This window comes from Ranitomeya imitator, chromosome 1 (genome assembly GCF_032444005.1).
Source record: "Ranitomeya imitator isolate aRanImi1 chromosome 1, aRanImi1.pri, whole genome shotgun sequence".
NCBI lineage: Eukaryota > Metazoa > Chordata > Amphibia > Anura > Dendrobatidae > Ranitomeya > Ranitomeya imitator.
In genome coordinates, this window is record NC_091282.1 from 306,579,721 (window position 1) to 306,723,899 (window position 144,179).

At 43.7% G+C, this 144,179-nt stretch overlaps 2 protein-coding genes across 4 annotated transcripts in view; both read left to right on the top strand.

The window, feature by feature from the left end:
• The first annotated feature begins 61,975 nt into the window (after positions 1-61,975).
• MSI1 (musashi RNA binding protein 1) lies at positions 61,976-107,868 on the top strand. Of its 3 annotated transcripts, XM_069758170.1 has the most exons (15): positions 61,976-62,078; positions 63,220-63,260; positions 63,531-63,612; positions 63,706-63,790; positions 71,566-71,607; positions 72,215-72,307; positions 73,683-73,731; positions 84,554-84,636; positions 85,554-85,671; positions 96,022-96,102; positions 96,374-96,430; positions 97,793-97,849; positions 98,138-98,271; positions 99,840-99,901; positions 106,670-107,868. In XM_069758170.1, exons 1-14 carry the CDS (start codon positions 62,020-62,022, stop codon positions 99,879-99,881), a joined length of 1,023 nt encoding a protein of 340 aa, XP_069614271.1. In that variant the 5' UTR covers positions 61,976-62,019; the 3' UTR covers positions 99,882-99,901; positions 106,670-107,868. The 3 variants fall into 3 exon arrangements, with proteins under 3 accessions (XP_069614271.1, XP_069614279.1, XP_069614288.1); XM_069758178.1 differs by lacking the exon at positions 96,374-96,430; XM_069758187.1 differs by lacking the exons at positions 61,976-62,078; positions 63,220-63,260; positions 63,531-63,612; positions 63,706-63,790 and adding an exon at positions 64,155-64,173.
• Positions 107,869-137,377: 29,509 nt separating this feature from the next.
• The window catches only part of PLA2G1B (phospholipase A2 group IB), a 6,934-nt gene continuing 132 nt past the window's right edge, over positions 137,378-144,179 (top strand). Inside the window, exons 1-4 of the mRNA XM_069745422.1 lie at positions 137,378-137,413; positions 140,364-140,523; positions 142,832-142,959; positions 144,149-144,179. The exon at positions 144,149-144,179 is cut by the window's right edge and continues 132 nt beyond it. Of these exons, the coding sequence (XP_069601523.1) occupies positions 137,380-137,413; positions 140,364-140,523; positions 142,832-142,959; positions 144,149-144,179 (353 nt within the window). The 5' untranslated portion in view covers positions 137,378-137,379. The remainder of the gene's footprint in view (positions 137,414-140,363; positions 140,524-142,831; positions 142,960-144,148) is intronic.

Sequence of the window (144,179 nt, forward strand, 5' to 3'; positions counted from 1 at the left end):
TGCCAGTCCATCACAGCCTGTAGTTTGGCAGGATCCATAGCCAATCCCTGGGCAGAGATGATATAGCCCAGGAAAGGTAAAGACTCCTGCTCAAACACACACTTCTCCAACTTTGCGTAAAGAGAGTTTGCCCGTAAGAGGTTGAAGACTCTGCCAACATCTCTCCGGTGGGAGTCAATATCTGGAGAGAAGATGAGAATATCATCCAGATAGACTACGACCGAGGTGGAAAGCATATCCCGGAAGATGTCGTTGACAAAGTCTTGGAAAACGGCTGGGGCATTACAGAGCCTGAAGGGCATCACCAGATACTCATAGTGCCCATCTCTGGTGTTAAACGCCGTCTTCCATTCGTCCTCCTCACGGATGCGAATCAGGTTATAAGCTCCCCGCAGGTCTAATTTGGTAAATACCTTAGCTCCCCGTAGCCTATCAAAAAGCTCAGAAATCAGGGGCAGCGGGTACTTATTCTTAACGGTGATGGCGTTAAGACCCCTGTAGTCTATGCAAGGACGCAATTCTCCATTCTTCTTCTGTACGAAGAAGAACCCTGCCCCTGCTGGTGACACTAACTTCCTAATAAACCCTCTTGCCAAATTCTCCTGGATGTATTTGGACATAGCCTCCGTTTCCGGGAGAGAGAGGGGATAGACATGTCCCCGAGGAGGTTCTGCTCCAGGCAAGAGATCTATAGGACAGTCATAGGGACGGTGAGGCGGAAGGGTCTCCGCGGCCTTTTTGGAGAAGACGTCTGCATAAGACCAATAGTATTTGGGGAGAGTAGAGAGATCTGCGGGTATCTCAGTGGTGGAAACCTGAACGCACTCTTTTACACATCTGCCCTTACAGGATTCACTCCAACCCAATATCCTCCCAGAGGTCCACTCAATATGTGGGGAGTGGAAACGGAGCCAGGGCATTCCCAGCAGAATCTCATCCATTCCCTCGGGAAGGACAAGAAGAGAAATAATCTCCTGGTGGGATGGGGACATGGCTAACGTGAAAGGGACAGTCTGATGTGTGATCTGTAACGGAAGTGTCGACCCATTCACCACTCTAACGGTTACTGGTTTGGCAAGCATAACCAGAGGTACTGCGTGGAGCAGAGCAAAAGCAGAAGACATAAAATTTCCTTCTGCTCCTGAATCCACACAAAGCTCTACTGTAAGAGTGGATGTGCCTAACAGGATTGTCCCTTTAAAGGACAATTTGGAGGAAAATGCCGCTGTGTCCAGTGAACCTCCTCCAATGGTCACTAGACGCGATCGTTTTCCCGACCGCCGTGGACATTTATTAGCGTAATGTCCCGGTTGCTGGCAATTTTTACACACCACAGGTACTCGAGCGGTCTGAGACCTAGGTCCCGCTCGAGAAACCTCCATGGCCTCATGGGAGTCGGACGCCATAACAGGAGATTCTAGAGGTTTGGCAAAGGTGGGAGCCAGCCGAAACCTCTGCCTACACTGGGTCCGCTCCAACCTCCGCTCGTTAAAACGGAGATCGATGCGGGTAGCTATAGTAATAAGCTCCTCCAGTGTGGCGGGAATCTCCCTGGTGGCCAAGGCGTCCTTTACATGATCTGCCAGTCCTTTCCAGAACACCGGAATAAGGACTTTATCCGGCCATTCCAGCTCAGAAGCTAGAGTCCGGAATAGGATGGCGAACTGGCTGACCATGGACGAATCCTGAGTAATTGCCAACAATTGGAGCGCGGTATCGTGGGTGACACGGGGTCCCAAAAAGACCTGCCTCAGAGCGTCCAGGAAGATAGGAGCACTCTGTACCACACGATCACCACGTTCCCAAAGCGGCATTGCCCACTCCAACACCCTGCCCGACAAAAGAGACAAAATGAATCCCACCCTCGCCCGTTCCGTAGGAAAACGTGCAGCCAGCAGCTCGAGATGTATGGAGCACTGGCTCACGAATCCCCGACATAGCTTACTGTCACCAGCAAACTTGTCTGGAAGCGGGAGACGGGATAAGGTCGGAGCAGGGGTGGCAGCGGACAAACTGGCTGCAACTGCACTTGCAGCCTGAACAGCGACAGCAGTAACGTCCACAGCTGAGGTTGCACGCTCTAGAGCCGCCAACCTACCCTCCAGCTGCTGGATGTACCGCTGTGAACGCTGATCATCCGTCATTACTAGCCAGACCTTGGCGCTAGTATTCTGTTAGGGACTGGCGGAACGCACCAAGAATCAGATGTTATGGTATTAGGTGCGTTCGCAGTCCGAGGTCCACCGTGCAGGTGAAAACCCTGCTGCTAGTAGAGACAGACGATATGGCGGTACAATAAGTATACACACATGGGTTAACTTCACCCTGTGTGAAGGAAGCGAACCCTGTTGCGTCACAGGGCCGCGGTACCGCACATAGAGCGCAAGCAAGAAGTCTCAGAACACAATCCCAAGACACAGGATTTGGGTTCAAAGACCTCATGCACTCGACACCACAACTGGGGTGTCAGAGAGACAGAAACAATAATATAAAAAGGCACGAGTGTGCGTGCGGTGCCGCACAAACGGACGCCGCTAACCACCCAGGCTTGGGTAAGGAAAGCGCACGGCGCCGTACAGGCGGTCACAGCAACTAGACGCTGTTATGTGTGTTTTGTGCTGATGGCTAGTCGGGCGCTAGATAGCTACCATCATCCGCAAACAGACAACAACACTAGGGAGGGATACTTAGGAGCTTTCATCCTTCGACATACATCCATCTACACACACACATATATTTTCAAGACAATACTAGCGCATGGCCGTGCGGTCATGCGCAGCTTATATAGTTGCAGCACAGGAAGCTGCTACCGCAGTTTTGCCCTTCCAGGACCTTCCTGGAGGACCAATGGGACATGCTGCAGTACCTGAGCATGTGACCCTCGATCTCCAACGGGAGATCTTGCCCTGGGCATGCTCAGTGTGTGCAAATAAGGACTTAGTCCCAGAGAAGCCCGCTCGCCGCAAATCAGTGCAGGGTACAACAGGAGAGCCAGAAAAGGCAGCAGTAACCCTTTGCACAGAATCAGTCTCAGCGAGACACTGGGAGCGACGCCTCCGCTGAGCAGACCTCACTGCGGCCGATGCCGAATGGGAGACCGCAGCAGACACGGATCGAGATTCCCCCTGTGCAGCAGAGGAAACTTGACTCCTAACAACCTCCAATTAGAAATATAGTATTTTTCTGATTTGCTATGTCTCTTTCCTCATGTGCAGTCATTGCAGTACCCTTGATATCCATGGTTACAAACACTAATATAGTGACAGTTAGCTAGTTGCTATTTGTTGTTACCATGGATACCTAAGGTCCTGCAATGCCTGCACATGAAGATAGAGACATAGTGAACCAGAAAAACTATACTACATTTCTAATTAGAGGTATTTTCTAATATAAAAAAAAACATGGGGCAGACACTAGCATTGACTTAGGGATACCCCTTTAAGTCCATCATGTTCAACCTATAGCCCAACATGTTGATCCAGAGGAAGGCAAAAAAAAACCATAGTGCAGACACTATCATTGACATTGATCCAGGTAAATAGCCCCAGATAAGGAAAAAAAATTATATCCCAACTCGAAAGAGTATTCAGAATAAATCCTTGGATCAATGTCCCATCTAAAAAAAACCCATAAGTTGAAATTGTATTATATTTTACACAGACAAACTGGAAAACCATAATTAAAGCTGATTATTATTAAAGTGATATATAAAAAAGACACTGATATTTGCAATCCAAGCACCAAAGTGTAGTACTCAAAAAATCAAGGACATCGGAAAAAAATTATAAACGGTCGGAAACCCTGGAATGATACATTTCCTTAACTTTTAGCTAGGCTCTTGACTGACCACACTTTTGCAAGGATTTGGCATATAAACATTAGCTACACTGAGCTGCTTAAGTTATCACTGATGTCCTTGGAATAAGTACCTGGCCTTACTAATAATAGTTTAGTATAAAGCAGAGCATTAGATGGGAAATACGAAATGTTCGTTGACTGGCCACAAAAAGTAGGGGCTTGATCACATGTAGTCTTTATGCTGTACTTTTTCATGTGGCAAAAGTGCAAATATTTGACAGTAGTTGTAAAATACAGGTGCTTCTCACAAAATTAGAATTCATCAAAAAGATAATTTACTTCAGTTCTTAAATACAAAAAGTGAAACTAATATATTAGATAGAGTCATTACAAACAGTGATCTATTTCAAGTGTTTATTTCTGTTAATGTTGATTATGGCTTACAGCCAATGGAAACCCAAAAGTCATTATCTCAGTAAATTAGAATACTTTATTACACCAGCTTGAAAAATGATTTTAAAATCTGAAATGTTGGCCTACTGAAATGTATGTTCAGTAAATGCACTCAATACTTGGTCGGGGCTCCTTTTGCATCAATTACTGCATCAATGCAGCGTTGCATGGAGGCGATCAGCCTGTGGCACTGCTGAGGTGTTATAGAAGCCCAGGTTGCTTTAATAGCAGCCTTCAGCTCATCTGCATTGTTGGCTCTGGTGTCTCTCGCCTTCCTCTTGGCGAGTCAGGCTAGTTTGCTAACCAATCAAGCTAAGTGATACTATTGTATGGAGCTCCCTGAAGCACCCTTGGAGCTTTTTTCGGTTTTGCATTTTCGTTTTTCGCTTCCCTCCTTCCAAGAGCCATACCTTTTTTATTTTTCTGTCAATATGGCCATGTGAGGGCTTATTTTTTGCGGGACGAGTTGTACTTTTGAACGACACCATTGGTTTTACCATGTCGTGTACTAGAAAACTGGAAAAAAATCCAAGTGTGGTGAAATTGCAAAAAAAAGTGCAATCCCACACTTGTCTTTTGTTTGGCTTTCTTGCTAGGTTCACTAAATGCTAAAACTGACCTGCCATTATGATTTTCCAGGTCATTAGGTTCTTTTTTATCTAAGTGGTGAAAACAAATTCCAAACTTTGGAAAAAAAAAAATTTTTAAATTGTGCAATTTCCCGATACCCATAGCATCTGCAATTGTTCGCCATCTCGGGTTGGGTGAGGCCTTATCTTTTGCGCGTCAAGCTAACATTTTTAATTACACCATTTTGGTGCATATACATTCTTTTGATCGCCCCTTACTGCATTTTAATGCAATGTCGCAGCAACCAAAAAAACGTAATTTTGGCGTTTTGACTTTTTTTCTCGCTATGCTGTCTAGCGATCAGGTTAATCCTTTTTATTGATAGATCGGGTGATTCTGAAAGCGGCGATACCAAATATGGCTGTTTAATTTTATTTTTATTGTTTTATTTTGAATGGGGTGAAAGGGGGGTGATTTGAACTTTTATATATTTTTTTTATATTTTTAACCCCTTCATGACCGGGGGATTTTTCGTTTTTCCGTGTTCGTTTTTCGCTCCCCTCCTTCCCAGAGCCATAACTTTTTTATTTTTCCGTCAATTTGGCCATGTGAGGGCTTATTTTTTGCGGGACGAGTTGTACTTTTGAATGACGTCATTGGTTTTAGCATGTCGTGTACTAGAAAACGGGAAAAAAATTCCAAGTGCGGTGAAATTGCAAAAAAAGTGCAATCCCACATTGGTTTTTTGTTTGGCTTTTTTGCTAGGTTCACTAAATGCTAAAAATGACCTGCCATTATGATTCTCCAGGTCATTACGAGTTCATAGACACCAAACATGACTAGGTTATTTTTTATCTAAGTGGTGAAAAAAAATTCCAAACTTTGCTAAAAAAAAAAAAAAAATTGCGCCATTTTCCGATACTCGTAGCGTCTCCATTTTTCGTGATCTGGGGTCGGTTGAGGGCTTATTTTTTGCGTGCCGAGATGACGTTTTTAATGATAGCATTTCGGTGCAGATACGTTCTTTTGATCGCCCGTTATTGCATTTTAATGCAATGTCGCGGCGACCAAAAAAACGTAATTCTGGCGTTTCGAGTTTTTTTCCCGCTACGCTGTTTAGCGATCAGGTTAATACTTTTTTTTATTTGATAGATCGGGCAATTCTGAGCGCGGCGATACCAAATATGCGTAGATTTGATTTTTTTTTATTGATTTATTTTGATTGGGGCGAAAGGGGGGTGATTTAAACTTTTATGTTTTTTTTATTTTTTTCACATTTTTTTAAACTTTTTTTTTAAACTTTTGCCATGCTTCAATAGCCTCCATGGGAGGCTAGAAGCAGGCACAGCACGATCGGCTCTGCTACATAGCAGCGATCTGCTGATCGCTGCTATGTAGCAGAATTGCACATGTGCTGTGAGCGCCGACCACAGGGTGGCGCTCACAGCGACGGGCAATCAGTAACCATAGAGGTCTCAAGGACCTCTATGGCTACAATGGAGACGCATCGCCGACCCCCGGACATGTGACGGGGGTCGGCGATGACGTCATTTCCGGCCGCCCGGCCGGAATCGGTAGTTAAATGCCGCTGTCTGCGTTTGACAGCGGCATTTAACTAGTTAATAGGTGCGGGCAGATCGCGATTCTGCCCGCGCCTATTACGGGCACATGTCAGCTGTTCAAAACAGCTGACATGTCCCGGCTTTGGTGCGGGCTCACCGCGGAGCCCTGCATCAAAGCAGGGGAGCCGGCATCGGACGGTATAGTACGTCCGATGCCGGTAAGGGGTTAAACACTTTTGTTTTTTACTTTTGCCATGCTTCAATAGCCTCCATAGGAGACTAGAAGCTGGCACAACTCGATCGGCTCTGCTAGAGGCGATGGTTAAATCGCATCTACGTAGTAGAATTACTGAGTTGCTATGGGTGCCGACCACTGGGCGGCGCTCAAGATAATCCAGCACTGACAACCATAGAGGTTTCAAGGAGACCTCTGGTTGTCATGCTGATGAACCTATGACCCCCGGGGGTCAGCGGTGCTCGTATTTATGGCCCGATGGCCAGAAGCACGATTTAAATGCCACTGTCAGAGTTTGACAGCGGCATTAAACTAGTTAATAGCCGCGGGTGGATCACGATTTCATCCGTGGCTATTGAGGGCACATGTCAGCTGTTCAAAACAGCTGTCATATCCCTGAAAAGATGTGGGCTCACTACCACATCAAATCGGGGATACTGACACTGTTACGCCCGATATCGGTAAGGGGTTAAAACAGGTATTGATACTTTTATCATTGTGGACACGTGTCAAGTCCTGATGGACCAAGGGACCCTGATGAAGGAATCCAGCGATATTACGAAACACATTGGTTTTCTGGCTCCCACTGAGATCCGTACTCTCTTCAAGGGCACTACGTGACCGCTGATCACGTGACCTGAACGTCAGGAAGGTCTTGCCAAGTACCGCGCAAGGATCTCTAAACACAGGCCGCGCGAGCATCTGTCACCGGCTGGGACAGCGCTCGCAGAATCTGCCTGGAAACCGACAAGCAAAGACAACTATAAAGCTAAGTAACCTTGTTCTACTGCTCCCGTTTGGCACCTACGGACAGCTTTTTTTCCATGCTGTTACCTCCATCACAGGTACTGAACGATTACCTTGTCACTTGTAGAACTTTTTATGCGCGTAAACCTGCAGTCTAAAAGAGCACCAGGGATCTCTAGAGCAGGGGTCCCCAACTCCAGTCCTCAAGGCCCACCAACATGTCATGTTTTCAGGATTTCCTTAGTCTTGCCCAGGTAATAATTGCATCACCTGTGCAATGCAAAGGAAATCTTGAAAACATGACCTGTTGGTGGGCCTTGAGGACTGGAGTTGGGGACCCCTGCTCTAGAGGACATATTCAAAGGATACTTTTTAAAGGACTTTGTTTTTACTTCCGCAAGATATTAATTATATTTATAATTACGGTATATTTATATTTATTAAGTAGCACTTTCTGGTATCGTGATAAAAGGGGCACTATATTAATCTAGATATAATCCAGACATAACGTAGCACTCTAGCATAATACAATTGGATTTAATATTCGTCTTTTTCCCTATCATAGTTTGACCCTACATAACCTTTGACCTGACCCACCTCAACACAAAGCAACTCGAGTATTATCGTCTCCTAACAGGTAAATAATATTGTTAGTGTTCATTCAATGCATTTTATCCTATAGCGCGGGTATAAATCTTTATTTCATTTTCATTAATTTCCTTTTTACTGGATGCCCAGGGCCACGGACCGGGTCACTGCCACCGTGACCACCCCTTTAAAAACAGAACCGGCCCGGTACCGAGTACCCCACAGTCCTAGCGGGCGCTCCAAATGTGACACGTGTAGCCCATGTCCTGACTAAGTCTATGTGTGGTGGCTCTTGATGCAATGACTCCAGCAGCAGTCCACTCCTTGTGAATCTCCTCCAAATTTTTAAATGGTCTTTTCTTAACAATCCTTTCAAGGCTGCAGTTATCCTGGTGGCTTGTGCACCTTTTTCTACCACACTTTTTTCTTCCACTTAACTTTCCATTAATATGCTTCAATACAGCTCTCTGTGAACAGCCAGTTTTTTTTAGCAATGACCTTTTGTGGCTTACCCTCCTTGTGGAGTGTGTCAATGACTGCCTTCTGGACATCTGTCAAGTCAGCAGTCTTCCCCATGATTGTGGAGCCTACTGAAAGAGACGTAGGGGGCTTTTTAAACACTTAGGAAGCCTTTGCAGGTGTTTTTATGAATTATTCTAATTTACTGAGATAATGACTTTTGGGTTTTCATTGGCTTGTAAGTCATAATCATCAATATTAACAGAAATAAACACTTGAAATAGATCACTGTTTGTACTGACTCTATATAATATATGAGTTTCACTTTTTGTATTGAAGAACTGAAATTTCTAAAATCTCATTCACGCGGTGAATTTTTTTTAGCTGCAATGTTTTGGGTTTTGTTATTATCCACATGTCTATTCTTTCAGTGTTTTAATTGCATTTTTAGCCATCCAATTAAATGCATAAAAAGCATTAAAAAAATTGTAAACCATATCAAAAACATGCATTATGTGAGCAGCATTTTTCCTGCCAACACTCTGTGCTTTTCAAGTGGAAAACAAAACTGCAAAAAAGCACTGTGTGAACACATCCTAATATTCTAATAAGATGCATATGCAGTAGCATCAGAGCCTCTTCTGTTATTTTTGCTAATGACAGGTGTTATGAAGGCAATCCAGAAACACAGTGTGCTTAGCGATCAGAGCGCACACAGTGATCTGACAAATACCCAAAAATACAAGAACGAGCTCTGAGACGTGGAAACTCTGTAGACTGCACACCTGATCCTATCCTAAACACAACTAAAAGCGGCTGTGGATTGCGCCTAACAACTACCTAGGCAACTCGGCACAGCCTAAGAAACTAGCTAGCCTGAAGATAGAAAAATAGGCCTGACTTGCCCCAGAGAAATTCCCCAAAGGAAAAGGCAGCCCCCCACATATAATGACTGTGAGTAAGATGAAAAGACAAAACGTAGGGATGAAATAGATTCAGCAAAGTGGGGCCCGATATTCTAGGACAGAGCGAGGACAGTAAAGCGAACTTTGCAGTCTACAAAAAACCCTAAAGCAAAACCACGCAAAGGGGGCAAAAAAACCCCACCGTGCCGAACTAACGGCACGGCGGTACACCCTTTGCATCTCAGAGCTTCCAGCAAAACAAAAGACAAGCTGGACAGAAAAAAAGCAACAAAAAAGCAAAAAGCACTTAGCTATACAGAGCAGCAGGTCACAGGAACAATCAGGAGAAGCTCAGATCCAACACTGAAACATTGACAAGGAGCAAGGATAGCAGCATCAGGCGGAGTTAAATAATGAAGCAGTTAACGAGCTCACCAGAACACCTGAGGGAGGAAGCTCAGAAGCTGCAGTACCACTTGTGACCACAGGAGTGAATTCAGCCACAGAATTCACAACAGTACCCCCCCCTTGAGGAGGGGTCACCGAACCCTCACCAGAGCCCCCAGGCCGACCAGGATGAGCCGCATGAAAGGCACGAACAAGATCGGAAGCATGAACATCAGAGGCAAAAACCCAGGAATTATCTTCCTGAGCATAACCCTTCCATTTAACCAGATACTGGAGTTTCCGTCTAGAAACACGAGAATCCAAAATCTTCTCCACAATATACTCCAATTCCCCCTCCACCAAAACCGGGGCAGGAGGCTCAACAGATGGAACCATAGGTGCCACGTATCTCCGCAACAACGACCTATGGAATACATTATGTATGGAAAAGGAGTCTGGGAGGGTCAAACGAAAAGACACAGGATTGAGAACCTCAGAAATCCTATACGGACCAATAAAACGAGGTTTAAATTTAGGAGAGGAAACCTTCATAGGAATATGACGAGAAGATAACCAAACCAGATCCCCAACACGAAGTCGGGGACCCACACGGCGTCTGCGATTAGCGAAAAGTTGAGCTTTCTCCTGGGACAAGATCAAATTGTCCACTACCTGAGTCCAGATCTGCTGCAACCTATCCACCACAGAATCCACACCAGGACAGTCCGAAGACTCAACCTGTCCTGAAGAGAAACGAGGATGGAACCCAGAATTGCAAAAAAATGGAGAAACCAAGGTAGCCGAGCTGGCCCGATTATTAAGGGCGAACTCAGCCAACGGCAAAAAGGACACCCAATCATCCTGGTCTGCAGAAACAAAACATCTCAGATATGTTTCCAAGGTCTGATTGGTTCGTTCGGTCTGGCCATTAGTCTGAGGATGGAAAGCCGAGGAAAAGGATAGGTCAATGCCCATCCTACCACAAAAGGCTCGCCAAAACCTTGAAACAAACTGGGAACCTCTGTCAGAAACAATATTCTCAGGAATGCCATGCAACCGAACCACATGCTGAAAGAACAAAGGTACCAAATCAGAGGAGGAAGGCAATTTAGCCAAGGGCACCAGATGGACCATTTTAGAAAAGCGATCACAGACCACCCAAATGACTGACATCTTTTGAGAAACGGGAAGGTCAGAAATGAAATCCATCGAAATATGTGTCCAAGCCCTCTTTGGGAACGGCAAGGGCAAAAGCAACCCACTGGCACGAGAACAGCAGGGCTTAGCCCTAGCACAAATCCCACAGGACTGCACAAAAGTACGTACATCCCGTGACAGAGATGGCCACCAGAAGGATCTAGCCACTAACTCTCTGGTACCAAAGATTCCAGGATGACCAGCCAACACCGAACAATGAAGTTCAGAGATAAGTTTATTAGTCCACCTATCAGGGACGAACAGTTTCTCTGCTGGACAACGATCAGGTTTATTCGCCTGAAATTTTTGCAGCACCCGCCGCAAATCAGGGGAGATGGCAGACACAATGACTCCTTCCTTGAGGATACCCGCTGGATCAGATAAACCCGGAGAGTCGGCCACAAAACTCCTAGACAGAGCATCCGCCTTCACATTTTTAGAGCCCGGAAGGTACGAAATCACAAAGTCGAAGCGGGCAAAAAATAACGACCAACGGGCCTGTCTAGGATTCAAGCGCTTGGCAGACTCGAGATAAGTCAAGTTCTTATGATCAGTCAATACCACCACGCGATGCTTAGCTCCTTCAAGCCAATGACGCCACTCCTCGAATGCCCACTTCATGGCCAGCAACTCTCGATTGCCCACATCATAATTACGCTCAGCGGGCGAAAACTTCCTGGAAAAGAAAGCACATGGTTTCATCACTGAGCAATCAGAACCTCTCTGTGACAAAACCGCCCCTGCTCCAATCTCAGAAGCATCAACCTCGACCTGGAACGGAAGAGAAACATCTGGCTGACACAACACAGGGGCAGAACAAAAACGACGCTTCAACTCCTGAAAAGCTTCCACAGCAGCAGAAGACCAATTAACCAAATCAGCACCCTTCTTGATCAAATCGGTCAATGGTTTGGCAATGCTAGAAAAATTACAGATGAAGCGACGATAAAAATTAGCAAAGCCCAGGAACTTTTGCAGACTTTTCAGAGATGTCGGCTGAATCCAATCCTGGATGGCTTGGACCTTAACTGGATCCATCTCGATAGTAGAAGGGGTAAAGATGAACCCCAAAAATGAAACTTTCTGCACACCGAAGAGACACTTTGATCCCTTCACAAACAAAGAGTTAGCACGCAGGACCTGAAAAACCATTCTGACCTGCTTCACATGAGACTCCCAATCATCTGAGAAGATCAAAATGTCATCCAAGTAAACAATCAGGAATTTATCCAGATACTCACGGAAGATGTCATGCATAAAAGACTGAAACACAGATGGAGCATTGGCAAGTCCGAACGGCATCACTAGATACTCAAAATGACCCTCGGGCGTATTGAATGCAGTTTTCCATTCATCTCCTTGCCTGATTCTCACCAGATTATACGCACCACGAAGATGTATCTTAGTGAACCAACTAGCCCCCTTAATCCGAGCAAACAAGTCAGATAACAATGGCAAGGGATACTGAAATTTAACAGTGATCTTATTAAGAAGGCGGTAATCAATACACGGTCTCAGCGAACCATCCTTCTTGGCTACAAAGAAGAACCCTGCTCCCAGTGGTGATGACGATGGGCGAATATGTCCCTTCTCCAGGGATTCCTTCACATAACTGCGCATAGCGGCGTGTTCGGGCACGGATAAATTAAATAATCGACCTTTAGGGAATTTACTACCAGGAATCAAATTGATAGCACAATCACAATCCCTATGCGGAGGTAGAGCATCGGACTTGGGCTCTTCAAATACATCCTGATAATCAGACAAGAACTCTGGGACCTCAGAAGGGGTGGATGACGAAATCGACAAAAATGGAACATCACCATGTACCCCCTGACAACCCCAGCTGGATACCGACATGGAATTCCAATCCAATACTGGATTATGGGTTTGTAGCCATGGCAACCCCAACACGACCACATCATGCAGATTATGCAACACCAGAAAGCGAATAACCTCCTGATGTGCAGGAGCCATGCACATGGTCAGCTGGGCCCAGTATTGAGGTTTATTCTTGGCCAAAGGTGTAGCATCAATTCCTCTCAATGGAATAGGACACCGCAAAGGCTCCAAGAAAAACCCACAACGTTTAGCATAATCCAAATCCATCAGATTCAGGGCAGCGCCCGAATCCACAAACGCCATGACAGAAAACGACGACAAAGAGCATATCAAGGTAATGGACAGAAGGAATTTGGACTGTACAGTACCAATGACGGCAGACCTAGCGGACCGCTTAGTGCGCTTAGGACAATCAGAAATAGCATGAGTGGAATCACCACAGTAGAAACACAGACCATTCAGACGTCTGTATTCCTGCTGTTCAACTCTAGTCATAGTCCTATCGCACTGCATAGGCTCAGGTTTAACCTCAGGCAGTACCGCCAAATGGTGCACAGATTTACGCTCGCGCAAGCGTCGACCGATCTGAATGGCCAAAGACAAAGACTCATTCAAACCAGCAGGCAAAAGGAAATCCCACCATGACATCCTTAAGAGCCTCAGAGAGACCCTTTCTGAACAAAGCTGCCAGCGCAGATTCATTCCACTGAGTGAGTACTGACCATTTCCTAAATTTCTGACAGTATACTTCTATATCATCCTGACCCTGGCACAAAGCCAGCAAATTTTTCTCAGCCTGATCCACTGAATTAGGCTCATCGTACAGCAATCCGAGCGCCAGGAAAAACGCATCGACACTACTCAATGCAGGGTCTCCTGGCGCAAGAGAAAATGCCCAGTCTTGAGGGTCGCCGCGCAAAAAAGAAATAATAATCAAAGCCTGTTGAATAGGATTACCAGAAGAATGAGGTTTCAAGGCCAGAAATAGCTTACAATTATTTTTGAAACTTAGAAACTTAGTTCTATCTCCAAAAAACAAATCAGGAATAGGAATTCTTGGTTCTAACATAGATTTCTGATCAATAGTATCTTGAATTTTTTGTACATTTATAACGAGATTATCCATTGAAGAGCACAGACCCTGAATATCCATGTCCACACCTGTGTCCAGAATACCCAAATGTCTAGGGGAAAAAAAAAAAAGTGAACACAGAGCAGAAAAAAAAAAAAAAAAAAATGATGTCAGAACTTTTTCTTTCCCTCTATTGAGAATCATTAGTTTGGCTCCTTGTACTGTTATGTTTGCTAATGACAGGTGTTATGAAGGCAATCCAGAAACACAGTGTGCTTAGCGATCAGAGTGCACACAGTGATCTGACAAATACCCAAAAATACAAGAACGAGCTCTGAGACGTGGAAACTCTGTAGACTGCACACCTGATCCTATCCTAAACACAACTAAAAGCGGCTGTGGATTGCGCCTAACAACTACCTAGGCAACTCGGCACAGCCTAAGAAACTAGCTAGCCTGAAGATAGAAAAATAGGCCTGACTTGCCCCAGAGAAATTCCCCAAAGGAAAAGGCAGCCCCCCACATATAATGACTGTGAGTAAGATGAAAAGACAAAACGTAGGGATGAAATAGATTCAGCAAAGTGGGGCCCGATATTCTAGGACAGAGCGAGGACAGTAAAGCGAACTTTGCAGTCTATAAAAAACCCTAAAGCAAAACCACGCAAAGGGGGCAAAAAAAAACCACCGTGCCGAACTAACGGCACGGCGGTACACCCTTTGCGTCTCAGAGCTTCCAGCAAAACAAAAGACAAGCTGGACAGAAAAAAAGCAACAAAAAAGCAAAAAGCACTTAGCTATACAGAGCAGCAGGTCACAGGAACAATCAGGAGAAGCTCAGATCCAACACTGAAACATTGACAAGGAGCAAGGATAGCAGCATCAGGCGGAGTTAAATAATGAAGCAGTTAACGAGCTCACCAGAACACCTGAGGGAGGAAGCTCAGAAGCTGCAGTACCACTTGTGACCACAGGAGTGAATTCAGCCACAGAATTCACAACACTCTTCACTATAAGTAGCTTAGAATCAGAATTGATAGGTGGACATTTCTGCACCAGTCTGAAGTTATCCACTAGTAGCCAATAGAAGCTTACCTACATTCTCAGCATTTCTGGGTCAAACATACCTGGTGTCACGGGGCTACCGCGACAGAGAGGTTCCAGAGAACCGCAGCGCTCTGGGCCTCATTCACACACGATGAACAGAAGCTCTTCTCCTGAATTCTGACCTGGCAGTCTTGTGCCAGCAGGGCAGGAGTTAAACCTTGTTACTGAAGTTGCTGAGAGCTATGTCTCTCAGCTGATTTGGTTTTGGTAATCTTCGCTCCTATATAGACTCAGCTTTGTCTACAACTGTTGTCAGTGATCAGTTCTGCTGCCTGGCTTGGAGGTTGAAGGAGCGTGGTATTAGGAGCTTGGAGGTTTATTTACAGAGATTGGTGTCTGCTGTTTTGGTTGCATGTTAAACCTGTTTTCCTTCCTAGTTTTTTCCTTCTCTTCCCTTCTTTGTGTTTCCTCTTTGTTTGTGTGAGCATTTGGTGAGTTTGAGACTTTTAGTTACCTTGTCTGTATACCCTGTTTAATTGTTGTATTTATACACTGGTGCAGTCCACCTCCCTTAGGGGTAGAGGGGGCCACTGATAGGGCCTGCCCAGGAGACAGGGATACGCTGGCGGCTCAGGCCTCCTAACCATTATAGGTACCCCTGAGATAAGGGAAGGCCAGGGCTCCATTATAGTGGCAGGGAGAGGTGCGGGTCCCAGTACGCCATCCTGCCCCTTTATCGCCGTTAACGGCGTGACAGTATCACTGACCTTAAATATTTTGTTGGTTCAATATGGACCCCATTGCTGCTTTAGCTGGACAATTGCAGCAACTCAGTCTAGAGGTGGCTGACCTCCGCTCGGCGGTTGTACAGCGCACTCCAGTGGCCACTGCAGGGGTTGCTACACCTCCACAAGCTTCGCTGGAGCCTAAAATTGCGTTACCTGACAGGTTCTCTGGGGGGTGCCACAAATTTGTTACATTCAGGGAGGCCTGTAATTTGTATTTTAGGTTGCGTCCTCACACTTCAGGTTCAGAGGAGCAGAGGGTTGGAATTGTAGTATCGCTCCTACAAGGTGATCCTCAGGCCTGGGCTTTTTCACTTCCCGCTGAAGCTTTGCCGTTACGGACTGTGGAGGAGTTTTTTCAAGCCTTAGGTCAAGTGTATGATGATCCTGACCGTGTCTCCCTCGCTGAGTCCACAATACGCCATCTTACACAGGGAGACCAGCCAGTAGAGGAGTACTGCTCTGAGTTTCGGAGATGGGCTACTGATACAATGTGGAGTGACCCTGCACTCCGCAGTCAATTATATCAGGGCCTATCTGATAAAATAATAGATGCCTTCATCCTACAGGAGACACCAACCACACTGGAGGCAGCTATGTCTCTTGCGATCCGTGTGGACCGCCGCCTGCACCAGAGACTTAATGAATCGCCGCTATTCAAGGGTAATTCAGATTTGGACTCACCAGAATCTGAGTCTCTAGGAGAACCTATGCAGTTGGGTGGCGCTTCTCGTTCTAAGGGGGCTGCAGTAGTACGGCGTAAGGGAGGTGCATGATTTTTTTGTGGCAGAAGGGGTCATTATGTGAATGTGTGTCCTTCTAAAAGACAACCGCCGTAAAACTATTGAGCCCGAGGTTGGCAATTCGGGTTACTAGTTTCCTCCTTAGGTAAACCACAATTTTTCCTACCAGCCGAGATTCGTCTTGGTTAAAGTAGGCTCAATATCTCTGCCTTTCTGGACTCTGGGCAGGGTTTAATTTAATTGATGCTGGATTTGTTCAGGCACATGGGCTTAAAACTCAAGAGTTGTCTAGACCGATACCTATAATTGCTATTGATTCTGCACCTTTGAGCCAGGTTTCACTCAGATCATCCGTGGGGTGAGCCTACAAATAGGGGCGTTGCACTCTGAGTCAATAGATTGTTATGTGTTGGGGGGTTTGCCATCACCTGTAGTTCTCGGTTTACCATGGCTCACGTTACACAACCCGGTGTTAGACTGGCAGACTCGGGAGATTACTAGATGGAGTGAGTTTTGTCAGGAACATTGCGTGGGCACTCGGCTGGCCAGGTTGAGTTCTCAGGTTTTGCCAGAGTTCATCTCAGATTTTGAGGATGTATTCTCTGAGGAGGGGAGTCAATAGCTACCTCCACACCGTCCTTATGATTACGCCATACGTCTCATTCCTGGTGCTAAACTGCCTAAGAGTAAGCTATACAACATCTCTGCCCCAGGGAGGCAGGCCATGAAGGAGTATATCACGGAGAGTCTGGTCAAGGGTCATATCAGACCCTCATCATCACCCATTGCTGCCGGGTTCTTCTTTGTAAAGAAGAAGGACGGGGTTTACGCCCATATTTAGACTTCCGTGAATTAAACCAAATTACGGTCCGGGATTCTTTCCCGCTCCCTCTTATTCCGGACCTCTTTAATCAAATTGTGGGGGCTAAGTGGTTCTCCAAATTAGATCTCAGGGGGGCATATAATCTCATTCGGATGAAGGAGGGGGATGAATGGAAGATGACGTTTAATACTCAAGAGGGACATTACTTGAACTTGGTTATGCCTTTTGGGTTAAGTAATGCTCCTGCTGTGTTTCAACACTTTGTCAATGATATACTTAGTCACCTAATAGGTCGGTTTGTGGTGGTATATCTCGATGACATCTTAATTTATTCCCCTGACCTCGAGTCCCATCAGGATCATGTACGGCAGGTCCTTCAGGTACTCAGGGACAATAAACTGTTTGACAAACTTGAAAAATGCATGTTCGCGGTCAAAGAGATTCAGTTTTTGGGTTATTTCTTATCCTCCACAGGATTTCGTATGGATCTGGCTAAGGTCAAGGCGGTCTTGGAGTGGGAGCGTCCTGAGGACCTTAAGGCCTTATAGTGGTTTTTAGGTTTTGCAAACTACTATCGCAAATTTATTAAAGACTTTTCAGTAGTAGCCAAACCTTTAACAGACATGACCAAGAGAGGCACGGACTTCTCTGTCTGGTCCAGTATGGCCTGCCAGGCTTTTGAGACTTTGAAGAAGTGTTTTTCCACTGCACCCATACTAATACAGCCTGACATCATGCAGCCATTTGTGGTAGAGGTGGGTGCCTCTGAGGTGGGAGTGGGAGCTGTATTGTCTCAGGGAATTTCTCCGAGTAAGTGGCGTCCATGTGCATTTTTCTCGAAAAAATTTTCTCCTACTGAGAGGAATTATGCTATTGGTAACAGGGAGATGTTGGTAATTAAATGGGCATTTGAGGAATGGCGCCATTTTTTGGAGGGAGCACTTCACCCAGTCATGGTGATCACAGATCACAAGAATCTGTTGTATCTAGAATCTGCGAAGCGTCTCACACCTAGGCAAGCTAGGTGGTCTCTGTTTTTCGCCAGGTTCAATTTCTACATTACGTATAGGCCAGGAAGCAAGAATGTCAAGGCTGATGCGTTATCCCGTTGTTTTCCAGGGGGTGGGGATAATTGTGAGCCAGGTCCTATACTTCAGAAGGATGTAGTTGTCGTTAATTCGGATCTTGAGAGAGAGGTCCTAGAGGCGCAGGGGGATGCCCCAACAGCCTGTCCTTTAGGTAAACTTTATTTTCCTGCTAATCTTCATCTTAGGGTCATTAATGAACATCATGATTCGGTCCTGGCCGGACACCCTGGAAGTAAAGTTACCACGGACCTTCTCACTCGGCGTTTTTGGTGGTCTGGGGTACATCATGATATACATGAATATGTCGTTGCCTGCTGTGTGTGTGCGCGCTCCAAGACCCTTCGTACTCGCCCGTCTGGGTCTCTCCAACCTCTGGAGATTCCCAGTAGACCTTGGACCCTTTTGTCAATAGACTTCATCACTGACTTACCGGTTTCTGAGGGTAATACAGTTATTTTAGTCGCAGTTGACAGATTTAGCAAGATGTCACATTTTATTGCCCTTCCCGCATTACCTAATGCCATGACTCTGGCACATATCTTTATCAAGGAGGTTGAGAGATTACATGGTTTTCCTTCAGATATTGTGTCAGACCGTGGGGTGCGGTTTATTTCTAAGTTTTGGGGGGCTTTTTGCAGCCGGCTGGGGATTCATTTGTCGGTTTCTTCAGCTTTTCATCCTCAATCTAATGGTCAAACAGAACGTGTAAATCAAAATCTTGAAACTTATCTCAGGTGTTTCATTTCAGAAAATCAGGAGGACTGGGTTAAGTACTTACCGTTGGCAGAGTTTGCAATAAACAACCGTACTCATGAGTCCACTGGTAAGTCCCCGTTTTTCGGGGCATATGGTTTTCACCCTCAATTCAGTTCATTTAATAGGAAGGATTCCTCAGGGGTGCCTGAAGAGGAGAGGTTTTCTTCGTCCATCACGTCCGTATGGCAAGGGGTTCTTGATAAGTTAAAGAGGATGAGTTCCAGATATAAGAATGCGGCTGATCGGAGATGTATGAAAGGTCAAGACCTTTGTGTGGGTGATTGGGTTTGGTTGTCCTCAAAGAATATTAAACTGAGAGTTCCCTCGTGGAAATTAGGCCCTAGGTTTATTGGCCCTTCTAGGATTGTGGCCGTCGTCAATCCTGTTGCATTTCGGTTGGCTTTAACTCAGTCGTTTAGGATTCATAATGCTTTTCATCACTCCTTACTCAAGAGGTTTGTGGCATCACCTAATCCATCACCTTTACTTCCCACCTTGTTGATGGAAATCTTGAGTTCCAGATAGCCAGGGTCATGGATTCTCGATTTGTTCGCCGGTCTCTACAGTATCAAATACATTGGAAAGGGTACGGTCCTGAGGAGAGGATGTGGGTACCTGCAACCGATGTCCATGCGGTTAGGTTAAGTAAATAAGGCAGCACACTGCAGCGCTAGAACATACAAACTTGAAAAACGAAATTTGAACTGCATTACTGCACTAGAAATATGAAAAATGAGAGCTTTTAGCGCACAAAAATGGCCAATTTTATGTGTACCTGGTAGCCCCTTTACGGCATCTCTCTTATACCAGGTCCTACACTTGCCTTACCTCGCTGAGAATAAACGTTTCGTTTCTCAAGTTTTCGTTTTCGTTTTTCAAGTTTGTATGTTCTAGCGCTGCAGTGTGCTGCCTTATTTACTTAACTATATACGAGTTGGCGACTCTAGGTTCAGCACCTGTTCACACTGAGTCTATGTTTGGATGTGCCGGTCAGGTTTTTGAAATGTATTCTCTAGCCTTCTGATCGTGCACTCCGCCTCCTAGCCACAGGTGTTTTGATTACAGCAGGTCCGATACCCCTCCACAGAGAGAGAGAATTTTGGTCTAGGAAGAGGTTTCACATGTACCCATTCAGATGGAGACGTTTATTCTCGGCGAGGTAAGGCAAGTGTAGGACCTGGTATAAGAGAGATGCCGTAAAGGGGCTACCAGGTACACATAAAATTGGCCATTTTTGTGCGCTAAAAGCTCTCATTTTTCATATTTCTAGTGCAGTAATGCAGTTCAAATTTCGTTTTTAAGTATGTATGTTCTAGCGCTGCAGTGTGCTACCTTATTTACTTAACTATATACGAGTTGGCGACTCTAGGTTCAGCACCTGTTCACACTGAGTCTATGTTTGGATGTGCCGGTCAGGTTTTTGAAATGCATGCGGTTAGGTTAGTCCGGGCTTTTCATTCAGCTCATCCTGAGAAACCTGTTCCTGAGGTTCCGGAGGTCCCTCATAGAAGGGGGGTACTGTCACGGGGCTACCGCGACAGAGAGGTTCCAGAGAACCGCAGCGCTCTGGGCCTCGTTCACACACGATGAACAGAAGATCTTCTCCTGAATTCTGACCTGGCTGTCTTGTGCCAGCAGGGCAGGAGTTAAACCTTGTTACTGAAGTTGCTGAGAGCTATGTCTCTCAGCTGATTTGGTTTTGGTAATCTTCGCTCCTATATAGACTCAGCTTTGTCTACAGCTGTTGTCAGTGATCAGTTCTGCTGCCTGGCTTGGAGGTTGAAGGAGCGTGGTATTAGGAGCTTGGTGGTTTATTTACAGAGATTGGTGTCTGCTGTTTTAGTCGCATGTTAAACCTGTTTTCCTTCCTAGTTTTTTCCTTCCCTTCTCTGTGTTTCCTCTGTGGTTGTGTGAGCATTTGGTGAGTTTGAGACTTTTAGTTACCTTGTCTGTATACCCTGTTTAATTGTCGTATTTATACACTGGTGCAGTCCACCTCCCTTGGGGGGAGAGAGGGCCACTGATAGGGCCTGCACAGGAGACAGGGATACGCTGGCGGCTCAGGCCTCCTAACCATTATAGGTACCCCTGAGATAAGGGAAAGCCAGGGCCCCATTATAGTGGCAGGGACAGGTGCGGGTCCCAGTACGCCGTCCTGCCCCTTTATCGCCGTTAACAGCGTGACACCTGGCTGAGATGATAAAGTCAGTCTGTGTACAGCCACAGTGACCTGATGTTACAGCATAGTGGATGGGATTTTATGAAATCCCATCTCCACTATGCCTGCAGGGACCCCTCCGCCACCCCTGCGCAACCGGACATGCGGTGTGTCCTTCTAGACTGCAACATGTATATTTATCTTGCGGACACCGTCCAATGTATAGGATCTGGTGATTCCACATGGTTCAATGAAGACATGTGGAATCACCGCGTGTACAAAAGCCGGTGCCTCATGATTTATTCCTGATGTTGTGAGAGAGACTAGTCGGACAGTTGGGATCCTCACAAGATCTCCTTCTCTACTCCCCTCTTATCTCCTCTTCCCACAATTGCATACAAGATTTCTCTCGCGCATCACCCCTACTCTGGAACTCTCTACCACCACATATCAGACTTTCACCTACCATCGAAACCTTCAAAAAGAACCTGAAGACCTACCTCTTCCGGCAAGCCTCGAACCTGCAGTAACCACCGATCAACCAAACCACTGCACGACAAGCTCTATCCTCACCCATCCCTTGTAGATTGTGAGCCCTTGCGGGCATGGTCCTTTCTCCTCCTGTACCAGTTGTGATTTGTATTGTTCAAGTTCATTGTACCTATTTTTATTATGTATACCCCTCCTCACATGTAAAGCGCCATGGAATAAATGGCGCTATAATAATAAATAATAACAATAATTTTGATGGTCCATTCTTTTGCTTCCAGGGGCTGGAAATCGCTGCTAGAGGTGTCTGACAGCAGCCTTCTTCCCACTGAAAACACAGATTGCCAAGCGAAGAGTGCATGTGTATGGGGAAGTCGGGAGAGATATTTGTCTGTTTCTTGTGTATTGGCAGCTTTTGGCCACATTCACGTGACAATATTTTGGTCAGTATTTGTAAGTCAAAACCAGTAGTGAAGTCTACACAGAAAAAAACTGCAATAGAAAGATTTTCATCTGTTCCGTATTTTGAACCTCTCCTGGTTTAGCCTTATCAGGGTTACTGCCTCACCACAGTGAAATGTAGTACATTACTTAAAAGACATCACTGAACAAAAAGTTAGCTGCCAAAAGAATGAGCAAAGAAACTACCCTTCTTTTGAGCAGTCCTTAGTCCTACCGAAATAGATATTATGATATTGCAATCACAAATTAAAACCATTAAAGGGGGTATCCAGGACTTAACAAATAACAAAAAATGTATTTAAGCACTAACAGACAGGTAATTGCAACTTACCTGCCTGCTGTGCACAGCACCGTTCTTCCCTGGCACAGAGCAGTCACAGACCGCTCCTGCCGGGAATTCAGCTGCCTCTGCTGATGCGACAAAGCGGGACCTCCGAGGTCATTCTGATTGACAATTGGCTCTCCCAGTTAGGCAGCGGGGATCCTGCTGTCAATCAGAATGACATTGGAAGTCCCGCTTCATCTACAGAGCTGAGCGTAAAAGATGCCTCCACTCTGTAAATGTGACGTCAGCAGAGGCTTCTGAATCCCCGGCAGGAGTGATCTGTGACTGCTCTGTGCCGGGAAAGAACGCCACCATGCAAAACAGGCAGGTAATTAGCAACTACCTGCATGTTAGTACTGTGACAGAGTCACTGGTGAAGTAATGGAGACGAGATATGTGTCACTGCGCATGATGGCATCAGTGATGTAAAACAAGAATAGATTCCTCCAGCACACTGCATGTTGTGATGGTTTATATAAAGTTATATGATGGACTGGTTTTAGTGGACCTCCATAAAGCGGGTGGGAGGAGGTCCACGTACCTTCCCCTGAAGTGTCCTTACAGGACCTGTGTGATGCCAGGATCATGGGATCAGTCACATGATGGAGGGAACACAAGATCTGGGCTTAAATGGCTGACCGCGAAAGCCTTCAGTGTTCAGTGGTTCCTGGAGAGACAGGACTCCAGGAAGTGTGTGCTCAATCAGAACCGTGGACATTGCTGCCGCTGAGTGGGCTGAACCTGCTAGGAAAAAGGACTGTGTTTTTTTTATTTCTTTGTTATGCTGTTTTTATTTTTCCAGCTTTATTTATGCTGATACAATAAACCAATCCTTTTCCTAAAGAGGCAGTGTTCCAGTTATACCTCTGTGTCCAACCGAGTGATCCACTCTACCATAGTGCATACAGTGGGTAAAAAAAATTTCTCTGAAGCCCCAAGTATCCCCTTTAAAGAGGTTCTCTGAGACTCTAAGGGTATGTTTCCACGTTCAGTATTTGCTGCGGATTGGATGCTGCATACAGCCACAGCGTCGAATCCACAGCGGCCAGATGTTACAACATACTGGATGGGATTTTATGAAATCCCATCTCCACTATGCGTTCAAAGACGCAGGTGGCAGACCTGCATATACGCACATGCGGTGCGTCTTTATAGACTGCAGCATGTTTATTTATCTTGCGGTGACGCTCAGTCTCCGCAAGATAAATAGCACCGTTCTATGTATAGGATGCAGTGATTCCGCACGGTTCAATGAACACATGGAGAATCACCGCGCGTACAAAAGCCAGCAGCACTTTGGATGGAGCGGGTATCTGCTGCGTCTAAAGCGCTGCCTTTATGGAACGTGGTAGCATAAGGGTATGTTTCCACGTTCCGTAAAGGCAGTGCTTTGGACGCAGCAGATACCCGCTCCATCCAAAGCGCTGCCGGCTTTTGTACACGCGGTGATTCCGCATATGTTCATTGAACACATGCGGAATCACCGCATCCTATACATTGACAAGATAAATAGACATGCTGCGGTCTATAAAGACGCGCCGCATGTGCATATACGCAGGGAAGTCGGAGGCGTCTTTGAACGCAAAGTGAAGATGGGATTTCATAAAATCCCCCACTATGCTGTAACATCTGGCCGTTGCGGATTGGTCCCTGTGGGGACACCAATGCCCTATGGGGTCCCGGTGCCAGTTCTAGCTAGTGAGCCTCGCATGATTAGGGCCCCCGGTACTTGCAATACTTACCTCTCCCGGGTCCTCCGCTGTGGCGTCTTCCACGTCTCCTGACTGTGAACAGTCACAGTGCAGAGTGCCGGAAGATGACGACGCTGAGGAGTCCAAGCAGAGCTGTGGCTAGCGAAGAGAGATGAGTGTTTAATTTCTTCTTTTGTTTTGTTTAGAGCAATATATGGGGCCCTTCATACTATAGAGCAATATATCGGGCCCATAATATACTGGAGCAGTATATCGAGCCCATCATATACTGGAGAAATACATAGGGGTGCATCATATACTGGAGCAATATATAGGGCCCATCATATACTGGAGCATTATATGGGGCCCATTGTGCATGGCTCATTATATGGGGCCCATTATATACGAAGCAATGTATGGGGCCCATCATATACTTTATGGATCAACATATGGAGCTCATTATGTATGGAGCATTCTATGTGGCCAATCATATCCTGTATGGAGCAGTATATGGACTCATTATGTATGGAGCATTATATGAGGCCCATCATATACTGTATGGGGCATTATATGGGGCCCATTTTATATGTAGCAATATATGGCTCCCATCATATACTGTATGAAGCATTAAATGAGACCCATTATACTGTATGGAATAGCATTATGTGGGCTACTGTATGGAGCATTATATGGGGCCCATTATGTATGGAGCAATATATGGGGCTCAGTATACTGTTTGGTGTATTGTATAGGGCTCATTATACTGCATGGAGCAATATATGGTGCCCTTTTTCTGTATGGAGCACTATGTGGTGCCCATAAAACTGTAATGAGCAATATATGGGGCTCATTATTCTATATGGAGCACTATGTGGTGCCCATAATATTGTATGGGGACTATACTGTCTGCTTTCTGAGCTACAGTAGAATTTACAATAGATATCACTCATGTAATGTAAGAAGTAAGTGAAATACGCACCTGCGTTTTCTGTCAAGAGATGCAGAATCCGCACAAAGAGGCTAATCCGCAACATGGGCATTGCACTATACTGTACCTATAGTTCTCTCCCGTATCTGCGCATCATGAGTCGTGGTATGTGTTAAAGGGGACCATGAAAACCTGGAGCCAGCCCTGAATACAAGCCACCAGCCAATAAGAGGCCAACAGCTAATGTTGATGTGCTCGTTGCTGGCACGCTAAAGTCAGCCGTAGGCTATGAAAGAGAAACCTGCACGTTGTGGGAATGGAAGAAGATATGAAGAAGGGATGGAGCACCGTTTAACTTTTTGAACCCAAAATTGGCTGGAATCAATGGTAGGCGCATGTCGCGTTTGGAGACCTCCTGATGTACCTAAAAAGTGGAAACCCCCCAATTCTAACCCCAACCCTAACCACAACCCTAATCCCAACTCCAACACCACCCTTACCCCAACACCCCAATCGTAACCTCAACACAACCGTAACTCCAACACAACCGTATCCCCAACACAACCCTAACCCCATCACAACCCTAAGCCCAACACCACAACCGTAACCCACACACCCCAACCGTAACCCCAACACAACGCTAACCCTAGCCCAACCCTAAACCTAGCTCTAACACCAACCCTAGCCCCAACCCTAACCCTAGCTCTAACCCCAACCCTAACCCTAATGGAAAATGGAAATAAATACATTTTTTAAATTTTACTATTTTTACCTAACTAACGGGGTGACTAAAGGGGTTTTGATTTACTTTTTTTTTTTTTGATCACTGTGATAGGGTATATCACAGTGATCAAAATGAACTAATAGGAAAAATCTCTTATTGTTGCTGGTTCCTGGCCATCAGATCTCGGTGGGCGCACTGCGCATGCGCCCACCGTTTTCATCCCGGAAGAAGATGCCAATTGCCAGGGGGATAGAGCCAGTGGCGTAGGAAGGGGGTGCGGGGGGGCGGTCCGCCCCGGGCGGCACAATGCGGGGGGCGGCCGGCGCTGCAGGAGAAGAAAAAAAAAAAAAAAAAAGACGCCCCTTTAAATCTTCGGGCGGCGCCGTCCGCCGCCACGACCAGGGCCAGCTCCCCCCACCACCGGACCCCGCCCCCCGCTCTATACTCACCTCTCCTGGTTCCTGCGGCGCCGGCAGCTGCAGCGTCCTCTGACTCTGCGACGTCTCAGAGCAGAGGGCGCGATGACGTCACTACTGTGCACGCCGCTCTGCCTCTCTGTCCTGAGCGTCGCAGAGCCGGAGAGACGCTGACTGCACCGGACCTGCGCTAGGAACGGGAGAGGTGAGGATTTTACTTTTTTTTTTTTTTCTTTATGTCTGACTGGGGCTGGGGCAATGCTGGACACACTGGGGCAATACTGGAGACCATGGGGCAGATTGCTGGACACACTGGGGCAATACATGAGACCATGGGGCAGATTGCTGGACACACTGGGGCAATACATGAGACCATGGGGCAGATTGCTGGACACACTGGGGCAATACAGGAGACTATGGGGCAGATTGCTGGACACACTGGGGCAATACTGGAGACCATGGGGCAGATTGCTGGACACACTGGGGCAATACAGGAGACCATGTGGCAGAATGCTGGACACGCTGGGGCAATACAGGAGACCATGGGGCAGATTGCTGGACACACTGGGGCAATACAGGAGACCATGGGGCAGATTGCTGGACACACTGGGGCAATACTGGAGACCATGGGGCAGAATGCTGGACACACTGGGGCAATACAGGAGACCATGTGGCAGAATGCTGGACACACTGGGGCAATACAGGAGACCATGGGGCAGATTGCTGGACACACTGGGGCAATACAGGAGACCATGTGGCAGAATGCTGGACACACTGGGGCAATACAGGAGACCATGGGGCAGATTGCTGGACACACTGGGGCAATACAGGAGACCATGGGGCAGATTGCTGGACACACTGGGGCAATACTGGAGACCATGGGGCAGAATGCTGGACACACTGGGGCAATACAGGAGACCATGTGGCAGAATGCTGGACACACTGGGGCAATACAGGAGACCATGGGGCAGATTGCTGGACACACTGGGGCAATACTGGAGACCCTGGGGCAGATTTCTGGACACTGAGGCAATGCTGGAGACCCTGGGGCAGACTTCTGGACACACTGGGGCAATGCTGGACACTGGGGCAGATTGCTGGACACACTGGGGGTAATATGCTGGACACACTGGGGCAATGCTGGACACTGGGGGTAATATGCTGGACACACTGGGGCAGACTGCTGGACACACTGGGGAAAGGCTGGACACTGGGGCAGATTGCTGGACACACTGGGGCAATACAGGAGACTATGGGGCAGATTGCTGGACACACTGAATACTGGAGACCATGGGGCAGATTTCAGGACACATTGAGGCAATGCTGGAGACCCTGGGCAGACTTCTGGACATACTGGGGCAATACTGGAGACCATGGGGCAGATTGCTGGACACACCGGGGCAATACTGGAGACCATGGGGCAGAATGCTGGACACACTGGGGCAATACAGGAGACCATGGGGCAGATTGCTGGATACAACGGGGCAATACTGGAGACCATGGGGCAGAATGCTGGACACACTGGGGCAATACAGGAGACCATGGGGCAGATTGCTGGACACACTGGGGCAATGCTGGAGACCCTGGGGCAGATTTCTGGACACTGAGGCAATGCTGGAGACCCTGGGGCAGACTTCTGGACACACTGGGGCAATGCTGGACACTGGGGCAGATTGCTGGACACACTGGGGGTAATATGCTGGACACACTGGGGCAATGCTGGACACTGGGGGTAATATGCTGGACACACTGGGGCAGACTGCTGGACACACTGGGGAAAGGCTGGACACTGGGGCAGATTGCTGGACACACTGGGGGCAGTGCTGGACATACTGGGGCAGATTGCTGGACACACTGGGGGTAATATGCTGGACACACTGGGGCAGATTGCTGGACAACATGGGGGTAATATGCTGGACACACTGGGGCAGATTGCTGGACAACATGGGGGTAATATGCTGGACACACTGGGGGCAGGACTTGAGGCATGGGCAGAATGTAGATACGGGGCATGATTGGAGACACGGGGCAGGATTGGATCATGGGGCAGGACGGATACGATGGAGGCTGGTGGGGCAGGATGTGGAGATCATATGGGGTAGAATGGATACTCATGAGGGCAGGATGCGAGAACATATGGCTGGAGCCAGGAATGAGAAACGGGGCCAGGGTGGGGAATATTATTACCATAGGGGCTAATTAAGGGATATTATTACTGCAGTGATGTATTTATTTTATTTTTTGAGTATACTGTTTTAAATGGGGGGGGCGGTCCTGTTACTGTGCAGAGTGACACTATATCACCTTTTTTTCTTCATGTGATGTAATGTAGAAGTTGTGAAAAATTAAGTAATGTGTTCTGCAAGCGGAGCTCGAGATAACTGTGTTATTTCCTGCAGAAACGAGTCCTGGCTGGAAGGAATGATGGCGGTCTGTGCTGGATGAAAGATGAAGGACTTCACCTAGAGACGTCACTGGTGAGTCAGTGTGTTACCTATACACTGACACTATACACTGTATACTATATAGAGGTCCTGTGTATAATGTCACCAGTGATCTCTGTATTACCTCTACACAGACACTGCATTACTGATCAGTATTGTAGTATTCAGTCACTATGTGGTGGTAATATGTGGTCTGGAAATGGTGTTGTGGTATTTGTCCCTTGTATGTAGTATTATTCGGTCACTATGTGGCCTGGTCATGGTGTGGTGGTATTAAGTCACAGGTGTGGCATGTGGGGGTGACACCATTAGGCCCAGTTTAAGTTCTACAAAACAGGAAAACCGTTTTTGGTAACCTTTGTGTGTATTGAGCCGGGGGGGGGGGGGGGCGCCAAACTCGGGAACAGCCCCGGGCGGCAAAAGCTCTAGCTACGCCTCTGGATAGAGCCAGAGGGTCCAGAGACACCGGAGGTACCAGGGGCCTCAGGGGACCCCATTTCTCCTCTGGTATGCTAGATCATAGGAGAGGAGAGAGAAATAAATTAGAAAACGACCCGAATTATGTTCTCCGGCGTCTCAGCTACCCCTGGTAGTTGAAACCCCGGAGATTTTCCAATGCTGGGGGGCGCTATAATCTTATTTCTCCGTGCCATCAAAAAGTGGCGCTGAGGACTAAGTACCCTTAACTGCTGCCGTTAAAAGATGTATCGGCAGTCACTAACATATATTCTGGTTTGTTTCATATGTGTGTATTTACTCTTTCTTCCCATCTGGGTCATTTTCTGGTTTTCTTGCCTTCAATGTTCACATTCCAATAAGAAAAAAAAAGCAAAAAACATTGTATGAACATGACTGTCAAAACTTTTATTATTTCTTTAAGAGAAAAAAAAAGTTTTCATAAACCCTAGCAACGCTCACGGTACAGACGCATCTAAGCGTCATGTCAGTGGTGGTGGTCCCGCTGACTGTGGTTACTCACCTGGCATTCCATTTCAGATGCGCAGCTTCTAAATTTACCTGCTCAGTCCTGATACCTAGCCCATGCACTGGACTGGTTATGCCATTCACCATTTTGTTTTTGTGGCAGGGTTCCCTGGTTAGTCTTATAATCAGGAGAGAAAAGGCCTATCATTCATTTTGGAATTACATTTAAAGTACAGTACATTTTTATTTTATCCAATGTCGGCAGACCATATTTTGTCTCTGACCGCTCCGTACTGGGATAGAATGGTGCTGGATACAACAGGCAGGTACATTTGCGCTCAAAACTTTACATACCCCGGCAGAATTTTTGCATTCTTGGCCTTTTTTTTTCAGAGAATATGAATGATAACACCAAAACTTTTTCTCCACTCTTGGTTATTGGCTGGTGAAGCTATTTATTGTCAAACTACTGAGTTTTCTCTTTTTAAATCGTAATGACTATCCAAAACATCCAAATGACCCTGATCAAAAGTTCACATACCCCATTTCGTAATGCCGTGTATTGCCCCCTTTAACATCAATGACAGCTTGAAGTCTTTTGTTATAGTGGTGGTTGAGGTTCTTTATTTTCTCAGACGTAAAGCTGCCAACTTTTCTTGGCAAAAAGAATCCAGTTCCTGTAAATTCCTGGGCTGTCTAGCATTAACTGCACGCTTGAGATATCCCCAGAGTGGCTCAATGATATTGAGGTCAGGAGACTGAGATGGCCACTCCAGAACCTTCACTTTGTTCTGCTGTAACCAATGACTGGTCGACTTGGCCTTGTGTTTTGGATCATTGTCATGTTTGAACATCCAAGTATGTCCGATGCTCAGCTTCCAGGCTGATGAGTGCACATTTGCCTCCAGTATTTGCTGATAACGTGCTGCATTCATCTTTCCTTCAACTTTGACCAAGTTTCCTGTGCATTTGTAGCTCACACATCCCCAAAACATCAACGATCCACCTCCGTGCATTACAGTAGGAATGTTGTTCTTTTCATCATACGTCATGTTGACCTCTCTCCAAATGTAACGTTTATGGTTGTGGCCAAAAACTTCACTTTTGGTCTCATCACTCCAAATTACCTTGTTCCAGGAGTTTTGAGGCTTGCCTCTGCGTTGTTTTGCATATTGTAGGTGAGCTACTTTGTGGCATTTGTGCAGTAATGGCTTTCTTCTGGCGACTTGACCATGCAGCCCATTTTTCTTCAAGTGTCTCCTTATTGTGCATCTTGAAAGAGCCACACCACTAGTTTTCAGAGAGTCCTGAATTTCAGCTGATGTTATTTGTGATTTTTTTTTCCAGAGAATATGAATAACACGAAAACTTTTTCTCCACACATGGTTAGTGGTTGGGTGAAGCCATTTATTGACAGACTACTGTGTTTTCTCTTTTTAAATCATACTGACAACCCAAAACATTGACAACCCAAAATTGAAGTTTTTGGCCACAACCATAAACGTTACATTTGGAGAAAGGTCAACAAGACCTATGATGAAAAGAACAACATTCCTACTGTAAAGCACCGAGATGGATCATTGATGTTTTGGGGATGTGTGAGCTACAAAGTAAAAAAACAGAAAAACTTTTCAGCTCACCCAGTAGAAACATTCGTCTGTAGTCCACATAATGTCCGAGCAAGGAAAACACATCTCTGTCTGACGTTGAAACTTGTGCACTTGTGCACTTGTCGCAACATGGCGACTGCATGGTAGCTTCCATCCAAATTATGTAATTTTTTCGCTTGTCAGCAGTTTTCCAAATTTTAATATGTTTAAATAAATTTTTGATACTTTTTATTCCTGGAGCTGGATTTTTCTTTTCACATGAGCTACAAAGGCACAGGAAACTTGGTCAAAGTTGAAGGAAAGATGAATGCAGCACGTTATCAGCAAATACTGGAGGCAAATTTGCACTCATCAGCCTGGAAGCTGAACATGGGACGTACTTGGACGTTCCAAAATGACAACGATTCAAAACACAAGGCCAAGTCGACATGTCATTGGCTACAGCAGGACAAAGTGAAGGTTCTGGAGTGGCCATCTCAGTCTCCTGACCTCAATATCATTGAGCCACTCTGGGGATATCTCAAGTGCGCAGCTCATGCTAGACAGTCCAGGAATTTACAGGAACTGGAGGCTTTTTGCTAAGAAAAGTTGGCAGCTTTACCATCTGAGAAAATAAAGAACCTCATCCACAACTACCACAAAAGACTTCAAGCTGTCATTAATGTTAGAGGGAGAAATACATGGCATTAAGAAATAGGGTATGTGAACTTTTGATCAGGGTAATTTGGATGCTTTGGGTTGTCATTATGTTTTAAAAAGAGAAAACACAGTAGTTTGACGATAAATGGCTTCATCCAACCACTAACCATGAGTGGAGAAAAAGTTTTGGTGTGATCATTCATATTCTCTGAAAAAAGGCCAAGAAAGCAAAAATTCTGCCGGGGTATGTAAACTTATGAGCGCAGCTGCATACCCCCATCCTGGTATATATGGCCCCTATTCTGGTATGTATAGTCCTCCATCCTGGTACATATGTCCACATCTTGGCTGATATATATGGCGCCCCCCCATCCTGGTTGGTGTATATGCCCCCCATCCTGGCTGGTATATATGGCCCCTCTATCCTAGTATACTGTATGTGCCACCTCAGACTGGCTGGTATATATTCCCCCCATCCTGGTACATATGCCCCCTCCATCTCATCCTGGGATATATGACTCCCCATCCTGGTATATATGCCCAACATTCTGGTATATATGCACCACATCCTGGTTGGTATATCCCCCCATCCTGGTATATATGGCCCCCCATTCTGGTATATTTAGCCCCCAAACATGGCTAGTATATGTGCCCCTCCATCATGGTATATGTGCCCTCCCATCATGGTATATATGGCCCTTATACTGGTACATTAATAGCCCCCTTAACGCCACACACACAAAAAAAAATTCTATTTAACCTTCCCTTTGCTCCCTTGAAGTGCAGAGTCCTGTTCTGATGATGGCAGCTGACTTTGGCATGTAAGAAGCGCGTGACATCACTGCCATGCGTCCCCACACGCCGAGGTCAGCTGCCCGAGTATTCACTGCTCTCCACGCCCGGGACTATGGGAGTGAGAAGCAAAGAATATTCCTTTACCTTAAAGGCCCCTTCACATTTAGCGACGCTGCAGCGATACCGACAACGATCCGAATCGCTGCAGCGTCGCTGTTTGGTCGCTGGAGAGCTGTCACACAGACCGCTCTCCAGCGACCAACGATGCCGGTAACCAGGGTAAACATCGGGTAACTAAGCGCAGGGCCGCGCTTAGTAACCCGATGTTTACCCTGGTTACCATGCTAAAAGTAAAAAAAAAAAAACAGTACATACTTACCTACAGCCGTCTGTCCTCCAGCGCTGCGCTCTGCTTCTCTGCTCTCCTCCTGTACTGTCTGGGAGCCGGAAAGCAGAGCGGTGACGTCACCGCTCTGCTTTCCGGCTCACAGCCAGTACAGGAGGAGTGCAGAGCGCAGCGCTGGAGGACAGACAGCGGTAGGTAAGTATGTACTGTTTGTTTTTTTTTACTTTTAGCATGGTAACCAGGGTAAACATCGGGTTACTAAGCGCGGCCCTGCGCTTAGTTACCCGATGTTTACCCTGGTTACCAGTGAAGACATCGCTGGATCGGTGTCACACACGCCGATCCAGCGATGTCTCCAGGGAGTCCAGCGACGAAATAAAGTTCTGGACTTTATTCAGCGACCAACGATCTCCCAGCAGGGGCCTGATCGTTGGTCGCTGTCACACATAACGATTTCATTAACGATATCGTTGCTACGTCACAAATAGCAACGATATCGTTAACAATATCGTTATGTGTGAAGGTACCTTAATAGCGGACACACCTGGTCACCCAGCAGGAATCCAGCTGCTGAAGCTACAGTGCCTTGCGAAAGTATTCGGCTCCCTGGAACTCTTCAACCTTTTCCCACATATCATGCTTCAAACATAAAGATACCAAATGTACATTTTTGGTGAAGAATCAACAACAAGTGGAACACAATTGTGCAGTTGAATGAAATTTATTGGTTATTTTCCATTTTTGTGGAAAATCAAAAACTGAAAAGTGGGGCGTGCAATATTATTCGGCCCCTTTGAGAGACTGACATTCTTGCCCATTCTTCCTTGGCAAACAGCTCGAGCTCAGTGAGGTTTGATGGAGATCGTTTATGAACAGCAGTATTCAGCTCTTTCCACATATTTTCGATTGGGCTGAGGTCTGGACTTTGACTGGATCGTCTAACTATAACTTCTCTGAAATATTGAAGTGTTCAGAGAATGATAAACCTGGGTGAAATTGTGCAGCCAGGCTGCAATTCATGTTACCCGCGATTTTGACAACCTGCTCCAACTGTGCACATCTCACATTGCAGCAGCATATGTGAAAATATATGTTGCTGCTATCATGTTTGAGAGAGGTCTATACATTTGGGATCAAACGGTCACAATTTTTTTGTTAGATTGTGCAACAAATACAACATTCAAGCATTGCAGATATTGGAGTGTTGTATTATCCTTTCTGTAACAATGTGTTTCGAACCTCACAGACATAACACCAAACAATTTATGTAAACTATTTTCATCAGCATAGGCTGGCTACACACTCCTTTAAACATTTAACCCCCGGAGCTTTTTTCGGTTTTGTGTTTTCGTTTTTCGCTCCCCTTCTTCCCAGAGCCATAACTTTTTTATCTTTCCGTCAATATGGCCATGTGAGGGCTTGTTTTTTGCGGGACGAATTGTACTTTTGAACGACACCATTGGTTTTAGCTACCATGTACTAGAAAACGGGAAAAAAATTCCAAGTGCAGTGAAATTGCAAAAAAAAAAGTGCAATCCCACACTGGCTTTTTGTCTTTGTTTTTGTTTTTTTTTGCTAGGTTAACTAAATGCTAAACCTGACCTGCCATTATGATTCTCCTGGTCATTACAAGTTCATAGACACCAAAAATGTCTAGGTTCTTTTTTATCTAAGTGGTGAAAAAAAATTCCAAACTTTGTAAAAAAAAATTGCGCCATTTTCCAATACCCATAGCATCTCCATTTTTCATGATCTCAGGTTGGTTGAGGGCTTGTTTTTTACGTGCCAAGCTGGCGTTTTTAATTATACCATTTTGGTGCAGATACGATCTTTTGGTCACCCGTTATTGCATTTTAATGTTATATCATGGAGATCAAAAAACTTAATTTTGGCGTTTTGACTTTATTTCTTGCTACGCCATTTAAAGATCAGGTTAATCCTTTTTATTGATAGATCGGGCGATCCTGAACGCGGCGATACCAAATATGTGTATGTTTGATTTTATTTTTATTGTTTTATTTTGAATGGGGCAAAAGGGGGGTGATTTGAACTTTTATATTTTTTTATATTTTTAAAAACATTTTTTTGTTTTGACGTGCTTCAATAGTCTCCATGGAAGACTAGATGCTGCCACATCCCAATCGGCTCTGCTACATAGAGGCGATGTTCAGATCGCCTCTATATAGCAGATTTACTCACTTGCTATGAGTGCTGACCACTGGGTGGCGCTCACAGCAAGCCAGCACTGACAACCATAGAGGTCTCCAGGAGACCTCAGGTTGTCATGCCAACACATCAGTGTGCGTATTTCCGGAAGCACGATTTGAATGCCGCTGTCGGAGTTTGACAGCGGCATTTAACTGGTTAATAGCCGTGGGTGGATCGTGATTCCACCTGCAGCTATTGCGGGCACATGTCAGCTGATCAAAACAGCTGATATGTGCCGGGAAAGATGTGAGCTCAACCGCCGTAGCTCACATCACAGGGAAGGAGTCCGACATCGGCGTAAATGTACGCCCCGATGTCAGAAAGGGGTTAAGCAGTTGCTTTGCCGTTCTGTACTTCTGCATATTTCCTATCCTGTTTCAGATTTTAGAAAGCGTTATGTTCTGTTGCAATGATCTAACACATTAACTGGTTCATTACGTGGAAGACCAACGCTTCAAACATGTTCTAACTTGTCTATCCTGTACTGTTCATGCATTGCAGTCCATATTAAGAAAACAGACTGAAATGTGTAAAAATATAAATATTTGTCTGACATTCCCAATTTGTTACGGTAATTTGCCCTTTTGCCCATCAGGTTATGCTCACACCATAAAACAAATAAACAATAAGAATACACTAGACAATATTGTAAAACAGTATATTGCCTTTACAATATGTCCAAAATATCAATATACATTATCCAAGACAATAAATACAGAAATCCAGAAGCATGTAGAGCTTATCGCCTGAATAATGTAAACACGTAAAGCATATCCCAACCACACAGAAATCACATAAATGGTTATTAGACATTCCATGATCAGTATATTTCATAAAGTATCACTATAATGGAAAATACACTATGGTATTCATATTTACACGACCTAGGTTCTTTCTTGTATTTATTACTGTGGATATATTGATATTCTGTAAGTTGAATATATATCTAGTGATGTATATGTCAAACCCAGGCCATAAACATGTTGTGAGCAGAACATTAGATGGGATCATAACTATATTGCTACCAAAGGCATATCTGCATCTTGGCCATTCATGGTTGAGATATGAATATCTGTGATTGCGTGGCAGCAAAAACTGGTCAGGCTGCAGATATACATGAGTTTGGCTGCTCTATGCGGTTTTCATAACCACTGCATACAGACAGATATTTCACTCTCAGCCAAGAATGACTGAAATGTGAATACCCCTTTAATCATGTTAATTATATATTTTTTGTATTTTTGCATAATATCGCATATATATATATATATATATATATGTATATATATATATATATATATATATATATATATATATATATATTTTGCTTTCAGAAGTATTGTCAAAAGAGCAGCCCTTGGGACCTACAACAATGCAGTGAACAATTGTTACCTCTTATTCTTTGCTCGGCTTAACTTTTAACAAAAAAAGAGCATGGAAAGCACCTCCAAAAATTCATTGATCTAATAACACTAGGCAAAAATATATATTACTGAACATGAGGTTCTTAGTTTAACAGTCAGATCAGACTGTATGAAGCCCGTTGCCACGTCACGGTGAACCTCTCAGAACGATGGTCAATGCATGCAAGGCCATGTCTACATTGAAATCAGCAGGATCCTGTGATTTGCAATTTGAAAATTCATATCCACAAAGTGGACTGGGACAGATCAAACAATTCTTAACCTAGAGGTTTCCAGAACCAATGTACAGGTTCTTTTTATCCCACCATAAGTGCAGAATTTTGATTAGTTGGTTGTAAGCATCCTCTTGTGATCGTGTGTATTCTTGGTTTTATTTCAGGAAATCATAACACAAATCTTGAAGAATAGACCTAGAAGGCTCTAGATAGCTACGTATTTTCTGAGAAAGTAATATGTTTTATATAACCTTCTCCATACACAACATAGACACACTAGGGAAGAGTTTTCCTTTTTGTGCTTCATGGAAGAAGTTCTCCAGTAGCTTTCTCTGCGTGGCTTGCACTAGATCCAATAAGGTATATACTGTACTGACGAACCTGACACAGGATTAGAAGGGCTTTAGGGACTTTAATTTTGTTACTTTGTCCTTAGAATATCAGATTGTCAGCATCCTAATTACTGGCAACCCCATGAGTTAGTGGGTTAAAAATACATTTTGAACAGACAGTTAGGACCCATCCAGTGTTTGGTCAGTATTTTACATCAGTATTTGTAAGCCAAATCCAGGAGTGGGTGATAAATACAGAAGTGGTGATGTATTTCTATTATACTTTTCCTCTGATTGTTCCACTCCTGGTTTTGGGTTAGAAATACTGATGTAAAATACTGACCAAATACTGACCGTGTGAATTTATGACAAAAATTGAGAATTGGATGTTATCCATCACCCTGCACAATAGGGTTAATCCCTATGTAGTTGCACACTATCATTGCCAACAGTATACACCATATTGACAAAACTAACAGCAACACCCAGTTGTCAATTCATTTGTACTTTTCCAGGATAAATATTAGAGAGACAACACAAAGCAAAGTTCTCTAAAAGAAAAAAAAAAGTGCTCCTTCATTATTTAATGGGGAGGGTGAGTAATTAAGAAGCAGACAATTGTGGCTTTGCAGATGGCAGGAAGAGGACATTTGGTAAGGACCTTCACCCCTTTGCTTACACCATTAGGTAGCATAGTAACAATAGACTATGGCATCTAAGGGGTTACCTTTCCTCTATAGCTGAAAGTTGGCTGAGAGGTAAAGCTTCTTTCCCCAGGTAATAGGGCACACACATCTATTGAGCCCTTGCCACCACTGGGCCTGTGTGGCATGATGCAAAAACTACTTACTGCTTGTGCCATACATGTGCATATTGCAAATATGGTCCAAAACACAAATTAATTTTAATTCTAAATGCCTATCTATTTAATACCATAATCTAATCTATTTTCTAATGTACTTTAATTAAAAAATCATTCCCTAATTACACTATCTACCTGCTTTATTTATTTTTTACTACTCCCTTCTTGATGATGCATTGTTTGGGAATCCCACTGCATGCTGAGATACTCCAATGAAGCATCATCAGGGGCCAGAGGCTCGGGTCATTGCCCCAGCCTCTGCCCCCACCCTGAACCAAAAGCGTCAACAGTGACTTTCATTTCAGAGGCTGGGCTAGTAACTCTTCGAATGAGCATAAGTCAGTTTTTAATTCCATTGGATGCTCAGTAGATTCTTGTCACTATGCGGTGCACAATGACAGTGCATTCTTGAACCAGCTCTGATCAGAAGTAACAAGCCGGCAACAGAGCGCACTGTCAGTGCATGTTGTAAGAGGATTACCTGTTTTGCAGAGACCAGCGCCGCCCTCACAAGTCACGTCACTGACACATGCTCAGTAGAGCAGAGACTAGCCCAGCCCCTGAAATGCAGGTCACCGATGACGCTTCATTTCAGGGAGGAGGCAGACGCTGTGGCAGTGACTGCAGCCTCTGCCCCCTGATGATACTTTGTTTGAGTATCACAACATGCACTGGGATTCTCTAATGAAGCGTCATCAAAATGGAAGTTGTAAAAAAAAAGGATAAATCAGTTAGATAGTGTAGTTAGGGAAGGATAACGATGTTTTAATTAAACTATACAGATTAGAATATGGCATTAAATAGATGATTAGAATGAACATTAATATTTGAGTTTCAGATAACCCCTTTAACTGGTACAGTGTTCTGTCCTCTGCATTTACAGGCAGACATATGACGACAGGACAATGGTTCACATAATGTACAATTTTTATTAAGTTTATTTTTAATGTTTAGCTCACCCCTGACAGCCACAATAGCAAATCAGATTGTTCCTCTTCAGTTTGGCTGTCGTTACCATGTGAATGTGTGCACTACTACTTTTCACCAATGATAACAGATATAGTTTTATCACTGATTGCTTTGTGCTTACCCACTGGGACTCGAATGTAATGTATAAATCGATTTCGTGATTGACCTGTATAAGCGAGTCTTTACTGAGTCATATACTTTTCTGTTGTTGCATGCAGCTGTCTTTAACCCCATGTTTGTTTGTGTTTTTTTTTTTTCACTCTTTTTTTCTTTTACTTTTCAATATTGTTTGGTGCTATTGCCTGTTACTTGTAGCTGTGGCATATTACATTTACCTTTATGTACTTGTCCACTTACTGTTATCTGCACCTGCCTGCATCTTTCACTCACTGCTGTGCAATCTGGATCTTCAGGTACCTGCCTGCTGCTGCCTTGTCATCTGCACCTGCCTGCCCGTCACCCTCTCATTATTTACCTCCCAATGCAATTGTCACTGTTCTGGTCCACGCATGACCTGTCCCTTATTGTCTTTACTTGCCTCCTGTGCTATAATTATTATATTTATCTAATTTATTCTGTCGCTGTTCTGCCAAAAAGTTTATTATTTATTTTTATTCCAAACTTTTATGTCCAGTGAGAAATGGGTGCATGTTCTGACTGTCATAGGGCAGCCCGTCTCCTGGATAGCCACATCTGGGTGCAGTGCCCATGGGGATCCCCTGGCTCACATGGAGCTGGCTCCTAACAGATGGGCGCTTGGATCAGCTTTCCAAATCCTGAATAATTTATTAGGAACAAAATAGTTGAGTCTGTGAACAGGTCCCTCCTTCCTCTACTCTTTGTCTCTATAAAGTGCCATTGAGTGGCAGAGTTTCTAATTACAGGTCAGACAGGACAGGCCCTCCTCCCCGTCACAGTGAGTTATTTATACACCTGAATTACAGTGACGTAGCTTCTGTTGGAAGAAGCAGATTTATTTCACCTTTTAGAAAGGGCTGTATTCACTCAAACCTCATGACCCAGTTTAGATTCAGAGAGAGCCAGACCTATGGGGAGGAGCAACACTATGGGGGGAATGGACTGAGGAAGAGGAGGAGGATAGTCCGGGTAGAACCCTACCGTACTTCATTGGAAACTAATATTAGATTGCTAGTGATCCATCATTTACTAATAATCAATAGGTGCAAAAAACTATAGGAAATCATGTTCTCTTTCTCTATAAATATATATACCTGTGATATGTGTGAGGGTCTATATATATATATATATATATATATATATATATATATATATATATATATTCTTAACATAATAATAAGGCATAATGACATCCAGAGGATGCAAATAATGCAAATACATTAATGGAAGGAAGAGACAATCAAGATGTCAAGAAAATGGCATCATCAATATGACAACCATAGACTTCTCTGCCTGGTTAGGACATGGAATGTAAGTGCTTGGGTCTAAGTATTGCCTCTGGAGGTTGGGTGGGTGAAAGATTTGGACAAACTGGGTTTTGAGAGTTCCCTGGAAGTGGCCTCTGCAGTTTGTACCAAGTGAGTGATAGATGGGAGGCGCTGGGCTATGCCTGTGGGTCTCTTTCCCAGCTCCTGTTTGCTCTCCGCTCCCATTGATCAGGCATGTGGAAACATTCCGCCTCCTGTACTCCCATTGTCAGAATCATGTTGCCAAGCTGCAGCTGCCCTCAATAACTTCACCACAACCCCCACCTTTTGGGCACCGACCTGTGCCATTTACCCACTGTCCAGTTGCAGACATACTAGCATCTTTGGGAGGGGAAACCATAAGTACTTCATGACCATAACCTGCCTGCTGAAGACTAACACCTCAGTGCATGATGAAAGATAGTATATGAAAAAATACATGGAAGTTGTACTGGGCAGTTATGATGCCAACGGCGCTGATGTTGGTCTTTCTTTTCGAGTTCCTAATGAGATGTAATGTGATGTTCTAAGATTGGGGTCTTTGTGGGGAGGCTTTCTGGGGGGCTCCAGCATGTTCCCTGAGCTTGAAGGACACTGGAAGTGCTGAGCTCAGCTGATTAGCATAACAATCCCTGCAGATCCTCTTCATCCTGCACTAACGCTGGGCTTTTCAATCCAATTTCCAGCCTCCTTCTTTAGCTGATTACATCAACTGGGAGGAGGGGACTGACCTTAAATCGATGCAGCATCTCCACAAACAGAGTATATAGGTCACCATGAGATGGATGGAAACAGCTTGTAACAGAGGGGACCAAGCACCGTACATAGTGATACATAGATACAGTGTGAGAGGGAGAGAGGAGGACATTGTGGGAGGGAAGGAGGAAGTGGGAGAACATCACTGCTTCACCACCAGGTGATCTTGCAGGTAGCAACTCCTTAGTCCTTGAGCTGCGGCCATGCTCTGGTGTTGTTCATATAGAAAGACACATCCTTAATGTGGGAAAATAATCATAGTCTATAACTAAAATGCTGAACACTGATGTCCTATCATTTATCGTTTCCACCACGACACTTGAAAAATGAATTTTCTAAGAGTGTAAGTTTTGTTCGCTCATGAGAAAATCCTAATTCTTGATACTTTAGACCCAGCTCCCCCACCTGTGAGTCAATGAATTCTTATGAATGCGCCTCTGCTTCCCACATGAGCTCACAAAGCCCTCCCTGCTCTTGTTGTCTGGAATAAAAGCTTCTATTGAGGCCCTCCCTGTAATCTCCGCAGGTCCTTCTTACCCTCTGGAATTCTTATGCGAGGCACGAGTTAATTTCAGTTTGCTAAAGTAAGAGGGAACCGGGAAAGGACCTGTTTAGCAGGACACATAGTAAAGTGTGCATCTGTCCAACCATCAAGTCCCAACATATAGACATCTGAGTGTAGTATTCGATGAGCCTCCATACTAGGCCACGTTCAGTATCTGTAAGCCAAAACCAGGAGTGGGTGATAAATACAGAAGAGGTGACGTGTTTCTATTATACTTTTCCTCTAATTGCTCCACTCCTGGTTTTAGCTTCCAAATACTGAGGTAAAATACTGACCAAATACTGAACGTGTGAACGTGGCCTCAGATGGCTGGTGATATAGACCCTGTATGACCCCTTACGTACTGTTTCTGTAATATGGTAATATTACAGATAAAACCTATAAGACCCTTTTATAATTTGGGATTCTAATGGACATTGCACATTCTTCATAGTTTCTTCGAACATTCAGCCTGTTTGATATTACAGGGTTAGTTTTATTTTCCGTATTTAATATCAGTTTTATGTAAGTTATATACAGAACTATGCTTATTATGAAAGAAGTATGCTTTATAAATAAATAAACGCTATTATATAAAAAAGTATAGACAAGCTTTCTGGAAAGCTAAAGATAAAAACTAGATTTCATCTAGGCCCGAATAGCTAATATAGTCAGCAGTATGCTGCATTTTCATATACCGTATTTTCGGCTTTTGCTTTGGCAAGTTGTAGCTTGAGACTAGGAAAGAAATGCTCAGAAAGGAAGAAGTGCAATTCTGCTGATGGTTATTTCTGTTTTTATTTCACCCTTAGAGATTCATTACTTTTTACCTACCTACTGGAATGATCTGCTATATACTTTAATGGCTTTGCAATGTTTGTTCAGTGGAGGCAAATGCTTATATTGCCAGTTGCTGTGAGGTGCCTAAAGCCAATAAATGGAAACAGCCAGAAAAGGTTTAATTTGGGCTAAATAATGTTGTGTGTAATAGCACACAATAATATTTTACAATCACGTTAAAGCTCAGTTGGTATACCAGTAATAAAAGTAATGTGCATCAATTACTTTATTTTATGGTCATTATTGTTTTTTTATCTATCTATCTATCTATCTATCTATCTATCTATCTATCTATCTATCTATTTATCTAACTATCTTTCTGTATGTCTGTCTCATATCTATCATATGTATATCTATCTGTGTGTTTGTCTATCTATTTATCTATCATATGTTTATCTATCTATAGCAAAAAATGGTACAGCACATTATTATTCTTTGGGTGCACAGGCTTTCTCTGCAATCTATCTACTTTGCAATAGTTATAATGCCATTATGAAAAATCAGGCAGCACTCCTCCTTTAGGTGAAATTCTGTTGTTATATACAGTTAGGTCCATATATATTTGGACAGAGACAACATTTTTCTAATTTTGGTTATAGACATTACCACAATGAATTTTAAACAAAACAATTCAGATGCAGTTGAAGTTCAGACTTTCAGCTTTCATTTGAGGGTATCCACATTAAAATTGGATGAAGGGTTTAGGAGTTTCAGCTCCTTAACATGTGCCACCCTGTTTTTACAGGGACCAAAAGTAATTGGACAATTGACTCCAAGGCTATTTCATGGACAGGTGTGGGCAATCCCTTTGTTATGTCATTCTCAATTAAGCAGAGTTGATTTGAGGTGTGGTGCTTGCATTTGGAAGGTTTTGCTGTGAAGTAAACATGTGGTCAAAGGAGCTCTCCATGCAGGTGAAACAAGCCATCCTTAAGCTGCGAAAACAGAAAAAACCCATCCGAGAAATTGCTGCAATATTAGGAGTGGCAAAATCTACAGTTTGGTACATCCTGAGAAAGAAAGAAAGCACTGGTGAACTCATCAATGCAAAAAGACCTGGGCGCCCACAGAAGACAACAGTGGTGGATGATCGCAGAATAATCTCCATGGTGAAGAGAAACCCCTTCACAACAGCCAACCAAGTGAACAACACTCTCCAGGAGGTCGGCGTATCAATATCCAAATCTACCTTAAAGAGAAGACTGCATGAAAGTAAATACAGAGGGTTCACTGCACGGTGCAAGCCACTCATAAGCATCAAGAATAAAAAAAATCTAAAAAAGCCAGCACAGTTCTGGAAGAACATTCTTTGGACAGATGAAACCAAGATCAACCTCTACCAGAATGATGGAAAGAGAAAAGTATGGCAAAGGCGTGGTACAGCTCATGATCGAAAGCATACCACATCATCTGTAAAACACGGTGGAGGCAGTGTGATGGCTTGGGCATGCATGGCTGCCAGTGGCACTGGGTCACTAGTGTTTATTGATGATGTGACACAGGACAGAAGCAGCCAAATGAATTCTGAGGTATTCAGAGACATACTGTGTGCTCAGATCCAGCCAAATGCAGCCAAACTGATTGGTCGTCATTTCATAATACAGATGGACAATAACCCAAAACATAAAGCCAAAGCAACCCAGGAGTTTATTAAAGCAAAGAAGTGGAATATTCTTGAATGTCCAAGTCAGTCACCTGATCTCAACCCAATTGAGCATGCATTTCACTTGTTAAAGACTAAACTTCAGACAGAAAGGCTCACGAACAAACAGCAACTGAAAACCACCGCAGTGAAGGCCTGGCAGAGCTTCAAAAAGGATGAAACACAGCGTCTGGTGATGTCCATGAGTTCAAGACTTCAGGCAGTCATTGCCAACAAAGGGTTTTCAACCCAAGTACTAAAAATGAACATTTAATTTAAAATTATTGAATCTGTCCAATTACTTTTGGTCCCTTTTAAAAACAGGGTGGCACATGTTAAGGAGCTGAAACTCCTAAACCCTTCATCCAATTTTAATGTGGATACCCTCAAATGAAAGCTGAAAGTCTGAACTTCAACTGCATCTGAATAGTTTTGTTTAAAATTCATTGTGGTAATGTCTATAACCAAAATTAGAAAAATGTTGTCTCTGTCCAAATATATATGGACCTAACTGCATTCAGACCCACATGGCACGCGACGTTTCGGCTCCTACAGAGCCATTCTCAAGCTTGAGAAAGGCTCCATAGGAGCCGAAATGTCGCCTGACATGTGGGTCTGAATAAATAACCACAGAATTTCACCTAAAGGAGGAGTGCTGCCTGATTTTTTATAATGGCATTCTATCTATCTATCTATCTATCTATCTATCTATCTATCTATCTATCTATCTATCTATCTATCTATCTATCTATCTATCTATCTAAATGGAAAAAAATCATCAACACTCCAGTTTGTCAAGCAAAGACCGTGCTGTGAGGTCGAAACGTTGCACCACTTGGTGCTGGATTAAAGCCCACAATTTTTCCTTGAACTGGAGTACTGCTGATTTTTTTCCATTTATATTTTGCGTTGGACAACCGCATTATTCAGGAAGTATTGCACCCCAAATCTGCTCAAGTTTGTGCTGCTATCTGTCTTTTCTATTTATTTATCTATCTATCTATGTACCCATTTATTTATCTATCTATTGTCTATCTACCAATTTATCTATCTGTATTTCTATCTATCATTTTATGTATCTATATATTTATCTATCATGTATATCTCTTTCTATCTATTTATGTATCCTTTGTCTGTCTATTATATTATGTATAGATCAATTTATTTAATTTGCTATGTATCTATCATCTATCTGTCTAACACATGTCTATCTATCTTTCTCTATCGTTGTATCTATGTATCATATGGCCATTAGAGATGAGCGAACTTGCTCGGGTTCCCTCTTATTCAACAAGCTATAGATTTTACCTAATAAGCTGCAGAGGGAACCTGGCTTCCTGGATCGCGCCGGCCGATCAGCTGATCAGCACTGCAGCTGCATATGTTGCGGCTGTGTCACACTCACGACACAGGCAGCTGCGGTCCCGATCACCGAGATCTGGGAAGGCGGGTTCCCTCTGCAGCTTATTAGGCAAAATCTATAGCTTGCTGAATAAGAGGGAACCCGAGCAAATTCGCTCATCTCTAATGGCTATTCATCATTTTGCAGTTGGAGCCTTTATTACTTTAACTTATGCATTCCTGTTAAATTTTGTCATTTTTTGTGCCATCTCTAGACAGCTTTGTAAATGCTGGATGGCCATTCAAGCTCCTCCTTATATTCCAGCGCTGAGAGAATGGCCTAGTCTGCTTGTTGCACAATTATGCATACACTAGATGGTGGCCCGATTCTAACGCATCGGGTATTCTAGAATATGTATGTAGTTTATTTATGAAGATTTAAGAATAATGCAATGAATACACAGGATTTTCCGGGTAAAATATATAAATTATCATTAAATTTTATTGCTCATAGAACTTAATACAACTGAACTAAATTATTAAACAGATCATCAAAATATATTATCATTATTTATTATTATAGCGCCATTTATTCCATGGCGCTTTACATGTGAGGAGGGGTATACATAATAAAAACAGGTACAATAATCTTGAACAAGTCACAACTGGTACAGGAGAAGACCCTGCCCGCGAGGGCTCACAATCTACAAGATATATAAACCATTACATGAATATCTAACTGTATTTAAATAAATCATCGGACAAAAGAAGTACATCGACAATATAATATATTTGTTAACAATATCAACCCAAAATATTTTTGTACACCACATTGACTGACTGAACGTGTTCAGTAAACGTGAGTAAACTATGTCGCCCTGTGACTGACAGAATGTGTTCAGAAAACGTGAGTGAACTACGTCACACTGTGACTGACAGAACTTGTTCAGTAAACGTGACTGAACTACGTGGCACTGTGACTGACAGTACTTGTTCAGTAAACGTGACTGAACTACGTGGCACTGTGACTGACAGAACTTGTTCAGTAAACGTGACTGAACTACGTGGCACTGTGACTGACAGAACTTGTCCAGTAAACGTGACTGAACTACATCACACTGTGACTGACAGAACTTTTTCACTATGCGTGACTGAACTACGTGGCACTGTGACTGACAGAACTTGTTCAGTAAACGTGACTGAACTACGTGGCACTGTGACTGACAGAACTTGTTCAGTAAACGTGACTGAACAACGTGGCACTGTGACTGACAGAACTTGTTCAGTAAACGTGAAAAACTACATCACTCTGTGACTGACAGAACTTATTCAGTAAACGTGATTGAACTATGTCACACTGTGACTGACAGAACTTGTTCTGTAAACGTGACTGAACTACGTGGCAATGTGACTGGCAGAAATTGTTCAGTAAACGTGACTGAATTGCGTGGCTTTGTGACTGACAGAACTTGTCCAGTAAACGTGACTGATCTACATCACACTGTGACTGACAGAACTTGTTCACTAAACGTGACTGAACTACGTGGCACTGACTGACAGAACTTGTTCAGTAAATGTGACTGAACTACGTGGCACTGTGACTGACAGAACGTGTTCAGTACACGTGAATGAACTATGTGGCATTGTGACTGACAGAACTTGTTCAGTAAACGTGAATGAACTGCGTGGCACTGTGACTGACAGAACTTGTTCAGTAAATGTGTGTGAACTATGTGGCGACCAATCAGCGACATGGGATTTTGGTTACAGACAGAATTAGACGATTATATAGTAGACTAGATGGTGGCCCGATTCTAATGCATCGGGTATTCTAGAATATGTATGTAGTTTACAGCCCCATAGTATATAGCACAGCCACGTAGTATATTGCCCAGCCATGTGGTATATTGCACAGCCACATATATAGCACAGCCACGTAGTATATAGCACAGAGACGTAGTATATAACACTGCCCATGCAGTATATAAGCCAGGCCATGTAGTATAGAGCACAGCGATGTAGTATATTGCCCACCCATGTAATATATACCACAGCCACGTAGTATATAGCACAGCCCATATAGTATATAGCACAGAGATGTAGTATATAACACAGCCCACGCAGTATGTAACACAGCCCATGCAGTATCTAACAGAGCCCACGTAGTATATAGCAATGTGGGCACCATATCCCTGTTAAAAAAAGAATTAAAATAAAAAATCGTTATATACTCACCTTCCGGAGCCCCCGGATCCAGGTGAGGCGGTTACCGATGCTCCTCGCGACGCTCCGGTCCCAAGAGTGCATTGCGGTCTCGCGAGATGATGAAGTAGCGGTCTCACAAGACCGCTACGTCATCATCTCGTTAAACCACAATGCATGTACCGGACACCGGAACGTCGCGAGGAGCGGGAAAGGCCTCGGCTGGATCCGGGGGCCCATGGAAGGTGAGTATATAATGATTTTTTTTTATTTTTTTTATTATTTTTAACATTAGATCTTTTTACTATTGATGCCGCATAGGCAGCATCAATAGTAAAAAAGTTGGTCACACAGGGTTAATAGCAGCGTTATCGGAGTGTGCTACACCGCAGCATAACGTTGTCCGTTAACGCTGCCATTAAACCTGTGTGAGCGGTGACTGGAGGGGAGTATGCGGGCGCCGGGCACTGACTGCGGGGAGTATGGAGCGGCCATTTTGCCGCCGGACTGTGCCCGTCGCTGATTGGTCGCGGCAAAATCAGCGACTTGGGATTTCCGTGACAGAAAGAAGACAGAAGGACAGACAGAAAGACGGAAGTGGACCTTAGACAATTATATAGTAGACTAGATGGTGGCCCGATTCTAACACATCGGGTATTCTAGAATATCTACAGTTGTGGCCAAAAGTATTGACACCCCTGCAATTCTGTCAGATAATACTCAGTTTCTTCCTGAAAATGATTGCAAACACAAATTCTTTGGTATTATTATCTTCATTTAATTTGTCTTAAATGAAAAAACACAAAAGAGAATGAAGTAAAAAGCAAAACATTGATCATTTCACACAAAACTCCAAAAATGGGCCAGACAAAAGTATTGGCACCTTCAGCCTAATACTTGGTTGCACAACCTTTAGCCAAAATAACTGCGACCAACCGCTTCCGGTAACCATTAATGAGTTTCTTACAATGCTCTGCTGGAATTTTAGACCATTCTTCTTTGGCAAACTGCTCCAGGTCCCTGATATTTGAAGGGTGCCTTCTCCAAACTGCCATTTTTAGATCTCTCCACAGGTGTTCTATGGGATTCATGTCTGGACTCATTGCTGGCCAACTTAGAAGTCTCCAGTGCTTTCTCTCAAACCATTTTCTAGTGCTTTTTGAAGTGTGTTTTGGGTCATTGTCCTGCTGGAAGACCCATGACCTCTGAGGGAGACCCAGCTTTCTCACACTGAGCCCTACATTATGCTGCAAAATTTGTTGGTAGTCTTCAGTCTTCATAATGCCATGCACACGGTCAAGCAGTCCAGTGCCAGAGGCAGCAAAGCAACCCCAAAACATCAGGGAACCTCCGCCATGTTTGACTGTAGGGACCGTGTTCTTTTCTTTTAATGCCTCTTTTTTTCTCCTGTAAATTCTATGTTGATGCCTTTGCCCAAAAAGCTCTACTTTTGTCTCATCTGACCAGAGAACATTCTTCCAAAATGTTTTAGGCTTTTTCAGGTAAGTTTTGGCAAACTCCAGCCTGGCTTTTTTATGTCTCGGGGTAAGAAGTGGGGTCTTCCTGGGTCTCCTACCATACAGTCCCTTTTCATTCAGACGCCGACGGATAGTACGGGTTGACACCGTTGTACCCTGCAGGGCTTGAACTTGTTTGGATGTTAGTCGAGGTTCTTTATCCAACATCCGCACAATCTTGTGTTGAAATCTCTTGTCAATTTTTCTTTTCCATCCACATCTAGGGAGGTTAGCCACAGTGCCATGGGCTTTAAACTTCTTGATGACACTGCGCACGGTAGACACAGGAACATTCAGGTATTTGGAGATGGACTTGTAGCCTTGAGATTGCTCATGCTTCCTCAGAATTTGGTTTCTCAAGTCCTCAGACAGTTCTTTGGTCTTCTTTCTTTTCTCCATGCTCAATGTGGTACACACAAGGACACAGGACAGAGGTTGAGTCAACTTTAATCCATGTCAATTGGCTGCAAGTGTGATTTAGTTATTGCCAACACCTGTTAGGTGCCACAGGTAAGTTACAGGTGCTGTTAATTACACAAATTAGAGAAGCATCACATGATTTTTCGAACAGTGCCAATACTTTTGTCCACCCCCTTTTTTATGTTTGGTGTGGAATTATATCCAATTTGGCTTTAGGACAATTCTTGTTGTGTTTTTTTTTCATGTAAGACAAATTAAATGAAGATAATAATAACAAAGAATTTGTGTTTGCAATCATTTCCAGGAAGAAACTGAGTATTATCTGACAGAATTGCAGGGGTGTCAATACTTTTGGCCACAACTGTATGTAGTTTATTTATGAAGTAAATGTGAGTGAACTATGTGGCACTGTGACTGACAGAACTTGTTCAGTAAACATGACTGAACTACGTGGAACTGTGACTGACAGAACTTGTTCAGTAAACGTGACTGAACTACGTGGCACTGTGACTGACAGAACTTGTTCAGTAAACATGACTGAACTAAGTGGCACTGTCACTGACAGAACTTGTCCAGTAAACGCGACTGAACTACATCACGCTGTGACTGACAGAACTTGTTCAGTAAACGTGACTGAACTATGTGGCACTGTGACTGACAGAACTTGTTCAGTAAACATGACTGAACTAAGTGGCACTGTCACTGACAGAACTTGTCCAGTAAACGCGACTGAACTACATCACGCTGTGACTGACAGAACTTGTTCAGTAAACATGAGTGAACTACGTCGCGCTGTGAGTGGGTGTTAAATTCCGCGCCAATATTGCTGATTGGTCGCAGCCGGCAGGCGCGACCAATCAGCGACGCAGGATTTCCGTTACGGACCGAATTAGACGATTATATAGTAGATGGCCATGTAGACATACTAATTTCTACAGCACATACATACACAGGCCTGTACTGTTTCAATATATACTGTAGATATATACTGTAAATAGGTGAGCTCAGCTCCTTCCTTTCTCATTGCAATATTTTTCATAATTCTTATTGATGTTTTACATTCCAAAACCCATCCTGCACCCTTGTACCACCAGTTGATTTATATTTATGGGGGTTTAATCTATTTTGGGACACATAGCAATAGAAACATACACAAATTGGGATGATGGATGTATTCCTGAGGGATTAGTACAGATGAGTCAGTTGCAGAGATTGATGTAATATATGTATTTCTGATGGGGGATGGGGTGTAAAAAAGACTGTTTTTCCTATTACTCTCAAAGCAGTCATGAGTACCACTGTTAAAATCCAATAGAATGCTTACTCTTAAGTGGATTTTCCATCAGATTTGAGTTTTCCTTGGAAATCCCTAATGGTTTGCTGGCTTCTGATACTTATGAAAAGGTGTATGGAAAACTACAGCTTCCATCACTACTGGTGTAAATAGTCATTCCCTCAAGGGGCTTAACTTGGTGATGGAATAAAGGATATGGCTTAACATTCTATTGAAAGCAACATGCTATTACAAAAGCCAGTTCACCATCATTTTAGAAACGATTCATTCAAATAGTGATCAAACACTGAATTAGATTTAGCAGGACTACGAAGGAGAGATGGAGTGCAATCGTATTGTCTGTAATGTCATTTATCAGAAGCAACAATATAATAATAATAATAATAATAATTTTATTTATATAGCGCCAACATATTCCGCAGCGCTTTACAAATTATAGAGGGGACTTGTACAGACAATAGACATTACAGCATAACAGAAATACAGTTCAAAACAGATACCAGGAGGAGTGAGGGCCCTGCTCGCAAGCTTACAAACTATGGGGAGTTTGTAAATAAAATAAATAAAAGCGTTCAGCATTTTATTATGCAGTGACACAATGGATGCCGGGTTCTTGATGTTTGGGATATCAGCATTTGGTCTTATTATTTGTTTTGGTCATTTATATTACACTAACATATTCTGCAACTCTATGCAAAAAATATTAATTCCCATCAGTCCCTGTCACTACTAAAGCCCATAATCTGCACAGAAATACTAGCTATAAGTGGTGTGAACAATGTACAAGTAAAGGTACCGTCACACATAGCGACGCTGCAGCGATACCGACAACGATCCGGATCGCTGCAGCGTCGCTGTTTGGTCGCTGGAGAGCTGTCACACAGACCGCTCTCCAGCGACCAACGATCCCGAGGTCCCCGGTAACCAGGGTAAACATCGGGTAACTAAGCGCAGGGCCGCGCTTAGTAACCCGATGTTTACCCTGGTTACCATCCTAAAAAGTAAAAAAACAAACGCTACATACTTACCTTCCGCTGTCTGTCCTCGGCGCTCTGCTTCTCTGGTCTGGCTGTGAGCGCCGGGCAGCCAGAAAGCAGAGCGGTGACGTCACCGCTCTGCTTTCCGGCTGACCGACGCTCACAGCCAGAGCAGGAGGAGTGCAGAGCACAGCGCTGGAGGACAGAGAGCGGTAGGTAAGTATGTAGTGTTTGTTTTTTTACTTTTAGGATGGTAACCAGGGTAAACATCGGGTTACTAAGCGCGGCCCTGCGCTTAGTTACCCGATGTTTACCCTGGTTACCAGCAAAGACATCGCTGAATCGGTGTCACACACGCCGATTCAGCGATGTCTACGGGGAGTCCAGCGACGAAATAAAGTTCTGGACTTTCTTCCCCGACCAGCGATCTCCCAGCAGGGGCCTGATCGCTGCTGCCTGTCACACTGGACGATATCGCTAGCGAGGACGCTGCAACGTCACGGATCGCTAGCGATATCGTCTAGTGTGACAGTACCTTAAGACCCTCTTCACATCTGTATTGCATCACATCTTATAGCAAAAATCCTACTGCAGTGTCAGAGGTGACTAATATGACTGTTACTAATGGTGCCTAATGGCCACCATTGAATTTTTAAGGAGTGTGTTGGTGGCAAATCCTTTACTATGTGTTAAGGACTATGAATGAAGGTGGATTCTAAGGGAGCTGATCCTGCGCCTGTTCCTTAGATGTATTTTTGATATATCAGAAGACCATTTTTACTCATGGATCTCCTATTACTCCTATTAGGGAGCCTGTCACTTTGGATAACACTATTTTCCTACAGATATAGGGTTAATCTGCGTGGTAACAGCATTAGGAAGGTGCCTGGCCACCACACTGATAGCGCAGCTCCTGGGAGAAAATGAACTTTATTCTTCACTGTAGCCACTGTTTTTCAGTCATACATGTGTGCCAACAGTCACTTATCACAGCACTGTGATTGGAGGCTGTAAGCGTGCACCAGCACATTGACGGACAGCCAGCTCTGAAGTTGGGGGGCATACTTACTGCAGCCACACACAATGCTGTGAGCTGGGACCGTAGCCGTGCCGACGCGCCTGTATGACGGAATGACAGAGGCTCCTTGGAGGAGTAAAATTCATTTTCTCCGAATAGCTGTGCTTTCAGTACACTGGTCAGACACCTTCCTAACCTGTGGGTTTACAGCATTATCCAATGTGACAGGTTCCCTTTCAGGGTTAATAAAATGTGCAAAGATTTGAATTGGTGAAACGTATTACTACACGCCACGCTATCCTTCCATCTTCTATGTTTCACCTCTTTTATCCACCAAAACTATCATTTATTTCACCTCTTTATTCTGCTTACTTATATAGGGCCATTAAAGGGAATCTGTCACCACAAAATTCGACTATAAGCTAAGCCCACCGGCATCAGGGGCTTATCTACAGCATTCTGGAATGCTGTAGATAAGCCCCAATGTAACCTGAAAGAGAAGAAAAACAGGTTAGATTATACTCACCCAGGGGCGGTCCCGCTGCGGTCCGATAGGTGTCGCGGGCCGGGTCCAGCGCCTCCCATCTTCATACGATTACATCCTCTTCTTTTCTTCCTGCCGCGGCTCTGGCGCAGGCGTACTTTATCTGTCCTGCTGAGGGCAGAGCAAAGTACTGCAGTGTGCAGGTACTGGAAAAGGTCAGAGAGGCCCGACGCCTGCGACCTGCAGTACTTTGCTCTGCTCTCAACAGGGCAGCATAAGTACGCCTGCGCCGGAGCCGTGGCAGGAAAACCAGAAGAGGACATCATTGTATGAAGATGGGAGGCGCTGGACCTGGACCACGACGCCCATTGGACCGGACCACAGCGGGACTGCCCCTGGGTGAGTATAATCTAACTTGTTTTTCTTCTCTTTCAGGATACATCGGGGGGCTTATCTACAACATTACAGAATGCTGTAGATAAGCCCCTGATGTCGGTGGGCTTAGCTTATAGTCGAATTTTGGGGTGACAGATTCCCTGATTCCCTTTAATTCCACAGCACTTTACAGGCCTTATCTTTACTGTCCTCATTGGGGCTCACAATCTAAATCCCCTATCAGTATGTCTTTAGTGTGTGGAAGGAAACCCACGCAAACACGGGGAGAACATACAAACCCCTTGTAGATGTTGTCCTTAGTGGGATTCAAACCCAGTGTCACTGGTAAGCATGGCATATTTGGATTGTTTACTGCCACATTTGAATTATGGGTACGCTTAGTGCATTCACATGTATGCACTACTTGCCTTGCTTGCCATGGTTCTGGCCTCCTCTTCTGGTACCGTCACACAGTGGCACTTTGATCGCTAGGACGGCACGATCCGTGACGTTCCAGTGATATCGTTACGATCTCGCTGTGTCTGAGACGCTACTGCGATCAGGGACCCCGCTGAGAATCATACGTCGTAGCAGATCGTCTGAAACTTTATTTCGTCGCTGGATCTCCCGCTGACATCGCTGAATCGGCGTGTGTGACGCCGATTCAGCGATGTCTTCACTGGTAACCAGGGTAAACATCGGGTTACTAAGCGCAGGGCCGCGCTTAGTAACCCGATGTTTACCCTGGTTACCAGCGTAAACGTAAAAAAACAAACACTACATACTTACCTTCAGCTGTCTGTCCCCGGCGCTCTGCTTCTCTGCACTCCTCCTGCATCCTGTGTCAGCGCCGGCCAGCCGGAAAGCACAGCGGTGACGTCACCGCTGTGCTTTACGGCTGACCGGCGCTGACAGTGCAGAGGAAAGCACAGCGCTGGAGGACAGACACGGAATGTAAGTATGTAATGTTTGTTTTTTTTACGTTTACGCTGGTAACCAGGATAAACATCGGGTTACTAAGCGCGGCCCTGCGCTTAGTAACCCGATGTTTACCCTGGTTACCAGGGGACTTCGGGATCGTTGGTCGCTGGAGAGCTGTCTGTGTGACAGCTCTCCAGCGACCAAACAGCGATGCTGCAGCGATCGTTTCAGTGTGACGGTACCCTTAGTCTCTTTCCATAATTATGGGATCAATTTGCATGTGAAGGGCCAGCACTTGTTACTGTGTTTGGGGGGCTTGTGAGGGTGGGGATCTGGCTATCTGCATTGCATTGGTATGTCATGTGTTATAGTGTTATTCATTTGTAAAACTTTACTACTATCTTAATGATCTATTTAAAATTGATGTTTTGACTTTTATGAAGATTTTTTGCTCCTTTTTCTCCTATTGTTTCTTCATATTGCATTGGAGCTAACTTTGGCCCAGGGTAGTGGACAATTGGTGTTTCCCTCCCCCCCGGCCTTTAACAATGTATATGGGCTTTCTGCTATTAACATTACAGAATGCTGTAGATAAGCCCCTGATGCCGGTGGCCTAAGGGTACCGTCACACTGAAACGACGCTGCAGCGATACGACAACGATGTCGATTGCTGCAGCGTCGCTGTTTGGTCGCTGAAGAGCTGTCACACAGACAACTCTCCAGCGACCAACGATCCCGAAGTCCCCTGGTAACCAGGGTAAACATCGGGTTACTAAGCGCAGGGCCGCGCTTAGTAACCCGATGTTTACCCTGGTTACCAGCGTAAACGTAAAAAAACAAACATTACATACTTACATTCCGTGTCTGTCCTCCGGCGCTGTGCTTTCCTCTGCACTGTCAGCGCCGGTCAGCCGTAAAGCAGAGCGGTGACGTCACCGCTGTGCTTTGTGGCTGGCCGGCGCTGACACAGGATGCAGGAGGAGTGCAGAGAAGCAGAGCGCCGGGGACAGACAGCTGAAGGTAAGTATGTAGTGTTTGTTTTTTTTACGTTTACGCTGGTAACCAGGGTAAGCATCGGGTTACTAAGCGTGGCCCTGCGCTTAGTAACCCGATGTTTACCCTGGTTACCAGTGAAGACATCGCTGAATCGGCGTCACACACGCCGATTCAGCGATGTCAGCGGGAGATCCAGCGACGAAATAAAGTTTCAGACGATCTGCTACGACGTACGATTCTCAGCGGGGTCCCTGATCGCAGTAGCGTGACAGACACAGCGAGATCGTAACGATATCGCTGGAACGTCACGGATCGTGCCGTCCTAGCGATCAAAGTGCCACTGTGTGACGGTACCCTTAGCTTATAGTCGAATTTTGGGGTGACAGATTCCCTGATTCCCTTTAATTCCACAGCACTTTACAGGCCTTATCTTTTCTGTCCCTATTGGGGCTCACAATTTAAATCCCCTATCAGTATTATCTTTAGTGTGTGGAAGGAAACCCACGCAAACACGGGAATAACATACAAACCCCTTGTAGATGTTGTCCTTAGTGGGATTCAAACCCAGCGCTGCAAAGCTGCAATGCTAACCACTGAGCCACCGTGCTGACCGATGTCTATCGCTCTCTCTATTTATGTACCTACAGTGGGTATGGAAAGTATTCATACTCCTTTAAATTTTTCACTCTTTGTTTCATTGCAGCCATTTGGTAAATTAAAAAAAGTTCATTTTTTTCTCATTAATGTACAATCTGCGCCCCATCTTGACTGAAAAAAACCCACAAATGTAGTAATTTTTGTAAATTTATTAAAAAAGAAACACTGATATCTCATGGTCATAAGTATTCAGACCCTTTGCTCAGTATTGAGTAGAAGCACCTTTTGAGCTAGTACAGCCATGAGTCTTCTTGCCAATGATGCAACAAGTTTTTCACACCTGGATTTGGGGATCCTCTGCCATTCTTCCTTGCAGATCCTCTCCAGTTCCGTCAGGTTGGATGGTGAGCGTTCGTGGACAGCCATTTTCAGGTCTCTCCAGAGATGTTCAATTGGGTTTCGGTCAGGGCTCTGGCTGGGCCAGTCAAAAATGGTCACAGAGTTGTTCTGAAGCCACTCCTTTGTTGTTTTAGTTGTATGCTTAGCATCATTGTCTTGTTGGAAGGTGAACCTTTGGCCAAGTCTGATGTCCAGAGCACTCTGGAAGAGGTGTTCATTCAGGATATCTCTGTACTTGGCCCCATTCATATTTCCTTCAATGACAATCAGTAGTCATGTCCCTGCAGCTGAAAAACACCCCCATAGCATGATGCTGCCACCACGTTTCACTGTTGGGATTGTATTGGGCAGGTAATGAGCAGTGCATGGTTTTCTCCACACATACCGCTTAGAATTATCTCCAAAAACGTCTATGTTCGTCTCATCAGACCAGAGAATCTTATTTCTCATAGTCTGGGAGTCCTTCATGTGTTTTTTTAGCTAACTCTATGCAGGGTTTCATATATCTTGCACTGAGGAGAGGCTTCCGTCGGGCCACTCTGCAATGAGGGCCTGACTGGTGGAGGGCTGCAGTGATAGTTGACTTTGTGGAACTTTCTCCCGTCTCCCTACTGCATCTCTTGAGCTCAGCCACAGTGATCTTGGGGTTCTTCTTTACCTCTCTCACCAAGGCTCTTCTCCCTCGATTGCTCAGTTTGGCTGGACGGCTAGGTCTGGGAAGACTTCTGGTGGTACCAAAATTCTTCCATTTAAGGATTATGGAAGCCACTGTGCTCTTAGGAACCTTGAATACTGCAGAAAATTCTGTTGTAACCTAGGCCAGATCTGTGCCTTTCCACCATTCTGTCTCTGAGCTCCTTGGCCAGTTCCTTTGATCTCATGATTCTCATTTGGTCTGACATGCACTGTGAGCTGTGAGGTCTCATATAGACAGGTGTGTGCCTTTCCAAATCAAGTCCTATCAGTTTAATTAAACACAGCTGGACGCCAATGAAAGAGCAGAACCATCCCAGGCCGGTTTCACACGTCAGTGGCTCCAGTACGTGAGGTGACAGTTTCCTCACGTACCGGAGACACTGACTCACGTAGACACATTGAAATCAATGTGCCTCTGCACATGTCAGCGTGTTTTCACGGACCATGTGTCCGTGTGCAAAACATGGAGACATGTCAGTGTTCGTGGGAGCGCACGGATTACACGAACCCATTAAAGTCAATGGGTCCGTGTAAAACACGTACCGCACATGGACGTTGTCCGTGTGCAGTCCGTGTACCGTGCAGGAGACAGTGCTACAGTAAGCGCTGTCCCCCCCACGTGGTGCTGAAGCTGCCATTCATATCTTCTCTGCAGCAGCGTTTGCTGTAGAGAAGATATGAAAAATCCTTTTTTTTTTTGTTTCTCGTGTTTAAAATAAAGATCCCTGTCCCCACCCCCCTCCATCCCCCTGTGCGCCCGCCCGCTGTTATTAAAATACTCACCCGGCTCCCTCGCAGTGTCCTGTCCTCGCCGCACCTTCTCCTGTATGAGCGGTCACGTGGGGCTGCCCATTACAGTAATGAATATGCGGCTCCACCTCCCATGGGGGTGGAGCCGCATATTCATTACTGTAATGGGCGGCCCCACGTGACCGCTCATACAGGAGAAGGTGCGGCGAGGACAGGACACTGTGAGGGAGCCGGGTGAGTATTTTAATAACAGCGGGCGGGCGCACAGTGGGATGGAGGGGGGTGGGGACAGGGATCTTTATTTTAAACACGAGAAACAAAAAAAAAAGGATTTTTCATATCTTCTCTACAGCAAACGTTGCTGCAGAGAAGATATGAATGGCAGCTTCAGCACCAGATGCAGGGGAAAGCGCTTCTCTCTAGCGCTGTCTCCTGCACGCTCCGTGTGGTACCCAGTCGGCACACGGGCGGCACACGTGTGCTGCACGTGTGCCACACTGATGTGCCACAGAAACGCAAGGCCACACGGACACGGATAATTCCGGTACTGATTTTTCCGGTACCGGAATTATCTGGACGTGTGGGACTGCCCTCAAGGAGGATCACAAGGAAATGGACATCATGTGACTTAAATATGAGTGTCTGAGCAAAGGGTCTGAATACTTATGACCATGTAATGTTTCAGTTTTTCTTTTTAGTAAATTTGCAAACATTTCTACGTTTCTTTTTTTTCAGTCATGATGGGGTGCAGAGTGTACATTAATGTGAAAAAAATAACTTTTTTAAATTTACCGAATGGCTGCAATGTAATAAAGAGTCAAAAATTTGAAGAGGCCTGAATATTTTCCGTTCCCACTGTACCTATCTATTATCAATGTTTCACCTCTTTTTTGTATATCTATCCATCCAGCTGGTTTTCAGTTATGTTTATACCCATTTTATAAAAAATTCCCTAAATTTTTGTCTTTAACTTTTTTTAGCCTTTTCAGAGCAAAAACGTGCATGATCTGTTAGAATGTCACACACAACCATAACATTTGTGGACATATTTATGGCGTGCACTGAGTGGATTAAATTTGCTCCAAAATTTTTTTGACTTTTTAAAAAGTCATAAATGTTGAATTAACTGCAAACATTTATATTACACGAACCATGCTCACAATGTCTAACAAAGAAAAAACAACAGACAAACAAGTAGAAAATAGATGTAAAATTCATCTCAATTTAAAAAAGGAATTTGGCACGAAACAAAAAAACAGGCTGAAAAAATGAAAAAAAAATGTCCTTTAATATTAGCTGCACTGGAAACATTAGAGAGGACCCCACACTAGGAAATATTTGGGACTTATTTTCTTATACTAGGAAACAATTCCTTCTTATAAATCTAGTTCCCATCCTAAAACATTGAAACATTTCATTGAAATTGCAACACCAAGAAGGAAAAGTTGTGGAATAAGGAAATCACTCGATTGATAGACATGTTAATGATAAGCAAATAATGAAAAAATGGAAATAAAGGGTCTGATTCAGGAACATGTTTATGACAGAATTCTGGCTTAAACACCCTTTAAAAATTGCACATTTTTTGTTGCATCTGAGAAAAAATTCTGCTGCTTTTGGGCTTTTCACGTGTACCTCTTAAAGGGGCTGTCTGGCCTTAAATGACAAGTCTGAAGTGACTCCATGTGACTGCAGCCTTGTGAATCCTCCCAGCGTACGCGCTGCTTGTAATGTGAATTCGCCGGTGTTAATGCTGGGAATGGCAGAAGTATGCAATATGCATCCTCTCAGCCACAACCTGACTAGACTGTTTCTAGACTCGCGCAATACATTTGCATTGAGCGTGCTGGAATCAGTCTGGTGCCACACTCAGAAATTCCAGCACTTACACGTCTTGCCTGCTATCAATGAGCTTATTAATGGTTGCTTGAGTAATGTTCTGCCATGCTGAATGCTCTTGGGCACGAAAATCATCAAGATCCACTGCTGGCAGCTCCCTTTGCAATTCACAACCATTGAGGTTGCAAATGTGCTCTTGATGACTTGTGTGCGCATTTGGATTCAACATGGCAGAATACTGTTCAGACTGTTCAGACAACCATTAGTAACATCATTGATAGCAGCCAAGGCGTGTAAGTGTGGGGATTTCTGCATGTGGAGCTCATAATCTATTAAAAATAAACAGATCTTTAGAAAATATTGTTTCCATGTTTTCATTATTTGTATATCAGTATTTTCAGACATCTACGACTTTTCCTTCTTGGTGTTGTCATTTCAACATTGATCAGTGTATTTCAGTGTGAACTTGTTTGAGCAGACCGTCGTGATAACAGAAGCTAAGCTATAAGGGCTAATTCTCGTATCGCGATTATAAAATCAACTTCAATTTCATTTGTCTTTTTTTGTGCCTTTTAGGATTTGCTATACAAGAGCACTTAAAGGGGTTGTCCAGTCTCAGAAGAAAACTCGGTGGTCACACTATGTGACTGCACATTGCCGGATGGTGAAAGTGTGTGATGTGCAGACTGTTGCGATTCCCGGCTCAGGTGGGCAACCACGTGACCACACGAGTGCGATTTGTATACTTGCCTACTAGACTTCTGCACGGCTCTCACTGCTAATAAGAAGAGCAAAGTAAGACTAGTCGGGACATGACCACACGTAAGCAAATCGCACTCATGTGGTCACGTGACCCCCCTGTACCGGGAATACGGGGAGATAGTAACAGTGCGTGCAGTCTACAGTCAAATACGAGGACTTAAAACTTTTCTTCTGAGACCAGACAACCCTTTTAACTAGTTATTTGCTTTCTCAATTATATAGGCCCTCATTCAGAACACGCACCCATTAGAATCTATGGGACTGTTCACATGTTCGCTGCTTTTTTACGCAGACTCAGTGTCCTCAAAAAGACAAAAACAGAGACGTCCATGTTTGATCCGAGTCATAGATCTATCGCACTCATACGAGTCTATGGGTGCTAGAACATTTTTTAAGGTACTGGATTAACTCCTTGTGCCAAGTGTTTGTTTTTTTTTTAATTGGACATTAATGTTTTTTTTCATGCAAGGTTAACAGACGCCGCACTGATGGCAATAACGGTCACACTGACCAAACACAGCGACACGTCTGAATGAGGCCCAATGCTCAGCCAGTGTGAACAGGGCAGAATCTCATCCCCATCCTCATCCTCATCCTCATCCTCATCCCCATGTGGGCTGTGGTAGATGGCTCCCGCTTCTCACACCAGGATAATGTGCTGGGAAAACTTCACACAAGCTAAATGATGATGGAGATGATGGGGGTTATCCTCAGTGTAGAGGCTGCACCCATGAAGACTTCTTACAGTGCTGCACATGGCATCTTCCACCTCTGATGATGCCAGTCTTAGGTCAGTACCAGCCAGGCTGGGCAGTGAGGGATAACAGGTCCCTGGAAACCACGGCTATAGGGCTAATGATTGCTATTACCGCTTTATATGTAGTCCGGGTGGAATGCCATCCCCACCCCCAACACTTTTCCAGTGGCTTTAGGGACAGTGAGTGGCAAGCTGGCTCAGTAGGGGGGGGTGGGGGCAGGTGTCAGGGAGGGCTGCAGGTCAGGGGGCGGGGCATAGCGCTACACTGGAGGCGGGGTCTAACAGTGGAGCGCTGCTTCCTTTTTGGTTAAACCGCTAAGTTCTGTCCCAGAGGGGGTGTGGCCGTGTGGTGGTGGGCGGGGCCGGCACGCCCCCTTCCATCCTCTTGTCCCGGGAGCTGCCTCCGTTCTCAGGAGCCGCCAGAGACCGAATGGAGACAGAAGCGCCCCAGCCCGGACTGTCGCCCCCGGACTCTGCGCACGACCCTTGGTAAGGAGCTCGGCTCGCCCTCATGCCCGGCGCCGTACCGCCCGCTGAGCGCTGTGGTGGCCGCAGGAGGGCATCTTACGAGGGGAGGTACCTGGGTACATGAGGACCTAATGTGCAGGGACATGAGTGCAGAGAGGCCACACCGGAGCCCGCACGGGGAGTTGTGGGGTCACCTCTGGCAGTGCAGCACCGGGACTATGGCTGCCAGCTCCCTGCCGGCTCCTGTGCAGCCAAAGTTTAAGTGGCACTTTGGTGACTGAGCCCTCAGACTGGCATGTGCCCTGTGCTAGGTGAGACCTGTGCTCTCCTGCGAGGAGGAGGATTCCTATCACTGCCATTCCGGCATCACTGGCCTGTGCCTTTAATCCTTGGTGCTGAACATCCTGTGTATGAGTGAGAGCATCACTGTCATCAGTCCTGACCCAACATCTGCCCATAATGTCACATCGTCCGGAGAATCGCCACACAGTAATCACTCCGGTAGTGAAAGATCACGGCATCAGAGACAACAAGGGGTTAATGTGGCCTCTGAAGTTTCCCAATGGTCCCACAAGTCACAACTGTAACTACAGGAGTTTCTGCAGGCTTGTAATGCTATTCATTGTCACTCTATATATTGAGAAATAAATGCACACACACACACACATATATATATATATATATCTCCCTCTCTGGGTGAGCTGGAGCTCGGCGTAGATGCATAGATTGCAGAATTTCGGTAGTGTTATAGGAGGGTGATGACGCTGGGGACTGTTACATGGCATCTCTGATGTAGAAACTTTGGACAGGTGCTTGGAGTGCTGCTTCTCCCCTCTGGAGCTGTACGTGCTGCCTGTCGGACCTATTGTCATCATGTAGGGCACGGTATTTGCCCCTGCAGCCGGTCGGCGCGGCGGCGGCAGCTCTGAGGCCCTCTCTTTTCATCCTCAGTTCTTGCCCCGGTTTACATTTTTAATGCTGTCCCTTATTCAGGTATTTTTGCAGCGTCCTGACGTCCCTCTTGAAGACGACATCCAGCGAGACGTCCCTGCCGCCGTCCGTGTCGTGTGATCTCCATGTTCACACAAATAAGTTCTGACCTAGCATTTGCCTTTTGTTCGTCTTTCCTGACGCTTCTTCGTGTTCCTTTTTGTCCTTCCAGCAAAATGTTCATCGGGGGACTGAGCTGGCAGACGACACAAGGTGAGCGGAATCATGGCACGTAGCTGACTCGGAGAGTGGGGTGGGCAGCATGTTTGGGTTCTGAATTGTTAGCGCCCCTGTACTTTTTCACCCCTTTTTTTCTTCCGTGTCCCCCACCCTTTTCTTTCTTTCTCCCTCATATATGCACCCTCCCTCCATCGCGTTCTCTCCCTCTCCCTTTTCCTTGGACACGATGTGATTGGATTTTCTGTTGCATTCTGGGATCCGTCTGCCTCGCTTGGTTGTGATAGGCTGCTCTTGTGTTTCTAGAGGGCCTGCGGGAGTATTTCAGTCAATTCGGGGATGTGAAGGAGTGTCTTGTGATGAGAGATCCATTAACCAAGAGATCCAGGTGAGATTCGGTAGAACAATTCATTTTCGTGTGCTATGTCCTAAGCTCATGTAGGTCACCGGTCTCATTCTCCCACACTTTGCTGTTCCTTAGGGGTTTTGGATTCGTCACTTTTATGGACCAGGCTGGAGTGGACAAGGTCCTTGCTCAATCAAGACATGAACTGGACTCAAAAACGGTATGGAAATCATTGCTGCACTTGTAAGATGTTCGGTGGCGATCGGTAGATTGGACTTGGCTGTGTACATAACATTATTGTGGTTTTTGTCATTACAAGTATATTTGTTGTATATAAGATGGTGTCGGAGTGGATAATCACCAAGACCTACAGTCCACTAGCCAATATTCACAGAGTGAAGTTGGTCGAACAAAGGTTTACGCTTTGCACGGACTGTAGCAGACTTACCGCCAGTGCAAAGTTCATAAGAGATCTCCAGCTTTAGTGGCGCAGTGGCGTCAACTGCTCCAGATAATATGGACTTGCTCGTTATTTGTGTGAAAAGTAAAGTATCTTTTTTGTTTAGCAGGCAAGCAATTTAGACAGCATGTGGGGGAAAGCAGGTATGATACTGTGTTGTATAGGTTGTGTCATTCCCATTAGTGATGCCACATACTAGATCACTAAAAAGAACCTAGTTAGACTGCTGTGTTCAGTACTGGAGACCAGATCTTAGAAGGTCGTCAGTTCGTACAACTGCTTTCCTATCACATATCCATTAATGTCTCTTAGATTTTTAGTTATTTATTCTATCATTTTTTTTCCTTCTAAGATATACATGTTTGTGTGTTTCGCCTTATGATTCTTTGACCTTTTTTATGACATGAAATTAATTGTTAGACATCTCTAGTGATCAGTAATAGATTACTACACTGTAGTTTTGCTGTTTTCATGTTTTCCGTGTTATCAGCAGCTGTAGATGTAGACATCAATGATTTCATTACTATCGTATTTGACGAAGAAGGTCGGATGCTTAGTTACTTTTCACAATAGAAGAGGACTGGCTTACTTGTATGCTTCAACTCCCAAGATACCTAGAAATGTTTCCAAGCATCATCTGTGGTACAGCAGACCTGTCATAATACCCCTTTGGCTTATAGAAAGTAATTATTGAATGTAACACAAGAGACTCATTTATTTATTTACCTGACTATTTGTAAATAATCCAAAGGCGGCGAATAAACAACAAAATGAATGAAAAACAAAAATCCAAAATCTTCAAATATTTTTAAGGTATTCATTAACAGTAACAATAATTACATGGAGGTTGATGAATATCCTCTATTGAAGTAAGCGCTAAGTTTCAGGCAAGAAGAGAATTTCGCATTGCAATTCTTCCAGAACATTTCAGGTGGCAGGAGGAGCTTTCGTCAGGTTGTCATTATCATTAGCACGTCTCCCCAGAGGATTTACAACAGGTAGAAATCCGTGCACAGGGATCAGTAAGGTTCTGCGCGTATCAATATATGCATTGCCTGTTTACATCAAGTGTTTTTATTACTTATCTCCTTATTATAGCACCACCTTATTCTGCAGTGCTGTACAAAGAGAGTATCCAAGTGATGCAACTCTAGTCATGGTGGGAAAAAAATCCCTGATCTCGTTCTTCTATTTTGTTCTACATACCCGAATTCTATAATTACTGGACCTTTATTTTTACTGGTGATATTCTTTTTTTTTTTCTCCTTGCTATTGATGGATGATAACGAGTAACCAGTACAGTCATTCCGTCAACTCCATGGCACTTTCCATTCAGCGTGGAGCAGTGTGTCCCAGTCGGTGGGCTCTTGTTTATCACCAGAGCTGTGAGGCTCAGGGGACTGTGTCTCTGCAGACTCAGGGGGAGGGGGAGTAGCTGCTGTCCCCAAGCTTCTTGGATGGGAAGTTTCTTTTGTTACCTGGGAGGGGACAAGTGGGTGTTTCATACAAAGAACAGTTGGAAACAGAAGAGATGCAAATGTAGACACTTTATAATCTAGCTGCGGTTGGAGGAGTAGGGGATTTGGTTGGAGCTGTGGAGGGTTACGGTAACAAAATTATGGGAGGATGCCTATTTTAAATGAGGCGGTAACATGGACTGCGATATAAAAGTTTTCATTAAGTCGGGGTTTGATAGTCCTACATGACTACACGGTGAATTTTTAAAGTATTCCAATTTCTTCATTACTCTATAGATTGTTTACCATGTGGAAAGTTTCAGCAATAAGTTATATATATACAGTATATATATATATATATATATATATCATTATTATTATTATTATTATTATTTATTGTTATAGCGCCATTTATTCCATGGCGCTTTACATGTGAGGAGGGGTATACATAATAAAAACAAGTACAATAATCTTAAACAATACAAGTCATAACTGGTACAGGAGGAGAGAGGACCCTGCCCGCGAAGGCTCACAATCTACAAGGGATGGGTGAGAATACAGTAGGTGAGGGTAGAGATGGTCATGCAGCGGTTTGGTCGATCGGTGGTTACTGCAGGTTGTAGTCTTGTCTGAAGAGGTGGGTCTTCAGGTTCTGTATATATATATATATATATATATATATATATATATATATATATATATATGCAGCATGATGGCTTTGCATCATTGGGGTCCTGGATTCAAATCCCGCCAAGGCCAATGTTTGGAAGGAGTTTGTGGGTTCCTCCTGGTTCTCCAGTTTCCTGCCACACCAAAGATTTACTGATAGGGAATTTAGATTGTGAGCCCCGATGGGGCCAATTTCTGTAAAAGAGCTGTAAAATATGTTGGTGCTGTATAAAATAATGATAAATATATTAGCCTGTCATTAGTAAGTTGAGCAGACATATCTTCCAGAGATCATAAATTAACGTGAATCCCTACTGATCGTGCTATTCATTTTCAGAAGCTTCCAATAATGTATCAGTCTTTTTAGGAACACCTAGTAAACTTCTTTACCACCTTGTCACCACTTGAGATTTTTAAAAACATTTTGGAGAATTGTTCTTTGTAGTATAGAAAAGTAATGTAAAGGATAATGAATGACAATGGACCATCAGTACAACCTGCGTCTTACCTTGTACACTTGTAGAACTGTATACCTGTTTTGCGGACAGAGTGCTCGTCTCGGTACACAACTGCTTCAGTGTTCAGTGTATATAATTGTGCCGTAATTATCCCTGGATTTGATATTGGTAGATAGAGTTATCTGGAGGCTGATGCTTTGGTAAATTGTACTTTTTTGTTTTTTTGAAGCTGCATGTAGATCATTACCTTCTATGTGCTTGTAACTGGACCCATGTGGGAATGAAGGCTTTTTTAAGCACAGAATGCCCTGTAATGCTGTCTCTGTCTGTCTTTACTCTTCCTGTCTCTTCTCCTGCTGCTGAATGCTACAGGTGTCTGTGCCATTTACCTGTAACAATAGTGACTTGTGTTTGGTGATGTGAAATTGGTGCATTCCCTCCTGCGCTGAGCTGCAAGCTCTCTCACTTAATAGCATCTTCCTGGCCTTTGCTGACATAGCACAGAGGAATGTCATGACAAAGGGGTATTGTTGGGATATTCTATCTCCTGTTTTGATTTCTCTCCCCTGATGCCCAGAAGCACAAACATTCCCCAGTTCATGACTACTCGGTGAGGGCTGCAGACTCTCTGCCAAATCTGACCCTGGTCAGGTATGCTGCCACTGTCCTTCCAGATCTGGTGTTGTGGTAGTAATAATCATTTCTTATAGGAGGAGGCTGCCCACACACAACCTTACAAACATAAGACTTTTCCCATTTTTCACTGTCGTTAGAAGTCGAATTTTGGAAGAATGTGTATGTTCACCAATATGTTACTAATTACAATGACTAGACATGAAAGCTCTATGACACCAACTTTCCGGATAAGAATACCCCTTCTTCGGAAAAAGTAATATGCAACGAGCTGCGCTCCTGGAGTGACTGTTTACAGTAACCATGGCAACCGGGGGTGTCACTCCATTGATATAGGATCCGCACAAAGCATGTTTCCCCAAGGCACCTATATTGTATAGCAGAGTAAACTTGTGTCATCATCTGATCAGCAGATTGTAAATTGTTTGGATTCTTTAGCTTTAAGTGATTGTCTAACTCTAATCTAAGAATTGTTATAGTCTTGGTGATTAATAGTAAGAAAAGCCAATACCTTGAAGGATTATCAGAAATAACACCAATTAATTGGAAAACTAGCTAATACTGGCATGAACTGTCACCCATCTCAGACATTTATGGGCTTTATACAGGACACGCCATGTTACGTAATAGCGTTTTAACCACAATACTTGGTTTTGAAGTCCTTTTTAGATGTATCTTGGCTGTAGAATTTTGTGAGATGTCGTATTCTTGTTGTATTTGTGCCTTGCAGTGCTTGGTTTTCTTTTTTTTTTGTTGTAAATCATCAGTGTTTTTTTTTAAAGATTTTAAGTCTTCTGACTTTCTATAAAATATCTATTGTTTTGGTTGGTGGTTGTGTTGTATGTGTAGGGGATTTTGTAAATTACGTTTTTGAGTAATGAATTAGGCAACGCGCTTCTCACGGCTTTCAGTTTGATTTAAATGAAGGCACATACACCCACGAGTACTAAGAGAACTAAGTAATGTAATAGATAAACCATTATTTCTTATTTTTAGGGACTCTATAGCGACAGGGTCTGTTCCGCAGGACTGGCGCATAGCAAATGTGGTGCCAATATTCAAAAAGGGCTCTAAAAGTGAACCTGGAAATTATAGGCCAGTAAGTCTAACCTCTATTGTTGGTAAAATATTTGAAGGGTTTCTGAGGGATGTTATTCTGGATTATCTCAATGAGAATAACTGTTTAACTCCATATCAGCATGGGTTTATGAGAAATCGCTCCTGTCAAACCAATCTAATCAGTTTTTATGAAGAGGTAAGCTATAGACTGGACCACGGTGAGTCATTGGACGTGGTATATCTCGATTTTTCCAAAGCGTTTGATACCGTGCCGCACAAGAGGTTGGTACACAAAATGAGAATGCTTGGTCTGGGGGAAAATGTGTGTAAATGGGTTAGTAACTGGCTTAGTGATAGAAAGCAGAGGGTGGTTATAAATGGTATAGTCTCTAACTGGGTCGCTGTGACCAGTGGGGTACCGCAGGGGTCAGTATTGGGACCTGTTCTCTTCAACATATTCATTAATGATCTGGTAGAAGGTTTACACAGTAAAATATCGATATTTGCAGATGATACAAAACTATGTAAAGCAGTTAATACAAGAGAAGATAGTATTCTGCTACAGATGGATCTGGATAAGTTGGAAACTTGGGCTGAAAGGTGGCAGATGAGGTTTAACAATGATAAATGTAAGGTTATACACATGGGAAGAGGGAATCAATATCACCATTACACACTGAACGGGAAACCACTGGGTAAATCTGACAGGGAGAAGGACTTGGGGATCCTAGTTAATGATAAACTTACCTGGAGCAGCCAGTGCCAGGCAGCAGCTGCCAAGGCAAACAGGATCATGGGGTGCATTAAAAGAGGTCTGGATACACATGATGAGAGCATTATACTGCCTCTGTACAAATCCCTAGTTAGACCGCACATGGAGTACTGTGTCCAGTTTTGGGCACCGGTGCTCAGGAAGGATATAATGGAACTAGAGAGAGTACAAAGGAGGGCAACAAAATTAATAAAGGGGATGGGAGAACTACAATACCCAGATAGATTAGCGAAATTAGGATTATTTAGTCTAGAAAAAAGACGACTGAGGGGCGATCTAATAACCATGTATAAGTATATAAGGGGACAATACAAATATCTCGCTGAGGATCTGTTTATACCAAGGAAGGTGACGGGCACAAGGGGGCATTCTTTGCGTCTGGAGGAGAGAAGGTTTTTCCACCAACATAGAAGAGGATTCTTTACTGTTAGGGCAGTGAGAATCTGGAATTGCTTGCCTGAGGAGGTGGTGATGGCGAACTCAGTCGAGGGGTTCAAGAGAGGCCTGGATGTCTTCCTGGAGCAGAACAATATTGTATCATACAATTATTAGGTTCTGTAGAAGGACGTAGATCTGGGGATTTATTATGATGGAATATAGGCTGAACTGGATGGACAAATGTCTTTTTTCGGCCTTACTAACTATGTTACTATGTTACTATGTTACATGAGCCGCATACAAAATAAAATGAAAATGATGATTTAACACTCCGGCCCAAACACGGGTCAGGTATTCAAAAAAAATCATCCAAATGTCATCCAGAAAACTCAGATTAATTTTTTCTAATTTTCCTTAGATTTTCCTTTTTTACGTCCATGTGACATCCGTGGGCTATCCATGTGTGATCCGTTTTCAGACAACTACATTTAAACATGGACATGATCACATACTCTCTTTTCTCGCTCCCGTAGACTTGAATGTGTGAGTCTCATCTGAGACTTGGAAGAAAGTCGTGCAGGCTGCAATTTTTTTCACACGGGCATCTGAACATCCCTACTGTATAACATGGGTCTGTGTGCTGTCCGATTAAAAATCGTCTTACGCATGTCTGATTTATACACTCGTCTGCATGAGCTCTCCTGATGTGTGCTAAAGGTTTCTTGTAAATTTGTGAACATAAATGATTAAATTGATTACAATTATTCAGGTTACTTATTAGGTCTCATTCAGACGTCAGTGATTCTTCTCTTATGCAGAAAACGGTATGATTTTAGTCTTTTTCATCAGTGTGTCAGTTTTTACCATCAGTATTTCATCAGTGATTTTCACGTATGAAAAAAATTAAATTGCAAAGCCTCATCCATCCATTATTGTTAAAATCTGTGGGGTTGTTCACATGTCAATGTTATTCTGTGGACAGTGTGGCCGTTTTGTTTTTTGTTTTTTTTATTCGGGTCAAGGATCACAATAACCCATTCAAGTTTATGGGTCCGTAAAAATGCTCTGACAGAGTGCATTGCCATCCATATGCTGCCCTTGTGCTGTCAGTATGTTTTCACAGACCCATAGACTTAAATGGATAATTCTGATCCATGACTTGGATAAATAACAAAACATGGTCATCAGAAAAACATGCACATATGAACAGCCCCATAAATTGTGATGGGTATGTGTCCTATCCGTCAAAAACAAGGAGAGAACATGCAGGTGAATAACGGATGTCTTAATGAGGCCTTTAAGGTACATTTAGTAAATCTATGCATCAGGTGTCAGTCTCTTGGTACTGTATTTCTGGTTGCAGGGTGTTTTTTGGGCTAGTTAGACACACTTATGCTTTTTCTGGCATTACTTACATAGTCATTAGTGTAGGCATGCAGACTATAGCTGGGTGATTGGTTTGCTTTCTGTAATGTCTGTATTAAGGTGGTCATAAGTATTAAGGTGGTCATAAGTAGATACTACTCAGCAGGCACAGTCTGGGGCTGAAGTTCAGCCCTGGCATTTGAAATCACACAGGCCCATGTTGTCCCGTCCCCATGAACCAGATGTGGATATATTACTAATATTATCCTGGATGGAGGAAAGGAAGATTTTCTATAAGACCAATATTTCTAATGATACCCGTGGCCTGCTGGGGTAAGTGACGGAGTCAGCATCTTTGTGCTCCATCACAACTCTTAACAGTATGAGTGTCTTGAGAACACCGATTCTGTTAAAAACGTAGCAGACAAGACAGCCCATGACTAGACAGGCCCTTCTGGCATTTGCCAGATGGCCAGTCCTGCCCTGCTTCTCAGAATATCCCCCCAACTTTATTAGGATCTGCTGACATCTAATGTCTGAGGTGACCCACCTTTACCCTGTCATATTTCTAATCATGGCTACAATTCTTATTTTGTGTTACTCAGTAGGTTTTAATATCTTTATGTCTTGCTCTACAGTTTTCTAGCCAGTAGTCACCTTTATGTATTATGTTGCTGTAGCTTATGTTCTTTGTAGGTCCTGTGGTTGTCCAAAAGTATAATATTTCCATATTCTCATTTTCAGATTGACCCAAAAGTAGCTTTTCCTCGCAGAGCTCAGCCCAAGGTAAGTTTAGGATCATCACTAGGCACAAATGAGTTTGTTTCCAAATTCCTGGAAGCACTGTAGTGGAGCTAGTTGGGGACAATCCGTTACAGCAGCCGGGGAGAGGGCAAGGAGGGGGATGTAACTATTGGAAGGAAATCGGCTTATGTCCAATAACTAGCAGGTGGATCAGAATTGGGTCCTGCAAACACCGGCAGAACTGGGTTAATTCCCTTAAGTAGTTTGTTGACAGACGGCATCTTGGTGTCAGAGCCAGGAAGCTTAGCGCCAGGGTAATTAGAGGCAGCTGGGGGACCCTCAAACAAGGCTCACTTTACTAGATGCTGTGATTGTTTTTGTCTGATGGTTTTATGTGATGCATGTCTTTATAAAGTTTCTGGTAAGTGCCTAACGTGATACATTTCACTTTGCTTGCTCTATAGCAGAGGCTGAGGTTTTCATAACAACTAGAGTACTTTTCCACACACTGTCACCTTCCAGGGAGCAAGAAAATAATATAATCTCTTTCATCATGCGCAGAAGAAGCACCTGTGCTCATGCCCACCACTTGTCCCCTGGTCAGTCTCCTTGTCTGCAGACGTCGCCTAACTACTCTTAATTGTTACAGATGGTGACAAGGACAAAGAAGATTTTTGTGGGCGGATTGTCAGTGAATACAACTGTGGAGGATGTAAAACAATATTTCGAGCAATTTGGAAAGGTGAGTCCGCATTGTAAGTAGCGGCAGCGGGATGCAGATTCCAAAGTTTCAGGTGCAAATTATTGCTAATTAGCCAAACATCCATTGTCATGATGAAGCATGATGTTAATGGAGGCCTGCGGTCTCTATGACAGCATTCTCATCCACGTCAGTAAGTCTCTGGTCAGCACGTGGCGAGGTTTCAAAAGAAGCCTGTAGATTTGGGGATTAAGTGAATAAAGCAATACACATTTCCTCTTTTTTATTTTTTCAAATTAACTGTTATGTACAACAAGTATAATAAAAGTTTCATCAATAATCAGATTTTTACAAAATATGGCTTCTCTTCTCTGTCCATGACACCTGAGGATGGCCCTCCCCCATTATAAACCTCTGACAGACACTGACGAACAAGCCTCGTTATAAGGCGATTAGATCCCCATTTAATTAGGAGGTTGGAGAGATCACTGGATGACTCGGATTTCTCTGCCATCGGCTGCAGATTATCTACCACTGTGTAGTGGGGGTGGTGATTGTACATTACAGTATATGACAGGCACACACGTTGCTGCAGCGACTACCTGGCCACAGCAAATCGAGAGTTCACCTGTCCGGACACACTGGTTACAAAATAAAGTGAAACGCTGCATCATTGGCTGCAAAGTGAAACCTCGGATTCTTGTTTTGCATCTTGTTTTCCCATTCTTGCTACTTTTATTTTTTGTGCTCCCACTTTTGTCTTTGTTTCTTTTTCTACATCTCGGTCCTTCCTTACATCTCATACTCCCTCTCCCCCTGATATCTGGTGGGGCCCACACCCCTCCCCCCATCTTTTCAGTCGCACACAAAAGCTTTCGCCTCTTTCCCTCTCCCCTGCGGCTCAGGACATACTAAGCTGCAGTCATAGTAACAGGACAGGGCTCCCAGAGCCTCGGATTCTCCAGGGAACCAAACGGTTTTCTTTGAAAGGCAAGAAACTGTTTGACCTGATGAGTAAATAAATATCTCATAGATCTTAGAGCCTGGAAGTAGCAGGACACACAGAATCCTATGTGTCGCCAAGCTTCCACTTTCTCCCCTTAGCTCCTTGCGTACCTTATGCATTTCTTTTCTCTCTGTTCCAACCTCATTCTGAAGTCCCTGTGTGGCCTCCTTCTCCCTTTCTTGTGCCTGCTCCCTGCCCTTTGCTGTAGGCCTCCTTACCCCTTATTCTTTTCACATTGCAGAGTTTCAATGCCCCCCTCTCCTCCATGCTTCCCCTATGTGATCCACCTGTGTCATTTTCAGTCTGCTGAATTGGAATTCTTACTTTTCTTCCATATTGTCTGTATCACATCTGCCAAAAAGTACCTTGCTTACATGGGACTGATTAACCCCTCTCCCTGTTCCCGTACAGGTTGATGATGCCATGTTAATGTTTGATAAAACAACCAACAGGCACAGAGGTAAGTCTGCTTGCTGTGCTTTAGACGTGTAACAGAAATGTGTCTACCCGGATCTGCTTCTTGTGATGTGATAATCCTCTTTGCAGAGGCTTGTGCGTCTGTTGTGTATAAAAATGGTAACGTTCCCGGGGATGAGTGTTCAGCATGTGGTCTGTGCTGAGCTGGACACAGCTCCATTGTTCTTCCTCTTCCTGACTCTGAGTACCTGTCCATCCTCTTTCTGCTGCCTGCGGCCCCTCCTGCATAGGGTCAGATCCCCTATTTTCAGGGTACACTGTTACATTGGTAACTTTTGGTGACAAAGCAGGGATAGAGCCACTGGTTGTGGCCAGATTATACAGATCTTTATCTGATCATTTGATAAGGTCATCAGGCAGTCATCACATTTACATGGATCCCTCAGGGCACAGGATGAATTAGGGGCACTTATGTTGCTATTGTCTGACCAGCGCATAAAGGGCATTTAAAAAGATGCAGATAGGAAAAGAAGGTAACTCTTCTACAATCCAATTAAACTCTTGTGCTGTCTTATTTATTTTTTCTTATAGGTACCAATGGCATTCTAAGGCTTAATTCAGATATCCGAGTTTCATGTACGTGTCCTACCCACATTTTTCAGGGATAGAACACATGCCCATTATAACTTATGGGACTGTTTACATGTCCATGTTTTTACATGCAGCATGTGTCCGTTTAAAACTCACGGAGACAAGTTAGTTTTTTATGGTCAGCACGGATGAAAAGTAGCAATACAAGTCTATTGGTCCAGGAAAAACACGTACAGCACTATAGTGCATGTGCTGTGACATTGCAAAGGATAGAAGAACCTTTGCAATTTATTTGTAAATCCCTGAATCACACTGATGGTAAAAATGGACACAACGACTGTACACTAGTGACACACTGACTAAACAATGATGACACCGCTACCATTTTTTCATATGAGAAAATACTAATGTCCGAGTGAGGCTGTGTGCACACATTCCGGATTATACGCGGATTTTTCACGCGTTTTTTCGCAACCAAAACGCTTAAAAAATGCATACATATGCATCCCATCATTTATAATGGTTTCCGCAATTTTTGTGCACATGTTGCTTATTTTTCCACAAAAAAAAAACACATGCGGAAAAATACGCAGCATGTTCATTAATTTTGCGGATTTTAAGCGGTTTTCCCACTATAGTATTGCATTGGGAACCTCCGGGAAAAAAAAACGTGTAAAATCCGCACAAAAACGCGCAAAATACGCGATAAAACCGCGTGCAGAATTCCTGCGGAAAACTTCAGCATTTTCTCAGGAAATTTCTGCATACTTTCCGGACGTGTGCACATACCCTGAGGCTTACGTTTTTTATAGAAAGTTCCAATAGTGGAAAATCCTTGGTGATTTGAGTGGCAGCAAAGTGCAGCAGGAAAACATCTGCCTGGAAATTGTATTAAGTTCACATGATTTTCATCAAGAAAAAAATGGACGATTTTTTTTATCAATCCGTATATCATCCATATACAATCTTTATGGCACTTGTCTTTATACTTCACCAGTGAATACATTTTCCAATACCAAAATTAGTTTTTTATGTTAAGAATTGCAATGAATCCGTTAAAATCGGATGCTTTTTTTTTTGGCGCACACATAGACATGAATAGGTGAGTCTCATATGACAATCAGAAGAGACCAATGCTTTCTTTTTTTCATGCAGACATTCGGCTGGTGTAAAATAATGGTTATCTGAACAGCCCAATAGCATTGATTCGAGTGCTGTTCGTTTTTTCCCACAGAGAACACTCGGAATAAAACTACGGCTGTGTGAAGATAGCATTAAATTTATTTGTGGTTGATTTTAAATCCTCTTGACAAGTTATGATGCAGATGTAATCTTGTGTAGTACATAGGACGACATCCACAGCAAATCTGCATCCACATATAACACCTATGCAGATTTTGATATGAATTAGTAGATTTGCGGCAAAATCCATAAAGGAAAGTTCACAGTTGAAAATTTGTACATGTGAATATAATGTTTCAATACTCAGATTGTCTTTTGTTTGCTACACATTGGGCCCAGGACTCTCTAAGGATCTGCTCTTTCTTGTGTTCTTTTTTAATAAAAAATGTGAACAGATCCCTGAAGAGATCCTTTAATTTTTATTTCTTTTTAGAAAAGACTAAAAAAGATAAAACACGCATATATACAACTCTAGACGCACTCCTAAATCCACGCAAATTTATGTGTGCCCACACTGAGAGATAAATATATATATGTATATATACATACTGTTTATACATACATGTATATAGCTGCTTGACTGTCATCCCTGTCACATAGTTAATTTTGGTCAAACAAATACGGTAGCTCCCGACGTCACTATATTGTGCTCTTACTCAAGAAAATGACAGCACAAAGCTAGGTACAGGTTCTTGGGTGTTATGGCGGGAATACATCTAGAGTGTTGTTTCATGCGCCAGTCTTGATCAAAAGTTTTTCCCCTTAGAATCGCATTTTAATATGAGATGCACACCACTTACCGGTAAATCATTTGTAGCTGTCCGTGTAGCAGAAACTGAAATTCTCAGCAGTTTTCAGCTGGTGTAGATCTTCACTTTGAATGCCAACAATTATTGAAATGATGGTTAACCTGTTGAGCTGCGTTTGGAGTTGGCGCCACTGCTCTTGCTAAGCCTCCCCAACCTTTTTCCTTTAGAAATGTTGGTGACACCATCTGGAACAGGCCAAATTTTGCTCAAATATCAGAAAACCAGTTTATATTATGTGATGAACTTCCCCACATTTTCAAGTCTGATCAACAATGATCAGTTCAATCTGAAAGTATCACTATCTGTTGCTCCAACTCACAATTGGCAAAATATTGGACATATGCCCAAAATTGATTGCAGTAGAGTAACATGGAGAAGTATATTGAACGGTTGGTGAAGGCCGCCTCTGTCCGTATGCCCTATGAGGGCTCATGGATATCAGTAGGGTGTTTCACAAAGTGTTACCGGAAACTGTAATTGCAGTAATCCACTGATTGCCACCGCTATTCCAGCCTGCAAAGGGTTGTCTGTGTCTTTTACTCTTCCCTTATTTCCCATCCTTACCCATTTACTCTACACTGGCCTGTCTGCACATCCTACAATGAAGTGATGATTGGTTCATTGCAATTCAAGTTTTAAGTAGATTGTGCACAATTATTCAGTTTTTTTCAGACCACTAGAACGATCATGCCAGACTTTGAAAGGGGGAATTCTTATTTATTTATTTTTTTACTTTTCAAAAAGGCTTCTAACAGAAAAGAAGACAAGCCATTCTTGTACCGAAGCTTACGGAGTCTCTGCTGGTCTCTTCTTCCTGATCCTATCTTAATACGATAGCAATGCCAGAGCAGGACCAAAAAGTAGAGAACAGGGACTCGGTAAGCGTAAGGACACAAGCAATGGTGGTGAGTGGCTCCTTTTCCTTTTTTATGCCACGTTAAGCCTTTAAAAAATGATCAGATGGACAACCCCTTTAATAGGAATTTTTTTTTTTTCATTTATTTGTTTGTAAAATAGTAAATCATATTTTTTTAGATTGTGCAGGTATTAAACTTTAAGTTTACATACATTTCTTACATCAGTGCAGTCGCCACTGTCTACACAGTAGAATGTAATATTCTCCCGAACAGTCCTATGTAATGCGACTTTAGCCTAACTGATTAGGATTAAACATGGCGAGAGTCAGGTGACCTCCAAAACCTCATGTGACCCCTGTCCTTCTGTTAGCAATATCCAGGACACAGCTAATGGTAGATTTACATCTGAAGTATGACTACATGTCTCTAGGTGATTTATAACATTTCTGCAAGTCTCCAGATAATTTGTAACATGGCTACCTGCCTGTAAGTGACGTCATATAAAAGAAGGCTCAGTGCACACAGCGTACAAGTCTTTCTTTGGAGGTGTATACTACTAGGGTCATACAGTGACTCCAAGTTACTTAGCGCCATGATTATTTTTCCACACAGACTACTGCACTCCTATATAAATAATAAGTACTTGTAATCTTGGAAATATATCATTCCCCATTCGTTAAAACTATTCGTTAAGCTGACAAATTAAAAAGAAAAATCTTTATACAAAGCTTTCTAACGTATTCTCCTTGGACTAACTCAGTCTTCCCTAATTTGAAAGGTGTAATATCAGAAGTAAGATAGATATGTTAAAACTTGTTAATCAGTAAATGGAGATACCCAAGATGTTACATTTATAATAAACATTGCTGACAATAGCAAGAGTGGTCACTTATCGAAGCTGGTGAAAATGACCATCATCCTTGTGACCAGATTTCAAACCGAGAAAAAACAATACAAAAACAAAAATACCTGCTAACAAATTTAGTAAAATAGTCAACCTGTGCCCTTCTATTCATACACATTAGTTTGTCAGTATACAGATGCAAATTGTATGACGTGGAAAATTGTAGCATGAAATATTTCCTCAATAGCACTACATGCCACAATATAGCACAAAGTCTCCCCCCCCCCAGCATAACTAAATACCACAATGAAGCACAAAGTACATCAAAGCCATTTTACTTACTAAACAATCTTAAGAAATGGAGCAGTTTCTAAGAAAGCCCTCAAAAAAGAAATCAGATGTTTGTGTGTAGAGTATGTACCATACTTTATAGACCCATAGACCTTTAGGTCTGCTCTGTTACCATGAGGATATATAAATGAGGTTTCTCTAAAGTACACATCCCTTTTTCATAGACTCTGTGTGCTCTTATGTTTCCATCTCATTGGTTGAGTAAAGCATCGTCTAAAAACTGGAGTCTACATACTTTCCACAAATTTCTTCAATTTTACTAAAACTTACAAGATTATTGAATATCAGTTATCTGTGTGCGCTGGATGGCAGCCCTGAGAACGGCTTCCTACATTCCAGCTTCTGCCAATCTTCTTTTGATTTGAAGGCCTGAAGCCACATTATTGTGGTGGTGTGACACTCGTATGACATCATGCCAGGCCAGCTAATTGAAAGTAGAGCTGAAAATGTCGGGAGGGGTTCCTGTTCAGCCACCACAGATCACTGATGTGGCCGATGGACCGGGTCCTGCAAATCAATTTGCATCAACTCCAGTATATTTTGTTTACCAGTGAAACAAGCATTCGCCACTGTAGGACTTCCATGCAGCTCAAATTTTGTAAAAATGTATGACGATATACTGTATCCAGTATATTTTGTTTACCAGTGAAACAAGCATTCGCCACTGTAGGACTTCCATGCAGCTCAAATTTTGTAAAAATGTATGACGATATACTGTATAACATAAAAAAACCTATCACAATGGGTTGCGTTAAATAACAGCCATAAGACTAATTAGGCCATGTTCACACGTTCAGTATTTGGTCAGTATTTTACATCAGTATTTTTAAGCCAAAACTAGGAGAGAAACAATCAGAGGAAAAGTATAATAGATACATATGCACCACTTCTGTATTTTTCGCCCACTCCTGGTTTTGGCTTACAAACGCGGAGGTAAAAAACTCACTAAATACTCAACGTATGCACGTGGCCTAATAGAAACTGTAAAAAGTAACTTGTTCTTCCAAGGTTATTATATTGTAATTTGTAGTACATACAATTATCAGCCATTCCATGAAAACTTCCTGCTTAATGTTGTGTAGGTCAACTTTGTGCCACCAAAATAGCTCTGGTCCCTCAAGATATGGACTTCACAAGACCCCTGAACGTGCCCAGTATTAGTATTGTAAATTTGTGCAGCTGTAGCTTTTCCATAGGATTGGACCAGATAGGTTATCCTTCAATACCTGGGCAAATTTATGAGCCTAGGGTGACTTTGGCCCTGTTCACTAGTTGTCATTCCTTTGACCACTTACTGTTGTTCAATCCATTATATACTGAGAAGACCCCCACAAGGTTTGCTAATTCGGAGCATGTCTAACCCAGTTTATCCAGCCAACAAAATTTGGTCTTGTCAAAGTCACGACACTTATTTTTTCCTATTTTTACTACTTCCAACACAACAACCTTGAACTGATCTTACTGCCTAATGTATCCTTTGTCACTACTATTATTTGGCTCACTTAATTTAACCCTATGGCTGACCAGGTGATCCTAAAGTCACCCATAGACAATAGATTCATGCCAGCTTCACCCGTTGATCTTGATATGTTCGTCCGACACTAAAGTATATAGGGAGATGGCTAACTGACTGGGGAAGATGTCGACCGGGTAGCAGAGATGTCTGTGGCAGCGTTCTCACAATGAACACAGGAGCAATCGGCTGAACAAGTGCTTCTGTTTATGGGAGAGACTTCTGAGATGGTCCTCAGCCAAACATTGAGCTCAAGCATTGTTTGACCCAACAGCCACCTAATATGTATAAAGGGCCTTAAAGGGACTCTGTCACCTGAATTTGGCGGGCTCTCTGTCCGGTCCGATGGGCGGTGTTTTCTCTCCTTTCATGCACCCCTTCCTTTCCCGCTGGCCGCAATGTTATCTTGAATATGAGTCTGTTTCCTCCGTAGTTCACGCGTGCACAATGCAATCTTGCCTTGTGCACGCGCAGTATGCTTTGCCCAACTGCGGGCAAAGCCGAAAAGCATTAGTGCGCATGGGCAGCCGCACTATGTCCCGGAAGTATTTCGCTGTGTTGCGGGACATAGTGCGGCTGCGCATGCGCACTAATGCTTTTCGGCTTTGCTTGCAGTTGGGCAAAGCATACTGCGCGTGTGCAAGGCAAGGTTGCATTGCGCACGCGTGAACTAAGGAGGAAACAGACTCATATTCAAGATAATATTCCGGCCAGCGGGAAAGGAAGGGGTGCATGAAAGGAGAGAAAACACCACCCATCGGACCGGACAGAGAGCCCGCCAAATTCAGGTGACAGAGTCCCTTTAACACAACCTGATGAAGAGGTGTAATGATTATGTGAAACCCTCATTTATTCATGGCTTGCTGTTGACATTACGTGTTTGCTGCATGTAATGTATCAATGATTGGATTGCATTCATTCATGGCGATGTAGTGGTTTAGAAAACAGGACTGCTAAATCCTTAGATTGGACACCTGCCAGTATCCAGAGTTGACTAGTGAATTGTGTTTGTGAGCCATGTCTCATGTTGAGGTAGCAAATAGTTGAAAAGTTTGAAATCCTCTTTTGGATGTAGGAATGTATAAAATGTTCCAAGATAAAATATTCAGCCCTGGACCTGAGCGCTGGGCTCTGCTCTGAATTCAACGAGAGTTGTGTCTCCACTAAAGCGTATAATAGTGCCATTGTTTCCCACAGCAGAAGGTTCTGACACAGTCCCATATGCTGAGCGCTTGTCACAATGACCAATCTGCATGGCGGCAACTGATCATGTATGATACTTGTGCTTCTGTATTGTCCATGAAGCTCATAGTATAGACATTAGTCAAGGTGCATTGGAGAAAATGAGGGTGAAATAGGAAATGATAAGTATGATTCTGAACATCTGTTAAGTTAGAACTCTGTACAGTAAAATCTGTAAGATATCGTTCTACAGCTCACATAATACAGCTGTTCAGTGCCCAAATAATACCACCATACCATGTCTACATAATATATTCATACATAGGTGATAAATGGGGAAAACGCTGATCCATGGCGGAATTAACCCCTTTCACTACTTCGATCACCAAGGATGTAATTGTTGTTTGGATGTATTACTGCTATATTATTTAAATCCCAGGTGACCGAGTGTAGTTAGGGGGTTAATTCCAATGTGGATTGGCATCCTTTTTACATGCGGCTTCCTACTAGGTGCTGAAAGGCTGTGCTCACACGTAGTGTAAATAATGTGTTTTTTTTTTTCTCAATAAGAATCTTGACTGATTATTGCATTTTTGCTACATTTTTATTTCCTGCGTTTTGTCTTTTATGTGATCATTTTTGGTGCAGATTTGAAGCAGCATTTCTCAGTGCTATTTTTAGTGCAGAAAACTTCTGATTCTGCCCTTAAAATCACAACTGCGTTTTTTACATGCATTTTTTTCAGGCTTCCTGCACGGTTGAACAGCATCTTTAAACAAACAGTGCTTAGGAGTTTTTATTAAATCACATCCATTTTGCTTGGACAGTTAAACATAGCAGATTTTCTGCATTAAAAAAAAATCAGTATTTACACTACTTGGGTACACGGCCTCAACAGGGTTTTCCCTAAATGAATATTTATAACCAATCAACAGGACAGGTGATACATGTCTGATCTTTTGGGAACTTACCTATAGGACTCTCCAAATAGTAGACCTAAGGCCGGGAGCGAGATACGGCCGAGTCTCGCGGGTTAAAACCAAGCTCTGGCACCGGCACTCCAGAGCGGAGCGTGCGGCCGCATAGCAATACATGGAGCTGCACGCTCCGCCACAGAGTGCTGGTGCCAGAGCTTGGTTTTAACCTGCGAGACTCGGCCGTACCTCGCTGTAGTGTGACTCCTCCCTAAACAAAGAGTATGAATACAGAGGCTGCAGAGTATGTGCTCAGACTGGTGCTGACACCTTTGGAGGTCTCCAATAGACCTATGGTGGAGCAGCTAGTTCAGGGGTGGTCCCTGCAATCAGTCAAATAGATCAGATAAGGATGTATTTTGGGAAACCCCTTTTTTCAGGGTTATGTGATGAATAAGGTCCAGGAGGACTGCAACATCGCTTGTCTATGCCACTGAAATTATCATGGTCTTTCAGCCGCTAGACAATAGCACAGATGGATCCTACTGTTAGATTTCTCACTGGGTAAAGATGGCCACAGTTAAAAACATAAAATATAACGTTTATTACTTATGTATTAAAAATATGTGATGAGTAAATAGTGCTCAGTAAATTAATCATTTAGTAGATTGCGACCTCTGCTGGATATAGATTAGGGCAAAGCTGGTTGCACGCACACACTGACAGTTAATGCTGCTACGACTTTATGGCCATGTTCACACATTCAGTATTTGGTCAGTATTTTACATCAGTATTTGTAAGCCAAAAGCAGGAGTGAAACAATCAGAGGAAAAATAATAATAGAAACATGTCACCTCTTCTATATTTATCACCCACTCCTGGTTTTAACTTCCAAATACTGTGGTAAATACTGACCAAATACTGAACGTGTGAATGTGGCCTAAATGTAACCAGCACTGCAGTCCTCAAAATGGCTCGCCAAAAGTTGCATAGGAGCCCTAAAATATCCTCGTAATCTACAAAAGTCAAACTTCAACACAAGTAATCCAACAAGTTTTGTTCATGTGAGCTTTTCAGAGTCAGGTTGTGTCAGCAATGTGTGCAGGAGTAGGCAGTGCCCAAAACATCACAATGGATTTCACCCATTTTTGGTTCTGTATTAGGACTCATTCACACTTCTGGTTTTCACGTACAAGTGCTGTCGATGGTTTTCACGGGTAGCTTTTCATACCTATGATATTCTGTGTGGCTGTGCACATATCCAAGTTTTTTCCTTGGTCTGAGTGGTCCATGGAAAATATCAGAGATATATCCGAAATTAATGAGAGGATTGGATCAAAATCAGCAATGTATGTCTATGGGTCTGTGAAAAAATAGTACAGCACTTGGATGACATCTGGTTGCAGTTCGATTTTCATTGACTTTGAAAAACTTTTTTTATTATTATTTTTCTATGTACGAGAATAACAAGTGACTCTCTGACCACACTGTGATAAGAATTATCAGTCCATTTTTCTCGTACGTGGAAAAATCAGACGTGATTGAGCCCATAGTGTGGAAAAATAAAAGGTTGCAGCATATTGAAGTGTGCCGTGAATTTATTTCCACCCATGTGGTCTTAGTCAGTGAAGCAGTTAAGAAACGGGGTCCATAGGAAATTGCCCAGCTTGCCGTCCCCTGAAGCAGTCCCTGAATATCAGTTTCAAACTTAGGCCAAAGATTTTCAGAGTTACGTGGCTTCTGCATTTGTAGATTTACTTGTGATCAGATGCTAAAGCTGTAATTCTGCTCTCATTGTGACACTTTCACCTCATATGTAATTGTATACAAATCTATATTATATAACCTGCAGTCTTCCAGGTCTTTGTAAATCGAGTTTATGCATATCTTTGATTTCCTGTCACTTGTAATTCCTCTTTTGTTTAATATCCGAAAGACTTTAGCCCGATCTAGAGGTTGTATTCTGCATCCATATGTCTGGAAATAATGAGTTATGGATGACACTGGTGTCAGTGTCATTTTCACAAAACGGTGGTGTTTTGCAGTGATTGTGCAAAAAAAAAAAAAATCACTGTAAAAATTACTTTGAGCTCTGAATGTAAAATACCCCAACTTCAACCAAAGCAGGAAAATAAAAGTCAGTCTTGGAGAGCTATACTGGAGGCTACACAGTTAGTGACACATGGCTCCACTTGCTATTGTAAATAGTGATGAGCGAGTATACTCGTTGCTCGGGTGTCCTCCGGGTATTTGTTATTGCTCGGAGATATAGTTTTCATCGCCTCAGCTGCATGATTTACGGCTGCCAGATACGCTGAATACACGTGAGGAATACCTGTTTGTTAGGGAATCCCCACATGTATTCAGCGTATCTGGCAGCCGTAAATCATGCAGCTGAGGCGATGAAAACTATATCTCCGAGCAATAACAAATACTCGAAGATCACCCGAGCATGCTCGGGAAAACCCGAGCAACGAATATACTCGCTCATCACTAATTGTAATGTGTTTCTTCTTTGTTTCTCTTGTTTCGCTTTTGTCTTTTATTATCTACAATATTTCTAATTTATTATTGTCTCTATCCACGAAGGCTATACAGTCTGATGTCTGATTTTACTTGCAGGATTTGGGTTTGTGACCTTTGAAGGGGAAGATATTGTTGAGAAAGTTTGTGAGATTCACTTCCATGAGATTAACAATAAAATGGTGAGTGGAAATCCCTTATATTATTATAGTCGCTCGGGTCAGCCTAAGGCCACATTCACACGTTCAGTATTTGGTTAGTATTTACCTCAGAATTTGTAAGACAAAACCAGGAGTAAAACAATCAGAGGGAAAGTATAATAGAAACACCTCACCACTTCTGTTTCTATCACCCGCTTCTGATTTTGGCTTACATATGCTGAGGTAAAATACTGACCTAATACCAAACTTGTGAACATGGGGTTTTATGCGGAAATTAGGATTGATCACTTAGGGTGTGTGTACATTACTTCTTTTACTTTTTGGGGGGCGTTTTTGAGAGGAAGAGACTCGAGGGCAGGTCAGCGTCTTTTTTCCTGAAGTATATTTTTGGGGCCATCTTTTCCTGAGGGTTACTTATGACATCTTTGGTTGCTGACATATTTTGTTTTTACTTGTGGCTTTTGTAAACCAGTGAGTGGCTTGGTAAGGAATGATCCGGTCACTTCTTTTATCTTTAGGAGCCTGACGGATGGTCAGGTCACTTCTTTTAACCCCTTCTCATCTTAGGAAGGGGTTCAAAGAAGCTGAAAAGTCTGAACATATGTCCAGCAAGTTATTTTTATATATAAAAACATATTATATTTTTTTAGCGTTTATTTAGTCCTTTTTACGTGGGTTACAGAGAATTAAAAAGACCTCATGTGCACATAGAGTTAAATAGACAAACCCTTCATTCAGGGTTCTGGAAAAGCTGGGTGACAACTCTTGTGTCAGCTATAATGATAGACATTTTGAGTGTCATTCTGCTTGTCCAGAAATTGCTTTAACTTAAAAATAGCTGAATAACGCATAAAAAGAATCACGCATGAGGTAATCTCGATGGCCTGTATTTCTGTTTTATATCATTTGTAAAGCTATATTACCAATTTCATTTTAAGGTTGAATGTAAGAAGGCACAGCCGAAGGAGGTGATGTCACCAACAGGCTCAGTACGAGGACGATCTCGAGTGATGCCATATGGAATGGACGCCTTCATGCTGGGAATCGGCATGCTAGGTAATTGTACAGACTGGAGGAGATTGAACTGTATTCCCTCTACTGGTCACAAATGGTTACTACACCTGAACAACTGAAAAGTTTGGCTGCTCGTTCTGCAATATATATATATTTATCTTGTGTATAGAAACAGTTTACAATAGGCTTCTAAGATTCTAGCTGTGCTATCATTAGCAAAAAATAAAAATATTACATCCCCATAAAATTATCCCATCCCAATAACCACTACTTGAATTTTGTTAGGACCAAGGTCAATGGTGTGATATACCATAAATATGTAAAATTGTAAATCTTCAGAAAATAAGGGCTACAAACATAAAAGAATAGATATAAACTGATAATTCTTCACATTTTATTAAATTATACATATTGTTATACAAAGTTGTATATATAACAGTATTAGATTCAGAAAAAAAAACCTACAAGAAGCAAAATAAGCATAAACCCTGCTGTAACTAAATAAGTAAAAAGCAAAAGTGCATCTAAATAACACAGGATTGTTTTTTTTTAATCAAAGATAGCGTAAAAGCCATCCCACCGTTAACAAGGTGACCCTGATCGGGACGGTCGTATGTTGTCTAATATTAAAAACCTTACCATGTGTCAGAGTTGACCTCAGTATTAATTTCAGGTAGAAAGCTGAATGTGAAGCCGGCGTCACACTGGCGGGTTTTACGGACGTATGAGCGGCACAAAAACTATGCATTGCACACGGACCAATGATTCTCTATGGGGCAGCTCCTATCTGCCGTATATTTCTCAGCTGTATTTTACGGGCTTAGGAAATCGCAGCATGCTGCGTTTGTCAGCGTATTGCACAAAAAATCCGCCAATGAAAGTCTATGGGGGCGAGAAAAATTGACCAACAGTGTGACTTGCAAGAAATACGCAGCGGTGTTCTAGAAAAAAAGCTGGCAATTCAGTGCGGTGTACAGTAAAATTACACTGTCAGGTCAGAATAGAATAAATGTCTACACATAGTATAGGGAGATATATATATATATATATATATATATATATATATATATATACTGTATATATATATATATATATATGTCAGTGAGATACATATATATACAGGTCCTTCTCAAAAAATTAGCATATAGTGTTAAATTTCATTATTTACCATAATGTAATGATTACAATTAAACTTTCATATATTATAGATTCATTATCCACCAACTGAAATTTGTCAGGTCTTTTATTGTTTTAATACTGATGATTTTGGCATACAACTCCTGATAACCCAAAAAACCTGTCTCAATAAATTAGCATATCAAGAAAAGGTTCTCTAAACGACCTATTACCCTAATCTTCTGAATCAACTAATTAACTCTAAACACATGCAAAAGATACCTGAGGCTTTTATAAACTCCCTGCCTGGTTCATTACTCAAAACCCCCATCATGGGTAAGACTAGCGACCTGACAGATGTCAAGAAGGCCATCATTGACACCCTCAAGCAAAAGGGTAAGACCCAGAAAGAAATTTCTCAACAAATAGGCTGTTCCCAGAGTGCTGTATCAAGGCACCTCAATGGTAAGTCTGTTGGAAGGAAACAATGTGGCAGAAAACGCTGTACAACGAGAAGAGGAGACCGGACCCTGAGGAAGATTGTGGAGAAGGACCGATTCCAGACCTTGGGGAACCTGAGGAAGCAGTGGACTGAGTCTGGTGTGGAAACATCCAGAGCCACCGTGCACAGGCGTGTGCAGGAAATGGGCTACAGGTGCCGCATTCCCCAGGTAAAGCCACTTTTGAGCTACAGAGAAGCAGCACTGGACTGTTGCTAAGTGGTCCCAAGTACTTTTTTCTGATGAAAGCAAATTTTGCATGTCATTCGGAAATCAAGGTGCCAGAGTCTGGAGGAAGACTGGGGAGAAGGAAATGCCAAAATGCCTGAAGTCCAGTGTCAAGTACCCACAGTCAGTGATGGTGTGGGGTGCCATGTCAGCTGCTGGTGTTGGTCCACTGTGTTTCATCAAGGGCAGGGTCAATGCAGCTAGCTATCAGGAGATTTTGGAGCACTTCATGCTTCCATCGGCTGAAATGCTTTATGGAGATGAAGATTTCATTTTTCAGCACGACCTGGCACCTGCTCACAGTGCCAAAACCACTGGTAAATGGTTTACTGACCATGGTATTACTGTGCTCAATTGGCCTGCCAACTCTCCTGACCTGAACCCCATAGAGAATCTGTGGGATATTGTGAAGAGAAAGTTGAGAGACGCAAGACCCAACACTCTGGATGAGCTTAAGGCCGCTATTGAAGCATCCTGGGCCTCCATAACATCTCAGCAGTGTCACAGGCTGATTGTCTCCATGCCACGCCGCATTGAAGCAGTCATTTCTGCCAAAGGATTCCCGACCAAGTATTGAGTGCATAACTGAACATTATTATTTGTTGTTTTTTTTGTTTGTTATTAAAAAACACTTTTATTTGATTGGATGGGTGAAATATGCTAATTTATTGAGACAGGTTTTTTGGGTTATCAGGAGTTGTATGCCAAAATCATCAGTATTAAAACAATAAAAGACCTGACAAATTTCAGTTGGTGGATAATGAATCTATAATATATGAAAGTTTAATTGTAATCATTACATTATGGTAAATAATGAAATTTAACACTATATGCTAATTTTTTGAGAAGGACCTGTATATATCACATACAGCGCGCTAGATAGCAGAAAAGCCAGTAATTCAATTGCCGGCTTTTGCTATCTCCTTCCCAAACCGACATGATATGAGACATGGTTTACATACAGTAAACCATTTCATATCCCTTTTTTTTGCATATTCCTCAGTCACTACTAATGTTAGTAGTGTGTATGTGCAAAATTTGGGGGCTCTAGCTGTTAAAATAAAGGGTTAAATTGCGAAAAAAACTGGCGTGGGCTCCCGCGCAATTTTCTCCACCAGAGTGGGAAAGCCAGAGACTGAGGGCAGATATTAATAGCCTAGAGAGGGACCATGGTTATTGCCCCCCCTAGCTAAAAACATCTGCCCCCAGCTACCCCAGAAAAGACACATCTGGAAGATGCGCCTATTCTGGCCCTTAGCCTCTCTTCCCACTCCCGTGTAGCGGTAGGATATAGGGTAATAAAGGGTTAATTCCACCTTGCTATTGTAAGGTGACATTAAGCCAGGTTAATAATGGAGAGTTGTCAATAAGACACCTATCCATTATTAATCCAATAGTAGTAAATGGTTAATAAAACTCAAACATTAGGAAAAAAGTATTTTATTGAAATAAAGACACATGGTGTTTTAATAGTTTATTATACTCTTAATCCAAATGATGACCCTTGTTCTGTAAAAAAGGAAAAAAACAATATCCCATACCTTTCTGGCGCTCAGTCACGTCCCATGATGTAAATCCATCTGAAGGGGTTAAATAATTTTACAGCCAGGAGCCTGCTAATGCAGCCACCCTGCCTGTAAAAACTGGGGAATGAATGGAAAGAAGGGGAACGTAGCTACCTAGACTTGCGGTGCTGCGCCCCCTGCTGGCATAACCTCATATGAACTCGAGCGTGAGAATTTTTCTGAATTCTCTGAATTACTACTATTGGATCAATATTGGATAGGTGTCTTATTGACACCTCTCCATTATTAACCTGGCTTAATGTCACCTTACAATAGCAAGGTGGCATTAACCCTTTATTACCCTATATCCCACCACTACAGGGGAGTGGGAAGAGAGAGGCTAAGTGCCAGAATAGGTGCATCTTTCAGATGTGCCTTTTCTGGGGTGGCTGGGGGCAGATGTTTTTAGGCCGGGGGGGGGGGGGGTCTTATAACCATGGTACCTCCCTAGGCTATTAATATCTGCCCTCAGTCACTGGCTTTCTCACTCTGGCGGAGAAAATTGCTCGGGAGCCCACGCCAGTTTTTTTCCGTGATTTAACCCTTTATTTTAACAGCTAGAGCCCCCAAATTTTGCACACCCACACTACTAACATTAGTAGTGAGGAATATACAAAAAAAAAGGGATATGAAATCTCAGTGAGAAAATTTCACTGTACGGATGCCATACGGATTACATATTACATCCTCGTCATAAAGCAGGGTACACATTGAAATAATAATATAACTCATTTAATAAAATCCAACCACTCCTAAGATGTCATCCATTGGTCCCACCAATATTTGCTTGCTGTTCTTCTGTGAAGATGTAGCCGGATGGGACCATTGCAGCCAGTCACTGGACTCAGTAGTCACATGCTGATTGTGCAGCAAGAGCAGTGATTGGCAGCACTGGTCAAATGTGAGTAGCTGGCACATAATCACTGCTGTACAGTATAGAAAGACTGTCAGGACAACCCCAACGATGGCCTTTTTGGCTGCAGAGGATTTCTGAGGTGGATACAAGTTATTTTGCTTCCTTTATTCATCCTTTGTGTTCTGACAAGTTTGAAAATATATTTAACCCCTTAATCCCATATGACGTACTATCCCGTCCAGGTGACCTGGGACTTAATTCCCATGGACGGGATAGTACGTCATATGCGATCGGCCGCGCTCACGGGGGGAGCGCGGCCGATCGCGGCCGGGTGTCAGCTGCCTATCGCAGCTGACATCCGGCACTATGTGCCAGGAGCGGTCACGGACCGCTCCCGGCACATTAACCCCCGGCACACCGCGATCAAAGATGATCGCGGTGTGCCGGCGGTGCAGGGAAGCATCGCGCAGGGAGGGGGCTCCCTGCGGGCTTCCCTGAGACGATCGGTACACGGTGATGTGCTCACCGTGTACCGAGCGTCTTCTCCCTGCAGTCCCCGGATCCAAAATGGCCGCCGGGCTGCATCCGGGTCCTGCAGGGAGCACTTCCGGGTCAGGATCAGGCTGCAGCTGCAGCTCTAATCCTGCCCGGCTGTATGTCAGATCACCGATCTGATAGAGTGCTGTGCACACTGTCAGATCGGTGATCTGTGATGTCCCCCCCTGGGACAAAGTGAAAAAGTAAAAAAAAAAATTTCCACACTTGTAAAAAAAAAAATAAAAAAAAAATTCCTAAATAAAGCAGAAAAAAAAAAATATTATTCCCATAAATACATTTCTTTACATAAAAAAAAAAACAAAAAAACAATAAAAGTACACATATTTAGTATCGCCGCGTCCGTAACGACCCGACCTATAAAACTGGCCCACTAGTTAACCCCTTCAGTGAACACCGTAAGAAAAAAAAAAAAAAAGAGCCAAAAAACAACGCTTTATTATCATAACGCTGAACAAAAAGTGGAATAACACGCGATCAAAAAGACGGATATAAATAACCATGGTACCTCTGAAAACGTCATCTTGTCCCGCAAAAAACGAGCCGCCATATAGCATCATAACCAAAAAAATAAAAAAGTTATAGTCCGCAGAATAAAGCGATGCCAAAATAATTATTTTTTCTATAAAATAGCTTTTATCGTATAAAAGCGCCAAAACATAAAAAAAATGATATAAATGAGGTATCGCTGTAATCGTACTGACCCGAAGAATAAAACTGCTTCATCAATTTTACCAAATGCGGAACGGTATAAACGCCTCCCCCAAAAGAAATTCATGAATAGCTGGTTTTTGGTCATTCTGCCTCACAAAAAAATCGGAATAAAAAGCGATCAAAAACTGTCACGTGTCCGAAAATGTAACCGATAAAAACGTCAACTCGTCCCGCAAAAAACAAGACCTCACATGACTCTGTGGACCAAAATATGGAAAAATTATAGGTCTCAAAATGTGGAGACGCAAAAACTTTTTTGCTATAAAAAGCGTCTTTTAGTGTGTGACGGCTGCCAATCATAAAAATCCGCCAAAAAACTCGCTATAAAAGTAAATCAAACCCCCCTTCATCACCCCCTTAGTTAGGCTAGGTTCACATTGCGTTAATGGGTTAACGCTAACGGACAGCGTTGCACGGCGAAAATGTCACAATTAACGCCGTGCAACGGGTCCGTTAGCACAACCATTGACAGCAATGTGATTTTCAGGTGTAGCGCATCGCTAGAGCGTGCCATTTTCGGCTCGTGCTAGCAAGGTGCCATTCTTTTGTGGCGCGCCTCAGACGCTGCTTGCAGCGTCCGCGGCGCGCCCGAGGTCCGATCCCCGATCTTCCAGAGCGGGGACGTTAACGCGACCACTAAACACGACACCTAAAAAGACATTGTGTTAGCGCAATCCGCTAGTGCTAAACGGATTTCCCTAACGCAATGTGAACCTAGCCTTAGGGAAAAATAATAAAATTTAAAAAAAATGTATTTATTTCCATTTTCCGGTTAGGGTTAGGGCTAGGGTTGGGGCTAGGGTTAGGGTTTGGATTACATTTACGGTTGGGATTAGGGTTGGGATTAGAATTAGGGGTGTGTCTGGGTTAGGTGTGTGGTTAGGGTTACAGTTGGGATTAGGGTTAGTGGTGCGTTTGGATTAGGGTTTCATTTATAATTGGGGGGTTTCCACTGTTTAGACACATCAGGGGCTCTCCAAACGCGACATGGCGTCCGATCTCAATTCCAGCCAATTCTGCATTGAAAAAGTAAAACCGTGCTCCTTCACTTCCGAGCTCTCCCGTGCGCCCAAACAGGGGTTTACCCCAACATATGGGGTATCAGCGTACTCGAGACAAATTGGACAACAACTTTTTGGGTCCAAGTTCTCTTGTTATCCTTGGGAAAATAAAAATTTGGGGGGCTAAAAATCATTTTTGTGGGAAAAAAAAGGATTTTTATTTTCACGGCTCTGCGTTGTAAACTGTAGTGAAACACTTGGGGGTTCAAAGTTTTCACAACACATCTAGATAAGTTCCATGGGAGGTCTAGTTTCCAATATGGGGTCACTTGTGGGTGGTTTCTACTGTTTGGGTACATCAGGGGCTCTGCAAATGCAACGTGACGCCTGCAGACCAATCCATCTAAGTCTGCATTCCAAATGGCGCTCCTTCCCTTCCGAGCTCTGCCATGAGCCCAAACAGTGGTTCCCCCCCACATATGGGGTATCAGCGTACTCAGGACAAATTGAACAACAACTTTTGGGGTCCAATTTATTCTGTTACCCTTGTAAAAATACAAAGCTGGGGGCTAAAAAATCATTTTTGTGAAAAAAAAAAAGAATTTTTATTTTCACGGGTCTGCGTTATAAACTGTAGTGAAACACTTAGGGGTTCAAAGTTCTCACAACACATCTAGATAAGTTCCATGGGAGGTCTAGTTTCTAATATGGGGTCACTTGTGGGGGGTTTGTACTGTTTGGGTACATCAGGGGCTCTGCAAATGCAACGTGACTCCTGCAGACCAATCCATCTAAGTCTGCATTCCAAATGGCGCTCCTTCCCTTCCGAGCTCTGCCATGCGCCCAAACAGTGGTTCCCCCCCACATATGGGGTATCAGCGTACTCAGGACAAATTGGACAACAACTTTTGGGGTCCAATTTATTATGTTACCCTTGTGAAAATACAAAACTGGGGGCTAAAAAATTTTTGCGAAAAAAAAATAAATTTATTTTAACGGCTCTGCGTTATAAACTGTAGTGAAACACTTGGGGGTTCAAAGCTCTCAAAACACATCTAGATAAGTTCCTTAGAGGGTCTAGTTTCCAAAATGGTGTCACTTGTGGGGGTTTTTAATGTTTAGGCACATCAGGGGCTCTCCAAACCAACATGGCGTCCCATCTTAATTCCAGTCAATTTTGCATTGAAAAGTCAAATGGCGCTCCTTCCCTTCCGAGCTCTGCTATGCACCCAAAAAGTGGTTTACCCCCACATATGGGGTATCGTCGCACTCAGGACAAATTGCACAACAACTTTTGTGGTCTAATTTCTTCTCTTACCCTTGGGAAAATAAAAAATTGGGGGCGAAAAGATCATTTTTGTGAAAAAATAAGATTTTTTATTTTTACGGCTCTGCATTATAAACTTCTGTGAAGCACTTGTTGGGTCAAAGTGCTCACCACACATCTAGATAAGTTCCTTAAGGGGTCTACTTTTCAAAATGGTGTCACTTGTGAGGGGTTCCAATGTTTAGGCACATCAGGGGCTCTCCAAACGCAACATGGCGTCCCATCTCAATTCCAGTCAATTTTGCATTGAAAAGTCAAATGGCGCTCCTTTCCTTCCGAGCTCTGCAATGCGCCCAAACAGTGGTTTACCCCCACATATGGGGTATCGTCGCACTCAGGACAAATTGCACAACAACTTTTGTGGTCTAATTTCTTCTCTTACCCTTGGGAAAATAAAAAATTGGTGGCGAAAAGATTATTTTTGTGAAAAAATATGATTTTTTATTTTTACGGCTCTGCATTATAAACTTCTGTGAAGCACTTGTTGGGTCAAAGTGCTCACCACACCTCTAGATAAGTTCCTTAAGGGGTCTACTTTCCAAAATGGTGTCACTTGTGGGGATTTCAATGTTTAGGCACATCAGGGGCTCTCCAAACGCAACATGGCATCCCATCTCAATTCCAGTCAATTTTGCATTGAAAAGTAAAATGGCGCTCCTTCCCTTCCGAGCTCTGCCATACGCCCAAACAATGGTTTACACCCATATACGGGGTATCAGCGTACTCAGGACAAATTGGCCAACAATTTTTGAGGTTCAATTTCTTCTCTTACTCTTGGGAAAATAAAAAATTGGGGGCGAAAAGATCATTTTTGTGAAAAAATATGATTTTTTATTTTTACGGCTCTGCATTATAAACTTCTGTGAAGCAATTGGTGGGTCAAAGTGGTCACCACACATCTAGATAAGTTCCTTAGGGTGTCTACTTTCCAAAATGGTGTCACTTGTGGGGGGTTTCAATGTTTAGGCACATCAGTGGCTCTCCAAACGCAACATGGTGTCCCATCTCAATTCCTGTCAATTTTGCATTTAAAAGTCAAATGGCGCTCCTTCCCTTCCGAGCTCTGCCATGCGCCCAAACAGTGGTTTACCCCCACATATGGGGTATCAGCGTACTCAGTACAGATTGTACAACAATGTTTGGGGTCCATTTTATCCTGTTACCCTTGGTAAAATAAAACAAATTGGAGCTGAAATAAATTTTGTGTGAAAAAAAGTTAAATATTCATTTTTATTTAAACATTCCAAAAATTCCTGTGAAACCCCTGAAGGGTTAATAAACTTCTTGAATGTGGTTTTGAGCACCTTGAGGGGTGCAGTTTTTAGAATGGTGTCACACTTGGGTATTTTCTATCATATAGACCCCTCAAAATGACATCAAATGAGATGTGGTCCCTAAAAAAAAATGGTGTTGTAAAAATGAGAAATTGCTGGTCAACTTTGAACCCTTATAACTCCCTAACAAAAAAAAATTTTGGTTCCAAAATTGTGCTGATGTAAAGGAGACATGTGGGAAATGTTACTTATTAAGTATATTGTGTGACATATCTCTGTGATTTAAGGGCATAAAAATTTAAAGTTGGAAAATTGCGAAATTTTCAAAATTTTCGCCAAATTTCCGTTTTTTTCACAAATAAACGCAAGTTATATCGAATAAATGTTACTACTAAAATGAAGTACAATATGTCACGAGAAAACAATGTCAGAATCGCCAAGATCCGTTGAAGCGTTCCAGAGTTATAACCTCATAAAGGGACAGTGGTCAGAATTGTAAAAATTGGCCCGGTCATTAACGTGCAAACCACCCTCGGGGCTTAAGGGGTTAACAACCGATTTAAAACAGAATTCTATCCTTCAAAAATAGAACAGGTGAAGTGCCGACTTTAGAGCCAGGTGGCAGCGCCAATCTTGTCTGGATCGATTGAATTCTGACTACAAAAATAGCATTGTGCTAATCAGGAGGCATCTGCTGCTAATATGGCCTCATTGTGCTTAATTTATTATTTAAAAGGGTTGTCCACAACTTAAGCAACCCCTTCTTACTTGTCGAAGTCCCAGTAAATAAGAAAAGCTATAACTTCCCTATCAGTCCTCAGCCTTCCGAGGGATGTCAACTCCAGGTCTCTCGGCACTCGAATGACTTCATGTCAAGGGAAACGCTGCAGTCAATCATCAGCTGCTGATTGGTTGCTGCTCACCGATATTCCATCAGATTGGACATCTGTTCTGATGAAATATTAAGGCCTGCGGCTGGTTAGTGGCCGTAATTGGCTGCAGTGCTCACATGAAATAACATTGTCACTCCAGCACCAGCACGTCTGGCGTCGACTTCTCTGGAGCAGTGCCTGTGCAGGAGGTGAGTGTAAGCTTCTCTAATTTACTCGAGGGTATCAATCATTGAAGAATTGTCCTAGTGGTGAACAACCCCTTTAAAGTGACTATAAAACTGCTCTAAAAAGGCTAAATAACAAGGCTGGTGACTTTACGATGCTTACGATTCCACTATTTTTCTATTTTGCTTTTTTTTTTAGGATATCCTGGTTTCCAAGCAGCTACTTATGCCAGCCGCAGCTACACGGGCATTGCACCAGGGTATACCTACCAGTTTCCAGGTAAGTCAAATGCATATTTATATAGAGTTTATTTTTTGCTACTGTTGTTTCCCTGCTGAGGACTTGGGTGGACTAATGGTGGTGGATTGGTGTTCACTACTTTTGTCAGTTCATATGTCCATTCAAGGATTGCGAGTGTCAACAATAATATACATTTACTGGTTTTTCATTGGCACTGGTTGGTTTTGGTCAACTATTCCATACTCAATGCCAGCCACCTCCATGGGCTGGGCTTCTAGCCATTCCTAAGCTGTTTCACGTTTCGTTTTAGAATTTCGTGTAGAGAGAACCCCTCTCCCGGGCACCCCCGTCCTCCCAGAACTAACAGGTCAGTCCCATTAACTTCCTAAACCTCACAAACGAGGAGACCAGCATAATCAGAGTGGTGGCCCTGCTCTGTGGGTAATGTGGACTGCATCTGGCACTTCACTGATGGCATTGTGGCAGGAAAAGGTGTCATCTTGTCCAGGACATTTCATACTAGATGTTCCATGTAACATATAGGTATTCTCGTTGTTGGGTGTATTCGTTTTCTGGCTCAGCACCATTGACATACTGTATGACTTCCCATCTATAGATGTGGGGAAAAATGCGGATTTTCCTCTTCTCTTCCTTCTGAACAAGGAGACTGATAGTTCTCATTGTGACCTTGTGTCAGCCACTGGTCACCTCTCCTTCGGCAGGAGCTGACGTTTGCACATATTTGCAGGTGTCGCCTGCTACAATATAGCAAAACATTTCTTGTGCTTGATATGTGGAGAACAATCTCATGGGAAATACTAGAATTCCTACGTAATCCTGCGCACACTTTATTGTTTTACTGTGGTTCTCCCACTAAATAAATGTGTATGATTGCTGGGGATTTGACCTCTGAAGCAGCAGTGTGTGTGGGTGCTTTACCTCCACCCCATTCACTTCTATGGGACTGGCATAGAAAACCACTCTGTCCCATAGAGGTGAATAGAGCAGTAGTCACACATGTGCCCTACTCAGCCATTCACAGGGAGACCTTAGAACCCTTATTACGAGATCCGATGAGCTTCCAGGACCCCAGTGATCTTACATTCCTGTGCATAGGAAATAAATGTTTTTAGTGGGAAAACCCCTTATATATTGTGATTATATTCTGTTGCTTATAGTGTAAAAAACTAGAAATTCGGCTTTGGTGGCACTTTTTATCTATCTTTCTCTACTCAGTCTTAATGTTTGCACCAGCTCCTTTGAATGGGGCTGAGACATGACCCTCATTTCTGCTGCAAGTACAGAGGGTAAGCAACAAGACAGGAAAGTATGGCCCCCAGAACAAGGCAATAATAGCCCCCTCTATAGGAGTTGTGTAAACTACATAAAAAGCCGAATTCTTTTATTTTGGCTAGTATAATCCTTTGGAGTACTTTGTAATATGAAGTTTGTTACCACACATTTGTACCCCTTGCACTTTACATATCCCTATGGTCAGAACGTCAGCCCTCAGAGCTGAAATCTGCATAGTGTAGGTCTGTGTTGTGCGTTGTGCTGCATGTTCCATAACTATGTACTGTGTTCATTAGTTTGGTGGTATTCATACTTTCATGCATGCTCTTAAGAAGCCCTCTATATCATGTGCGCTGATGTTGGTTGTAGGGTTGCTGATCGTGTTGCCCACCTCATTCATACTCAGTGCTAAGTGGAGCTGTCTTGTGTTTTTCAGCAATCCCATTGACTGCATACGGACCAGTAGCGGCAGCAGCTGCAGCAGTGGTGAGAGGTAATCGGATTATTATCCACATATTTAGAATAGTTACATTATAGAAAATGGCAGGACAGTCGTATAAAGTGCAGTTAGTAATACAGTCTGACAACAGTGCCTCCGGTGGAGAAGAAGCGCCTTTACAAATGGGGTGAAGTGTGTGGAGGGAATTGGAATTTGTCTAGCTTGTTGTGGGTGATGGATAGATTTCCAGGCGGAGGGGACAGAGTGGGGGACAGCGTAGGGGGCTGTTTGTAAGATCTACTTTTTTAGTTTGTAAACAAGGCTCCACTCCAACTTGCACAGGGGGTTTTCTGGGAACCAGCAGCCCAGGGCCAATGGCAGAACTATATGGAGCAGCCAATCAAGAATCTGCAGTCAGCAGCTACATCAGTGCAGCAAGTCCAGCACCAAGCACTGGCTTTGGACACAGCCTTGGGGTAAGTAAAATAAAGGTTTTTTTTAACCCCTTTACGCCATGCTCATTTTCCATTTTTTTTTTTCGTCTTCGTTTTTTTACTCCCTTTTTCAAAAAGCCATAACTTTTTAATATTTCCGTCAATATAGGTTCGGTTTTTGTGGGACGAGTTGTACTTTTGAATAGTGCCATTGAATTTACCATATGGTTTACTGGGAAACGGGAAACAATTTCCAAGTGCGGTGAAATTGCCAAAAAAAAGTGCAATTCCACAATTTTTTTTTTTGGAGTCTTTTATTTCCCAAGTTCACTATATGGTAAAACTGACTTGGAAATATGATTCCCAGGTCAGTATGATTATGCAGATTCCAAACATGTATAGGTTCTTTTTTATTTAAGTGGTGAAAATCAATTCCGAAATTCGTAAGACAAAAAGTTTTTGCGTTTGTCCTCAATTTCTGAGACCCATAGCATCTAGATTTTTCAGTATATGAGTCGATGTTTTTATTTATACCATTTTGGGGTGGATATGATGTTTTGATCGCTTTTTATTGCAATGTTGTGGCTGCCAAAAAACGTAATTCTGGCATTTTGATTTTTCTTCTTGTTACACCATTACCTATCGACCTAATTTACTTTACATTTTAATAGCTCATACATTTCTGAAAGCATCGATACTAAATTTGTCCATTATTTTATTAACTATATTATTTTCAATGAAGCAAAAAGGGGGGTGATTTGACATTTTGTGCCTTTTTTTATTATTATTTTATTATTTATATTTTTAAAAACTTTTTTTTCTTACATTTTACTTTATTTAATAGTCCCCTTAGAAGACTTGAAGCTGTGGTTGTCCGTGCTGCAGGAAGCAGGGCTTCAGCACTGCTATGTATAGCAAAAATAGCAATCGACTGTGAACGACGGCCACGAGCCGGTGTTCACAGGAGTATCATAATGGCAAGCACGGGGGTCTGCTGTCATGATAACCCATCAGCGCCCCCCTGATCTACCTTCATCTGTTAAAGGCACATGACAGCTGACTTGACTGGTCAGCGGCTCTCCTGACCCAAGCGTTAGAAATACATTAAGCCGTCATGCTCGGGTCAGAAGAGCCACCGGGCAGTACAAGCATTGCGGTGTGTTATACGCCCGTTTGACTGCGGTCTTACTATTAGTGTTTCATTTGTGATTTTCTTATACGGAACAATAAATTAATTCCAATTCTTCTCCTATCCATTACAATGTTCATAACAGATTGTACACTCATGCTTTCTGTATGCTGACCCTTAATTTTCGCGGACCCATGTTATTGTATGAGCAATTTAGATCCGAGTCTCCAATGAAAATGGATATCTCCGTGATTTTTTTTTTTTGTGGACACACTTTAAGGGTCAACATGTAATCCACTCCATAGATTATAATGAGTACATGTTCTGTCTATGAAAAACACGGGGCTCGTAGTCGCTTGCATAAAAATGGAAGCAATTAATAGTTGCATTTAATTTAGAGTGACCTTGTAGGATGCTCCTTGTTGTGTGACAAAGTCTATGGCTGTATTACTTTTTTAAAATATTGTTAAATTTTCCTCAGGGTCCTCTGATTGCCACGGCTTTTACTAATGGATACCACTGAATTCACAGGTCACAGTGGAGGTTAGTAGAGGAACTTCATTCTAATATAAAAACAGGTTCTTATGGTTTGTTGGTTGCTTAATTTTAAGGTTGTAAGAAAACACATCCAGAGAAATGGTATACCACACGGCAGCTACTTATATTAGGGAATAAAATCCTCCCCTACTTAACATATGGAAATCAGACTACTACTACTTTTTCTACTTCTGCTTAAAGTGGTTGTCTGGTGAAAACTATCCACAGAATAGATGATGAGTTGACCTGTTGATTTTTGAAGGTCTGGCCGCTGAGACCTTCACCCATTGGCAGAACAGGTAACTTTTATCCCCATTGTGATGAAATGTCAGTGCACAATTTTCAACCTCTCCATCATTTATTCCTAAGGGAACTGCTGAACGCTGCGCTCTTCTTTTTCCGGCAGCACCATAGTGAATGAATGGAGCCCTGCTTGGGCGTTCAACCTGCTGCACCGTTTTGTAACTGGGATAAAAGTTCCACATTGGGAAGCGGAGGGTCACAAAATGTGCAGATGCAAAAGTTTGGGCATCCGTGGAGATTTGTGTGCCCATATAACTTTGACCAAGGTTTCAGACCTTATTTAGCCTGTTGCATTATTTCTTGTTCACTATCATCATTAAGTAAGGCCAGATGATGCAGATTTCCTAGCTTTATAAAAACCCATCCTCCTCTAACCTTGTGCCAAAAAAACAGCAGCCATGGGTTCTTCTATGCAGGTACTCTGAAAATGAAAATGGTGGAGGCCCACAAAGCAGGAGAAGGCTGTAAAGAGATAGCAAAACGTTTTCAAGTTGCCCTTTCCTCAGTTTGAAATGTAATTAAGAAATGGCACTTAACAGGAACACTGGAGATAAAGATAAGGTCTGAAAAACCAAACAAAATTTGTGAGAGCTGCTTGTGGGATTGCTATTGAGGCAAATCAGAACCTCAACTTGGCTGCAAAAGACCTTCAGAAAGATTTAGCAGACTCTTGAGTTGTGATACATTGTTCTACTGTTCAGAGACACCTGCAAAAATATGGCCTTCGTGGAATTGTCATCAGAAGAAAACCTCTCCTGTGTCCTCACAATAACATTTAGCATCAGAAGGAAGCTAAAGAGCATCTAAACAAGCCTGATGTATTTGCAAACAAGTCCTGTGAACTGATGAGGTTAAAATAGAACGCTTCGGCCACAATGATCAAAGGTATGATCAAAGGTATGTGTGGAGAAAATTTCAGGAAAAGAACATCTCGCCTACCATTAACCCCTTAACCCCCGGACCTTTTTTCGGTTTTGCGTTTTCCTTTTTCGCTCCCCTCCTTCCCAGAGCCATAGCTTTTTTATTTTTCCGTCAATATAGCTATGTGAGGGCTTATTTTTTGCGGGACGAGTTGTACTTTTGAACGACACCATTGGTTTTACCATGTTTTTTACTAGAAAACGGGAAAAAAATTCCAAGTGCGGTGAAATTGCAAAAAAAGTGCAATATCACACTTGTTTTTTGTTTGGCTTTTTTGTTAGGTTAAAGGGAACCTGTCACCCCCAAAATTGAAGATGAACTAAGCCCACCGGCATCAGGGGCTTATCTACAGCATTCTGTAATGCTGTAGATAAGCCCCCGATGTATCCTTAAAGATGAGAAAAAGAGGTTAGATTATACTCACCTAGGGGCGGTCGCGCTGCGGTCCGGTCTGATGGGCGTCGCAGTCCCTCAACAGGGCAGACAAAGTACGCCTGCGCCAGAGCAGCAGCGTGAAGACAAGAAGAGGACGTCATCCTATGAAGATAGGAGGCCCAGGACCGGACCGTGACGCCCATCGGACCGGACCGCCCCTGGGTGAGTATAATCTAACCTCTTTTTCTCATCTTTCATGATACATCGGGGGCTTATCTACAGAATTACAGAATGCTGTAGATAAGCCCCTGATGCCGGTCGGCTTAGCTCATCTTCGATTTTGGGGGTGACAGGTTCCCTTTAACTAAATGCTAAAACTGACCTGCCATTATGATTCTCCAGGTCATTACGAGTTCATAGACACCAAACATGTCTAGGTTATTTTTTATCTAAGTGGTGAAAAAAAATTGCAAAAAAAAATTTGCGCAATTTTCCAAGACCCGTAGCGTCTCCATTTTTCAGGATCTCTGGTCAGGTGAGGGCTTATTTTTTGCTCCCCAAGCTGACGTTTTTAATGATACCATTTTGGTGCAGATACTTTGTTTTGATCGCCCGTCATTACATTGTAATTCAATGTCGCGGCGACCATAGAAACATAATTCTGGCGTTTTTAATTTTTTCCCACTATGCCGTTTAGCATTCAGGTTATTCCTTTTTTATTATTGATAGATTGGGCGATTTTGAACGAGGCGATACCAAATATGTGTAGGTTTGATTTTTTTTTTTTTAATTGCTTTATTTTGAATGGGGCAAAAAGGGGAGTGATTTGAACGTTTAGATTTTTTTTATTTATTCCCTGGGAGGCTAGAAGCTGGCACAACTCAATCGCCTCTGCTACATAGGAGCGATGCTCAGATCGCTCCTATGTAGCAGAATTACAGCATTGCTATGAGTGTCGACCACAGGGTGGCGCTTACAGCAATCTGGCATCAACAACCATAGAGGTCTGCGGGAGACCTCTGGTTGTTATGCCAACGCACTGATGACCCCCGATCACGTGACAGGGTCAGCGGTGCGCGCATTTCCGGCCCAATGGCCGGAAGCACTTGTTAAATAGCCCTCAAGCAATAATTGGAAGACTCTTGGCTGGCTACAAAAAGCATTTACAAGCTGTAATACTTTCAAAAGGGGGTGCTACTAGGTACTGACCATGCCCAAACAGGGGTGCCCAAACTTTTACGTGCCAATGTGTACCGTATATACTCGAGTATAAGCCGAGATTTTCAGCCCATTTTTTTGAGCTGAAAGTCACCCTCTCGGCTTATACTCGAGGGGTCGGCAGGGGAGGGGGAGCAGGGGCTGTCTAATTATACTCACCTGCTCCTGGTGCGGTCCCTGCACGTCTTTTCCCCGGCGCTGACAGCTTCTTCCCGTACTGAGCGGTCACATGGTACCGTCCATTACAGTAATGAATTTGCGGCTCCACCTCCCATAGAGGTAACAAGGTAATGAGCGGTAACGGTGACAGCTCAGTACAGGAAGAAGCTGCCGGCGCCGGGGAAGCAGGGACTGCACCGCACCAGGAGCAGGTGAGTATAAGGAGGAGAGCGCTGCGCGATATTCACCTGCTCCTCGTTCTGATGCCGCTCCGTCTTCAGCTGTGACGCTCAGGTCAGAGGGCGCGGTGACGTGGTTAGTGCGCGCCCTCTGCCTGAACGTCAGTGCAGGACACGCTGAAGATGGAGTGGCGCCGGAACGAGGAGCAGGTGAATATTGAAAGTGCCGGGGGCCTGAGCGACGGAGAGGTGAGTATGTGATTTTTTTATTTTTATCGCATCAACAGCAAATGGGGCAAGTGTCTGTATGGAGCATCTATGGGGCCATAACGTTTGTGCAGCATTATATGGGGCCATAACATTTGTGCAGCACTGTATGGGGCCATAACGTTTGTGCAGCACTGTATGGGGCCATAACGTTTGTGCAGCACTATATGGGGCCATAATGTTTGTGCAGCACTGTATGGGGCCATAACGTTTGTGCAGCACTTTATGGGGCTAGTGTCTCTATGGGGCCATAACGTTTGTGCAGCACTATATGGGGCCATAAGGTTTGTGCAGCACTGTATGGGGCCATAACGTTTGTGCAGCGCTATATGGGACAAGTGTTTCTATGGGGCCATAACGTTTGTGCAGCACTATATGGGGCAATTGTCTGTATGGGGCCATAACGTTTGTGCAGCACTATATGGGGCAATTGTCTTTATGGGGCCTTAACGTTTATGCAGCACTATATGGGATAAGTGTCGGTATGGGGCCATAATGTTTGTGCAGCACTATATGGGGCAAGTGTCTGTATGGAGCCATGATCAACGTTTGTGCAGCACTATATGGGGCAAATATCTTTATGCAGCATCTTATGGGGCCATTATTAACCTTTATGCAGCATTATATGGGGCATATTTTAATATGGAGCATCTTATGGGGCCCATCATAAACTTTATGGAGCATTATATGGGGCTCCTGATTCAATATGGATATTCAAAAACACTTAACCTACTGATGTCTCAATTAATTTTACTTTTATTGGTATCTATTTTTACTTTTGACATTTACCGGTAGCTGCTGCATTTCCCACCCTAGGCTTATACTCGAGTCATTAAGTTTTCCCAGTTTTTTGTGGCAAAATTAGGGGGGTCGGCTTATACCCTGGTTGGCTTATACTCGAGTATATACGGTAACTTGTTTTCACTGTACAACCCCTTTAACTAATATACTAATATACTGACTGACTTGGAAGGAACATTTGGGGGTTTAAATTTCAGACTTCAGTCACTGCTGCAGAACATTTGTACATCACATAGTTGGTGAGGGCAACTGTAACGATTTGGTGCCATACACAGAATGAAACAATGTTCTTAGTTTCTCTATGCACTACAAGCAGTTTTTGCAACAAACTAACAAATCAGCATAGCATATGCCAAGAAAGCTCATGGTGCATGCGCCAAATGTATCCCTAGGGCTCTGTTCACTCGATGGATGACAGATGTGCCCTACCTACTGGCATCTACTGGGCCGCTATATGATGGCTTTTTACCTTTTTTTTTTACTGTATAGAAAGGCATAGTCTACTGCAGTTTTCTATACTGAAGTATAAAGTAAAAATGTCCCTGGATGACAAGCTTTACATTGCTGCCCTCCACCATAGGTATATATAAGGAATAAACAAAATCTGGTCTCATTTTACAGTTTGTATTGGTGTTGCACTTGACAAGAATCACTGAGCCCTGGAGTTCTGTAGGCAGTGGCACCCTATGTTCCACCGCACATAGTAGTAACTATAAGCCAAATAGTGCAATAAGCATAGTGGCAACATACTTTCCAACACTTAACAAATCATAGGGTTCATGTACCTTCAAAATAATTTGTCCCAGAGTAAGAAACTAATAACCAATTCCATCATTAGGAATGGAGGCACTACCCACAATTGCAAGTTAATTGATAAAATGGGACCGACTGTTTTAAGAGCATGTGGTGAAACTGGCTATTGGGTTAATAATTTGATTGTCTTGGGTAGCGCATTCCAGAGGAATGGTGCAGCATGAGAACTGTAGGAGATGGTAGTAGAAGGATTGAATTATGGAGGTTTAAAGGAGCCTGTCGGTCTATTCGTGTTGCCCAAACCAGATATGTTTTACTGTGAAACGTTCTGGTGTGATTGACGATCTCTCCCATGAGTGTACATAGGTAGACACCTGCCAATCCAATAGAGAAGCTGTTCAGGAGAGGCGCCAGGCTAGTCCCTCCACTGCCTATGGTCTGCGGGTCTTTAAGCTATGATTTCATGAAAGTATCAGAGAAAAATATACTTGGTGGCTACAATCGTACAGACAAGCTCTGATTCGTGCTGCCTGTAGTTTAGGGAGGTTGAATCAAATGACAGGATCCGCTTTCATATAAAACCTTTGGCAGAATGTAAGAGCACAGGAAGATTGATTCACAGAGATGAGGGAGAAGATGAATGGTTGTGCGCCTCTGTGCAGAGCTTTGTGGATCCATAAGTTTAAATTGAGATAGAAAGTAAATTCTGAATAATTTGCTAATCGGTTGAAGCACAAAATAATTTTTTTTTTTTCTGTTGGATTCATATGAAAAACATTTGCATAAAGTTGGAGACATGGAGAGGTGCAATAAGGTCCCAAAAATGTCTATGAGGATGATATTTCAGTTTTTCTTTTTTTAATAAATTTGCAAAAATACTACATTTCTGTTTTTTCAGTCAGGATGGGGTGCAGGGTGTACATTAACGATAAAAAAATGAACTTTTTTGAATTGACCTAATGGCTGCAATGAAACAAAGAGTGAAAAATTTAAAGGGGTCTGAATATTTTCCGTGCCCACTGTGCATTGCAATTCTGTAAGATGGAAAACTGTAAATGGTCCTGCAAAAGATTAATACCTGCTGAGCAAAAAAAACTGATTGTATACGGATGACAAGGGAGAAACGACTGTCCCACTCTCTTGGATGAGAATGGGAATGATTTTGCATACGCTGTTGTGACCATGGCCTTAGGCTATTATCTTTATTAGGGCTCATTCAGATGCCTAATTTTTCCACTTATGAGAAAAACTGACCGAGTTTTGGGGGGATTACACTTGATCAGAGTGTGGTCTGTATGTCGTCATCACTTTTTCTCATATGTGCAGAAAAAAAAAGTTTCTCCACCTTCTCCTTTCTAACAGTCCGTGAAAATCCGACCGCACTCAAATGTCATCCAAGTGCAGTAGGATTATTTTCACAGACCCATAGATTTGTATTGTCGATTTTAATGTGACTCTCGGATCAAAATTAGACATGTTTCCGTGATTTTCCGCAGACCGCACAATCCACAAAAAATCACGGACATGTGAACAGCCTCATAGACTATCACATGTACAAGTGGTATCTGTGAAAATCATGGCTAAATCGTTTGCAAAAATTGTCCTTCCCTATGAGACTCTACTTTATGTTTGGAACTTTACCTTTATTAATATGATACCCTTTTCTACGGTGCTGGTTCTCATTGGTCACAGAGGACCTTCCAGTCTGGCTACTCTGTCCTCATAGAGCCAATTTAATGACAATATAAGAAATAATTCTAATTCTGCAAATTACTGATGGATTGTCATTGTGTTGCAGGTTACAGTCTGGAAGTGATTCATGTCCGTGACTCTGTCCCTCTCTTCTGAGATTGTCAGACGGCCACAAGCCACCTTGTGTTCAAGCAGAGTAACTGGTGCCTCCTGCCTAACTTTCCCTTCTCCCCAGGACGTTTTATTTATTTTATTTTTTTTTCTCTCTCTCATTTTATGTCTGTCTTGTTTTTCTCTTCTTTTTGTTAGTTTTGTGTTTTCATGATAGATGTCAGGAAAACATTTCTCATGACTATAGATAGCTTTGTTCTGGTGGGATGCAGGGAAATTCTGGTACCATATGCTGAAGGGAGGGAAAGGTATTTTAAGTCCGGCTGTCTGGGAATGTGTTTTCTTTATTTTTAACTAAAAAAAATATTTTTTATGTAAATTTCGGCTTTTATGAAATGAAGTGGACAATGCACAAGAACAAGAAATAATGTATATTTTGCTAAATGAGAAACTATTTGTAGAACAGAAATTATTTTAATTTTCTCAAAACTGGGTTAAATTTTTTTTTTCTCTGTAAAATATGTAAATATTGCAGACTGATCGTTCTGCCACCTCCAGGTCCTCTGTGGTCCAGGCTTCTCCTGTTCCAGTTTGGGTCCGTACTTTAGCAATATTTTCCCAAAGCCTGGAAGGATTGACAGGTTTTTTTTTATTTTATAAACTTTTTACTACAACTGAGTTCTGTCCACTGGAATAAGGTGGGGTGTTTTCAGTGCAGGAGAACGCTGAGCCCCCCCAGCATTACCCTCAGTACAAATTAACTCTTTCCGTGCCACACATCTTATCATTGCTGAGGATCCTATTATTATGACCTAGCAACATGGCAGGATATAACAAGACACAGAAATGATTGTGCTGACGATCTACCGGACATTGACTGATCCAGATAATTTAGGCGAATATTTATCTATACTGGCCATATTTGCAGGAGCGTAAAATCTTAGGTTACTTCAGGTGTCTCCAAACACTTAAAATGTTGGTACATTCCTAAAAGCAGGAAATAAAAACATTGCATTCCAAATTGTTGGTTGTCTCCTCCTGCAAAGATTGTGTGATTGTGCATAAAGAGTTAATTCTGAACAGGGGAAACGTACAGTAAGTACAATGCTGTATTGCAAGTTCAAAGCAATAATGTTTGTTACTGCAACTGGAATTTTTTTTTAAGATAGTTACAAAAATAAATGATGAATTTTACTGTCTGTGTTGTGTGTGTTATTTTTTAAAGTATTAAATATTTCTCTAATTTTAGACTTTGTCGATAAACAAACAATAGAAAAAAGCTTTTTCATCGAAGTCATGAAATATAGAGGTGATCTCAAAGCTCCCTGCAGAACACTAGCCCTATTTACGTACATAGCACGCATTAATTCCCTGCACTTTACAGATATTGTCATCACTATCCCCATTGGGACTCACAATCTAGATTCCCTATCTGTATGATTTGCAATGTAGGAGGAAACCCATGCAAACCTCTTACAGATGTTGTCCTTGATGGCAATTGAACACAGGACTACCAGCGCTGCAAAGTAACAGTGCTAACCACTGAGCCACCGTTCTGCAGGTTAGTATTGGTGAAAGTAATACTACTTAGCCATCATAGCCTTCTATGCAGAGTCAACTACGAAAAAAGACTCATTTTCTTTGTTTTATACAGGTTAGATCTCATTCTGACATCAGCGATTTTGTACATCGATTCACATTAACACCCTACCAATATATATAGCTTCATCATATGCCGGCTCCCTGACTTTGATGTGGACTCACAATCCGAGCCCGTATATTTCCTGTGCAGATGATGGCTGTGATATTCAGTCATCATGTGCCTCTAATCTGTTAGATGCTGCTGAGAGGCATTTACTGCATGTCAACCGTTGAAGCATATCATTCTATGCACTAATTGGTGTGCCTGTGATATGATTGCGAGGAGCCAATGGGGTTGCCCGGTGTCTGCTGAAAACCCCCTGGGTCTGTCATGACAGCTTTCCTGTGAAAGCCAGCCTGTGGCTGGCGTTCATATGAGACTGTGATTTTTGCTGTGCATAGCAGTACAGAAGTATTGCTATGAATAGTACAAGCGATCAGAAGATCGCAGGTTCAAGTCCCCTAAAGGGACTACAAAATACCATAGACAGTACAAAAAAAAGGTGTTTTTTTAAGTATTAAAGTACAACTCACCACCCCTCTTCCCCCATTTGCCCATTCACAACAAATGTATATCTTGCAGGTACGTCCAAAAAATGGACACACTAGTACATCATGGCAATCGTGGGGGCATAGCTAAGCACCCTATAGATGCCACGACCAGTAGCAATCACAACAATGGGAAGGCTAGGAGATGAAGGAGACTCCATGTCCCACCCCATCGGCACCCCCGTGACATAATCGTGGGCTGCCGATGCTTGTCATGAGGTCAAATAATGACCTCCGGGTATGCCAGCTACATTGGCCTATTAGACCATGCCAGGTTCACGGTCGAAAAGGCGTTCCGTCAGTATAAGGCGACGTTCACGCGTTCAGTATTTGGTCAGTCTTTTACCTCAGTATTTGTAAGACAAAGCCACCAGTGGGTGATAAATCCAGAAGTGGTGACTTGTTTCTATTATACTTTTCCTCTGATTGTTTCACTCCTGGCTTTTGCTTGCAAATACTGAGATAAAATACTGAATGTGTGAATGTGGTCTTAACTGACAGATATAACGCATTCCAGTACATGTGTGCTGCAATGCATAGCAGTGATCAGAGTTTTAAAAGTTAAAATCTTAGAGAGGGATTACGGTAAGTAAAAAAGCAAACTAAAATTAAAAAAAACAAACAAACAAACTGTAAAAATATATAATCATGAAAAGTACACATATCTGATATCGCCATGTCCAGAATGACCTAATCTATAAAACTGTCAAACTATTTAACCCCTTCAATAAACACTGTAAAAATATAAACCGTAACAAAAACAGTTTTTTCATCATACAGCCTACAACGAAGTTGATTAAAATGGGATCAAAAAGTCATGTACATAGAAATTGTACCCCATAAAACATAATTTTGTCCCTCAAAAAAAATACCTCAATGCAAAAATAAAAAAGCTTTAGCTGTCAGAATACATCCATGCAAAAACTATTCTTTTTTTGGGAAAACAAAAAAATGATATACATGTGGTATCGCCTTAATTGTACTGACCCAAAGAATAAAGCTGCCTTATCAATATTACCACACAGGGAATGGCATAAAAAGAAAAAAAAACAATTCCTCAATTGCTGTTTCTCCTTCACCTCATTGGGGACACAGACCGTGGGTGTATGCTGCTGCCAATAGGAGGCTGACACTAAGTGATACAAAAAACGTTCGCTCCTCCCCAGCAGTATACACCCTCCTGCTGGCTCTCAGCTAACCAGTTCATGCTTAGTGTCTTAGGAGGCACAGGTCTGGTTTCCAGACCTCCCGTTATTTTTTTCTTTTCTTTTTCACCATGGAAGACGAGACAGGGGCGACGTACCCTTTTGAAGGGGTCCGATATCCCCAAATCAACAACGGGCGAGCACGTGGAGTGTCACCTCCATGTATCCTCTCCCACAACGTGGGACAATATGCCGGACTCAGCCCTGACCACCCTAAGGTAACAAAACCCTAGGCTGTACAGGCGCATATGGACAGTCCGTGCGGCCCCCACTGCATCACCAATGCTCAGACAACAGTGATGGAAGGAGGCGGACGGTCCCTCTCCTCATCCCCTGAAAGGAGGGTGGAGCTAGGGTGCCTGCACCATCCTTTATACAGCCCCACTCTAACGTTAATGTCTGGAGCCATTCCGAGGTGGAGGGCTTGGAGGGCTCCTGCAGTTTTCCCCTGCCGTTCAAGATGGGAAGCCTCGCTCCAGCCCCCTGCCCGTGTTCTCGGGGAGGTGATGGGATTTCCCTGCTCCTGGCGGCGCCAGGCAGCGAGCCGAGATCCCGTTCCTGCCTCCCTCTTCCGGGTTTGTCCCCTCCATACTCGGGCGGGCCTCAGATATATAAGTCCCCGACTTCTGGTGCGGTTAGGCTGCATGCGGAAGTCCCGCCCCTTTTAGCCACATCATCTTCTGGCGGCTCTGCCCCCTCATCCTTGGGCGGATGCCAAGGAAAAATTTAGCCCCCGGCTTCGGCCTCCAATAGGCCATGAGTCGAAACTCCGCTATTTCCAATGGGACCGTCCACCAATTGGGCGCATTTCTTATATGGGACATCACTGATGCTTCCTCCTGTGATGGGTTCCACAGGACAGCCGGAGACACAACACTGGGGTAAGTGCTACTCCCCCTAGCGTGGCAGCTGCAATATATATTCCTGCAGCTTATCCAAGTTCTGATTATAACAGCAGCAGGTATGGCATGGCTAGAATGCCCCAGTCTCAATACGTTTTTATATATGCCGCATTTATGGCCTGTCGGTCCGCTTTTCCGCTTGCCCAGACTAATCGTCTCTGTGAGGCCTGCTGTTCTGAGCGCGCTCAGCAGCCCTCCCCTGTGACTCAGCCCAGTGTGTCAGGAGCAGAAAGCATGGTCTTCCCCCTGGAATGGGCTTTGTCTTTGTCGCAATCTATGGCATCCCTAACAAAGGCAATCGAGTCCTTTCAGACCCCATCTGGGTCCAGAGGCAGTGGTTCGCCTGTCCTGGAGAGGTCCTCCGACTCACAGGAGCTCTCACTAGGCAGACGCGGGGGATTAGTGAACATGGTTCGGAGTATGATTCCAAAGGGTCCCTCAATTTAGAGGCGCCTGATTACTAGGAGTCAGTAGACAGCCTCATTGAAGCCGTCAACCAAAACCTGGGGGTAGAGGATGTATCCACCTTGGCTTCCAGTCATAAGGTGTCTTTTAAGCAGCCCCATAGAGTTTTGTTTTGTTTGTTTTTTTGTTCTCATCCTGAGTTTGAGGATTTTGTACAGCATCTCTGGGAGCGGCTGGATAGGCGTCCTCAGGACAGAGGGCTCTAAATGCAGACAAACTTTCGCCTCAGAGTTCCGTAGGAAGTGGGCGGAATCCCCTTTGGTAGACCCGTATCTCGTTTGGTTTCTAAAGACGTTATTATCTATTCCTAATGGTTCTTTTATTAGGGATCCAACCGATCGACTTATGTAAGGCCTGGTGCGTTCAGTATTTGAGGCCTCAGGCTCAACCCTCTTGCCCTCTTTTGCGGCGTCTTGGGTGGCCAAGGCCATATCCTGATCAGTCGTTGAGGAGAGCTCATCAGGATAAGGATCTGCCATCAGAGGTGACCGAGATTTCGAATCAAGTCGCCCTAGCAGGTAACTATCTGACTAATGCGTTCTTGGATGAAGTCTCTTACTGCTCTGCTCTATCAGAGCGGCCGATTATTCGGTGAAAAATTAGATCAGCGCATTTCTGATACCACAGGAGGAGAAAGCAATTTTCTCCCACAGCAAGAGGTTTAGGCAGCATTTCGTCGCCAGTTTCACACACGTTTTAAGTCTTTTCGGGTGGACCACAGCAGCAAACCCCACTGGCCCAGGTTGACCTAATCAAGACAGAGATCGTCAGATCTCTTACAGAGCCAACCCATTGGAAAAAAAGCGGTTACAACAGCCTAAATCAGGAGGATCTAAGTCCCACAGATTTTCGGCCAAATATCTGGAGGCAGGCTCAGGTTGACACCAACATATCCTTTTTTTTCAGCCAATATGCAAACATGTGGGGTATCCCCTCCACTTATACCTCCCTATGATGTGAGATGCCATGCCTGGTCTGATTCTTAGGGGCGACGGGTCCTTTTAAAGGGCACCGATCTCCCCACACCATCAATAGACGAGCACATGGAGTGTCTCCTCCATGTATACTCTTCTGCAGCCAGCCCTAACACCGGAACTAGCCCTGTCCACCCGGAGACCTAAACACTGTGGATGTACAATGGCACCCCTCTTTTGGCATCCAAGCACTCCCCTCTGCATAACCACTATTTAGCAGAGGAGGCAAGAAGGCGGACAATCCCTCTCCACTTCCCTGTTAAGAGGGTGGTGGATCAAGGGTTCATCATTTTAACTCCGCACTGTCAAAAGAGAGCGGAGGTTGCAAGAGACTGCTTTTTCTGACCTTGTGGATGCAGCCGGTCATTCTGCCACTTGGCAGATTAACCGGGGAAAATCTCCTGTGGCATACCTACCAGTATTCCTGCCCGAGGGGTTATCAATTAAAATTACTACGGACTATCAGATAGCAGATGTGATTCGTTCCGTCTTGCAGCCTCGGGTTTAGTGCTCTCCTTAACCACCCCTTGGGTTGCTAGGGCAATGGTCTCCTGGTTGAAGACCTTTACTACTTTGATTCACAACAGTAACCTTTTCCCGAAGACAGTACAGCTGGTCAATCAAATTTCTTGAGCAGGAGACTAGCTGGTTCACGCCTCTCAGATGCGGCTAGTTGCGCGGCGCTGTCAGCAGCAAATACCATTACATCCAGAAGGGCATTATAGCTCAGAGAATGGAAGTGTACTCTGCGTTCAAAAACGCCTCTGACATCACTCCCTAGGATCACATGTTTCCTATAGACAACCAGCAGTAAAAGAGTTTTCCAGGACTGTCTAGATCTAAGGGATCTTGGTTCCAAAAAGAGGGACCGAAAAGTAAGACTAATCCTGGACCTCAAACTTCTACCAAGCTTGACAAGGTCCTCCTTATTTTTAAGGATGATCCTGGACACTTCCAGGGGGGTTGGTAATTCTCCCTTGAGACAAGGCCGTGGCTCTTCAACTCAGAACTCTTACTTGACCTCTCATTCCCTCATTCCATTCGATTGCTGGGAGGGTCATGAGAAAAAATGGTGACAGCAATGGAAGCTGTTTTCCTTCGCTTCGCTTGTTTTCGGTAGGTCAAATAGGCTTTCAGAGGGTAGTCTCTGAGCTCCTTCCTCATCCGGGAGAGTTCCTTCCAGTTCAATGATTATTAGTAACTGCCGTTGACAGCCTTCTTCTCCCGATCGTTGTTCTGGGGATCCGAACGATACGGCTAGTCCTACAGCAGGTCCTCTGCTTTCTGGTGGGTCTCCCATCTGAATTCAATCGGATAATGCCACGGCTGTTCCATACGTCAATCTTCCAACAGGTACCCACGGTCAGGCATCATGGACGAGGTGCCTCACATTCTCTGATGGGCCGAGATCTATCATTAGGTGATCTCGGCAGTACACATCCCAGGTGTAGACCTCTGGACAGCAGACTCCTTCAGCTGTCAGGGTCACACCTCAAGTGAGTGGGAACCTCTCTCGGAAGTCTTCTATCAGATCTGCCTTCTCTGAGGCACTCCAGATGTAGATCGGATGACGTCCAGACTGAACACCAGTGTACTCGAGTTCATAGTCCGGCCTCGAGATCCAAAAACTGTTGCAGTGAATGCTCTGGTTCTTCCTTGGTACCAGTTTCCGTAACCCCCCTTCCAGTACCTCCGAGAGTCATTTGGAAGCGGGAAGGGCCCCAGTGGTCTTGGGAGATCCACACGGACCACGTTAGGTTTTTTGGTTTGCGGAGCTAGGACTTTTTCCGTCTTATTCCAACGAAACTGCGAGTAGGGTCTTTTTCGCAGGGAGTTTTCACATGTGGTCCTTCCCTTTCACATACCATTAGATCTTTGGGTCCTTAATGGTCCAGGGAGTCTTACAGTAGACTTTTTTTTATCTGGACAGACTTTACTATCAGGGAAGGTCTCCTCTTTTTACTCTGCGATCTCGTCATCCTGACGAGTCTTCGGAGCTAGCCGCTCTGTTCTTCAGACTTTTTTTTTATTACCATCAAGGCAAGGTTGTCCTCAGGTCATCCCCTTCCCTTGTTAACAGTCCACAAAAAGGGGGATGGGTTCTCCACATTCTGGACGAAGTAAGTGCTCTGAGTAGGTACATATCGAGCTTGGCATCCTTCTGAAGGATGGACACCTTATTTGGGTTTCCTGACGGTCAGAGAAATGCTTCCTGATAGTTACAGGAAGGGTTTAGCCATTTCATCGGTCATGTTAGTCTGGTGGATTCGTTACACCATCCAGGAGTCCTTCTGGGTTAGACATTAGCCTAACTCCACTCCACTCTGTCAATCGAGGTTTCTTGGGCGCTAGGCACCAGGTGTCAATAAAGCACGTTTGCGGGTTCGTCCAGTCCGCATGCAGCCATGAAGCACTATAATTCTCAGTCTTCTACTGTTATGAGTCTGGGCAGGCGGACTCTGCAGGCCGCGGTGGCGCTATTGTAAGTAGCAGTTACACAGGGCCTGATCTGATGTCCCACCCAGGGACTGCTTTGGGACGTCCCACGGTCTGTGTCCCCCAATGAGGCGAAGGAGAAATAAGGATTTTTGTGTACTCACCGTAAAATCCTTTTCTCTGAGCCATTCATTGGGGGACACAGCTCCCACCCTGTTATTAGCTTCTGCTTGTTTTGTAAATTGACATGCTATACTCTCATATATAATTTGACATGCTATACTCTCATATGTTGTTGTTGATCTCCTACTGCTTTTGCACCGAACTGGTTAGCTGAGAGCCAGCAGGAAGGTGTATACTGCTGGGGACGAGCTAACTTTTTTTGCATCACTTAGTGTCAGCCTCCTATTGGCAGCAGCATACACCCACGGTCTGTCTCCCCCAATGATTGGCTCGGAGAAAAGGATTTTACGGTGAGCACACAAAAATCCCTATTTTTGTTAATTCTGCTTCCCAAAAAGCGGAATAAAAAGCGATTGAAAAATACTATGTGCCTAAAAATAGTACCAAGAAAAACTCCAACTCATTCTGCAAAAATCAAGCCCTTCCATGACTGTCGGCAGAAAAATAAAAAAAACTATAGCCTTCAAAATATGGGGACACAAGAAAACTTTATTTTGTAAAAACAAAAGCATTTTTAGTGTGATGATACCCAAGCATAAAAAACCTATATAAATCGCTGTAATCATAGTGACTCGAAGAATAAAGGAACGTTATAATTTATACAGCACAAAAAACAACAAATAAACAAATAAAATCAATTCTTCACCTGCTGTTCAGTCTGCCTCATAAAAGATCACAGAAAGGCTCAGCTAACATTTATCCTGCGCTCTACGCTGAGCACTTACATCGGTATTTACATGTAAATCTCTGAAACACGTGATTCAGACAAAATTCCCAATGAAAAATTCACTGTAATGAAGCAGATGGAGTCATTTGAACTCCTGTCTGGCCTATGATCCGACTGTGTCTGTCTTTTAAGGCGTGCACAAAAGCGCGGTAAACCACAGTCTTGTGCACCTCATGAACAACTGAGACCAGAGGGAGTCCAGAATAACTCTGCTGCTTCATTAGTGATTGGATCCATCGAGTTTCATCTGAATCACATATTTCGATGGAAACTGGATGTAAAAGCTCAGCGTAAAGCACAGGATAAATGTGAACTGATCCAAAATGTTCTGTACCCCAAAATTCAACCAATAGCATTCAACTCAACCCACAAAAAAAAAGTCCCCACTCAGGTCCGTCATCTACTAATGGATATATAGGGGGCTTCCACAGTACTAGTTGCGCAAAGGCTCTGGTAAAGTGTCATGCTCAACTGCTGAAAAGAAATTCTGCAAAATCTATGCTCCAAGATCCAAATACTCCCGCCTCTTAAGATACCTTCACACTGAACAACTTAACAACGATAACGATAGCGATCAGTGACGTTGCAGCGTCCTGGATAGCGATATCGTTGTGTTTGACACGCAGCAGCGATCAGGGCCGCGCTTAGTAACCCGATGTTTACCCTGGTTACCAGTGTAAATGTAAAAAAAAAGAAACACTACATACTTACATTCCGGTGTCTGTCGTGTCCCCCGGCGTTCTGCTTCCCTGCACTGTGTCAGCGCCGGCTGGCCGTAAAGCAGAGCACAGCGGTGACGTCACCGCTCTGCTTTACGGCCGGTGCTTACACAGTGCAGGGAAGCGGACGCCGGGGGATGCGACAGACACCGGAATGTAAGTATGTAGTGTTTTTTTTTTTTACATTTACACTGGTAACCAGGGTAAACATCGGGTTACTAAGCGTGGCCCTGCGCTTAGTAACCCGATGTTTACCCTGGTTACCCGGGGACTTCGGCATCGTTGGTCGCTGGAGAGCTGTCTGTGTGACAGCTCTCCAGCGACCACACAGCGATGCTGCAGCGATCGGCATTGTTGTCTATATCGCTGCAGCATCGCTTAATGTGACAGTACCTTTAATGTCCACATGTGTTGCATTTCCGTAGTGATGAGACACCCTCCTTTAATTGACAGGGTGTGTGTTTCCAAAGTCCCAAGCTGGGCAAAATGTACTATGCATTACAATAGTAGATTTGAAATTTTCACTCAGTAACATTCACTGAGTCAAAAATGTCACTATACCTGTAGTTACATTCACAGAGGGTTGTAATTACCAAAATTGGATCACTTGAGGGGGGATTCTGCTTTCCTGGCAGTTAGGGGCTCTGTATATGGAGCTCACCAACTATTCTTCAAAAATCTGTCCCAAGTCTCGCCATGTCACTAAGCTGAATGGCACCGCCACATAGGTGCCGGTACAGTTGAATGCAATGATTGAGGAGAGAGCGTCTGCTGACGCTCCCTCTCCCATCATTCCCCGCTCTGCCTTGCGCTGACACTGCGAGTTTGCGATGACGTCATATCATCGCGCACCTGCTGTGTGTCGGGCGGCACTGGCAGACTGCAGCTGCTGAGACCGGAGCCGGGAGCAGCGCTGGGCACGAGGAGAGGTGAGTGGTTTTTTTTTTAAATATATCACTGGGTGATAACTGGATTGTGGGGCTATTGGGGGGGCTGTATTACATTCTATGGGGGCTGTGTTGTATTATATTCTATGGGAGCTGTGCTGCATTACATTCTACGGGGGCTGTGCTGCATTACATTCTACGGGGGCTGGCTGCATTACATTCTATGGGGGCTGGCTGCATTACATTCTATGGGGCTGGCTGCATTACATTCTATGGGGGCTGTGCTGCATTAGATTCTATGGGAGCTGGCTGCATTACATTCTATGGGGGCTGGCTGCATTACATCCCATGAGGGCTGTGCTGCACTACATTCTATGGGGGCTGGCTGCATTACATCCCATGAGGGCTGTGCTGCACTACATTCTATGAGGGCTGTGCTGCACTACATTCTATGGGGTCAGGCTGCATTACATTCTATGGGGCTGGCTGCATTACATTCTATGGGGGCTGTGTTGTATTACATTCTATGGGGGATGGGCTGCATTACATTCTATGGGGGCTGTGCTGCACTACTTTCTATGGGGGCTGTGCTGTATTACATTCTATCGGGGCTGGCTGCATTACATTCTATGGGGGCTGTGTTGTATTACATTCTATGGGGGCTGGCTGCATTACATTCTATGGGGGAGGGCTGTATTACATTCTATGGGGTGCTGTATTATATTCTATGGAGGGGCTACATTATATTCTATGGGGGCTGCATTATGCTCTATGAGGGGGCTACCATATATTATATATGCAGGGGCTGCATTATACTATATGAGGGGGCTGCATTATATTCTCTGGGGGGGTTACATTATACTCAGGGGGCTACAATATATTCTGTGGGGTGGCTGCATTATACTCTGGGGTGGCATCATTATACTATACTAGCTATTGAACCCGTTCTACGCCCGGGTGGCGAGCATTTATATTGGTATATGGTCTTCATCCTGGTATGTGCTGCTCCATTCTGCGTCCCCATCCTGTCATGTGCTGCTCCATCCTGCGTCCCCATCCTGTCATGTGCTGCTCCATCCTGCGTCCCCATCCTGTCATGCGCTGCTCCCATCCTGCGTCCCCATCCTGTGATGCACTGCTCCCATCCTGTGATGCGCTGCTCCCATCCTGCGTCCCCATCCTGTCATGTGCTGCTCCATCCTGCTTCCCCATCCTGTCATGTGCTGCTCCATCCTGCGTCCCCATCCTGTCATGCGCTGCTCCATCCTGCGTCCCCATCCTGTCATGTGCTGCTCCATCCTGCGCCTCCATTCTGTCATGTGCTGCTCCCATCCTGCGTCCCCATCCTGTGATGCGCTGCTCCCATCCTGCGTCCCCATCCTGTCATGTGCTGCTCCATCCTGCGTCCCCATCCTGTCATGCGCTGCTCCATCCTGCGTCCCCATCCTGTCATGTGCTGCTCCATCCTGCGCCTCCATTCTGTCATGTGCTGCTCCCATCCTGTGTCCCCATCCTGTCATGCGCTGCTCCATCCTGCGTCCCCATCCTGTCATGCGCTGCACCCATCCTGCGTCCCCATCCTGTCATGGGCTGCACCCATCCTGCGTCCCCATCCTTATGTGCTGCTCCATCCTGCGTCCCCATCCTGTCATGTGCTGCTCCATCCTGCGTCCCCATCCTGTCATGTGCTGCTCCATCCTGCGTCCCCATCCTGTCATGTGCTGCTCCATCCTGCGTCCCCATCCTGTCATGTGCTGCTCCATCCTGCGTCCCCATCCTGTCATGTGCTGCTCCATCCTGCGTCCCCATCCTGTCATGTGCTGCTCCATCCTGCGTCCCCATCCTGGTATGTGCTGCTCCATCCTGCGTCCCCATCCTGTCATGTGCTGCTCCATCCTGCGTCCCCATCCTGTCATGCGCTGCTCCATCCTGCGTCCCCATCCTGGTATGTGCTGCTCCATCCTGCGTCCCCATCCTGTCATGTGCTGCTCCCATCCTGCGTCCCCATCCTGTCATGTGCTGCTCCCATCCTGCGTCCCCATCCTGTTATGTGCTGCTCCCATCCTGCGTCCCCATCCTTATGTGCTGCTCCATCCTGCGTCCCCATCCTTATGTGCTGCTCCCATCCTGCGTCCCCATCCTGTCATGCGCTGCTCCCATCCTGCGTCCCCATCCTTATGTGCTGCTCCATCCTGCGTCCCCATACTGCCTCTGACCCGCTCGGCGCCGAGTGCTGGGGGACCTGAGCAGGCGGGGACACCGGCGCGCTGTGGGGGTCAGGTGCCGATATCGCCGCCAGCTCAGGCCCCCCAGCACTTACTATATTCACCTGTCCTGCGTTCCACCGCTGGGCGCCGCCATCTTCCCGGTCTCCTGGCTGTGACTGTTCAGTCAGAGGGCGGCGCCTGCGCGCATTAAGCGCGTCATCGCGCCTTCTGAACTGAAGGTCACAGGCCGAAGACCGGGAAGATGGCGGCGCTCAGCGGTGGAACGCAGGACAGGTGAATATGGCCGATACTCACCCTCCTGGCGGTCCCTGCTTCTCTGTTGGAGATCGCGGTGTGCGTTCAGTGTGAACGCACACCGCGATCTCCCGGGAGCGTCACTCTGTGAGGCCCAGACTGCGCCGGCGCTTGCGCCGGCGCAGTCTATAAAGGCTTCGGACAGAGTGACGCTCCCAGCGTTATAGATGTGGGCTGCATTATACTGTATCAAGGACTATGGGGAATACATTATACTATATGAAGAACTATGGAGTGCATTATACTATGGGAAGTGAATTGTACTACATGGATGACAATTGCGGGGCATTATACTATATGGAGCACTATGAGGAATGTATTATACTATTTGGAGGACTGAGGAATGTATTATACTATTTGGAGGACTGAGGAGTGTATTATACTATATGGAGGACTGAGGAGTGTATTATACTATATGAAGGACTGAGGAGTATATTATACTATATGGAGGACTGAGGTGCACATTATAATATATGGAGGACTATGGGGTGTATTATACTAAACAAGCAAAATGCTGCCTATTCATCGAGTGATTGGATTGTTTATGTGAGAACAGAAATCCTTGTTCTCAGCAGAACATCGCCGGTGTAAACTGTAGTTGTGCTGCTGACAGGGGGGGATTATCAGAGGGTCAATATGAGCGGTAGCCTAGGGCCCAGTGGTCTGGGGGGGCCCTGGGCTACTACACAGATTGACCCTCTGATAATCGTCTGTGAATGCCTGCCGCCGGGCCGGCATGTATGTGCCCCCGGACCCGGTGAGCAGAGAGAGGGGGCCCGCATCGGGCCCCTTCTCATCTGCTCACCGGGCCCCTTCCGGCGCTGCGGCGGTTTCCTATTGATGTGCGGGCGCGCGCCCGCACGTCAATAGTTAACAACAACAGCCGCCAGCCAATTGGAGGCTGGCAGCTGAAGTCGGCCGCAGCGCACATGTCGCCGACGTCTGACGTCATTGTCAGTCGCCGGCGAGTGTGCGCTGCTGGAAGGAGCTCGCCGCCTGGAGCGCGGACAAGTGAGGAGACTGTTTTTTTTTTTGTTTTTTGATAAGCTAACGGTTACGGTGGACACACTGGGGGGCAATGCTGGAGGACACACTGGGGCAATGCTGGAGGACACACTGGGGGCAATGCTGGAGACACTGGGGCAGATTGCTGGAGACACTGGGGCAGATTGCTGGAGACACTGGGGCAGATTGCTGGAGACACTAGGGCAGATTGCTGGAGACACTGGGGCAGATTGCTGGAGACACTGGGGCAGATTGCTGGAGATACTGGGGCAATGCTGGAGACACTGGGGCAATGCTGGAGACACTGGGGCAGATTGCTGGAGGACACACTGGGGGCAATACTGGAGACACTGGGGCAGATTGCTGGAGGACACACTGGGGCAGATTGCTGGAGACACTGGGGCAGATTGCTGGAGACACTGGGGCAGATTGCTGGAGACACTGGGGCAGATTGCTGGAGACACTGGGGCAATGCTGGAGACACTGGGGCAATGCTGGAGACACTGGGGCAGATTGCTGGAGGACACACTGAGGGCAATACTGGAGACACTGGGGCAGATTGCTGGAGGACACACTGGGGGCAATACTGGAGACACTGGGGCAGATTGCTGGAGACACTGGGGCAGATTGCTGGAGACACTGGGGCAATGCTGGAGACACTGGGGCAGATTGCTGGAGGACACACTGGGGGCAATACTGGAGACACTGGGGCAGATTGCTGGAGACACTGGGGCAGATTGCTGGAGACACTGGGGCAGATTGCTGGAGACACTGGGGCAGATTGCTGGAGGACACACTGGGGCAATGCTGGAGACACTGGGGCAATGCTGGAGACACTGGGGCAGATTGCTGGAGGACACACTGGGGGCAATACTGGAGACACTGGGGCAGATTGCTGGAGACACTGGGGCAATGCTGGAGACACTGGGGCAATGCTGGAGACACTGGGGCAGATTGCTGGAGACACTGGGACAGATTGCTGGAGACACTGGGGTAATGCTGGAGACACTGGGGCAATGCTGGAGACACTGGGGCAATGCTGGAGACACTGGGGCAGATTGCTGGAGGACACACTGGGGGCAATACTGGAGACACTGGGGCAGATTGCTGGAGACACTGGGGCAGATTGCTGGAGACACTGGGGCAGATTGCTGGAGACACTGGGGCAGATTGCTGCAGACACTGGGGCAGATTGCTGGACACACTGGGGCAGATGATTGCTGGACACACTGGGGCAGATGATTGCTGGAGACACTGGGGCAGATTGCTGGACACACTGGGGCAGATGATTGCTGGACACACTGGGGCAGATGATTGTTGGACACACTGGGGCAGATGATTGCTGGACACACTGGGGCAGATGATTGCTGGAGACACTGGGGCAGATTGCTGGAGACACTGGGGCAGATTGCTGGAGGACACACTGGGGCAGATTGCTGGAGGACACACTGGGGCAGATTGCTGGAGGACACACTGGGGCAGATTGCTGGAGGACACACTGGGGCAATGCTGGAGGACACACTGGGGCAATGCTGGAGACATTGGGGCAGATTGCTGGACACACTTTCTGGTGGCAATGCTGGACACACTGGGGCAATATGCTGGACACACTGGGGCAGATTGCTGGACACACTGGGGGTAATATGCTGGACACACTGGGGCAGATTGCTGGACACACTGGGGGTAATATGCTGGACACACTGGGGGTAATATGCTGGACACACTGGGGCAGATTGCTGAACACTGTCTGGGGGCAATGCTGGACATACTGGGGGTAATATGCTGGACACACTGGGGGTAATATGCTGGACACACTGGGGCAGATTGCTGGACACACTGGGGCAGATTGCTGGACACACTGGGGCAGATTGCTGGACACACTGGGGCAGATTGCTGGACACACTGTCTGGGGGCAATGCTGGACACTGGGGCAGATTGCTGGACACACTGGGGGCAATATGCTGGAGTCAGACACTGGGACAGACTGCTGGACACACTGGGGGCAGATTGCTGGACACACTGGGGGTAATATGCTGGACACACTGGGGATAATATGCTGGACACACTGGGGCAGATTGCTGGACACACTGGGGGCAGGACAGGAGGCATGGGCAGAATGTAGACACGTGGCATGATTGGAGACACGAGGCAGAATGAAAGACATGGGGCAGGATTGGATCATGGGGCAAGATGGATACGATGGAGACAGATGGGGCAGGATGGGGAGATCATATGGTGTAGAATGGATACTCATGAGTGCAGGATGGGAGAACATATGGCTGGAGCCAGGAATGAGACACACGGGGCCAGGGTGGGGAATATTATTACCATAGGGGCTAATTAAGGGATATTATTACTGCAGTGATGTATTTATTTTATTTTTTGAGTATACTGTTTTAAATGGGGGGGGCGGTCCTGTTACTGTGCAGAGTGACAGTATATTGCCTTTTTTTCTTTGTGTTGTAATGTAGAAGTTGTGAAAAATTAAGTAATGTGTTCTGCAAGCGGAGCTCGAGATAACTGTGTTATTTCCTGCAGAAACGAGTCCTGGCTGGAAGAAATGATGGCGGTCTGTGCTGGATGAAAGATGAAGGACTTCACCTAGAGACGTCACTGGTGAGTCAGTGTTACCTATACACTGACACTATACACTGTATACTATATAGAGAGGTCCTGTGTACAATGTCACCAGTGATCACTGTATTACCTATACATTATATACAGAGCTCCTGTGTATAATACCACCAGCGATCTCTGTATTACCTCTACACAGACACTGCATACTAAGTACAGATCTGTGAATACTGGCACTTATGGTGATAGTATTGTGTTTTTTTTTTTTATTATTATTATTGATCAGTATTGTAGTATTCAGTCACTATGTGGTGGTAATATGTGGTCTGGAAATGGTGTTGCGGTATTTGTCCCTTGTATGTGCTATTTGGTCACCAAGTGGTAATATGTGGTCTTGACATGGTGCGGTGGTATTTGTTCCTTGTATGTGATATTATTCGATCACTGTGGTTGTAATTTGTGGTCTGGTCATGGTACGGTGGTATTTGTTCCTTGTATGTGATATTATTGGTCAAAATATACCTAAATTGTATTGCAGATTTTAACAAATATTTAATAGGTTACAGTAGACTAGGGCCCGGCCATTTTTCCGGAATAATCTGGTTTGGGTATGTCACATGACCCCCGTCACATGACCCCCATCACATGACCCCCGTCACATGACCGAGGGGGCCCACAGTGTCTGAACAGCCCGGGGCCCTGGCTACCCTTAATCCACCCCTGGCTGCTGATAACATGATACTGTATGGGGACAGATTGATCTAATTGTGATTGTTCTGTCCCCATCATTCTTTCTCAGTTGGTGTAAAGAGGCGCAAGACCTGGAATATCTGAAGAGCGGTGACGTTACTGATGTCACCGCTCTTCAGAGTCACCGTGTCTCGTGCTGCGCAGCGGAACCAAAAGTGGCTGTAGGCAAAGTTTATGGAGCATCAGAATGAGGTTCCATAGCCTTGGGTCATCTCATCCCTTCATTATCTACGAGATCCAGTTATGTAGGTAAAGTTGCAGCTTTTCTTGGTTCTGCAACTAAAAGCAATAAATAGGACTGAGCTGTAAAGCTGGACATAGCTGTAATTATATGTTAGTCGTGTTATACTCCCCTCACTTCTTGTAACCTACGAGTGTACAAAGGTATTATACAGTCACCACGTGACAAGTGGGCCTGTGTACCTTCAAATGCCTGGGCTGAATTTTAGTCCCAGTCCGGCCCTGGTATTATTTCACATGTTGTCTTTACTTTCTCTTTAGCAACTAATCATGTTTGGGGGCTGGATTGAGTAGAAAGATTAGCAAACAACAAGATAATTGAAGGACTAGACAAATTACATGATAATTAATCTGATGATCTTGGGATCTTGATCTAAATAGCTGATGTTCTGGTCCAAATATGTATTTCCATTATGATGTGAACAATAACTTGCCAACCAGCACCATCCTGCACTGCAGTTTTGAAGGCTACACCATACGGTATATCTGAGTTCTAAATATATTCATCTCCAAGAATAGAGCCCATATCTTGCTAACCGTTATAACTTACTAGGTTGGTAGATTGGAATAAGAGGAGGGTGTACAATGTGGCGTGACTCAAAGCAGCAGGTAAATAAATTACCCTGTTGATAGTTTGGTGGGCTACTATACTTTCAGGAGAGTTTGGTAGGCATTGAACTAATGTTACAGAATCTGCTCTTTATGGTGTACATTTTATATAGACACATAAAAGCATCCCAGTGTTTGCAGTTTAAAGCCTACCTTTCGTTTATCTTATTTTGTCTCATATTGCAAAGGGAACTGTGAGAAAGAATTGTGTTCCAGGAGATCAGACTTTTCACCTCCCAGCCCACCTTTTTGAAAACCTCATACCAGAGCTGTATCTGTTTGTAAAGCAAACGACTGCTGTAATAACCAGAGGCATAGCAGTAGACAATGTGGCCAATATAGGACCCAGAGTTAGGAGTCCCCCACCCTCACCAATTCGGCATCTCAAGTTCAACAGTATCTACACCAGAGGTGTCAAACTGCATTCCTCAAGGGCTGCAAACAGGTCATCTTTTCAGGATTTCCTTGTGTTGCACAGGTGATAATTTAATCACCTGCACAGAATGAGTCCATCCCCTGTGCAATACTAAGGAAATCCTGAAAACATGACATGACCTGATATATATAGGGGAAGCATTACCCAGTTTTCTTGGCGCCGCGCGCATGCTTCCCCTGTATATATATGTGACAGGTTTTTCCTCATAGTTTGTAAGCTTGCGAGCAGGGCCCTCACTCCTCTTGGTATCTGTTTTGAACTGTGATTATTGTTATGCTGTAATGTCTATTGTCTGTACAAATCCCTTCTATAATGTAAAGTGCTGCGGAATAGATTACAAACTGTGAGCTATAAAAGTCTACATACCTTACAAGGAATAAATCCAAAGTTATATACATTATAAGGCCCATGAAAGGGTTCACTATATGATTTAGTGAGGTTTTTACCATATTTATCTGATGCTTATTTCAACCATCATGTTATCAGTGTTGGCCCAGTGGTTACAAGGAATAACTTACATCTAAAACCTAAGATAGAAACAAAATGAACTTATACCCTGCTGTCAAAAATTACCTCAGATGGGTCCTGGTCCTACTTGACCCTTATTCACATTGAGATCATTTTTGACACATGATAAGGTTTTAATACTAGAGGTTAGGACCATCGCAACTGGGTACACCTTGGCGCTGATGGCTTGGTTTTTCGCCTTTTGTTTATCAAAGACAGTATTTACATCGTACCCTATGTTATTTATATGCACTATTACTTTTTGCATACAGCAGGGTATATATAAATTGTGTTTCTATCCTAGGGTATGTTTCCACGGTCAGCATTGCATCAGGATTTGCTCAGGATTTGACGCAGATAAAATCTGCACCAAATCTGCACCTGAGGTCACTGGAAGGTCACCTGCATTTTTTATGTGTTTTTACATGCGTTTTTAATGCGTTTTTCATGCGGATTTGTGTGTTTTTGTAAGCTAAATAAAGATATACCAAAAAAAAGAATTGTGATGTAATTTCTTGTCCACCTCTTAATTTACATACTCCATTGAAGAATAATGTTTACACACAGAGATAGATAGATGATAGATAGATAGATAGATAGATATGGGATAGATAGATAGATAGATAGATAGATAGATAGATAGATAGATAGATAGATAGATAGATAGATAGATAGATAGATCTATCGCATCTATCTATCGTATCTATCATATTTATCTATCGTATCTACAAGCCCTGGCAAAAATTATGGAATCACCGGCCTTGGAGGATGTTCATTCAGTTGTTTAATTTTGTAGAAAAAAAAAACAGATCACAGACATGGCACAAAACTAAAGTAATTTCAAATGCCACCTTTCTGGCTTTAAGAAACACTAAACGAAATCAAGAACAAAAAATGTGGTAGTCAGTAATGGTTAAATTTTCAAACCAAGCATAGGAAAAAAAATTATGGAATCACCCAATTCTGAGGAAAAAATTATGGAATCATGAAAAACAAACAAACAAAAAAACACTCCAAAACATCACTAGTATTTTGTTGCACCACCTCTGGCTTTTCTAACAGCTTGCAGTCTCTGAGGCATGGACTTAATGAGTGCCAAACAGTACTCTTCATCAATCTGGCTACAACCTTCTCTGTTTGCTGTTGCCAGACCAGCTTTGCAGGTTGGAGCCTTGTCATGGACCATTTTCTTCAACTTCCACAAAAGATTTTCAATTGGAATGAGATCCGGACTATTTGCAGGCCATGATATTGACCTTATATATCTTCTTTCAAGGAATGTTTGCACAGTTTTTGCTCTATGGCAGGATGCATTATCATCTTGAAAAATGATTTCATGATCCCCAAACATCCTTTCAATTGATGGGATAGGAAAAGTGTCCAAAATATCAACATAAACTTGTGCATTTATTGAAGATGTAATGACAGCCATCTCCCTAGTGCCTTTACCTGACATGCAGCCCCATATCATCAATGACTGAGAGAATTTGCATGTACTCTTCAGGCAGTCATCTTTATAAATCTCATTAGAACGGCACCAAACAAAAGTTCCAGAATCATCACCTTGCCCAATGCAGATTTGCGATTCATCACTGAATATGACTTTCATCCAGTCACCACAGTCCACGATTGCTTTTCCTTAGCCTATTGTAACCTTGTTTTTTCTGTTTAGGTGTTAACCCCTTTACCCCCAAGGGTGGTTTGCACGTTAATGACCAGGCCAATTTTTACAATTCTGACCACTGTCCCTTTATGAGGTTATAACTCTGGAATGCTTCAACGGATCCCTGTTGTGAATTCCGCTCTTGGGCTCCCTCCGGTGGTGGTTCTAAGTGGCACTTTTGTGAGTTCTGCTCTTGGGCTCCCTCCGGTGGTTTTAAGTGGTATGGCTGCTCCTTGGATTTAGCAGTTAGCAGCTGCTTCCACTGATTGTCTTTTCTGCTTGGCTATTTAGCCTGGCTCTTTCCTTCAGCTTGTGCCACTTGTCAATGGTTCCTGGTTGGATTCACATCTCTTTTGGATTTCCCTGTTATCCTGATCAGTTCAGCAAAGTTAAGTCCTTGCTTGCTCTTTTCTGTCCACAGGTTGTGGACTTGTTCGTTCTGTGTTTTCTATTATTTGTCCAGCTTGTCAGTATGAATTATTCAGTGTAGCTGGAAGTTCTGGAAAGCAGATTTACCCTCCACACCTTTAGTCAGGTGTGGAGATTTTTGTAAACTCTGTGTGGATTTCTTGTAGTGTTTTATACTGACCGCACAGTATTCCATCCTGTCCTATCTATCTAGCTAGACTGGCCTCCTGTGCTCATCCTGGTTTCATTCTGTGTATGTCTTTTCCCTCTCCACTCACAGTCATTACTTGTGGGGGGCTATCCTTTGGGGATTTTCTCTGAGGCAAGATAGTTTTCCTGTTTCTATCTTTAGGGGTAGTTAGTTCTCCGGCTGTGACGAGGTGCCTAGGGAGTGTCAGGAGCATCCCACGGCTACTTCTAGTGTTGTGTTGAGCTTAGGGACTGCGGTCAGTACAGGTACCACTTCCTTCAGAGCTCGTCCCATGTTGCTCCTAAACCACCAGATCATAACAATCCCAGTGATTCTGACAATGTTTACTCGTGACATATTGTACTTCATGATAGTGGTAACATTTCTTTGATATTACCTGTGTTTATTTGTGAAACAAAAAAAAGGAAATTTGGCGAAAATTTTGAAAATTTCCCAATTTTCCAACTTTGAATTTTTATGCAATTAAATCACAGAGATATGTCACACAAAATACTTAATAATTAACATTTCCCACATGTCTACTTTACATCAGCACAATTTTGGAACCAAAATTTTTTTTTTGTTAGGGAGTTATAAGGGTTAACATTGACCAGCAATTTCTCATTTTTACAACACCATTTTTTTTAGGGACCACATCTCATTTGAAGTCATTTTGAGGGGTCTATATGATAGAAAATACCCAAGTGTGACACCATTCTAAAAACTGCACCCCTCAAGGTGCTCAAAACCACATTCAAGAAGTTTATTTACCCTTCAGGTGTTTCACAGGAATTTTTGGAATGTTTAAATAAAAATGAACATTTAACTTTTTTTCAAAACAAATTTACTTGAGCTCCAATTTGTTTTATTTTACCAAGGTTAACAGGAGAAAATGGACCCCAAAAGTTGTTGTACAATTTGTCCTGAGTACGCCGATACCCCATATGTGGGGGTAAACCACTGTTTGGGCGCATGACAGAGCTCGGAAGCGAAGGAGCGCCATTTGAATTTTCAATGCAAAATTTACTGTAATCGAGATGGGACGCCATGTTGCGTTTGGAGAGCCCCTGATGTGCCTAAACATTTAAACCCCCCACAATTGACACTATTTTGGAAAGTAGACCCCCTAAGGAACTTATCTAGAGGTGTGGTGAGCACTTTGACCCACCAAGTGCTTTACAGAAGTTTATAATGCAGAACCGTAAAAATAAAAAATCATATTTTTTCACAAAAATTATATTTTTGCCCCCAATTTTTTATTTTCCCAAGGGTAAGAGAAGAAATTGGACCCCAAAAGTTGTTGTACAATTTGTCCTGAGTACGCTGATACCCCATATATGGGGGTAAACCACTGTTTGGGCGCATGGGAGAGCTCGGAAGGGAAGGAGCGCCGTTTGATTTTTCAATGCAAAATTGACAGGAATTGAGATGGGACGCCATGTTGCGTTTGGAGAGCCACTGATGTGCCTAAACTTTGAAACCCCCCACAAGTGACACCATTTTGGAAAGTAGACCCCCTAAGGAACTTATCTAGAGGTGTGGTGAGCACTTTGACCCACCAAGTGCTTCACAGAAGTTTATAATGCAGAACCGTAAAAATAAAAAATCATATTTTTTCACAAAAATTATCTTTTCGCCCCCAATTTTTTATTTTCCCAAGGGTAAGAGAAGAAATTGGACCCCAAAAGTTGTTGTACAATTTGTGCTGAGTACGCTGATACCCAATATGTGGGGGGGGGGGGGGGAAACCACTGTTTGGGCGCATGGCAGAGCTTGGAAGGGAAGGAGCGCCATTTGGAATGCAGACTTAGATGGATTGGTCTGCAGGTGTCACGTTGCATTTGCAGAGCTCCTGATGTACCCAAACAGTAGTAACCCCCACAAGTGACCCCATATTGGAAACTAGAACCCCAAGGAACTTATCTAGATGTGTTGTGAGAACTTTGAACCCCCAAGTGTTTCACTACAGTTTACAACGCAGAGCCGTGAAAATAAAAAATATTTTTTTCCCACAAAAATGATTTTTAGCCCCCCAAATTTTTATTTTCCCAAGGGTAAAAAGAGAACTTGAACCCCGAAAGTTGTTGTCCAATTTGTCCCGAGTACGCCGATACCCCATATGTTGGGGTAAACCCCTGTTTGGGTGCACGGGAGAGCTCGGAAGGGAAGGAGCACTGTTTTACTTTTTCAACGCAGAATTAGCTGGAATTGAGATCGGATGCCATGTCGCGTTTGGAGAGCCCCTGATGTACCTAAACAGTGGAAACCCCACAATTCTAACTGAAACCCTAATCCAAACATACCCCTAACCCTAATCCCAACAGTAACCCTAACCACACCCCTAACCCTGACACACCCCTAACTCTAATCCAAACCCTAATCCCAACCGTAAATGTAATCCAAACCCTAACCCTAACTTTAGCCCCAACCCTAACCCTAACTTTAGCTCCAACCCTAACTTTAGCCCCAACCCTAACTTTAGCCCCAACCCTAACCCTAACTTTAGCCCCAACCCTAACTTTAGCCCTAACCCTAACTTTAGCCCCAACCCTAACCCTAGCCCTAACCCAAACCCTAGCCCTAACCCTAACGGGAAAATGGAAATAAATACATTTTTAAAAATTTTATTATTTTTCCCTAACTAAGGGGGTGATGAAGGGGGGTTTGATTTACTTTTATAGCATTTTTTATAGCGGATTTTTATGATTGGCAGCTGTCACACACTAAAAGACACTTTTTATAGCAAAAAAGTTTTTGCGTCTCCACATTTTGAGACCTATAATTTTTCCATATTTTGGTCCACAGAGTCATGTGAGGTCTTGTTTTTTGCGGGACGAGTTGATGCTTTTATTGGTAACATTTTTGGGCATGTGACATTTTTTGATCGCTTTTATTCCGATTTTTTGTGAGGCAGAATGACCAAAAACCAGCTATTCATGAATTTCTTGGGGGGGGGGGGGGGGTTTATACCGTTCCGCATTGGGTAAAATGGATAAAGCAGTTTTATTCTTTGGGTCAGTACGATTACAGCGATATCTCATTTATATCATTTTTTTATGTTTTGGAGCTTTTATACGATAAAAACTATTTTATAGAAAAAATAATTATTTTGGCATCGCTTTATTCTCAGGACTGTAACTTTTTTAATTTTTTGCTGATGATGCTGTATCGTGGCTCGTTTTTTGCGGGACAAGATGACGTTTTCCGCGGTACCATGGTTATTTATATCTGTCTTTTTGATTGCGTGTTATTCCACTTTTTGTTCGGCGGTATGATAATAAAGCGCTGTTTTTTGCCTCGTTTTTTTTTTTTTTTCTTACGGTGTTTACTGAAGGGGTTAACTAGTGGGACAGTTTTATAGGTTGGGTCGTTACAAACGCGGCGATACTAAATATGTGTACTTTTATTGTTTGTTTTTTTTATTTAGATAAAGAAATGTATTTATGGGAATAATATTTTTTTATCCTTTAATTAGGATTTTTTTTTTTATTATTATTTTTTTACACATGTGGAAATTTTTTTTTAAACTTTTTTACTTTGTCCCAGGGGGAGACATCACAGATCGCTGATCTGGCAGTTTGCACAGCACTCTGTCAGATCAGCGATCTTACTTACAGGGCTGCAGGCTTACCAAGCGCCTGCTCTGAGCAGACACTTGGTAAGCCACCTCCCTCCCTGCAGGACCCGGATGCCGCGGCCATCTTGGATCCAGGCCTGTAAGGAGGAGGAGGAGGTAAGAGACCCTCGCAGCAACGCGATCACATCGCGTTGCTGCGTGGGTCTCAGGGAAGCACGCAGGGAGCCTCCTCCCTGCGCGATGCTTCCTTGTACCGCCGGCACACCGTGATCATGTTTGATCGTGGTGTACCGGGGGTTAATGTGCCGGGAGCGGTCCGTGACCGCTCCTGGCACATAGTGCCGGGTGTCAGCTGCGATAGTCAGCTGACACCTGGCCGCGATCGGCCGCGCTCCCCCCGTGAGCGTGGCCGATCGCGTATGACATCACTGGGAATTAAGTCCCAGGTCACCTTGACGGGATAGTACGTCATATGGGATTAAGGGGTTAAGTCAATTTTGGCTGCTGATTACGAATATGAACTCCGTTTTTGGCTATCACATCAGGATTTCAAGATATTTTCAATTTTTGATGAAAATTACTCCTAATGTTTTATGATAAAAACACATGATTTTCGGTACTACATTTTGTATATTTTTAATCAAGGAATAACAAAGATTACAAAGTCTATGTACAGCAAATCAAATATATTTACAGAATTAAACTATAAAATATAAAAACACATATACAGTTAGGGCCAGAAATATTTGGACAGTGACACAATTTTCGCGAGTTGGGCTCTGCATGCCACCACATTGGATTTGAAATGAAACCTCTACAACAGAATTCAAGTGCAGATTGTAACGTTTAATTTGAAGGGTTGAACAAAAATATCTGATAGAAAATGTAGGAATTGTACACATTTCTTTACAAACACTCCACATTTTAGGAGGTCAAAAGTAATTGGACAAATAAACATAACCCAAACAAAATATTTTTATTTTCAATATTTTGTTGCAAATCCTTTGGAGGCAATCACTGCCTTAAGTCTGGAACCCATGGACATCACCAAACGCTGGGTTTCCTCCTTCTTAATGCTTTGCCAGGCCTTTACAGCCGCAGCCTTCAGGTCTTGCTTGTTTGTGGGTCTTTCCGTCTTAAGTCTGGATTTGAGCAAGTGAAATGCATGCTCAATTGGGTTTAGATCTGGAGATTGACTTGGCCATTGCAGAATGTTCCACTTTTTGGCACTCATGAACTCCTGGGTAGCTTTGGATGTATGCTTGGGGTCATTGTCCATCTGTACTATGAAGCGCCGTCCAATCAACTTTGCAGCATTTGACTGAATCTGGGCTGAAAGTATATCCCGGTACACTTCAGAATTCATCCGGCTACTCTTGTCTGCTCTTATGTCATCAATAAACACAAGTGACCCAGTGCCATTGAAAGCCATGCATGCCCATGCCATCACGTTGCCTCCACCATGTTTTACAGAGGATGTGGTGTGCCTTGGATCATGTGCTGTTCCCTTTCTTCTCCAAACTTTTTTCTTCCCATCATTCTGGTACAGGTTGATCTTTGTCTCATCTGTCCATAGAATACTTTTCCAGAACTGAGCTGGCTTCTTGAGGTGTTTTTCTGCAAATTTAACTCTGGCCTGTCTATTTTTGGTATTGATGAATGGTTTGCATCTAGATGTGAACCCTTTGTATTTACTGTCATGGAGTCTTCTCTTTACTGTTGACTTAGAGACAGATACACCTACTTCACTGAGAGTGTTCTGGACTTCAGTTGATGTTGTGAACGGGTTCTTCTTCACCAAATTAAGTATGCGGCGATCATCCACCACTGTTGTCATCCGAGGACGCCCAGGCCTTTTTGAGTTCCCAAGCTCACCAGTCAATTCCTTTTTTCTCAGAATGTACCCAACTGTTGATTTTGCTACTCCAAGCATGTCTGCTATCTCTCTGATGGATTTTTTTCTTTTTTTTCAGCCTCAGGATGTTCTGCTTCACCTCAATTGAGAGTTCCTTTGACCGCATGTTGTCTGCTCACAGCAACAGCTTCCAAATGCAAAACCACACACCTGGAATCCACCCCTGACCTTTTAACTACTTCATTGATTACAGGTTAACGAGGGAGACGCCTTCAGAGTTAATTGCAGCCCTTAGAGTCCATTGTCCAATTACTTTTGGTCCCTTGAAAAAGAGGACGCTATGCATTACAGAGCTATGATTCCTAAACCCTTTCTCCGATTTGGATGTGGAAACTACCATATTGCAGCTGGGAGTGTGCACTTTCAGCCCATATTATATATATAATTGTATTTCTGAACATGTTTTTGTAAACAGCTAAAATAACAAAACTTGTGTCACTGTCCAAATATTTCTGGCCCTAACTGTATATGGCACACAGATGAATGACAAATGGCAGTTATTTGAACTTTCTTTTCTTGGCTGATCTGTGATGTACAGCTTCTGGGTTGTCTCTCATCAAGCTCCAGCAATAGTGAGCCATCATATGTGAGTCCCACCGGCCTTGATATCGTTCTTCCATTGTTTTAATGTCCTGATGAAAAAGCTCCCCTTGTTCCTCGCTCACATCCCCAAGGTTCTCTGGAAAAAAAGTCCAAATGGCTGTGTAAATAGTGAATCTTGATACTCATTCTACATCCAAGATTTTGCAGACTCATTAGTAGCTCTTCCACAATCTCTTCATAGTTGTCTGCTTTCTTATTCCCTAGAAAATTCTGCACCACATTACAAAATGCATTCCAAGCTCTTTCTTCTGTTTCATTCATTGATTTGAATTCAGCCCCCTCAAATTAGTCTAAAACTGTTCTTAAAGTCCATGCCAGAAAAATTTTTTTTTTTTGTAGACCAGTGTAATAGATAGATAGATAGATAGATAGATAGATAATAGATAGATAATAGATAGATAATAGATAGATAGATAATACCAAGCCCAATGTTTAGTAATAAATATAATAAAATGGTACATAAAGGGTTAGGCCGGGATCACACATGCGAGAAACTCGGATGAGTCTCGCCTCAATACCCAGCACTGCCGAAGGCACTCAGGAGCGGAGCATGCTGTTGCATGTATTTCTATGTAGCCGCACGCTCCGCTCCTGAGTGCCGGCGGCAGTGTCGGGTATAAAGATGCAAGGCTCGTCCGAATTTCTTGCATGTGTGATACCGGCCTTAAATAAAGACACACACACGAATTCTGCGTTAGGACGGGGTCCCACTTGAAACACGAGTCTCGCACCTCAATACCCGACACTGCCGCCGGCACGCGGGACCGGAGTGTGCGGCTGCATGTATTTCTATGTAGCTGAACGCTCTGGTCCCGAGTGCCGGCGGCAGTGATGGGTATTGAGGTGAGAGATTCATGAGAGTTTCTCGCAAGTGTGACCCCGGCCTTTAAAGCAATATGTTTAATTGAAAAAAATTAAAAAAAAAAAAATGGCGTGGGCTCCCGCGCAATTTTCTGCACCAGAGAGGGAAAGCCAGCGACTGGGGGACAGATGTTTGTAGCCTGGGAATGGATTTATGGCTCTTCCCGGGCTATGAATATCAGCCCACAGCTGTATACTTAGCCTTTACTGGCTATAAAAACAGGGGGACCCCCCCAAAAAATGACGTGTGGTCCCCCTATAATTTATAGCCAGAAAGCCTACGCAGATAGCTGCAGGCTGATATTCATAGCCTAGAGAGGGGCCATGGATATTGCCCCCCCCCCCCCCGGCTACAAATACCAGCCCCCAGCCACCCAAGAAATGGCGCCAATTCCAGGGCTTAGCCTCTCTCTTCCCACTCCTGAGTTGCGGTGGGATATGGGGTAATAAAGGGTTAATGTCACCTTTGTAAGGTGACATGAAGCCGGCTTAGTAATGGAGAGGCGTCAATAAGATACCTACCATTACTAATCCTATAGATGTTAAACGGTTAATAAAACACACACACACATGCAGAATAAAGTATTTTAATTAAATAAAACACCACACAGTTTTGACCATATTTTTATTATACGCTCAATGCATGTGATGCCCTCGTCTCTTGGAAAAAAAGAAAAATAATAAACCAACAGTATACTCCCTGAGTCCGAAGTAGTCCTTAATAACGAGTGTCCCACGACGAGTCCAGCTCTGCTACATCTGGATGCCTGACATCGCGAGAACTTCGCTTACCGCGAGAAGTGCAGTGGACGCGGACTTCCGGCGGCGGGACAGGTAAGCCGGCATGTGAATTAGTAGACATGCGTAGTAAGCTGCGTTAACGCAGTTACTACGCATGTGACTAATCATTAGATGCGGTTTTACTGCATCTAATGATAGTCTATGGTAAATTTACGGTGCAGCGACGGAGCGTCACCACATTGTAAACAGACATGCTGCGTTCTGAAAAGACGCGCCGTATGTCTGTTTACGTGGGTCTGCCGCCTGCGTGTTTTACCGCATAGTGGAGACGGGATTTCATCTGCGGTTGCGTTTTTGACGCTGCGGCTCTACACAGAGTAAAGCACGCAGCGTTTCCTGACCATGGAAACACACCCTTAGGTTTTGTCTGATAATAGCCAGTGTGAGCATGCTCCATATACATTGCATGTATACCAACTTATACTCCAGTTCATTTCTTTTAGTTTTGAGTAATTTACATCTTCCTGGCCCTAATTCAAAGTCTGTAACATATTATATAGCCTTTGGAATTGTATTGTATTATGTAGCAAAGGCGACATTGAGTCTGTGTTGGATTGTGTAAATGATAGCAGCGCTGTGATGTACAACATACAGCTCTGGCAAAAATTAAGAGACCACTGCAAAATGTTCAGTTTATCTGATTTTTCTCTTCATATGTATATTTTTGAGTAAAATGTAAATTGTTCTTTTATTCTATAAACTTCTGACAACATGTCTCCGAATTTCCAAGCAATAAATTTTGTATTTTTTTCTGACAAAGAAAAATGTTCAAAATCTACAAAAAAAACAGTGCTTTCAGACCTCAAATAATGGTAAGAAAACAAGTTCATAATCATTTAGAAACAACAATACTAATGTTTTAACTCAGGAAGGGTTCAGAAATCAATATTTTGTGGAATAACCGTGATTTTTAATCACAGCTTTCATGCGTCTTGGCATGCTTCTGGTGCAGAAATGTAAGCAGTTCTTCTTTGTTTGATGGCTTGTGACTATCCACCATCCTCTTGATTACATTCTAGAGATTATCAATGGGGTTCAGGTCTGGAGATTGGGCTGCCCATGACAGGGTTTTGATGTGGTGGTCCCTTAATTTTTGCCAGAGCTGTATATTCATATGTATGCTATACATAGACATTCTAGAGTGATAAGCAAGAGTCCAGTCAGATTCTGCAAACACTATCTAATAAAAACAAGTTGAAGGCCATACATCGTCAGTCACATCTACAGTAGAGTGAGAAAATGTGCACTTGGCAGCACGCCGATGTCAGAAGTTGATGTCCCTGAAGTGTGAAGGTCAGTGTTTCACTATATATGGGGGGGCGTTCAGCATTCAACCTGCAGTGAGTCTCTACCGCCATGATGCTCCGATTGTTTGCAGTTCTCCTAGCAGGTAGGCTTTTCCCTTTCACCAATTATTAGCTGCAATTACCACATTTTGGAAGAATCTGTCTACAGGACTGGATATTGTATTGTTTTGAAAACTGTTATATATATTAAGAATATTGAACTGTATGAATTTTCTTCTATTAGTATTTGTGTTCTCATTTATTGAAATGTTTGAGGAGGTTTATCAACATTAATGCAAATTGTGTATTAACCAATCAGATTAAATATGGAGGAGCAGCATGCACTCCATTCAAATACACAGGCACCCCTTTTCCTGTGATCAGTGGGGTTCCCAATGGTCAAAACCCCACTTATCTTGCATAATTGTAAAGAAATAAAATACCCCTTTATGATTGTCAGAGTTAAAAAAAAAAAGACTTGCAAGTTATTGTTGGAAGAAACCAGATAATCTTTCTGAAACCTAAATGAGAAATCTTTCAAATGAGTTTAGATTGCTGCTTGGCAGTATAGGGCACTTCCCGTCAGTGTGGGATCCATAAGAGAGTCTCTTTTTCACTTCTTGGTAATAGTAGTGGAGAGAAATTGGTGCACTAAGCGATAAGGTACCGTCACATTTAGCGATGCTGCAGCGATCAAGACAACGATGCCGATCGCTGCAGCGTCGCTGGAGAGCTGTCACACAGACAGCTCTCCAGCGACCAACGATGCCGGTCCCCGGGTAACCAGGGTAAACATCGGGTTACTAAGCGCAGGGCCGCGCTTAGTAACCCGTTGTTTACCCTGGTTACCAGTGGTAAATGTAAAAAAAACCAAACACTACATACTTACATTCCGGTGTCTGTGGCGTCCCCCGTTGTTCTGCTTCCCTGCACTGTAAGCACCGGCCGTAAAGCAGAGCGGTGACGTCACCGCTGTGCTCTGCTTTACGGCCAGCCGGCGCTGACACAGGGCAGGACAGCAGAACGCCGGGGGACACCACAGACAACGGAATGTAAGTATGTAGTGTTTTTTTTTTTTACATTTACACTGGTAACCAGGGTAAACATCGGGTTACTAAGCGCGGCCCTGCGCTTAGTAACCCGATGTTTACCCTGGTTACCAGTGAAGACATCGCTGAATCGGCGTCACACACGCCGATTCAGCGATGTCTGCGGGAGATCCAGCGACGAAATAAAGTTCTGGACTTTCTGCTCCGACCAACGATGTCACAGCAGGATCCAGATCGCTGTTGCGTGTCAAACACAACGATATCGCTATCCAGGACGCTGCAACGTCACAGATCGCTAGCGATATCATTGTTAAGTTGGTCAGTGTGAAGGTACCTATAAGAAAAGCGGTGACACAGCAGGTGTAAGACATTACCACGTCTCCTGGTGTACTGACCTGTCTCCTGGTAGCGCCTCCAGCCTCTGGACACTACGCTACAAGAAAGAGCAAACCTTCTTGCCACAGTTCGTATTGATGTGAAATCCTGGATGAGCTGCACTACCTGAGCCACTTGTGTGGGTTGTAGAGTCCGTTCCACGAGTGTGAAAGCACAACCAACATTCAAAAGTAACCAAAACATCAGCCAGAAAGCATTGGTACTGAGATGTGGTCTGTGGTCCCTACCTGCAAAACCACTCCTTTATTGTGTCTTGATAATTGCCAATAATTTCCATCTGATGTCTATTCCAATTGCACAACAGCATGTGAAATTGATTGTCAAACAGTGTTGCTTCTGTGGACAGTTTGATTTCACAGAAGTTTGATTTACTTGGAGTTGTTGTTAGGGCTAGCGGAACACACCGAGTATAGATAGGTAGCAACAAGGTGCGTTCGCAGCCCGGGGTCCACCGTACAGAGATATCTACTGCAAAGTAACGGCGGATAAACTCTGAGCTCACACGTGGGTTAAGCTTCACCCAACTGAACTGAAAGCGATCTCTGTTGACTCACAGAATCACGCTGTACACAAACTATTACCCTAACTAGGGTTGTGCTTGCTCTGGAACTCTTCTGTGCTAACCGCACACATGAAGGAACCAGATGCTAAGCCAAGGCTAATTGCCCCCACTGATGCTAGCTGCCTGCCTGAGTGTACAGTCCCAAAGCTGCAGCCTCACACCACATATGTATAGAGTGGTATAGTATCCACTGGCATAAGCCAAATACATTTGATACTGGCGCATGGCCGTGCGGCCATGCAAACCTTTAATAGTTGCAGCTCTTTCAGGACCTTCCTGGTGGACCAATAGGAGCTGCTACAGGGCCTGAGCGTGTGACCCCCGACCTGCAATGAGAGGTCCTCCCGTGGGCATGCTCAGTGCATGAAAAGCAGGACTTAGTCCCAGAAAAGCCTGCTCGCCGCTGACCAGTGCTGGCTACAAAGGCAGAGCCTGAAGTATCAGGTTGAGCCAGACGCTGGGACCGACGTCTCCGCTGAGCAGGTTCCACTGCGGCTAGAGGAGAAGCAGCAGACATAGTTCGAGATTTCCCCTGTACAGCGGCGGGAACTTGACACCTAACAGTTGTATTCTGCTGTTTAAGTGTTCCCTTAATTTTTTTGAGCAGTGTATATATTGATATATATTAATTAGAAAATTCATTGCGCATAGGTAAGGACAAATCCACTTCGAATTCCAAAACCAGTACCATCTATAATAAGAATGGCACCCTCCCTCCCACGTCCAGTTCTAGAACAAAAACATTACACAGGGAAAGATAAATGAATGGAGCCAGTCACAAATGAATATAATGTGTATAATATATATGTATATTTAATATATACCGTATGTATATTCTGTGTGTCTCTGTTATACCCATATGCTTTTCCTTCTTTTGTTGTATCTGTTATTATCTGATATAGGGCTTCTGAAAAACCCGATTTTTTTCTATTTTATTCTGTTTTCAATTTGGATGAGTTGGGTTGTGTAGACAATAGTTTTATTTGAAGTTTCATGGACAAGTCTTTTTAATTTTGACTATAGTAACATATTTTGATTTTGTCCCAGTATCCTGCGCCTGTGCCTCTCCTTATGATCGGGCACTCTGGAATTTCCACAGTTTGATCAAATGCGCCATTCCTAACAGTGCACCTCTAAAAGAATATAATAATTATGGTTGTTATTGTGGACTTGGCGGACACGGGACTCCCAAGGATACTCTGGACAAGTAAGCATGATTTCCATGTAGGTGATATTCAACTGACATTGGGAAAGCAGCTAATAGAGCGACCCAACGAGTGCATATTATGCATCCATGGGATGATGTTATAGTTTATAACCTTGTAACATATTAATTTGTTGTTTTTCTTTGTATACCATATGCCCTTGAATAGGGGAGAAATTCCCTCCAAAAATGCTACAGGACTTCTACACCTTTATTGAGGTCCGATATTAATTATGGTCAGCTTTGACTATTAATAATTAATTATTATTATTATGCTTTTCCTTATATAGTGCTATCATATTCTGCAGCGCTTTACATACATTATCATTGCTGTCCCCAATGGGGCTCACAATTTCATTCCCTATCAGTATGTCTTTGGAGTGTGGGAAGAAACCGGAGAACCCGGAAGAAACCCAGGGAAACACGAGGAGAACATACAAACTCCTTGCAGATGTTGTCCTTGGTGTGATTTGCACCCAAGACCCCAGTGCTAACCACTGAGCCACCACGGTGCCCTATAATTAATATATAATTAATGCTGCCTAAACTTTATCTGTTCCATATCCTACATACTGTATGAACAGCTAACTGAGACAAAACTGTGTATTAAAAAAGAATATTTATTACACACAAGTCTACAGTCTATTAAATATATATTTCTACCCAAGCTGGCAACTATATATATTTGTGAGCTTGGGTATAAATATATATGTATGTAATAGACATATATTGATACTACAACCCTAATATCACAACAATACCACACATTCCAACCCACGATTACCTAATAATATTTTCCACCCACATTACCTAATCACACAATTCCAATGAGCAGCCCTCCCACCTAACACTAGCCAGCTGTCTCTCTAGATATAAATCAAGGGGTTAATCTAGGGGGGTTAGTGCAAGGGTATACAGGACCCAGTAAGTAAGGGCGTACAGGATCAGAGGTAAGTGGATACTCTGCCAGATTTGCTTGTCATGATGCCAGTGGAATAAGAGTATATATATTTGCATACATGAGCTAACATCCAATATACAGTATATATATTTCTACAGTGCCTTGCGAAAGTATTCGGCTTCCTGGAAATTTTCAACCTTTTCCCACATATCATGCTTCAAACATAAAGATACCAAATGTAAATTTTTGGTGAAGAATCAACAACAAGTGGAACACAATTGTGAAGTTGAACGAAATTTATTGGTTATTTTAAATTTTTGTGGAAATTCAACAACTGAAAGTGTTTGAAGCATGATATGTGGGAAAAGGTTGAAAAGTTCCAGGAGACCGAATACTTTCGCAAGGCACTGTATATATGTATGGACATTTTGGGGCACTTCTCTTCTACATGCCATCATTTTGATAAGTTTGAGCTACTGTATAGAGGCCACTATATACCTTGATTTGGCTTGATAATAGATTAACAACAGTATGTTTCAAAATGAGTTTAACATATATATGTTTATTGAAAGGAAAATGTTGTATAGAATTCAATAGAATTCCCTTAAATATTCAACATGTCATGTCAATCATAAAATTAAGAAAGTAAAAGTCATACCGAGGTAAATGGAATGAGACTGCAGAGGCCAGTGATTGGCTGCAGTGGTCATATGCTGTAGAGAGGAGGTCCCACCACAGCCCAGTAAACAAAGACTTGAGCAGCAGAAACATGGTGCAGCAGCAGGGGCTTCTACAGGTAAGTAATGTATTTTATTTACTGTTTTAAAGTGTTTCCTACTTTTTCCTCAGTTTTGGATGAAAATTGTCACCCTTCTTAACTAGATTCACAGCTTTTTATTTACAATGTAAATGTCAGTTTAGTATCTTATGCATTTGTTTTCTATTATTTTAAAGGAGTTGCCCACTACTCAGAAAACACGTTCTGCAATACTTTGTTTTTCCTTGTAAAAATATAAAACCCCATATACTCAACACCCATAACTGCGTCGTTCCAGCAATGTCGGCGCCAGGTATCCTTTGACATTGTTATGCCATATGAGCCCTGTAGCCAATCAGTATTGACTACTGCGCTCTCACTTCCATTGGACGAACTTAGAATGTCTGAGGAAGGTGTGAGCATCGCAGCCACTGATTGGATGCAGGGATCGCGTGGAATAACAATATTACACGCCTCTGTGCTGACACTGCTGCTGCGGGATATGGTGTTTTTATTTTAGAAAGGAGGATATGGTATTTAAGAGGGGATTGCTTGAGTAGTGGGCAACCCCTTTAAATGCAACAGCCAGGATTAGAAAAATTCCGCAATTGTGAAAATGTAAATGTAAACAATTTACTGTATTATTTTTACAGATGCTGCCAAGTCCATGACAACTGCTATTCACAAGTAAAGACATTATCTAGTTGTGGTGGCCTTGTAGATAACCCATACACCAAGAGTTATGACTATAAATGTTCAGGGACAACTATTACCTGTACATGTAAGTGGATTGCAATGATGACCGTAAGAGATAGATAGCTGGTCAATTTTACATGGCGGTGATTATACTGAGAGCTTAGCCATCTAATTGTAAAGTGCCGGACCCGTGTCTCGCCCCACCGACGCGTGTTTCGCTGCTCTTTCTCAAGGTGCGCACCTTGAGAAAGAGCAGCGAAACGCGCGTTGGTGACGGCGAGACACGGGTCCGGCACTTTACAATTAGATGGCTAAGCTCTCCGTATAATCACCGCCATATACTAATATGCCGCAATTATGCAGTGAATTTGACTTCAGCTAAGACATGTGCGGATGGGTGATGCTTCTAGGCACTTTATATTTATATTTTTACGTTATTCTGCCGGTATACTTGTGACTGACCTAACCCTATACATGTAATTGTTGTTATATTTGTTTGATATATGGATTATTGATGTAATAAATTAATATGGATTTTTTACAAATTCTGGACTGAGTACTCTGCTTTCTCTCTGGGTTCTATTGTGATTAGGAGTGTCCACTCGAAAAAGATTGCCTGAAGACACAGGGTCTTACTGACGTGTCTCATGGGCTTAATATCATTAAGAGTGTTCTATTTGGTTTGGCTTTAGATCAGATCCAGTATTAGTTATGCCACAAAAGTGGGGTAAACTATAGTATAAAAGTACTCCTGTCAAGGACTGGAGAGCGCTTTCCATTGCTGACATACGGACAGCTGAAAGATGCGTCACATTCATTATGAGACATATACCTCTTAAGGAATTTTGTGCAACTTACTCCAGCAGACTCTGGATTCATACTGGAGGTATAAAATGTTAGTCTTGATGAATTTTCACCCTAGTGTTTATAATGGTCCTTCACTTTCCTCTAATGGCCTTTGGTCGGAGAACATAGTTGCCCAACAAGGATTCGCCAACAGTCATCTCACACCTTGCGTGTATGACCAGGTTAAGAAAGCTACAGTACTTCATACATTTTTTTGTTCACTTTTATTCTGTAAAGGTGTAGAAATAATTTTGATTGGCAGAAGCAATGTGCAGTCCAAATATCTAAAGTTTCCAAGGATGTTAAGTAGGCAACATATTCATCACTTTGACTCTAAAGAAATCTTGCATGTGTATTGCAGTTTAGAGATGCATTTTATTTGTACACACCATAAAATAATTCTTGCCATTTTGTGTGTCTTCCAACAGCCAATAGTGACGCCTGTGCTCAATTTATCTG

What these genes read in the sequence shown, in the direction of transcription:
- MSI1 (XM_069758170.1), top strand. Translation starts at nt 62,020, where the DNA reads ATGGAGACAGAAGCGCCCCAGCCCGGACTGTCGCCCCCGGACTCTGCG. An exon ending in GACTCTGCGCACGACCCTTG is followed by an intron (nt 62,079 to 63,219) that starts GTAAGGAGCTCG and finishes TTGTCCTTCCAG; the next exon opens with CAAAATGTTCATCGGGGGAC. An exon ending in CTCGCAGAGCTCAGCCCAAG is followed by an intron (nt 71,608 to 72,214) that starts GTAAGTTTAGGA and finishes TAATTGTTACAG; the next exon opens with ATGGTGACAAGGACAAAGAA.